The sequence below is a fragment of the Chelonoidis abingdonii genome, chromosome 2, assembly GCF_003597395.2.
Source record: "Chelonoidis abingdonii isolate Lonesome George chromosome 2, CheloAbing_2.0, whole genome shotgun sequence".
Lineage (NCBI taxonomy): Eukaryota > Metazoa > Chordata > Testudines > Testudinidae > Chelonoidis > Chelonoidis abingdonii.
The window spans coordinates 11747980-11849180 of record NC_133770.1 but is presented as its reverse complement, the minus strand read 5'-3'; the positions used below and the strand labels follow the sequence as shown (position 1 = coordinate 11849180).

Genomic DNA, 101201 nt, shown 5'->3' with positions numbered 1-101201 from the left:
TAGGTCTTCAAACCACAATTTGAAGACTTCAATAACTCGGACATAGGTTAGGAGTTTGTTATAGAAGTGGATGGGTAGGGTTCTGTGGCCTGCTTTGTGCAGGAGGTCAGACTAGATGATCATGTTGGTCTCTTCTGACCTACGAGTCTATGAGTCTTACAATAATACAAACAATAAAAAACATGTCATCATATTGAATGGAAACAGCCAATGAAATTAAACATGCTGCAGGACAGGGTGTCGGTGATTCAGTTTGTACCACTTTTCCTTCGGGATCAGCACCACAGCATGATGGCATGTGCTATAGGTGGCACTTTTTGGAATGAGCCATAAAACCAGTAATGTGGCTATTTGTAGTCTCACAGCACTTGTTTTAACTCCAAACCATAGACTTTTTGTAACAGCCAGTATAGAAAAAGTTGAAACACAAATTCTCAGCTCTCTCGGGATTTTGGGGCTTGCTCCTAATCAAAGAGGCCAATGGATACTCTTTGACTTCAATTAAATTTGGATCATGCCCTTTCTGAGATGCCCTGTTCCCCTTTTAAAAAAGATCAAGGATCATTATACACAGAGCAAACACACATCAGTAAGTGTAAGATACTTGTAAATAAAATCCCCTTTCTTGCTCACTGGCATGGCAAAGGAATGAGATAGCCAATGTTTCAATATTATGATCTAGTCTCACTTGTATTTCAGTATCACCTTTCTTCTTTCTGGTTCAATAAACTATTGTATTATTTCATAGACATACCTTATAATTCTCCCACACAAGCATGTGCAAATATAGTGCTCAACAGAATATTCCATGGCAATGTGCATTGCTATCGTCACAACAGACACACACAAAATGGATGTAGGCAGGCAAATTTCTCTAAAGTTTGTATTAGCGCCAATTTTAATTCAACCCAAGTTTCGTACAGAATGTATCAACTCTTCTGAAGCAAGTTAAGTTGTTTTACACATGCAAACTCCTCTTTTGCTCTGCAAAGCCCATGACTTCTATTCTCCCATATATATTAGGGAGCAGAAGGTGATGCACAGTAATTTGAATAAAGATGGTTGATTGAGGTACAAGTATGTGTGTATCTATAAAAGTTAAATGCAGCAGCGCTCTTGCTTATTTTAGATTAGTTATCCCACTGAATTTAGATTTTCTGTTTCATTTTGAATGATTCACAAACTAACTGCAAAGATATTTGTCAAAGTAGGTTATTTGAACAAATTTCAACCTATGGGATGTTTGCTGTCTGATCATATTGACTATTTGTTATTCACTGTTCATGGGGGATGAACTAACACTTAAATCACATAGTATTGTTGATCCTTCTTGACTGGTGGACTGACAGTTTTTAAACAAGAGAATAAGGAAAAGCAAGCAACAGACAGTGAATAGTTTATTATGAACAACAAATAAAGACTAGGAAACTCTCTTGTTTGCACAAGAACTTGGGTATTTGTATGAAGAACAGTCCTTCTCCACCCATTCATGTGTACAAAATCTCATAGATCATAAAAATGTAGGACTGGAAGAGACCTCAGTAGGTCATCTAGTCCAGTCTTCTGCACTCAAGGCAGGACTAGGCAATAACTAGACCATTCCTGACAGGTGTTGGAAACCTGTTCTTAAAAACCTCAAATGATGCAGATTCCGTAACCTTCCTAGGCAATTTGTTCCAGTGCTTAACCACCCTGACAGAATGTTTTCCCTAATGTCCAACTTAAATGTCCCTTGCTGCAACTTAAGCCCATTGCTCCTTGTCCTGTCCTCAGAGGATACAATTAAAATGATGGTACAGGAACATTTTGTGAATAGCTCAGATTCAGAGTTCATAGAAAGTCCACATAGTTGATTTCAAGAGCTTTCAGGTATAAGCAGCATTAAAAACGAATCCCTTGCCATTTCCCTCACCTCAGCCACGGGCAAACAGAAGATCAAACATTCATTCTCCTATAAAATGAAAGCAGACCATTCGCTGACAGTGAAAACCACAACTTCCATGCACATTGTTGGTGAAAATAAACCATAAACTTTCTGTGATGCTGATAAATAGAAGGATGAACTTAAATCCTGGAGTTACTCTACAAACATGAAGCCCAGAAGGATACAGTCTATGCCTTATAATGATCTGCCTTAGCTGCACAAAAGAGGCATCTTTTCTCAAGAACTACTAAGCATAGTTCAGTGGATTTTTTTTTTCTTTAGAGTTCTTTTAGGGCAGAAAGACTTTTATGGATACTATGTACCCAATCCTACCTTAAATATACTGGGGCCAATCCTCAACTGGTGTAAAGGGACGTAACTAAGAGCCACACCTATTAACAACAGCCAAGAATCTGGTCCTGTAACTAAGATGAAACGGTTACACAAGGCAGAACACAAGCCCACACAAACAGAGCAACTGGGTAATAGATCAGTGGTACTGAGGGCCTGATTCTCTTCTCACCTTCACTGGGCTTAACTCCATTGATTTTGAGGAAGCTGCTCCTGAGTCACATCAATGAAAATCAGGAAAGAATCAGGCCTCAGAGGGGTTGACTATTTTGACTCTTTGAATTAGAACTTGTATTCTGCGATTCAAGAACTATCATTCCTAGATTCTAAGGCCCAAAGGGACCACTGTGATCATCTAGTCTGACCTATTCTAGTCTATTAGTCAGGATGGGCAGGGATGGTATCCCCTGCCTCTGTTTGCCAGAAGCTGGGAATGGGTGACAGGGGATGGATCACTTGATGATTCCTGTTCTATTTATTCCCTCTGGAGCACCTGGCAAAGACCATTGTTGGAAGACAATATACTGAGCTAGATAGACCATCGGCCTGGTCGTTCTTATGTTCTTACGACCTCCTGTGTAACACGTGCCAGAGAACTTCCCCAAAATAATTCCAAGAGCAGATCTTTTAGAAAACCATCTCATCTTCATTTAAAACTTGCCAATGATGGAGAATCCGCCATGACCCTTGGAAAAATTATCCAATGGTTAGTTACCCTCACTACCAAAAATGTATGCCTTATTTCCAGTCTGAATTTGTCTAGCTTCAACTTTCAGCCATTGGATCTTGTTATAGCTTTGTCTGCTACCCAGAAGAGCCCATCATCAAATACTTGTTCCCCATGTAGGTATATATGGACTGTGATCCTGTCACTCCTTAAACTTCTTAGTTAAGCTACATAGATAGGCTCCAGGAGCTCAATTGCTATATCACTATGAACCAGAGAGATCTTTGGTTGCCAAATCATGCTGGAAATAAGGGGAAAAAAGAGGAAGAAACAACAACCAATAAACCAATTTTATAGTAAGATTTCCTCAACGTCCTGGTTGGTCAGATTCAAAAATATGCCATGAATTACTTTTACTGCACCATTGCCATTGTTCTGTTTCTATTCTTGTCTGAAAGCAGGAGTCACGAGGCACATGAAAACTGATCAGCACAGTGATCCCATCTATCCTCTTTGAGATCACATCTTTCTCAGGCCTCTCCTTCAGTTCCCTTCTTTTTCCATAGTCCCTCTTTTCTGGCTGCTGTCCCAAGATGTGTTGCTAACATTTAAAGAAGAGAGCCCCACAAAATTGTGCCCCCCTTGTCTGTGATAAACTCCCCGTACTAAGGTGTGTGTGAAGGGTGGGGGGATTGGAGAACTGACTCAATTTTTTTTTTCTTCATAAGAAAGGGAACGAGCAGCAGCACTTGGCAAAGAGGCTGAAGTTAAGTCCAATTGCTGGAAGTGTTAATGCTTTTTTTTCCTGACAGAGTCTCTGGAGCCCTAGCAAGCAGGAGTCTGACCACTGAGCGGATGTTGCTATAAACAGGCTGCAGCACACATGTGCTTGCCCTGGGGCAGCTCCGATCTTTTAATGTTGCGCCATTTCATTTTATGAGTTTAATCAGATAGCAGCCCGAGATCAATTCAGGCAGGCCACCAACTCTATCTTCCAGCCTTTATTACCCAAGCGGAACCTTTCAGCCTCCTGTTAACATTGTGTGTGAAATTTCAATCACTGGTGGGTATGGAATGAATTTCACCATCTCTGAGCACCGTGGAAGGCAGGGGACGTTTGTATCACAGGAACATAAAGCTGTTTGTACCTGATTCAAAGTTGGGGAAGTCTCACATCATCACTGCATGCAAGAAAGGTTGCTTGCAATATGCCAATCTTTTATCGCTTGAGGCCTGATTCATGCTTATACTAACCAGGGCTGGCTACAAGCACCAGCGCAGGAAGCAGGTGCTTGGGGTGGCCAATGGAAAAAGGCGGCACGTCCGGGTCTTCGGTGGCAATTTGGCGGCGGGTCCCTCAGTCCCTCTTGGAGGAAAGGACCATATGCTGAATTGCTGCTGAAGAATCAAGTGACTTTATCTTTTTTTTTCTTCTCTGCTTGGGGCGGCAAAAAAGCTGGAGCCTGCCCTGATACTAATGCCCCTTAACACTACTCTGGCAATCGAAAGGGGCCTTAAAGTGACAGTAAATTACATTCACACCTCCTTGAAAGCCTCTTTGCACTGCTGGAGTGGTGAAAAAGGACCCTTACTGTCAATGAAAATCAGAGCCCAGCTCTCTAATATCTGCTGTGATAGCACAATAGTGCTCTGTGTTGGGCGCTGTCTGTCTGTTGATCTCCAGGTGGAATCTGAAGCACTGATTTTGATCTATAAGACCCTAAATGGCCTGGGACATGCCTACTGGAGAGAGTGCCTCTGTCCTCATGGTATGCCACCCCCAACTGCCCTCAGTGGAGATGCTTGAGTAGGACTGTTCTCAGCATGTTCTGCCAGGGACCCTGTGACCCCAGCAGCATTCCAGTGCAAGGCTCATTGGCATCGGCTAGTGAGTTTCAGCTCGCCTGACCAGTTCAGTGTACCCCAATTCACGAATGTCATACACAGTATCTGACATGTGTCATGTAAGGCATCACTAGAAAACTAGTAATATACTGATAATCAGTGGTGCAAACTGAATTCATTTCTTTCTGGTACACTGTACCAGATAAAAGGAGGGGGGGAGTACGTGACTCCTTCTGTGTGGCTGTACCACCCCCAGACCCGCCCTCTGCCCTGTCCTCCTGTGGGGATGTTTTACAGAGCCCAGACAGGACTCAGGAGACGCAGCTGCGTGGAAAGGCTGGGAGCGGGGTTGGAGGCAGTACAGCCACGCTGGAGGAACTACTGGTGTGGGGTCACCCTGTGGGTCCATTTTCTTCTCATCCTGTGTCTTTCTGGCACAGTGTACCATCTGTAAATATCTTACTGGCATGGCATACTGGACCACACCTCCCTAGTTAGATCACTGCTGATAATTAATATTCGCCCACAGTGTCTGCACGAGAAATGCCCAAGGGACCATACACATACGAAGGAAACATGGAACTGAAATGTGTTTATGAGACATGTCTGGAGACTGGGTGAACACAGTTAGAACACACAAAGGACAAACCAATTCCACCAGCCATGTGGCATCAGAGTTGATTGGCAATCACATGACAGGTGGCCATTCATTTGGATGGAAGAGGGCAGGTGCGGGTCAATTTGCATTTCAGCAAACACCAGTGTGTGTGGAAATCAGCATGGAACTTCCTTCCCCTCCAGTCTCCTTGTCTCCTTCCTCACTGCTGGAATGAACTTTACTCTGGGGGCTTGCCTGCAGAAGAATCTCATGTCAAAAATTCACTAGATTATAAAAGAGAGGGGCAAAGTATCCCAAGTAAGCTTTCACCTAAAAAGACAAAGGAACCAAGCACTTTGTCTTTGGGGAGAGATCCTAACCAATGCAGGAGTCAGCCGTCTTGCTGGAAGGAAATGTGGTAAGAACCTTACGTTGAACCAAGACTGTTGTTTTGTTTAGTCTCAGTCTCTAGAAAGTTTTTTCACTTTTATTTTCTTGTAACCATTTCTAATGGTTTATACTTGAAAATCTGTTAAAATCCTATCTCCCTTTGTTAAGAAACTTGTTTTATTTTTAATCTAAACCAACCCAGGGGTGTTGTTTTATTAAATTATTGTTAACCTCAGTTAAAGGAATAAGCTGTGCTTTTTGTCTCTATAGAGGAGGCCACATGGTCCAGGAAAGGGTGGGACTTTGCAAAGCAGGCAGTTTTGGAAAAATTCAGGGCTGGGAGCATGTTGGGGTCACTTGGGGAGTAGTAACCAAAGTTGGTGGATACCACTGTGCTTCTGGGGTATAACAAGCAGGCTGCTGGATAACAAGCAGGCTGCAGCATGCTCAACCAGAGCTGCTCAGGACTCGGATACTCACTGGATGCTTGTCTGCTGGTTCTTGGAGTCCATGCTGTGAGCCACAACAGCATAGCATTTGAAGCATTCAGAGTTACAGGGCGGCAGCAACACAACTGCGCACTTGTCTGTGTTGCACCCCAGGATGTGACAGGCCCCTTGGATGTTGGAATCCTCTCCTCAAAGCAGCCAGTTCTGTATTCTTTGAAGGCATGCTGCAAAGTTTCTCTCTTCACCTAGGCTTTTGAAGGGGTACGCTGAGGGCTGGAATTTGTGTGTCAAGTGCTGGGATTTGGGGACTGGTGTGGTTTTTGTTATCTTTCATGGCTTTGGAGGGCAGATGGATTGACTTCTTTTTGTATATGCCTTTGTATTTTTAAAAGTGGCAAATGCTTTAGGAACCCTGGATAGATGCCGTCATATGTGTGATTTGTAAGAATGATGTCATGCTTCTAAAGGCAACCACTGCATCTGAGAACTTATCTAGTCTTGTGATTGTCTAGTCTTGTGATAAACTGTCATAATTTAAATGTGTCATAATGGAACAGTGTTATTAGCCAAAGGCGAGTCAAAGTGCCCTGCCCTTTAAAGTCTCAAAGACTCAGTTGTTGCTGGTTTAAAATAAATCAGCATAACACAGATCCCAATAGGAACTTGCATCAGTTAAGGATATTCTTAAAGATGAGGCACTGGACTGGTGTTCAGAACACCTGAATGCTACACTTAACTCTGCCACAGAATTCCAGTGTGGCACTGGGCAAGTCACTTGTACCCCATGTCTTAATTTCCCAGGCTGTGAGATCAGGAATAATGCTGCTTCACAAGGATGTTGTGACAATACATTAAATAATGATTGTGAGGTGCTGAAACGCTATAGGAATGAACACCACAGAAAAGCTTATACATATATGAGTAAAAACAAGTGGTTGTCATATCAGTCCAGGCCTTTTTGCTGCAGTCCCCCATCAGAGATAGAACATCCTAAGGAAGTCCTAACTAATATGTTCAGCTTGCAAATCCTTCAATGCCTTATTTGTTGAGTCCTGTGTATTTCTAATTGTGTGAATGTCTACTTTAGTTGTTCTGTAATAATATCCCCTTTAAGGGATCATATACAGGATATTATAGGAGTATTATTTTAAGTCATTAATTGAAACAAACCAAGGCTTTAAAGGTAAATTTTGAATATTACAAAACTGGGAGGACTTCTCAATAAGGAATAAAAGCCGCCAATGGATCAATTCCTAAATTCTATACTTGGCCTAATAGAAATGGAATTCAAAGATCTCAGTCAAAATCTTTATCTTAGTTAATTATTGTGGTGGGATTTTCTTTATATTAACAATAACCTTTTCTTTCCTAAAAGAATTGTTTGTCCTGTTAATCATTTATGTCTTATCTTTTTAAGGAGCCTTGACTTTGGTTTCATGATAATAATAGTTGTTTCCTGTCTCAGTTCAAACATTGAAATCATTGCTACATTTCAATGCTATAGACATTCAACAGCACACGTTTATTCCAATTATAAGCCACGTGAAATGATTTTGCCACAAAGGGCACAATCCCTGCAACAAGTAAAACTCCCATTGTCTTCAGCGGGAGTTTTGCAGGCACAATGAATGCAGGATCTGAACCTAACGCGTTGCAACTTCTGGAACATTTAACCGAACAAGCAATTTCTGTGAATAGCCAGTGGCTATGGCATGATAAAGAAGGTGCAAACATACCCTGTCATTTTCAAAGTGTTGTTCATAGAGGTCCAAATTGCATGGTTAGATACCTGTGCAACCTGCTCTGAACTCAATGGGGAGTGTGCAAGGGTGTGTGTGTGCTGATACACGTGCATGTGCACATCTAAGGACTTGATTTGGGTCACAGCTATATGCAATTAGCAATTGCAGCCTCAAGGCTAGATTGTGCCCTTGTCTTACTCAGTATAGAGGGGAGTAAACTCTCTCCAATCCCCCTGCTCAGTCAAGTAAGGCTTACACCGATCGTGGGTCCAGATATGGTGTGGAACACAGCTCCTACTCTCTGGATGCCTACAATATTTAATAGTGTTGGGATTCTTTTTATTATTTTCCTTCTTGTTTTGGAGTCTTTGGGGATAGGGGTTGGGAGTGTCACCTTTTCAAGCTTTATTCCACAACCATGAGGGCTAGAGTCTCCTAAAAAACATTAAAGGTTGAGAGTCACATAAAATCACATGACTCCAGGAGCTTGGACATTAAATAAAATCACAAAAATGATGAGACTAACAATGCAGTCATTAGAACTGATAATGCTGAACATTGTCCGCTTACACTTAGAGCTACACCTAACTGCTCAGTCAAACTTTGGTTATTAAATACACAGCCAAAGTGACAGTTTTTCCCTTGCAAAAACCAAACAGAAAAACTAAGAAAAACCAATCCATTTGCCAAAATAAAATAAAATTCAGGGCCACAATGAATGGCAAATGCCCCAAAATGCAAAATCAGGCAAGTATCAGAGGGGCAGCCGTGTTAGTTTGGATCTGTAAAAAGTGACAAAGAGTCCTGTGGCACCTTATAGACCAAGAGACGTACTGGAGCATGAGCTTTCGTGGGTGAATACCCACTTTGTCAGACACATGTGGAAGCAAGGAACAAGGAAGCCTGGCTTGGGAGAGAGAAATCTCTCCTACTCACACCACCAATAGCTGCCAAAATATTAATAGTAACTGGAGCTAGGAGGGAAATGATGCCCCTCTCCCCCCATGAAAAAATGTTGATAAAAAACCCTATTTTTTTATTGACAAAAATTTCCTTTTTGTCAAAAATCCATTTTTCATTGAAAAAAGTATCAGTGGAAAATTTGCAACCAGCTCTGATAAGAATATAGAAAACACCTAGCTTTTTAATATATATGTTTTCTTTTTGAGCCTGTCCTGACATAAAAGTTGCTTGAAGGTTTCCAGGTTCAGAACTGCATTGCAGTGGGTTCTGCATTTATCATCCCTATTTACACAGAAGCTCAGTCCTACCTCTTCGCTGGCTGCAATTTAGATTTTTAGACTAAAGTGAATGTTAAATGGGACCTTATTGCTTCTGCAGCTCTCACTGGATGAAAGCCGGTGAAAGAAAATACCAAGCAACCTGGGGTTTTAAAATAGAATTAGGCAGCTGGAGCTGCACAGGCAGCTGAGCTGCATTTAGAAAATGCTAGCTAAGGTTTTAAGGTCAGCCCTGCACTGTGGGAAATAAGGCAGCTGTGGCGTGTTGGAACCAAGGTTTGAAAAATGAGCGAGACTTCTCTGATTCCTTTATATGCTTTGGAAGAGTTATTCTGCTTTTTCCCCATTAGTTTCCTTCAGCTGAATAATCCAAAGGCAGAAGTGCCTCTGCTGGGAAGTGTCCTTGACCACAACTGCAACTCCTGTTCCTACCTTCCACTCTCATTTCCCTCTGCTCTCTGAACCTAGGTGTCACCACTGATTTTAAGTCACCTTCTCCCACATTTCCTTTGTCTCCAGACTTGATTATATCCACCTCCACTGCTTTGCCTGTATATGTCACTATCCTGATCCCACCTCAGCTAAAATCTTTGGGTGAAATCCTGGCTCTGCTGAAGTCAATGGCAAAACGCCTGTTGACTTGAATGGGGCCAGGGTTTCGCCTGCTTGTCCATGCCTTGGTTGCTTCTAATAGTCGTTATCACAGCTCCTTTTGCTATTGTTTCCTCAGAGTCAGTGCTGAGTGCCACTCCCCACTGTTCCATACGTGCAGAACAGGGTGGCCATTCACCCATCTTCAGACACCTCATCTGGCTCCCTAGTCTTTTCAGGTTGCAATTCAAAACCATCTTCTTTGTTTTTTTTGTTTTTTTTTTAATACTTCATGTATTTATTCCAGTGTATTCCACAAACCTTGTTTATCTCCATATCCTCCTCACTTCTCCCTCTGCTCCTCTCACACCTACCTCCTCTCCCATCCTAGTTCTGCCATGAGCTCGAGTCCAGGCCTAGTCGGGGAAGCGCTGGAGCATATGTTTTGCTTTTAAATGTCGGCCTAAGAAAGTTGCTGAGTGCAGACCTCAGCGTGGGATTAAGGAGCATGTAAAAGTCCAGTCATGAGTATGGATGTGGAGGAAAGCAGCAGCGGGGAATTAAGGGTGGAGCTCTGCAGAGGACAGCAGCAGCAGTTGGGAAAGGGGGACTCTGCAGTGGGATTCTGTTGGGGTGGTGAAAGAGAAGCAGCTGAGAGTAGGAGGCAGTGGGAATAACTTCTTTGATCCAGTCAGTGTCTTGTTATACTGATGCACTGTTTGATATAATTAATGGCATATGCCTTCCTTTAAATGCATTTGACAAGCAGTAGTAATTATCCTACAAGTGACAGAGGCCCAGCATTGATCTTCAAATCTTCTTTTCCGATTTCTCAAATCCTTGGTATTACCAAGTGGAATACTATGGAGCTCTCATCAAGGTGAAAATCACCCCATGTCTGTGCACCATTAGAGCCCTATTTTTAAGGTTAAGGTGATGCATAGGTCTTGAGCTGGGTCAGCTCACAGAAAAGAATTTCACTCCCAGAGAATTACTGCTGTTTTTTTCAGTCGTTTCCCTTGAAAATAGTAATACAGCATTGGAAAAATCTGTTCTTAATTTAACTATCAGTCCACTGATTATCTTTTTTGTGGCCATTTAATAAAATCTTTGCTGAGGAAAAGGGACTAGTAGCTTCTCAGTCATCAGCTTTGGTCTGCATCTCATTCTTTCTTCGAACAACTAACATCTTTTATGAATGCCTTCATTTGAGTTGCTAATCCTGGCAGTGTATTCTTTCTTCCTTTAGGAGGTAAAGGTAAATTATTTTTACAAATATCTTGCAGCGTCCACTACTATTTACTATATTGTGTGACAAAGTTCCTCCTCTACCTTGGTGGGTCCTGCGCTTATTGGCGGATTTGTTCACCTCAGTGATCTTCCCCTCTTGTGGAATCCACAGTCTGGGTCAGCTCCTCCTGTGTCTGATCAGGAATTGGGAGGTTTGGGGGGAACCCAGGCCCGTCTCTATCGGTTCTAGCCCAGGGCCCTAGTGGATCGCACTGTCTATAGTGGCTCTGTACAGCTGCATGACAGCTACAACCCCCGGGCTAACTTCCCCATGGCCTCCTCCAAACACTTCGTTATCCCACCACAGACCTCCCTGGTGTCTGATTAACTTTATGTCCTCCTCATTCCAGCAGCTACACTCTCGGCTACACTCCGCTCCTTGCCTGCTGTGCTCCCAGCTCCTCACACACATCGCTTCGGCTCCTCTTCTGACCCTGACGGAGTAGCTCCTTTTAACCCAGCTGCCCTGAATTTAGCCTCGCCTTCGATGTGTCTGCAGGTGTTCTAATTAAGTACTATCATCTTGCCCTCTAAGAAAGATCTTAATTGGCTCCAGGTGCCTTGATTAACCTGGAGCAACTGCCATTTGGTTACCAGGGTACTAGGGATTTGTTCAGCCTGGGGCTAACATACCTGTTTCTCAGTACTTTACTGTAGCCATCTGACCTTGCCCCATCACAATTGCATAAGACACCATACATGCCTGCTGTATGTGAGCCGTTTAAAGACATGTAATCCATCCCATTTATAATTGAGATATTCATTTATTTGTTATGGGTCCGGTTCTGCTCTCACTTACTCTGGTGTAAATGCCAAAAGGGTTACTCCGGGTTCACAGTAGAGCAATTGGAATTGAATGTAACTGAAATCAGAAGCTGGTTCCGTATTTTTCTTTTATTTTGGTATATTCATTGATTTTGGTTGGCTTGACATGAAAAAAGAGGTTTTGACTGCTTTATAGCCCATTCTTTCCTTTTTCGTTACTTATTTGATGCATTCCTCTGGCAACTTTTACCATGGCAACGGGGCTCCTTGCAGTAAATTAAAAAGTAAACACGTGTCCTGTTTTTCAGAGGTGATAGTCATCAGCAGCAACCACTGACCTCGCTGGGACTTATGGTTGCTCTGCACCTTTGACAATCAGATCAGTAAACACAGATGGGAGTGGGACATGTGCTCAGCTGTCCCATGGCAAAGCTCAACTAGCAAGTAGTGAATTCTGGATACTCAATGGAATAGTAGCAATGAACAGTTTGTGAATAACCCAGTTTGTGAATAGACATACTTGCTGTTCAAGTGCAAAGAGAGAACAAAGCCCTAATCCTGCAGGCAGAACTATATAGCCAGACCGAGGCCTAATTTGCATGAAATCATACTGCGGGTGGACAATTTGTGATGAGAGGAGAAGGATGACATTTGCTAAAAGCACTGTTTCTTGCTTGTAGCATCATTTCACCCGGATGCTATCTACTCCAACAACTCAGAGAAAAAAAAGATAGAGCAGAAATTCTAAAACAAACCTTTGTTCCAGCAGTGAAATCCATTTGCCTATCTCTCTTGGATATGATCATTTCCAGGCATTGCAAATCAGCCCAAGCTGAGCTTCATTAACGTCGAGTAAGTTAAACATGTGCTTAAGCACTTTGCTGAATTGGGGCTGGAGCAAACAGGAGCAATGGAAATGACAACCACTGAAATATGCCTCCAGTATGATAAGGGGGAAGGGTGTGAAAAATGAAAGCAGCAGGGAGGTATTGGGACTAACCAGCCTGCATAGTTTAATCATTTGTTTCTCAGAGTAGCTTTGCTCTGAGCAGAAGTTCACTGTAACTGCAATTGCCATTTGCAGTTCCAGTGCATTGGGGCAACAGCAGACTTCCCTTCTCCTTCACTACATCTGAGTCCCTGAGAACCTGCCTGCAGTGTGTCCTATTTACTGTGTGGGAGAGAGGAGATGAGCCAAGCGCACTGTGCACTGATACAGAAGAAATGCCCTTTTAAGACAGTCAAACACACAGTTCTGTTTGTCTCCGTTACTAAGGCTTGGAAAGTGAACGGTAAATCATGCCAAGCTGAAGGAAAATCGCCCAGCCCTGGGCCGAATTCTCTACTGGCATAACTCCATTGAAGTCAGTGGAGTTTCTCCTGCAGAGAAATTGGGCGCCTGACTTTTACTGGGGGCAAAGTGCAGTTTTAAATCTCCTAGTGTGACGCAGAGATTCTTAGAACAAAAGATTCCGCTTCAGTTCTCCCCCTCCTTCCTCTTTTAGATCCTGATTCTGGGAGGCACTGAGTACCCTCAACTCTTCCACAGGATGCCCTGAGCACCATCCAAATGGAGCCGTCTGTTTGGCCCTTCCCCCACCTGAGCCAGAGCAGCAGCCAACCTGGGTGTTTTCAAAAGTGTCCCTTGACTTTCCTTTGTAGCTCAGAACCTCTGCTCATTACTAATCAGTGAAGCGGGCCACATTTGCCTTTTAATAATGCCTCACAAACAAGTGAAGAAGACAGAATGAGGTGAGAGAGAGAGACCCAAGCAACTTTCCAGAATATTAAAATTAATGCAATGTCCAAACAATCGATCCTTTCCTCAACCCCGTTCCCCAATTCCAAACAGGGAAAGCAAAGATGCTTCCATTCAGTAAACAGCAGAGAATGAGGAGGAAGGGTGTTTCTCTAGCACGGGTAGCTGGTAAGAGGAAGAAGCTGGATTTTAGAAGTATATGTACATATTTTTTTAATTTAAAAAAATATATGGAATAGCAGATCAGTGTCCTACAATTGTTTCAGAGGGTGGTAGGGTTAGGGAATTTTGTGCATCTCAGATTAGTGTGCCCCTTTTGTTTACCCTGCAGCCACTTCTCCATCTCCTGGGTTTATACCTCATCTTAGTGTTTTAAGTTGTATATAAAGACATTTCCTGCCAGGGTAGAGAGCTGAGAGGCAAAGGGCCCATGTGATGTCAAGGCAAATGTTATCTTACTGTGGCAAGACATATGTCAAGCGCCGCATTCAGTTCATGATAAGAGTTTAACTTAAACACAACAAAAGCCGAGTCATCCCAAGCTAAAGCTGAAATATTGTGCTTAGCACAGGCTGTGGTAGCTGTGATATCACAGCCTGTTTCATACTTCAGGTAACCTAGCTTTCAAGGAGCCAGTGTGATCTAATGGCTAGAAAATGGGATTAGAATAAGGACTCTTGAGTTCCATTTCTGGCTCGGGCACTAATTTCTTGTTTGTATGACTCTGAATGGGTCACTTAGGCCAACATTGTCCATCGCAGCTATTTAAGGCTAGGCAATATAGGAGTAGCTAAATACAAATGACAATTTTTTCAAAAGTGCTGAGTATCCACTGCTCAGACAACTCCAGATCGTGAATATCTAAATACCATTAGGTAGCTGGGTTTGAAACTTTTGGCATTGGGGGGGATTTTCAAAAGCACTTACAGGAGGTAGGAGCACAAGGTATTAGGGTTTATGCTCCAAACTCACTTAGGCACTTTTAAAAATCTCACCCTTAATGTCTCAGCTTCCCCATGTGTGAAAAAGAGCTAATATCTACCTCACAGTGGTACAGCAATTAGAACTTTCAAAGCAACCTCTGCACAAATGCTGAAGTATTAAAATGGCAATGGTATTGCTCTCCTATAGCACAGGAGTGCTATGAGCATTAGTTAATTAGTTAATGTTGGTAAAGGACTTATGTGTGTTTTATTCTTATTATTTCAGTGACTCTGTTGGTGCACAGGAAGGGTTAAGGATGAAGTTTCAACCTTAATTCGCGATCTCATTGATTTTATGGATTTAAATTAGTTCCCTGATGTAGTCTAGTTTGATCTGTTTACTTAAAATTTATTTTTAATCTACAAATTTCCTTTCCTTGTTTTTTTAACGGGGTGTTTTTATCATTATGGGTTGATATTCAGGTCAACAGCTTGTGGAAGTTTAATCAAAAGACACTATGCTTATCCTATTAAAGGGACACTCTTGGGTCAAATTTGCCCCAGCTTCAGGTTTCTTTTTTATTTGTTTGGTTTTAAAAGGATTTACTGAAGTTAAGATTAATAAACTGTTTTTCAACCGCTTTTGTTTTTCCACAGTCCCAGTGGGAAACAATTTTAGCCCTTATCTGCCCCAGTAGACAAATCTGCCCATGTGTTTGTAACTCGAATACCACAGCACCACGCTAGTGGGGTGCACTGGTTAGTACATTCACCAGTGAGCTATAGTAGAGTAGGAGAGCAAGAAAGGAAAACTGGCTTAAAACTGGAGATAAAGAAAAGTGAAACTGACTAGGCTGTTTTCAGTGTCCAAACTGAGAGGAAGGCAAAGGGGAAATAAACTTACAAAACAGTGGGAAGTAAATGAGATTTTTCAAAGGCACAAGGATAATTTATGTGGGCGATTTCCACTGAAAATCAGTAGGGGTAGTTGGCCTCACTATCCTTGGTGCTTTTAGAAAAACCTCCCCCCTACATTCAGTTACTCTTAGTAAATCTCAGGATTTATTAGTAACGTCGAAGGGGACGTTGTTTCTTTTAAACAGGATTTTTAACCTGACGGACTCCATTTAAGGCTGACTTGGCACCAATGTGACCTGAATGGTAGTAAACCCCAGGGTATAAACAGTTATCCCCCTTTCTTCACAGCTCTTTCCTTTCACTCGCTAATTACTGCGGAGTCACTGCTCTTCTATGGCAATTCTTTCTATCCCCTCCTTCCTCTTGCTGTCCGGGCCCAAGCAGAATGGGCGCCTGGCTGGTAAAGAAATAGCAGTGGGCCAGGTGCTCAGTTCATCTTATGCCACATCTATCACAAGAACAAAGGGGGAGTGGCTTTGCCGCACCATTGCATTCCATATTCCTAGCCCTGCCAGGGCCTATGGAAAAATTAGACCAGCCTTAGAGTTGGTCTAAGTCAGGCTGCCCTTGGCCCCATGAAGGCTGAGAACAGCCAGAGAGCAGAGTACCCCAGCCACCACCCTCTCTTCCCTACCCGCCCCTGGCACACTCCCTACATCTGAAGGGTGAAGCCCTGGAGCCATTCCAACAGGTTTGTGCTAGATAGGTATGCCCTTACATCAAGGGAGGGGCATCTCCCAGGGGTGCCAGCATTCTGGCTCCTTTATGCTGCTAGAGTATACAGAAATCTGGCTCCACATTTCAGGAAGTTGTAGAGTATTATATAGCTCCAACTCAGCCAGGGCAGTAGCTGTGAGGTCATATGACTCACCACTGGTCCAGCAGCATGCAGCAATGCAAGACTGTATATCCTATGGTAGGTGGCCCACAGAAGAGTCAAAGATTATTAATTGTTTCCGTTGGGGCAATGTGCATAAAGAGCATGAGCAATGTCGTTATGTCCTTTTAGAAATGCTTGAGAGAAAACGTGTGAGTTCCCTGCAAAGTAAATAAATCCTAGTAAAAATGGAAAATGTCTTCCACGTCTAGCAAATCTTTCCCCAAGAAGGCTCTCAAAGCATTTACAATATGATTTGCAAGCTATACATGCATCACTCCCTCCATTACTCCTACTTGCAGACTGTTTCATTAGCAACAAGAGACAAGCAGGCAGAGTTGTAGGAAACAGATCTTTACTACATATGCTGAGAGGCCTGTATGACATGCTGAACCTCTAGATTTTTGTAAGCAGTCTTGCTCCAGCCTGCCTATCCAAGCCCCTTGTGTTTTAGGGCTGGCCAAACTTATGCTCGCTCAGGCTGTCCCCACACCCTCTCATGAGCTGTGTCACGCTGAACTAGGTCCCTTTGAAACTTGATTCTCTTTCTCCAGTTCCACTCATCGTATTATAGTCACCTCTGGGGGTGGAGAGCAACACTACACAGTAGTTTTGGTCACTGGAAGTGTAGAACAGTTTCATTATTCCAGGGGGAATTGAGACAATGTCATTGCCAGAAATGGTGAATCAACTTGGAAGGCAGAGCCTTTTGCTCTAGCAACACCTATGGAATCAAGCAAACGAGAAATCTGTTTCTCTGCATAGTTCAATACAAAACGATGCATCTCTGCTGCAACTTTCAGCCATCCCAAATGCTGTTTATTGCTACTATACAAGGCTGAATGTGAACAGCTGAAGTTTCTAAACATGCCATCTGAAAATGTGTTGTGCAGTATGTAGACGAGTGGTGGTGTTTTCCGGCCTATTGACTCATACACTAAGAATGTGCAAGGAGAGAACCTGGACTGGCCAAGAGACACACAAGTGCTGCCACATTGATGCCTTATAAAACCAACTTCCCAGCAACCGGCAGGATTTTTAACAGCTTTCCTGGCTCTGACAGGGCTTGACTGATAAGGTTAGAAGGCTGCTTTGTTTGTACTTTATTTCCCCCCCTACTAGTTTCTGTCTCCACCCTGGATTGGAATTGCTGTTTTGTAATACACTTGCATGCTAATGTGCTAAGTGGTGAGTGGGACAAGGGGCTTTGCCCCTTTCCACTGCCTTTCTCTGATAAGAGAATGAATTAGCAGTTTCACTGCTTCTCTGCTTCTCCTATCAGTTTGTCACCTGCTTCCTTTCCCTGTGCTGCATTTCTTAGTGAAGTCTTCATCAGCACAGCTCATGCCTCTCCTCTAGTCTTTGTAAGGAAGAGCACAGCAAGCCCTAAAGGGGGAAACCACAAAGCCAAGATAACGCCCACAACCTCATTCTCTGCTGAGTCTGGGTCAGTGAGAGAAACATTGTATTAGTCAGTCCCAGGAGTCACAAGTCTCACTTCCCCTCCTTCAAGACAGCCACCCCATTACTCTGGAAGTCCCAAAGTGCTCCATTCCTCCCTCCAGCCCCTGTATTGCTCCTCCCATATGCGGCCTACGTACCCAGGCTTTGCATGGAAGAGGGGCCTTTCACTTTGAGTCTGTCAAGCTGGCTTAAGTGACTCAAGAATACGAGTACCAACCCCAGGGCAGACTGCCAATGTCACAGAGGCAATGTTAGAATCTTTACCCCGGTCAGAGGATGACAAAGCATCAAAGGTAAGCAAGACCATTATCCCACATTCCCTTGCTCTTTCTGAAGCACACAGCTCAGCTGAGATGCATCTCATTTGTAGGTTTCGTTACACCTCAGCTACACCTAGGAAGTACAACCTCAAATGAGACGTATCTAGTGTATTTTTCCATGCTACTTAAAGCCGCTGTAGTTCAATACAACACACTCCTCGTACAGCTCATGCATCTCTTGGGAAGAGCTGCATTTAAGAGTTGCATTGTGAGGTATATGATCTCATTTACACTGCATCTAAATCTATTGGTATATTAATGGTGGAAGTACACAGTGCCTCCTGATACTGGCTTAGGTCTCTGGAAGAGAACAGCATTTAATTTTGGGCACCATATTTCAGGGAACCCTATAAAGCTGCCCTGAAAACTTCTTTGTAAAGCTAGGTGCTTTTTTTTTTGTCTTCTCAGATTCTTCAAGATCTTGTGAAGGGACTTGTCAGATTTTAACACACGCCTCCAAACTAATTCCTTTTAAAATAGCTTTATATTTTATTCTTCTTTGGGTACCTTACAGACTGTTATCTGTGGGGTGCTCTTTTAAAAAAACAACATTGCATTCTTCCTTCAAATAAGACAGACAGAATGGAGAGAGTTCAGTAGAGAGTGACTAGCATAAAAGCCTTGGAAAATGAGGTCTATGAGGTGAATCCTAAAAGAACTGCGTGTGTGCATCTGGAGAAAAACTGAGACGGCAGTTATCTGGGAATGGTTAAAGATGTTATAAAGAAGACACGAATCAATTATTCCCTCTCGTTGTTAGGGACAGAATAAGAAGCGGGTTTCCAAGACAGCAGGGAGAAATTACGTTAAATATTAAGGAAAAACTTTGTAAGAAAAAATAGGCAATGGAGCTAGCTGCCAAGGGAGGATGTGAATCAGCATCAGAGCAGATATTCAAGGCTAGACAGCCATTTGTTAAAGAATAATGAGATCAGGCCTGCCACAATGCCAAGAAATGGGTTAAATGACCTAGTTTATGTTTCTTAGTATTTTGGCTAGTGTGAGGCCTGAGGAAATGGTAGCCAGAATGATTGGTAACTTAACTTGATAATTACTGGGGTATGCCCTGTGTCTCTGGGGGACCATCTAATAAACCAGTAGCTGCTGGTGAGCTACCCAGGTTCAGCAGTTAGCACCATTAGAGGTTCCTTGTTCCTTCAACCTGCTTCTTCACCACTGGAAGCGTGTAGTAGGGATCTGCAGTGCTAGTTGACATTGGGTAGTGGATGGCAAACATAGCTCATTATGGGTTCATTACCTCTTCTTGATTGCATCCCACACAATTTGGTGATACTGCTAGTAACACTGAATAACAGGGTTAAATGATATGCAGTGGTCACCATTAGAGCATTTGCCAACAGTTACCACTGAATCACGACATGTGGCCATATATAGGAAAGATCTGTGAAATGGCAAAGCACCCAGGCCCAAAGGCTGATGTGTGAACTGTATGACTCCTTCAAAGAAAAGCTTTCACAAATACTACTTTAGATGTGCAACCATTTCTTGCCAAGGAGATTTTCCTACCTGCCATTTTTTGTCTGTATTACGCTGTGGTGACATGTATGGGTTGAGAGATAATACCTTTTTACCCTGGCGCTGGCACTGGCTATAATGGCCTTAGCATAGGAGTGTGCTCAGACAAGAGTGGGCAGGAGGGGATCAGGACTGTACCATAAGCCAACATCATCACCAATGACAGGCTACCATAACTCAGAGCAGCTCTGGAACATCTAGATTACAATGGGGCTTGTTTGGCGCTTGGAGCAACTCGGAGAGCTCACAGGTAGTTTAAAGCTAACATGTCCACCCCACTACCCAGGGCTGTATTTCCTAAAGGGAAGGCACAGAATCTGACCCCATGGTCTAGACATAGGGCCCAGTCCTGTACAGGTTTATGATCACTCCTCCCACTGCTTTCCCAGGGGTTCCACTTGCGAGTCACAGTAAGTACAGTTGTAACTCTGCAGAATGAGCCTTTTCGGCCCAGGCTGTCTCGACACTTAAACTGCTGCAATGGCACAGTTGCAACTGCGCTGCTGTAGTGCTTCAATGTAGACACTACCTATGCCAATGGGAAGGGTTCGCCCATCGCTGTAGTTAATCCACCACCCCGAGAGGCGGTAGCTAGGTCAATGAGAGAATTCTTCTGTCGACCTAAGCCTGGTCTTTAGGTCAAATTTAGCAGCATTATCTCGATTTAACCGTGGACCCATCCACACAACAAAGCCCTTTTTTTCGACGTAAAGGGCTCTTTAAATCGATTTCTTTACACCACCTTCAATGAGGGGATTAGCGCTGAAATTGGGTCGAATTTGGGGTAATGTGGACGCAATTAGACGGTATTGGCCTCCGGGAGCTATCCAAGAGTGCTCCATTGTGACCACTCTGGACAGCGCTCTCAACTCAGACAGAAAAACAGAAAAAGGCACGCGAACTTATGAATTTCATTTCCTGTTTGGCCAGTATGTTTGCAGAGTTCATGCAGAGCTCATCAGCATGATGTGCACATTGCCGAGGCACATTGCCTGGACCGTACTTTGTGAGAAGTCTATGACCATGTCCTTCTTGTCACCACGCTGCCGTCGCCTCCTCACCTGGTTTTGTGCGAAACAATTATCTGCCATTGCTCTGATGGAGGGAGGGGCGACTGATGACATGGCTTACAGGAATTAAAATCAACAAAAGGGGTGGCTTTGCGTCAAAAAGAAACACGAAAAACTGTTACACAGAATGACCCCCTCAAGGATTGAACTCAAAACCCTGGGTTTAGCAGGTCGTTGATTTCACAAAACAAATCGAGTCAATTTCTTGTTTTGATCCATCTATCTTTTACATGTTAGGCTGGCAGCAGAAGGTGCAGTACGACTGCTAGCCATCATCATCTCCTGGGTGCTCAGCAGAAGATACTGCATTATGATTGCTAGCCATCATCCTCTCCTGGCTGCTTGCCAGAAGACAGTTCAGTAGGACAGCTAGCCATCGTCATCTCCTGGGTGCTTGGCAGAAGATGAAAATGACCTGGTGAGTCACTCCCATGTCTACCCAGGCACCCTGACCGATCTCACTGAGATCGGCTAAAAGAGCACCCAGGAATATGACAACGATGGCTACCAATCGTAATGCACTGCCTGCTGACAAAAGGTAAAGAGCTGCTGCTCTGTAGCAATGCAGTCCAACGTCTGCCACCGCCCAGGAGACGTACAGTGACAGTGAGCTGAGCAGGCTCCATGCTTGCAGTGGTATGGCGTCTGCTCAGGTAACCCAGGAAAAAAGGCACAAAACAATTGTCTGCTGTTGCTTTCACAGAGGGAGGGAGGGAGAGGGGGGCCTGACAACATGTACCCAGAACCACCCGCGACATTGTTTTTGCCCCATCAGGCATTGGGATCTCAACCCAGAATCCCAATGGGCAGCGGAGACTGTGGGATAGCTACCCACAGCTACCCACCTTGCAATGCTCTGGAAGTCGACACTCGCCTCTGTACTGTGGCAGCAGTCCACTGACTTAATGCACTTAGAGCATTTTGTGTGGGGACACACACAATCAACTGTATAAAAATGATTTCTAAAAAAACAACTTGTATAAATTCAACCTAATTTCGTAGTGTAGATATACTCCTAGCACTGTCTACGCTAGGGGTTAGGTTGGTTTAACTATGTCAGTCATGGTTATGCATTACTCACACCCCTGAGCATCTTAGTCAGGTTGACCTAACTTGTTAGTGTAGACCTGGCCTATGTCTATACTTAAAGCTCCACACCAGCACAGTTGCAGTGCTTCTGTGTAGACATTGACTACAGTGATGGGAGGGGTCCTCCCATTGCTATAGTTAATCCACCTCCCCAGGAGGTGGTAACTAGGTCTATGGAAGAATTCTTCCATTGACCTAGTCCTGTGTACACTGGGGTTAGGTTGGCGTAGCTACATCTCAGAGGTGTGGATTTTTCACATCCCTGAGGGATATAGCTATACCAATGGAACTTTCAAGTGTAGACCAGCCCTTAATGTAGTCAGCAGAGAGAGTGAGAAAAAGACATTTTCCTATGAAAATTTTCAATGAGAACAATTTTTCCCCTATTTTGTCAATATTTTTGAAAGGAAAAAACACCCAAGAATCTGAACTGACATTGTTTCAGTCTTCAGCAATTTGAAAAGTGAACATTTCACTGTAAAACTTAATATTGTTGGTTTTGAACTAAAGATATTAATTAAAAACTCAATTTTCAGTTGTCAAAAATAGAGAAAAAGTGTTGTTGTTTTTTTACAAAATCCCAACTTTTTTGATATAAGCAGAAATTGTCTTCCAAAATTTCTGTTTAATAAAAAGGCCATTTTCTCGTTAATAAGGGTTTCCATGGAAATGTTTTGTTCAGCTCTTATGGTCAGCAGTCCATTCCATGACTGTTTACTCTAGACCATAACTTAGTGGTACCCTCTGCAATAACAGGAGGTGATCAGGCTTAGATTTACAAAAGTACCAGTGGAAGTTAGGAGCCTAAATACCTTTGTGGATCTGGGCCTCGCATATTATCATAACCCAAGGGCAATGATATAAGCAAGTGAACATTCTGAGGAGAGTTGAGTAGATAAATCATTCTTGAGTTCAATGACCAAACTGAAAAATAAAATTTAAAAAGTTAGTTTTGAGTTGACCCAGAATGGAATTTTTTTGTTTTTTTTCTCATTAAAATGAAAAATTGGAAAAAAAAATGTTTTGGCTTTTACAAAATGTTTTGTTCAACTTGAAATTAATATTTTTTTTAGTTTCTCTTTGGTTTTGGATTTTGCTTGTATACTTGTTTTTTATTTACATCTAGCTAAATTTCAGATGAAACATCATTTCCAAATGAAAGGTCAAAATATTTTATTTAGAAAATGAAACATTTAGGCTCCTCCTCCCAAAAGCTATTTGCTGAATTTGCCATGAATTCCTGAACACTTTCAGCCAGCTTGAAAACTGCATTTTTTCAGCAAATAAACTATTCATCTGAAACATGTTGCCTCGTTCTAATCCTGAGCGAGGTCTCTGGTCTTTCCAGAGAAAAATAGGCTGCTTAGCATTTAGAAAGAAATAACAAACATTTTATAAAAGAGAAGGTCATTCTTTTCAGACTAGGTTCAGTTGCTAAAATGTCTTCCTAGAAAATAGAAATAACAACCATTAGTGGTTATTAGGGGTTTGGTAATGAAATTCCCGTCCGCCTGCTTAATTAAAAGCAAATGTTCTTTCTGTAGTGCTTTCCACATACAGTGCAATGAGGACAGTAACAATTTATTAAAATATAGTAGGGAAAATAATATCTTACTAATGGCCTATGTGGTGAGGATATGAAGATGACTAACAACTGTTTTTTATTAGGAACATCCTGCTGAAATAAGTGATTATACATATTATATGTGATCGTATTATTTATTGGGCTATTTGTTATTCAGCTTTAGCCAAATGCCACTGACCAATTTTCTGTACTGAGCTGAATACTACAATTAAGCATTCGATAGACCCATAGTTACCATCTTTACTCCAGTGCTTTGGTACCAACATTAGACCAACCCCCTAAGCTGAGAGAATTAAAAAAAAATCTATCATGAGAAAGTTCTCCTCTTACCTGTTCATTTACTGTATTTATTCAGATATTAATAACACACATAAAGAAGAAACTTTGATCCATGTAAGATAATCAGAGGAAGAAATAAGGATGGGAATGAATAGCTTGATGTGAATAAGCAGACAGATGTATCATTATCTGGAAAACAATATTTACTATGTTGTAGTAGGTTGCTTTTCCTACTGTAGTGTCCCCCTGGCATCAAGTCATAGCGTTGTGGGGAACTTTGCCTGTTCCACCCGCTTCTGGTCACTGCCATGGCTCTGCGATGGGCTGTGTCTGTCCAAGTCTTCCATGTCCTCACCCTCTGACCAGATCACCTTATAAGTTCAGCCCCATTCCAGGGTAACAAAAGGTCTGACTGTAAGTCCAAACAAACTCAAACTACTAATTCTTCTGTCCCTCACAGGTTCCTCTGAAGTTCTCTGCTGCTTGTCCCCTTCTCAGAGCTCTTATGCTGCTTTCTCCCAGCAGTGTTTCTCCCATTGCTGCCCCTCCCTGGGTACTCAGGCAGCTTCCCTCAGGTATTTCCCTGCTCCTTGCAGACTCTATATCCGGGCTCCCCCACAGAACCTACTCTGCTCCCTGTGGTGTTCCCAGCCTGAGTTCCCCACTTTTGCACCTCTCTTCTGGGTCTCCTCCCCACTTGGTGTTCAGCACTGTTCAAATAATCATCTCTCTGATTCCCCACAGCTGGGGTCAGTCTCCATCATAGTCAGTAGGGGGGTAGCTGCTGGTCACAGGTAAGGCTGAGCCTATCTTGTCTTGATTATCAGCAGATAAGTCTGCCCAATGACCTGTGATGGGATGTTAGATGGGGTGGGATCTGAGTTACTGCAGAGAATTCTTTCCTGAGTGCTGGCTGGTGAGTCTTGCCTTGCCCACCATGCTCAGGGTTTAGCTGATCACCATATTTGGGGTCGGGAAGGAATTTTCCTCCAGGGCAGACTGGCAGAGCCCTGGAGTTTTTTGCCTTCCTCTGCAGCGTGGGGCATGGGTCACTTGCTGGTGATTCTCTGCAGCTTGAGGTCTTCAAACCACAATTTGAAGACTTCAATAACTCGGACATAGGTTAGGGTTTGTTATAGAAGTGGATGAGGTTAGTGTGGCCTGCTTTGTGCAGGAGGTCAGACTAGATGATCATATTGGTCCCTTCTGACCTATGAGTCTATGAGTCTATGAGTCTAAAGGGCCAGCCAGCCGGTGACATATGTCTAATAGACTTTTCATCTCCAAAATGATAGGAAAGCCTTTATTATTCCCATTGTGTATGAGGAGGTTGAGGCACAGAGGCAGTATATGAATTTTCTCAGTGCCACAGTTAGTGTCAATGTCACAGTTGTATTAAGACATTGGGAGATCCTGGCTTCTAATCCTGTGCCTGGACCACACTTCTTATAATAAGCAAGCACAGGAACATGAAAGGTGGCATTATCATGACCGAAAACTATGTCTCTCCTCCTTTCTTCAAATATTACAAGGCAGAGTCTCCAGGAGTAGAATTTTCCCTAGAGTAATACTCATTACAAAATTCTTGTGCAATGTGAATCCCATTGTGGACCATACAGAATGAACAGCAGAACAAGAGAGAAGGAACAAATAAGAACATGAAACTGGTATCTAAAGACTATTCTGGGATGAGCACACAAAGATCTGTTTCTTATTAATTCTGTAATTGTAATTCATGCTGATTAGTATCGTACTCTGTAAATAGCCCCATTAATTTCATAGGGTGGCCCTATGTTATGCTTGTATCTCATTGTTTATTATTATTTACTATTTATATTACCATAACCCCTAGGAGCTCTAGTCAAGGCCGGGACCTCATAGCGCTAGATGCTGTACAAACACAAAACAAAATGACAGTCCTTGCCCCAAAGAAGCTACAATCTAAGCCCTGGTCTACACCTGTGGGGGGGTAGGGAATTGATCTAAATTATGCAACTTCAGCTACGTGAATAATGTGAAAACACTGCAGTGAGTCGACTGCTGCCGCTCCCCCTTCCACTCTGCCTGTGCCTCTTGTACGGTGAGCAGACATCCAGATATTTAGGCGTTTGTCTCGATATTTTGCAGTATTCCCTTTTTTTTTTTGCTCCGCCGGTGACCACCCCCGCATGTGTCCTGATATTTTCTTCCTCTCATCTCGTCACCCTAGCCTCTCGCAACGGTGGAGTACAGGAGCTGACGGAAGAGCACTCGGGGGTTGATTTATCGTGTCTAGACTAGACACGATAAATCGACCCCCACTGGATCGGTCGCTGCCCGCTGATCCATCGGGTAGTATAGACATACTCTAAGTATAAGACAAGATGGATACACACAGACAGATGGGAGAGTACAAGGAAACATTGAGACAGTATTGGTCAGCATGGTAGGCAGCGGTCTTGGTACACCAGAGGTCTAACCATTGTTGATTTTTCACCAAACGAGTCACAATGTCTGTGTCTTCCACAGGGTTTGGACTCTAGGCCTCAGATTCTCACAAATGGCTTCTAGGCTCCTCATTCTCTTTCTTTGTTAGTCTTGCAGAGCACATCCTAATATCAGCCCCCCCAAACTGGGTAGCCCCTGGGAGTCTGGAGCTGCAGATTGACACTACCTGCTTGCTGGGTTACGCTGGAGGGCACACCCAGAATCTTGAATGAGCTGCCAGAGTGGCCCCAAGTGAGGCTCAGGAGAGGCTCTGTGTGATCAGACAGAGAGAGAAGAGAGAGACGTAGGGGAAGGAGTGCTTGTTCTCAGCCTCATGGAGAGGAAACCATTTTCTGACTCTCCAGGTCAGAGAGCCTGAAGCTGACCTGGAGCCCCTGCTCTGCTCCAGAAAGCCTGAGAGCCTCTTGAGAGGCCCCTGCTTCACTGAAAGCCTGAGATTGGCCATGGCTTGATTTGCCTGGGATACCAACCCATTGACTAGCCCGCAGCACAGACAGCGACACTGGCCTATCTATTGAACCCCAGCTGCACAACTGTGGGGACTTTGGGAAGGGCTGTGGGGCGGGGTGTTTTCCTGTTATATTGCTGTTGTGGGGTTTTAGTGTGGTGTTATAGTGCAGGATGGGGCACCATTTAGTCAGCATCCTTAAGTCTCCTCTCCTGTTCCCCTCTCCTTCCATCGTTATCCATATGTCCTGTTCCAGGAAGTAAATGGTTGATATCTCATGTGGTTTTGGTTTAATATATTAGTTAATTTATCCTAGAAGTCGTAGCTATCACTTCACCTGGCCAATGGATGGAGGCACCAGCCATTACAAATCCAAGGCCCATTGGCCCCAAGGGTGGCGGGGGCGGGGGTGAGTCAAAGACTTCTGAAGAAGGGACTTCACCATCTTTAGAGGGCTGGGACACCCCTTCCTGAACCCCAAGCAGGAATGGAGTTTCTCTTTCTCCTGCTCTGCCACAGGACCCAGACTGGGTACAGCCAGCACATATGTGGCATGATCACATACTTAGTTCTATCAAAGGGCTGTATCTGGCAGTTGCAAGGTGATTACAAGCAGTTGATTAAATCAGGATTGAAAAAGTAGACTTTCTGGGGCCTGCAATATTAAAACCCCTGTGATTTTCTGGTATATTGTGCAGCAGGGAAGTGTAATCTCAATTATTTTATTAGAAACTATTTTTCTTGTTGTTTGGCCAATTAAAAAAACAGGGACAGAAGATTTCCATGGTTAAAAACTCTCTCCATTGTTTTTTTACTGGTTCCAGGCCATGTGGTGTACTGAAAATGGTGTTAAAATTGTAAGCTATCACTTTCACTTGTCAGTGGGGTTTCCTGGTCCTACTTGCAGGCTCAGGGGCTCTGTAAGGCAACATGAATATCTGTGCCTTCAGTCTGCAGAGAACCAGCCTAGAGTACAGCGAATTGAGTTGTGGCTCTGTGTTTTAGGGGGCAGCCTGCTTTGTCTCTCTGTTTTGGGGTCCTTGTGTGTTATCATTCTGAATTCAAAAAAGCAAAGTAGTGTTAAGCTGCAACCTTCCAGCAAGAGTCTTTTATGTTTTTATCCAACTTCTCTGTGCATGTGCCATGAGCATCATCGATGACAACTAGCTTCTGGAACAGAGCAATCATTCTATTGACCTACTGAGTCGTCCATGAATAATCAAGGGAGATCAACTGATGATTGCAAAGACTAGTTGAAGGATTCCAGTAGAGCACAGTAGAATTTCCAGTAGGATCCATATGACACTTGGTATTTTTGAGAGCATTTTTATTTTTATTTTTTTCTAGTTCACTTGAAAATTGTTTAAATGAAATTCTTTTTGGCTGATGTTAGTTCTCATAGCAAATTGGGCCATTGTTCAATCCAATGATCATAACGAATGCTTCAGAGGATGACAGTCGCTTTCCCCTTTCTCCATCGCTATAATGAACCTATTAGAGCTGATCAAGGAATTATTTTTTTCTGCGTCATTTAATATTTCAACAAAAAGGAAAAAAATAAGTTTCATCAATTTTTTCATCAACGTTTTTCTAGCAGTTGTAAAATAAAAACCCTGAAAGCTGATTTTTTGTTTGGTATTGTTTTCAGCATCTGGAAACCAAAATTGTTTTCAGGAGCTGAAATCCAAAATGTTCAATTTGAAACAAAAACATTTTGGTTTTCTGTTCTGGAAACAGTTTTTTGCTTTTGATGAGAACCTGACATTTTTCAATGGAAAGATTTTTTTACCCCACAAAAATTGCCATTACCTCGAAACGCCATTTTCCATTAAAAAACATATTTGATGGAAATTTTTTGACCTATACCTATGTAAATGTGTGATGTTATACTTAGCGTGGGGAGTGTGCCTATGCTGATATGCTCATGAGAGACTCTGTCAGATATCCTTCAGTAGGAAAAGCTTCTCATTACCCCATTAATATGAAAATTAACAACCCTGTCATTGAATTCCAGCTTGGGCTATTTATAATATGTATGGAAGGGGAACATTTTTACATATATATATAAGCAAATCAAGTCAAATGTTATTGATTTAGCCTTTGGCCATGTTAAACATAAATGAAATAAATGCACACGCTACACCCAGTTAAACGTACACAAGCTGCCATTTAGAAAGCTAACTAGGTTATTAGAATTATTCATATATACAACACACACCAGTTCATGCAGTCCTGTTACTGCATGCACATCGTTCCTTTATGATTTCTTTGAAGGAAAGTACTGAGACACCAGTGTGCTTTCTGAAAACTTCACCTGGAAGTCCCATCAGCCTTTGCAAAATCAGGCCTTCTCTATATTAGAAAACCTCCCCCAAACAGAATTGTTCTTGGTACACTGGTACAAATTCCCAATATCGAATGCACTTACACAGATTTAGTTTAATAGGTTTAAACATGATTGAATGCTTTTCACTAAGTGTTTCCTTGAAGCAATCCTCATGGCTGCTCATTAAAATCCATCTGCCCATTTCATATACAATGTAATTAAAATCATTTCCAACAATTACACTGTCTGTATGTTGCTAGGCAAAAATATCTACCAAAATACAATTTGACTGTGCTGTGCTTTTCAGTCAGCAAGTGTTAGTCAAAACGGCCAAACTGTTAGTACAATTCTATAATTGCCATTCTGTTATCATAGCACCATAAATATCACAATGTTTAACTCTTCTGTATTGATGTAAATTCATATTTTAAACACTCCTGCTTGTCTTATAAACTGGACATTTGATTAGGTCTTGTAGTCTCAAAAAGTTAGGCGCGACCCTCAAACTTCCTCCCAGACCCTCACTCCAAAATTGTATCTTTTAAATCAGTGGCTTTCCAGACTACTGTACCCGTTGCAGGAGTCTGATTTGTCTTGAGTACCCCAAGTTTCATCTCACTTAAAAACTACTTGCTTGCAAAATCAAACATAAAAACATAGACGTGTCACAGCTCACTATTACTGAAAAAATTGCTGACTGTCTCACTTTTGCCATATAATTATAAAATAAATCAATTGGGATGTAAATATTGTACTTACATTTCAGTGTATAATATATAGAACAACATAAACAAGTCATTGTCTGTATGAAATTTTAGTTTGTACTGACTTGGCTAGTGCTTTTTATGTAGCCTGTTGTAAAATTAGGCAAATCTCTGGATGAGTTGATGTACACCCTGGAAGACCTCTGCGTAACCCCAGGAGTATGTATATCCCTGGTTGAGAACCAGTGTTTCAGATAACTGTTCTGCTGGTGGAAGGCTCCGAAATAGTAGCTCTGAGGCTGAAATCTTCAACTGATCCCCCAACATGAATATCCTTGGTAATACAGGCTTCTCTGTGCTGTCCTGCTCATGGTTCTCAACCCTGATCTAGATGGACCACACAAGAAGTCACTCCAGATTACATTCCCACTCAACTCTTGGTCTCTCTGTTCAGACTATCAAGTACCAAAAGACAGTGCTAGTACCTGGTCTGGGGTGGAACAGGTCCCCTTCTGAGCCCAATCCACAGAAGATATGAGTCTGTTATAGCACCAGGTAGACAGCTTTAGCTCAGGCTATCGCCGTTCATGCTTTTAGTGATGGGGGTCCCCAATTCAATCCTGAGGCATCAGCCAGGATGGGGGGTGAGGATCATGGTTGTTTTGATGGTGAAACGTCAAGGGTAGAAACACTTGTTTTAGGCCATAGGAAAATTAGGATTCTGCCAGCTTTCCAGTGTTATGAGACAATTAATTATTATTATTATTATTTCTATATAGATAATGGCCAAAGACTACAAACAGGATGCTCAATTTCATCAATTTTAAGGCTAGAAGGGACCATTAGAATATCTAGTCTGACCTCCTTTATGACACAGGCAGAGAACTCAAGAAGTGCCACCAGGGCCTGACACCCCTGCAAAGATGGGGAATTGATTAGCTGAGATATGCCCAGATGATCCTCACAGGTGATCCACAGTCCATGCTGCAGAGGAAGGCAAAACACAAAACAAAACAAACAAAAACAACCCTAAGTTCCCTGATGATCTAATTTTGGGGAAAATCCCTTCCCATCCCCAAATCTGCTGATCAGTTCCACCCTGACAATGTGAACAAGACATAGCAGACAAACGTCTAAGAAAGAGGCTTTTCCTCACCATCTCAGAACACCACTCTACCCTGATCGGTGTCTCATGTCTACCCATGGCCAAACTCAGATGCTCAGAGCAAAGGCGAAATCCCCCCACCCCCAGAATGCAACCAATTCTGCATTATGGGAAAAGTTCCTTCCTGACCCCTGCAAATGATGGCTGAAGCCCTGAAGCATAAGATTCCATTACAGTCATTGTTTTAATGCAGATTGGGGCCCCATTGTGCTAGTCAGTGTACAGTCTCATAGGAAGATGTGGCCTTTGCCCCAAGCAGCTTATACCCTAAGTGTCAGATGGTGTCCTGCCCTGCACATGGAGGCAGGGGGGCACAAGTGCCCAACGCCCCCTTGTGCCAATGCACCGTACCACTGCTTCAGCACACAGGCAGTAGCAGGATCCACAGAGCTATTATGTTCCACCTTGTGCATGTGGGCAGGAAGGGATGGAAGGATGTGGAGAGAACATTGAGCAAAGGTCTCCTCCACGCCCAGCAGCCTGGCCGTTTAGCCTTTTGAGGAGCGCATGCTGAATCAGGGACAGGCCCAGCACTCTTTACTCCTGTCTCTGGAGCAGCAGAGGAACCAGGAGGCAGATCATGATTCGCCAGGTCGGAGTCGGCTTCCTAGGCTGCTCTGGGCACAGTGCAACTATGCACTAGTCCTTAGGGCAGATCACAGTCTGGCTAGCCATAAGGTGCAGGGGGGTACAGTGAGAAATAGTGCAGGCATGGCGAGAGGAGAGGGAGCAGCGGTAGCACAGGGAGAGATGATGGAGAGGTGATAGTACAGTGGAAGGTGGTACAGGGAAAGAAGCTGGCAGTACTTCCCCAAGTGACTGACAACAGTCCTGCCTGAGTGCATTCCTGGATGTTGGAACTTTGCCGAGCAGTGGGAATGAACCATGAGCAGGGGCAGGGAGGAGGACATTTATCCACTGGACATTCACACTGCTGATGGCGAGACCGAGGCAAAGGACGACAGCCAGAGTTACTGGAGTGTTCGTATTGTTGATTTCTTGTTACTGTATTTTCCTAAATGAATGCTGTGTTTCCTTCCCTTCCCCAGCCCCAGTAAAGTTTCCAGTTTTATCCAGACTAGGGGCTTGCGAGCAGGGAAGTATCGCTCTTAGGGCAGGGAGGGAATTTAGGTTTTGCTCAGGTTTCGGGGCGGGAGGGGGCTTGAGCCAGTGGGTTTTGTAAACTTAGAAAGGAACCCTCGATATCAGAACCTGTCCTTTTTTGTTGGCAGAAGGGAGCACGCAGACATGGCTCTAGGAGAAGCAGGTGAGGCTGCTGGAGTGGAGGAATGATGGTAACAGACAAGAGCAGACAGGTAGGAGAGACAGAACTGTGAAGGGTACTGACAGTTGTTCATTTTCACCTCTGGCACATAATGAGATCTTTACCATCACAATCTTTACAGTCAGCTTGCTTTGTCCAATGTCAGGCCTGACCTCACTTTAGCAGCCAATATCTCACAAACTGATAGCGTGAGTGGCTAGGGCTTGCTGAAGCAGCTGTCGCAACAAGCCGCAACTGAATTCTTTACAGAACTGAAGTGACCGACTTCCACCTTCGGAGAAAGTCTGAGCAATATGCAGATTTGTTCCACTAGAAATCTGCTTTCTCCTTCTTCATCTCTGCCGTCTTCTAAGCAATCTGTCAGGTCTAGATATAACTTGGCAGACCGAATGCACGTGCAAAAGCAATAGTAAGCTGTTGATCACTGGTTGTGTAACAACGATTGGAAAGAAAATGTATTAGTTACTGATTTGGCACAGTGGGCAGCCTAATCAGGGGAGGGTCAGGAAAGGGAGCACCAGGATGGTGCAATTCAAAACCAAGTTGCAGTAGTAGAGCTGTGGTGAAATGGTAAACTGTTCATGCCTGGGGTATTTTCATTCTTCTACTGTTCATCTCAGATAAAGCTAGTAAGTAGTCAGAGGCACAGGATGTGGGGGCTTCTTCAAGAACTGCAAAATAATATTTTGGACAAAAATTAATCAGTATGGCTCTGATTTTATTTGAACCAATCCACCTGTACTGAATTACAAACAGCCGAAACGTCACATAAAACGTTGACAATAGACTAGACTTCATTTGAATAAAATGTCCGTGCTGCAGAGAATCACAAAAAAGGCCAGTCAAACTAAACAGGGGAAGATGGACCAGGACTTTCAAAAGTGGCTAATGACAATGGATGCTTCAGTTCTGGAGTTTCCAGCCTGAGATACCTTCAAAGGGGCTGATCTTCAGCAAGTGCTCAGCTCCCATCCGCTGGAAATCGGGACCCTTTAAGGTATGTCAAGACAGGCACTCAAATATGGGGGCAACCAAAATCACTAGCCACTTTTGAAAACCTTGACCAATTTTTGGTAAAGTATGGATTAAATCCACAGACAGATGAATACTCACACCACATAGGTGCATACATACTCACAGTGGGTATATGAATATATGCTTACCTGTTTCCAGGGTGATCAATGAAATGGTGCAGCAGGCCCTGGATTGAATCGACATGGCTATGACCCCTGGACCAAATGAGGTACATCCTAAGGCACTATGTGAATTAACCCTGAAAAGTACTGGCATATTGTAGACCTCTCAAATGGATGCTTGGCAAAATGCACTTAATTAATATTGTACCTTTCTGTAGAGGGAGGATGAAAGACCATATACGATGGTACACTGTGACATAAAGGATTTATTTGGCACGAGATTGGGATGACTGCACTAGTCATGAGTGGTATTTACAGGAATTACAAGGACTATAAGGAAGCTACGTAAAATATCAGAAAGCTGGTAAAGCTCCCCGTTCTAATTTATTATTGGAAATGCTCTGTTTAGTGCAAATACTGTGTTTATTTAGTTCCACATCTTTATTAATTATTTGGGGTAATCAGCAAATGTTAATGGCTGCTTACAGGTTAGCTGTGCATCTTATAGAAGCAGTATGGCCTAGTGGCTTGAGTGCTGGACTTAGACTCAGAAGACCCAATATCTATTCCTGGTTCTGCTATTGGCCTGCTAGGTGACTTTGGCCAAGTCACATTGCTGCCCTGTGCCTCAGTTTCCCCATCTGTAAAATGAAGATACTATTTACTTCCTTTATAAAGTACTGTGAGGTCTATGCCTGAAAAGTGCTATATATATAGGCAGCAATACCTGTACTTCAGGTTCCCTGACACTTTCCATTATAAGACCTTGTTTTTAGTTTCATTCAACTTTGCCAAACTTTAAACATTTGGCCTGAAATTTTCTATGCTCTCCATCCGCCTCAGACTGAGTAGTTTTGGAAAATTCCATCTAAAATGGTTCAGTAATTTCTGATAATAAAGTTAGAAAAAATACATTGTTTTGCCTATGTTTAAAAATGTACACATATTTTGTTGAGAAGCTCTAGTGCCTCCATGGTTTGGCGCAGGGACTTAACATTTGGCCGGAAGATTGATTGGCTTTCAGGGATGTGCCTTTGTTGTCTCCACGAAGATTTGCACGAATTATACCAAAAGAGTTGGAGTTTGGCAGCTAAATTCTCCAAAGATTCCATCTGGACTGAGCATGCTCCATCCCCTCAGAGCTCCTACATGCCAACTGAAATGTATATGTGCCACCCGCACAGAGCAACTAAGCATGCTCCAGCCCAGAGCTGCAGGGACTGAACAGGGCTTTCCCTGCAATTGCTCCTCTGGGCTTCTGGTGGCTGTTGTAGCATCAGGCACCAGATCTGAAGCTGGCCTTCAGATGCATGCACAATGTGCATTCAAACCCCAGGAGTTGTATATACGTGCAGAATTTGGCCATACATTTAAAAAATGTAATATAATGTGTTTATCTACCCCCCCCCACCACACACGCTGTTTGAAACAGGAATAAGATGCACATTTGTTAGAATGAATGAATATTAACCATCACTATGTTTAGAGAGTATGTCTCATACACTTCTTCACTTCTTCACTTCAGTCTTTACGGGCAGATTCAACTCCCAGACTACTACACTGGGGAACGCAGAGAGGAGAGGAGGAGAGCAGCCCACTGTGATAGAGGGTCAGGTTAGGGACTACTTAAAGATGTTAGACGTGCACAATCTAATGGGCGCGGACAAACTGCATCCGAGGGTGTGAGGGAGTTAGCTGATGTGATTGCATAGGCCGTTGACCATTATCTTTGAAATATCATGACGAACAGGAGAGGTCCAGTAAGGACTGGAAGAAAAGCAAATATAGTACCTTATTCTTTAAGAAAGGGAAAAAGGAAGATCCAGGGAACACAGACCAATAGTCTCACCTCAATCCTGAAAAATCATGGAGCAGGTGCTGAAGAAATCCATCCCTGAAACCTTAGAGGAAACAAGGGTGATCAGACGGTCAGCATGGCTCACAGGGTAATCATGCCTGACCAATCTGATTGCTTTCTATGATGAGATGACTGGGACTTGTGGATGGGGCCAAGCTGTTTGATGTTGTATACTTGACTTTAGTAAGGCTTTGAGCACGGTTCCCAAGCATTCTCATCAGCAAACTCAAAGGAAGTATGGCGTTTGGAGGAATGGACTTGAAGGGATAGAAAACTGGTTGAAATCACGGCCCCTCAGCGGGTAGGTATCAATGGCAACACCTCTATTGGCAACCAGGAACAAGTGGTGTGCCCCAGGGGTTTCTTTGAGGCCCGTCTATTAAATGTCTTCATCTAATGAATCTTTGATGATCGGGATAGCTTCAACATTACGCCCTAATCTTCGCAGCATCGACGACCAAGTTGGGGGAGTGGGGACACGCGGAGGGCAGGATAGGATCAGGGAGACGTAGAGACAAATTGGAGAAGTGGGCCACAAGACCTTTTCATAAGTTCACACAAGGAACAAGTGCAAAATCCTGCACTTAGGACAGAAAAACCCCATGCACTGCTACAGCTGGGGACTGTTTTGACTAAGTAGCAAGTGCTGAGAAAAGGAATCTTGGGTTACGGTAGATGAAAGTTGAACATGAGCCACAGTGGCTCTTGTAGCAAAAAAGGCTAATAGTAGACGTGGGCTGTATTAGTAGGCAGTGTTCCAGCAGATCGAGGGATTGATGTCCCCTCTATTCGGCACTGGTGAGGCCGCATCTGAATTGTGTCCAGTTTGGGCGCACACACACAAATAGGATGTGGAACAATTGGGGAGAGTCAGTGAGGCAACAAAATGAATTAGAGGATGGAGCACATGACTATGGAGAGAGGACTGAAGGAACTGGGCTTTTTAGGCCTGCAGAAGAGAAGACTAAGGCGGATTGAAGAGCAACCTCACTACTTGAAGGGATGCTCCAAGGAAGGAGGGGGAGCTAGGCTGTTCTCAGTGGTGACGGAGGACAGAACAAGGAGCAAATGGTTGAAGTTGGCAGTTTGCGAAGTTGAGGCTGGATATTAGAAAAAACTTTCTGACTAGGAGAGTGGTGAAGTATTGGAATGGGTTACCTAGGGAGGTGGTAGAATCTCCATCTTTAGAGCTATTTAAAGTCCGGCTAGACCGCACCCTGGCTGGGATTATTTAGGGAAAATGGTCCTGCCTTTAGCAGGAGGCTGGACTAGATGACCTCATGAAGTCCCTTCCAACCTTTTGATTCTATGATTCTATGATTCTATATTTTGTTGCGTTAAATGCAATATGGTCAATGGTAACAAATCTATTAATGCCTACTAAAATCCTAGTGTATTACAGAGGCAGAAAGAGGGATCTCTCTCTCCAGAAGGGAGTGCAAGTTACCATAATCTCAGGGATGCTCACATAGTCTATCCTTTGCAATCTCAGCACATACTGCAAGGTCAAGAAAGGTGGAAAGCATGTCATTCACAGCCTCATCAATCACAGCCGAGAGAGTTGTTAATATTTAGTTTCCTCCTCATTTTACTGTTACGTCACTCCTGGGCAAAAAGATAAATGCTTCAGATCAGCAACTGATAGGAGAGGGGGAAGAGGAAAGGAAGGTAAAACGTGCTCATGGAGGCTGAGGAGGTGGAGTATGACACCGCTTGCTTCGGAACATGAACCCCCGTGCTTTGTACCGTTGTGCTTTTTACTCCCTGAGTCTTGCAGCTTTTGTAAGTAACCATTTTAAACAGGTTTTCCTTTATTGTTTTCCCTAAGCAGTCAGTTTAACTTTGGAACAGATGGTCAGATACAGCTCGTTTCATTGCATGATCATCTTTTTCTTTTTTCGACTTAGCTTCATATTAAACTGTGGAAGAGGCTATGAAAGGTGCAAACTGTAGCAGAAGGAACACGCACCTAAGCTGTAGGAGCTGTGTGCCCTTGCACTGCACTGTGTTATTACTGCACATTCATTATTACTGCACTTCCATGAAAGAGAAACAGCATCTTTAATCGCGCATGTTACTTTATACAGAAGTGCTTAAAGGGAGGATGACAAATGCAAAGGGGAAGGGAATTGAGAAGATACTGTAAAAGCTATGAATTTAGATATTGTTGCTTAGCCTTTGGCACATACAACATTAGTAGAAGTTGGCATTTCACCTGCTTCTTTGGTGACATTTAGGATAACTTAGAATGTGAACCGTGTAGACAATAACAAATTAATTGAATCAACTGTGGCTGCATCTGCATATGCCAGGCTTCGATTTGGCTTCATAAGTTCATCTCTGTAAAAAGAAACTACCTATCATGCTGACATTTTGCTTCAGCCAATTGCTTATGAGCGAGGTTGCCTGATTGTACATGAGAAGGTCTGTGCGATTGTTTACTTAAATTATGTTGCAGATTAATTCATTTTACAGTTGAATCCTTTCATTTCTTTCGAGCATTGTTTCTCAGTTTTTAAGGTTGGTGACCCCTTATTTCAAGTCCAAAAATATTGCGACTTCCTCACATTTCTGATACAAGTAAGAATTAAAAATGTATCATTTATAACCATCAGCCTATAGTGTGTGTGTGTGTGTGTGTGTGTGTGTGTGTGTGTGTGTGTGTTATGAGAAGTTGAAAGGAAAACTTGATCTTGAGGGTCAAATGTGTTCAAGAAATGAGGAGTGAGATTTTCTTTGCTTTAGATTGTAGTAAAATTTTCAATGCCTTTCATGATCCTGGAGTGGGGGTTCCAACCCATGCTTTGAGAAACACAGTATTACAGTATTGTTTTGTGTGGGCGGCACAGGATCTTCTTTTTGTATGGAAAGAGAAACAACACCGTGATGTGGAATAATTGGGACCATATACTTTATCTGTCTGCACCTGTCATTCTCTCTGCTTGTACCATGTAACAAACTCTGCTCTGCAGTGGCATTCTATGTGGAGTGAAGCACCATTCCTCATGAACAGGATATCTGAATCTAGTCCTTAGTGGTTAACTATACTCAGTGTTAAAGGATATCAGAAAGATCTGGGTGTTACAGTGCTTTCTTCTGGGCTTTATTCTGCCCCTGTTACTCATATTGAGTGGCACCATACTTCACAAAGAGTCACAAAGGACTAACTCACCGAATAAGATGCTACTCAGTGTGTGTAAGGATGGCAGAATTAGGCTCTTATGGAACATTAGGATATCCTTTTTATTATAACTGACATTAGCTAAGAAAACGTTGTTTTATTTTAGCTAGAAAAACACCCATCCATTCTCAGCCATCAGTATACCTGTATGGTTTTGGGATCACTTTTCAGCGTGGTCTTAAATACTTACAATATTTAAAATGTCTCTACATTTTGTAAACTCAAGATGTTTTTATGCTTTGTATTTGTTGCTTGTATGCTATTGGTTGTAGTATGGTGTAAGAAAGAATGCAGAGACTGTGCAATGCTGAAATCCATGACAGAAAACAATGAGAGATCACAAGAAAACCAAAATTCAAATCAATGGAGCACAAGATACAATAAAACTGCATAAAATAATCCGAATAAGACACATTCTAATCCCAGAGTGTAAAGTGTTATTGCTTACCAGATCCTGTGTTCATTACTCACCGGAGCATTGATTTCACATGACCAGAGGTTGCAAGAGCAGCCTGATTTTCAGAGGGGCTGTGGAGCCCACACATCCAGTTGACTTGGTTACTCAACAGCCCAGGAAACAAGCTCTAAGTTTAGAATATATCTCCATTTACTTTTTTATTTCAGACAGTTTAATTTTACAACATAGACAAGATTAATGGTTCATTTACTTCTTCTTGCCAGAAATAATCAGAAATATTAATCATGATCTCTATACAACTATTTCCCATGTCTGATTGTTTTGTTTCGTTCTCACTGTTTAAGGCCCTAGGGGAAAAATATGATTGATCTCATAGAAAAGAATATTGGAAAATCTTTTCTCCTCTCCATTGTAAGTGGAGCTTCCTTAAATACACCAATAGCAAAAGAGAAGCAATTTTAGACCTGATCACTACGTACCTGCCACAGCTGTGTTTATTTTCTATCCCCACTCTTGCCATATTTGCTCTTTCTTTTTCCGACTAATCAATAAATCCTTCTTTTTCCTCTGGGATGGATTCTGATACCCTTCTTCAGGTTCAGTAGTGCTATTCCTCATGAACAGACCCGTTGATTTCAGCAGAACCAACCATGGGGTAATGTCCTGTCCGCTATGTGAAAATGGCATTGGAATTTGGTCCTTTGATGCTAAAAGCTCCCTGCTCTTGCATGCATTCCTCAAATGTACCAGCAATATTGGCTCCTATCCTCCAGCGCCCCAAAGCAGCTCTGCATAAACATCATGAGATTCCCTGCTCAGAAGCTCAAGTCTTTGTACAATCAGTACAATCATACAATCAGTATGTCCTTTCCAACATGGGAGAGAAGGCTCGGTCTGGGACAGGTTCTGGTTAAATCAATATTCATTTGTAACAAGGAGAAATAGTTCTTTTGCTTTTTAATTGGAAAATGATCTGGCACGACCAGGATATTTTTATTCTCTGTGGATTCCAAACTGTCTTTATTCTTTGACGGTGATTAACCAGTGGCCTTTGTTGTATTTTACATGAGTGAAAGACCATTAGAGCTCCAATGTCACAGTGAAGGCATCACGTAGATATATTTAATAGCCATTTTAATATGCTAAAGTCCTTGGCCAACATTTTCATAAGTACCTAGTGATTTTGGATGGCCAATTTGAAATACTTTAATGGGTCATTTTATAGGTAACAGCTGTGCAGCGGTTTCTGAAAATCTGGCCCCATTATGATGGCTCAAGTTGGCCCACAGAAACGGAGTCCCCGGAATCACTAAGTCACTTTAAAATTATTAGGCCAGGAAGCTGTAATCAGAACTGGTTTGGGTGCCATATTTTCTGACCCAACTCTAAAATCTGAGCAGCTGGGGCAACTTCAAGATTTCTAGCCCTGAGTGGGCAAAAACTGTGTGCAAGACAGAATGGGGACTAAGGATCTGCTGCATTGTGCTAATGCACCTTCTTAGCTCGTATTATATACCCTGGGCTAATGCAGCCGGGTGAGAAAAGACTGTGGGTTTGACCCTGCGAGGTGCTGAGAGCCTCCGGTGAGGTGTCAAGCGCTCCCTGCTTCCCAAAATAGTAAGTTCATGAAATGGTACCTGCAAAGCTTCTGATCCTGAGTCCCTTAGTGGTGCAGGCAATCTCACCTCATCAGTAATTCCACAGAGTTTAGTAGGACTATTTGTTCTGTGCCACATGAGCAATCGTTGCAGGATCATACTGCATGATCACAAAGTAGTACGCAAGGTGAGATGAGAGATCCTTGCTAGATATGGGCCCAAGACTTAAAGTCCAAACGCTCTCAAAGTTTAGGAGTGTTCTGACTGTGGATTTTGATTGGAGCATTGTAGTAATAGAAGGTGGCTATGAGTATGGCTCTATCTCTCAGTCCTGTGCCAAGTTGGTATAATGTCTACCTATTTGTCCAATCATCCACTGCCTTGGCAGAAGGCAACAAAAGCTGAATATTCAGTGCTTTCCATAACCCGAAATCAGCTTGTGTTAATGTAATGCTGGTAGACTCTGGTTGTCAGTGGGTAGGATTGAACCTGGGATCTCTAGAACTTAGTGCATGAGCTTCTACAATGTGAGCTAAAAGCCACCTGCCTGTTAAGTAAGGACATAGAGAAGACTCAGTCCCTCTCTTAAAGTGGTCTGGATGGGCCAGAACACCACACCCAGGAGGGGTGTGGGTTACGTTAGCACAGCCAGCAGTGTAAAAACAGCCGCAAATGAACCTACCATAATATCACTTGCTTTCTGCTAAAGCAAGGCCTATGACATACCATGAATATATTTTTTAAACCTATCTCATAGAATTAGGAGGGACTTTGAAAGATCATTGAGGTCAGCCCCCTACCTTCACAGCAGGCTCAAGTACTATCCCTGACAGATTTTTGTCCCAGATCCCTAAATAGATCAAACTCACAACTCTGGGTTTAGCAGGCTAATGCTCAAACCACTGAGCTCTACCTCCCCTAATAGGGATAAAGGAAAGGCTAACAAACACTTTGGAGAGGGAACAGGTAGCTTTTCCATGCAGGAATGAGCATGCATAAAAATCAGGAATTTGGAATATTTGCTTGAAAGGTGCAGCCATGTTGAATTCCAACATCACTTTCTGGCTGGCTACACAATATTGCATGTGTCTCTCGCTCAGCATTCTCTGGCTTGTTGAAACTGAGTGAACAGCCGAATCTTACACCTACACTTTGGACAGGTTCAAATGACTGCACAAGGCAGTGGAGAATCTGGTTCTCTAATCACTAGGTTCTAGTAATTCACAAATGTTAGGCAGAGAACCTACAACTCTTATTAAAGTCAGAGGACGTTGCAAGTGCTCATGATCAAGGAGGAGCCAGAATTTTTAAATCACCTGCAGTAAATGAAACATACACCTTTAACTCGGGGACACATAGTAAAAGTTCTCACAACTGTGAAGACTAAACAACTCCCCCTCAAAAAACTGTATTTTCCTGAGTCTATGAAAAAGTCAAACATTTGTTTGTTCTCACCTTGAATATTTTAGTGGACTTCCAAGGCCATTTTCACGTGCAGACACCAGTTATTTTTTCCAGGAGAAGTTCTTTTCACTGTGCAAGCAGGTAAATTTCCACCCTGCTGAGATCTTTCTGGACACAGTTCATTAAACCAATAGAGTTCTATAAACTATCCATTAATTGAAAGATATACCTGGTTGACATGCTGGAACCTATTTTCTTCTGAGGTTTCAATACACAAGGACCAAATCATGGCCTTTCAGCATAGCTGACTTTCATTACTGATTAAGGAACACAACAAAGGAAGGACAAATATAAGCCTGCATGAGAAATTAAAAAGAGACTGTGTGTAGTGTGAGACCGACTCTTTCCCAGACACCTTGAATTGACCCAAGGGAGCTGGTTTCTAGCACACAATAAGGAAGGCTCCATACATTTAAAGGTGCCTGACACAGAAAACAGTATCACAACATCTCCACTACATTTGTATATTCACATACACCCCAGTTTCACTGGCAAGTTTCCAAGTCCTGAAGTCAAAACAGTCATGGCTGTGTCTGGAATTCCATGGCATGCAATCCTGGATCTAATCTCTTTTTTCCCCTTACACATGGGACCTAATCCTGCTCCCATTAAAATCAATGGCAAAATATTCAGTGTCTTCATTAGGAGCAGGAACAGAGCCTCAGATGGTAAACTAATAAGCAATCGGCTCAAAAGGTCAGTATATCAGCTTGGTATAGGGAAGTTAATATGAATGGAGAACATTGGGTTATCAAAACCATTACATTCTGCCCTCTGAATGACCTGAAAGCAAGATATTTATTTCCAAAACTCGCTGAATATTTATCCTTCCTGTGTGAAAATGAGCCGAGTCGAATTTAGTCAGCCACCTGCTCAGTGGATAGATTTCATCCTGTTTTGATTCTTTTTCTAAAAACGAATGCTTTGATAGGTAACACTTCTTCCCTGACTAGTAAGGACAGGGTGGAGGCAGTGTGGAGCAGTCAGGGCCATGTGTGGATATGCAAGCGTCATCCGGCTGGTGCAGAGAAAGATGGTGCCAGGTGACCAAGGCATACCCTGCTGCCCCTTTGAAGAGGCGCCATATGCACTGCTGGCTATCACCCGCAGCACACAATAAAGCTGGGTGGGAAATGGGTTTCCCTTCCTGTGAAGAAAATGGAGATGTCAGAATAGTTTCTGTTCAGCAATGGGAGGAATCCGAGACCTTTTGACATTTATATTTTTGAGAAAAACCTGAGAGGGAGAAAAAGGGGTGTTATAGCCTAGAATAGCTCAGTGGTTACAGCACTTGTCTGGTATATGAGAGGTAGGTTCACATCTCCGCTCTACTTTATTTGGACCAGGGATTTTACTCCTCGTCCCCCAGATCAGTGTCCTAGGCTAATGGCTATTCTACAGAGGAGCTCTCTCTGGCTACAGATTCTGTCCAGGACATCAGAAACCTCTGCTGGCCACAGGGCTGCTGGAACAAATTCTATAGTGGGGATGCTGAGAGCCACTGAACCAAACTGTAAATCTTCTATATTTAAACCATTTCAAGCAAGAATGTGCTGCAGCTCCCCCCACACCTGTAATTCCAGCACCTGTGCCTGCCCAAAGCTTAGTTGAAACTGACTCTTTCCTACAAAAAGTTTCGGTTTTGACAATTTGGCATTTCCTCACCCCCCCTCCAAATAAATACATAAAATTGTTGAATAATCCCACTTGTTTCTAGCACAATGTACTTGCCAGCTGGCTGGGTGCCTTGGAAAATCCCGTAGCTTATGTCTGTTTGTAGCCATTGTGCTCTGGTCCTACCCAACTCAGTGGCGCTCTTTGCAGGTCTAGGTTGGAATCCTGCTTTGTTGTAGCAAGGGGGAGAAGTGGGGAAGAGGTCCTCTCTGTTCAATGTCTCTGTGCACAGCTCCCCCACATACCAGAGCACACAAGCAGTAAAGGGTAGGACCTGGCCATCAGAACGTATGGTTGTGAAAGCCTCAAAGCACAGAGGATTATATCCTGCCCATAACATCATTCAAGCTGGAGAAGGACAAACAGCATGAGAAGAAAACAGAGCAGCTCCCTTAGGAGTCAGTGGCAGGAGATGCTTGTTAGACACAAATCTTGCAGAGGGCAAATCTTATGGTTGATGCTTCAGCGATGAAAAACCTTCCGAGTCAATTTTTACCTGGGGACAGATTCTCAGCTATGAAGTTTATGGAGCTATGCCAGTTTACACCAGCGGGGTGCTCTTTGGTGTAATTCAGCATAACAGCACTGACTTCAACAGAGCTCTACTTATTTATGCCAGCGGAGGATCTGGGCCTGTATAGTTGGGATTACACGATGGAGTGGTGCCCTAACCCCCAAGTCGGGGCTAAGCACCCTCATGGTGCCTTTCTTGTTGCAGGTGGTTGGGCACATCCATCCAGAATGTGACTTTTTAGCTGAGCTGAAGAGAAATGAGAATGAATGTCTGAGAGGTGCTGAAGATCATGGAAATGAAACTGCAGGTACAGCCTTTGGCAGTTGAAAAGGGGTGGGGTTGGGCAGGGAAGTGAAAAATTGCCAGGGTTGTGAGAACCAGTTCAGAGAAATGAGTGAATCCTCCCCACTCGGTTCTAGACCAGAACTCAGATCTTTGGATTCTTTCCACTGGCTCCCCATCAGCCAGTACATCAAGTTCAAATGATTTGGTCTTTCATTCAGTGGCCCACCTCCCTTTCCCCTGGTCTATCCTCACTGTTCAGTTCTTCGACCACATTCTGCCACCCACTGGTCCTTTCATTTCGTTCTCCCACTCCTGATTCTGTGCCCTTTGCCATGCTGCTCTGTAGGCATGGAATTGTTTCGCAGCCTGAGTGCAGTGCACCACCTACCTTTTCTCATTCGGTTCCCTCCTATGCTTTCTGTGCTGCCTGCAAGAAGTGATGAATGAAGGAGACCAGCAAGTTGGACAGATACCATCAAGTGAGCTTGCTGCCGTAATGCTCCTCCTCATGCCGACATACTCTCATGTATTGCATCATATCTAAAATTTGACTTTTTATATGCAAATATAAAAATGCTTTAAAATGTGTTTTCCCTTTCCTGGCAGGTTGCAGGAAAACATGGGACAGGCTACTGTGCTGGCCGAATGCAGAAGCTGGTGAGACTCTCACATTGCCCTGCCCGCAGGTTCTCTTTCACTTCCTCAAGGAGCCAGGTGAGGGAGCTGCTTTACCTATTTATTTTAACTGTGCACTTGACCATTGTGCTCATGAAAGTGAGAGACCAAGAAAGCAGCTTACACGGGACTGAGCTATGCTGGGTTACGCAGAGTTGCCACTCTGTTGATTTCAACAGGAGCTGAGGGTGCTCTGCAGCTCATATGCGGCCTTGCAGAGGTCCCATGATGGGGCCTGGTCCTGAAGTCCCTACTTGGGGCTGAGCTGAAGAACGCAGATGTCTGTGGAAAGATCCCCATTGGCTTTAACAGGCTTTGGGATCAGCCCATTGGGTAAACACTTCTGTTGAGTTCATTTACAGTGCTGGCTGAGTCAGGACTTCAGCACAGGATCATAGGAGCTTCAAGCTGTGATGAAGCGTGGGATGAGATGAAAGGATGAGGAATCAGTGATGTGGTTGTTCCATAGGGCCAAGGGTTGAGATGAGAAGCAGAACTGTGCCATTAAAATGGCATATGCATTGGGCCAAACACAACACCGAAGACAATAGGCACAACCCAGTGGAAGTCAAAGGCACTTACTCCAGAGGTGACTTTGGCCCAATAACTCACTACAAACAAATATGTGGGAGATGAGAGGGAAATGATCTTCCAGGAAAGATCTAGATCTGGCATTTCAAAAAGGAAAAAAGTAATCTGCAAAGCTCAACCTCCTGCCTCCCTGGCAGTGCCTGACACGTTAGTTATAAACGAGGGATAAGGCAAATCCCTTTCATCTGCAGTTTCATTTCCTGCTCTGGGATTCTTAGGTTTAGCCTTGATCCATCTCATAATGCGTTCTGCTGAAAGCCCGTTAATAACCAGCAGGACAAGCCAATCGCACCAGAGAAACCAGCTACTAATATCCAAAAGATTTTAACACCAAGGAGGCAATGGGTGCAAAGGAGTACAAGGGGTGTGTGTGAGGGGGGAGGGGACTGAAAAAAATTAGGAGGTCAGAAACAGCAAATATATAACACAAAGGCTTCAGGAAGAAGGAGTATTCATACTCAGACACAACAAGAAGATTGATCATGTCTGACTGAGAGGAAAAACCCGAACACAGCTAAAATCCTTGTCTGTACAGCCTTCATGATATTTATAGAATTACCTCAAAAGTAACAAGAATTTTTTGTTTGCCAGTATTTGTGGACACACCCCGGACCCTAAAATTAAACCAGTGACTCAACATAAAACCTAAGAGAATAATGGGGGCAAAGCCATTGACTATACTGTGCAGCTACAATGATGCAAAACATCAAGCCCAAACAAAATGATTTTGTACTGATAAAAGAGCCCTGAGGTGTAATTGAAATGCATCAATCTCATCACTTTTGTAGCAATATTTTATAGAGCCACCTGCAAAACAATTATTTTTTCCCGTTTGATTATCACATTGAAATGGCCCTAAAGAATTAATTTTTCTAATTATTTTAAATCCCCCCCCCCCCCCCTCTCACACACACCTACCTCTTGCACCCACTCCCTCCTTGGAGTGAACATTTTTCTGGCTGTTAGTAGCTGGGTTTTTTTGTGTGACTGGTTTTTGAGGGGCTTTCAGCCAAAGGCTTTATGAGATGGATCCAGGATACAAATCTACAGTATATGAGGCCCTGAAAACCGTGACGTCTTGCACATGCTCCTGCCCCCACCCCACCACTCATAAACATTTTGCTTTTGTCTAAACCAGAGGAAGAGATTGAGTGGAATACAAATCATAGCACAGTGTTTAAAAGCTACACTAGCCCAACCTTTAAACAATAGTGATAGCTTCCTTTGAAACATCGCCTAAAGGGCTTGCCTCGCATACAGAAAACCCCCAACAAAACAAAAACTTCTCAAAAGCCAGTTTACAAAGATGGGACATAGGCCACTTCATAGGCTCAACACATGTAAATTGCAAAGAAAGTTTTTGATTCCAGTGTACAGTGAAAAAATAAAATTTTAAAAGGCAAAAGTCATAGCTTTGTAACTGCATGAAAGACAGAGGTAAAGACTATAGCCTCTAAGGTCCTTATCTGAAGAAACAGCCCCATCCCACACCTCCTCCTCCTTCTTTCCTGACATTTTTTTTATCTAAAACTGCCATATGCATCTGCTAAACATGCTGTTTCTAATCATATCAACTAAAGCTTTAAAAATAAATACTCATAAACTTTTAAAAGTTTAACATGAAAAACAGAGCATGGGGAGACAAGAGTGGGGCCTGCCTTTTAGAGGAGCATTGATACATGACTGAAATATTGTTTTAGTAAAACAATTTTGCAGCCACTCTTGGCTGGTTGTCATGCTTTACCATGAACAAACATTTGTCATACAAAAGATTGTCCCAACTTCATGAGGCATTATTTCTCCCATAATTGTGCCAATTTTTCCAATCCCTTTCCCCCAGACTATCAGAAATAGTAAATAAATCAGATTCTCAAAATCGTTGGCGGGTAACATGCTTGGAGATACTGCATAGCAACACCTGCAAAGCAACAATTACATTTTGGGGGTTTGTTGATCATAACATTGACAGGGTCCTAGAGAATTTTTTTTTTTCCTGTTCTTAGTTAACACTTTACATTTTACTTTTACACAAGGTGTAACCTCGATACTGAATAATACAAGACAGATGAACAACCTGAGACAGTGCTGAAAACAGAGGCCTTATGATGGACTCAAACCCTAATGTAACGGGATTAGGGAAGAAGTTAAAAGGGATAGTTGAGCAGGAAGAGGGTATTATTTAAAGAGGAGATTTGAAGAAAGCGGGGAGAGGGGAGACTTTTAAAAGTTTCTGATAGCTTATTTTTAAAGCTTTATTTGATGTGATTAAAACAGTATGTTTAGCAGAAGCATGAAGAGAGGATGGCAGTTTTAGATAAAAAAGAAGTCAGGAAAGGAGGCGGAAAGAGTTTGGGGCGGGGGATGTTTCTTCAGATACCAGTGCCACAGGCTACAGCCTTTGTCTCTGTCCCTCATGCAGTTACAAAGCTATGACTTTTGCCTTTTAAAATTTTTTTTTGTTACTGTACACTGGAATCAAAAACTTCCTTTGCTGTTTACAAGCATTAAGCCTATGAAAGGGCCTATGTCCCATCTTTGTAAACTGGCTTTAGAGAAGTTTTTGTTTGGTCAAGGTTTTTTTGTATGCGAAGCAGTTCAGGTAGGCAAATCTTTCAAAACAAACTGTCATGTACTTCCGGCTACAGAGCTCACTTATATACGCCAGCTGTGTCAATCGTAAGATCCTTTAATGCTCTGCCAGGCCTGGTTGAGGTTAGTTAAAATAAGATATTTTACACCACATAGTGGTTGAACAGATAATACAGTTAACATTCCATTTCATCTCCCCCATTAAGTTCTACATTCCTACCATTTACAATATTTACACTTTCGCACTGTCTTTGAAGTTCAGTACTTATCCGCCTGTTGCAAGTCTCTGAAACAGACTCTTTTTCTAATTACGTGAACCAAATGTGTGTCGACTTGGTATTCTGGCCATCCACTACTTGCAATGACTAGCCGTGGTTGGTTTGGAATCTCTAAGTCTTCTTTGTGAGCTGCTTCTGCCATCTGTAGAGTTTGCTCTGTTGATTGTTCTTTCCGAGGAACAAACTGTAGCTGTCAACAGTTTCTGTTGACTCTCCACTGTTGGTGTCGATTACATATGATCTTTCTTTTTCTTTATGGCAGCTGGAATTGTCTCTCCTTTTCCTCCATCCAGTTTGACACAAAAGTGGTCACCAGGTTCTAGACACAGCAGTTGTCCAACTGAGTGATATTATTTGTAAAAGCGTTCATAAGCTCTTTTAACCTTTTAATCCAATTTGGCTACTCTCTTCCTGTCTGGCCACTTTGGAGACAGATTCCTCTCCCAAGTTAGAACAGCCGGTCCGGGGTTCCATCCGCCGGCCCCTACCAGCCGGGATCCTGGCCGCCGGCCCCGCTCAGCCCACTGCCAATCTGGGGTTCTGTCCACTGGCCCCAGTAAATGTAAAATGTATTACTGACACACAAAACCTTAAGTTACAGTAAACAAATGAAGACTTGGCACACACTTCTCAAAGGTTGCTGACCCCTGTGCTAGCTAGACTATATCCAGTTGCTGCTACTGATGTTGATCTGTAAGTCAGAAGAGCGAGGAATGGACCTTCCAGCTTTGGAATTTTCTTGGCTGGCTGTACAGCTCTCTCAGCTGCTCCATTCATTTGTGGGTAATGTGGGCTGCTAGTAATATGGTTAAAACCATATTTAGTTCAAAATAATTTAAATTCTGCTGCAGTGAATTATGGTCCATTGCCTGTTCCTAGTTGTTCTGGAATACTGAAGTGAGCAAAAGTGCACTTCATTTTTCTCGATAACATTGCAACATGTCTTTCAAGAACATTATTTCTAATAACTGGAAAAATAGTTCACAATGACCAGGCAATGATATCCTCTGAATGCACGTAAATCTCCAGCTAGTCTCTTCCAAAGTCTCTCTGTTAGAGGTGTTGTTATTAAAGGTTCTTTCTGTTGTGTTGGTCTGCTAGTTCTGCAATGTTCACATGCAGTAACTTTATTGTTTATGTGCTTTCTGATACCCTGTCCTGTATGTGTCCACAGCATTCACATCAGCTGTTACACCACCCTTGAGCTCACGGGTAGCTGAGTACAATGCTGAGCTCTATGACAGAGTGCTTGCTACTACAAGATTTTCCGAGGAACATATCTAGCAATTGAGCTAAATCCCATAAACCTTAGCAATAGATGTTGGCATTTCAGTGGTGCTTGGTCCAGGTCTTTTCAGCTGATGAGGGTTATAAGCGGTTTATGGTTTGTTATTCAGGTAAATGAATCCAGTCCACACAGATATCTGTAAAAGTTCTCACATGCCCATACACTTGCCAGGCACTCCTTTTCAACCTATGCATATCGATTTTCCGCTTCTGTAAGCCTGTGAGAGCAAAATGCAGCTGGCTTCCACTCAGAGCCAGGTTGTAGCAACACCTACGCCATAACTGCTTGTATCTGCACTGACCATTGTGGGTTGGTTCACATCCTCATACTTGAGAACTGGAGTCGTTGAGATAATTTCTTTTACCTTATCAAAGGCAATTTCTTGGTTTGGTCCCCATAGGCAAGATGTGTTGGACACTAACAGTTCACAGTGGTTTGTTGCGTTGAAAAGCCTTGTAGGTATCGACCAAGGTAATTTACCATTCCCAGTATACACCTTGGTGCATGCCATTCTCAAATTGCTTTTACTTTCTCAGGTCTAGGACTGATTCCATCTTTCTTTATTGTCTGTCCCCAAAACTGGATTTGGAGTACACAGAAAAATGCACTTTTCCTTGTTTAGCTTCAGTTCAGACTGACTGATTAGGTTTAGGACTTTTCTGAGGGTTTTGTAGTATCCTTCCACCAAAGATCCATATATCAGAATATTGGCCATGAAAACTACAGCTCAATTGTGTTCATTCACAGTTCTGCCATCTGTCTTTGGAAAATTTCAGGTGCACTATTAATCCAAAAAGGTGATCTTCATAAGCAGAATCTCCCAAAAGGTGTGATAAATGTAGTTAGTTTACCATTTTCTTTGGCTAAAGGAATTTGGCAGAATCCACTCGAGGCATCCAGCTTAGAGAATACTGTATATCCTTTCACTTTGAGGAGAAAGTAATCCAATATTGGAAGGATATATTTTTCTCTCACAACTGCTCGATTAAATCTTTTAAGATCCACACAGATTCATATGTTTCCATTTTTCTTTATAAGTGGTACCATTGGGGTACACCATACTGCTGTCTCAAGAGATTTTCTTGATTATGCCAATACACTCTATTATCTTTAACTCAGTTTCCACATTTTGAAATAATGGGTTAAGATTTCTGTGAGGTGTATGTTTATGGCTTAGCATAGTCTCTTAATGTTATTTGTACCAGATCTCCTTTCAAAAGTCCAATATCAATAAATATTACATTGAGTTCCTCCATCTTTCTCACTAGGCCAATCAGGGCTGCCACGCTGCAGCTGAGAAGGCTTTTGTTCTGCAATTCTTTGATCACACACTCTGGATGCATAGCTTTTTTCTTTGAGAGTTGTTTTTGTGGTGAACTAGCTCATGCAATTCAAAATCCCTCTGGGTGGTCTGTCAGATGACATCAGCTTTGGGCAGTGTTGAAGGTGATTGTAAGTCCCTTCTGAGATAACTGTGAAGCTAGCTCCTAAGGCAATTTTAAAGCTAATAGTCTTGCCATGGATATACAATTTCATTCTCCAGGCAGGCTTTTTATCATCAAAAGTGATAGATTCCAGAAACAATGCCCTCTTGATTGTCTGTAATATGAGTGAACTCCCTGACTGATTTTGTTCAGCAAACAGCTCCAAAATGTCCATATTTAATGCCTTTAGTACCCTATGCACCTCTGGCTACATATGCATCATCTCTCAGGAAATGACTTTTTCCACAACTTGTATGTGTAGGCTTGGGAGTTCTGTCTCCTTGCCTCTGGGGGATTATGATATTACCTTTTAGCACTCAAGTATCTGTGTACAGTTTCTAACCTAGTTTCAGATTTTTAATGTTCATCAGGAAAGCCTATACTTTTAAATTTTTATTTTTTATTGTAAAACCTGTCTGTAAATGATGGAAATTTTATATTGTCCCTTGGAATCTAAAACTTTGTTCACCCTTTACAAATGTTTTATGTGAGAAATATATTTACAAATTTTTGTTTGGTTGGGGGTGTTTTTCCATGCTGGGCAATTCAATGAGGCAAAACTTTGCCAGACTTGAGGTGTAACAGAGGCCTTACTCTCAACTGCAGAATGATAGTTATTTAATTATGGAAAAGAAATAATTTAGCTATTTCCTATTCTTGGCCTCCCTAGGGTGTAATGTATAGATTCAATGTAAAAACATGCTTACATTATTGTTAAAAGATTGGCATAATATTGCTTTAAAACTCTTTATTTCAAATTTCATATTATTTAATTTTAATCCTATGATTAAAAAATTATTTCGCTGAAGATACTGCAAAAGACGTCTCTCTTAGAATAAAAGGAGGATAGGGTATGACAGTGACAGAATCCTTTATTTCTCTCTTTCATGTAGTTACAAAGCTAAAACTTTCTTTATGGTAAAACTCCTTTATAAAGGAGGAGAATATTATCTTAACCTTCCAAGTCTTCACACTTTAGAAATGATATCCCACAAACTCATGTTAAAAGGAGTTAAATTAAGTAGTGTTTTATTAATTTAGATGGAATCCAGTGTTAACATAACCCTGTCGCTGTCCAACATTAAACAGTTTTAAACAAAAGTTGGAGTTTGGTATAGAGGCCCCAGCATGCTTTGTACCATAGCAGACATACCAGTAAACATCCTTTAAGCTTTTTATTAAAGATACAGAAAATAAGGGAAAACAGTTAAAGCATTTGACATATAAAATAGTAAATAATATTTTCATTTTAACAACATCCCCTGTTCTCTTTCCCTTTAGCTGGAGAGAGCTTTTAGAAGGAAATAGCCCTTGTTTGACAGTCTTTTGTATGGCCTTAAAGATGGTAATAACTGTATTTTTGGGGGAAAAGAGAAAATGTTAGTTGATATCAGAGGCATCATGTGCATGAGGAGGGCAGGATTTTCTGCTTGGCTTCTACTGAGCATGCTCCCATGAACTGAGCATGCTTAGGCCACGTCTACACTACGGGATAAAATCGAATTTGCTAAAATCGGTTTTATAAAACTGATATTATAATTTCGATTTCATGCGGCCACACTAGGCACAGTAATTCGAGCGTTTGTGGCGTCATGTTCAAGGCTAACTGTCGATTTCTGAAGCGTTGCTTTGTGGTAGCATTCCGTAGCTATCCCATAGTTGCGTCTCCCCTACCTTTGGAATTCAGGGTTGAATCTTAATTGTCTCGGGGGTTCTGGTTTAATGTCGTCAGTCATTCCTTCCTCCGGGAAAACATCAGCTATCCTTTCGCGCCGTTTTCCCCTTGGATTGCCTGGCCAGACGCCATTGCACGGCAACCATGGAGCCCGTTCAGCGTTTTTTTTCTGCACCGTATGTGTACGGATGCCGTGGAGAGAGAGGCGATACTCCAGCGCTTGCATTCACTTGCTTTTGCAATGATAGCGGATGTTACCGGTCGTTCTGTACCGTCTACTGCCGGAGAAACTGGCAATGAGATGACGATTATCTCTCCTCTCCTGTACTGTCCGCTGCTATCATGAGTGCTGCTGGCTGAAAGCCGGGGTGCAATGCAAAAGCAAAATTGGGATTGACTCACTTGGGACTGAGTCAATCCCTCCCTTATGGGTTTCTAAAATAGAGTCAGTCCTGCCTAGAATAGGGGCAAGTGTATTAGAGGACTAGTGTATCAGAGCACAGCTGCTCCATGTCAGTATTCACAGGGGTGCCCTGCAACAACCCACCTGTTGCTTCCTCCTCCCCCAACCTTCCTGGGCTACCATGGCAGTTCCCCCCCATTTGTGTCATGAAGTTATAAAAGATGCAGAATAAGAAACAGAGATTTTGTAGTGAGATAAATGAGGGGGGCACCTCCCGGGGCTATGACAGTCCAGGCAGTACAGAATCTTTTCTTTACACAGGGAAGGGGGGGCTTACCCCCAGTTGCTATGATGAGATGCTTATTAGTCGTTCTGTCCTATCTACTGGAGGAGTAACCAGGAATCATTCCCTCATGGTATTGAGCATTATCAGGCATGGGGTTCATGAGGACGGTTACTGTCCTACTGCACCGTTCTACCCGGGGAGGGGGAAGAGGCGGTTGTGCTCTTCACTGCTTTAGCAGTCGCGTTACAGTACAACATTAGCGGTGACACTGAAAGAAGTCAAGAAATGCTTTCCTCTTTCTTTCTTTTCACATGGTGGGGGAGGGGGGGAACTGAGGAGTATCCTGATCCGCCAGCACTGTGGTTTGTACCTACAGACATTGGGCGCTCGCCAAGATGCAAATACTTTTTAGAGACTGCGTGACTGGCTGTGGATAGCTGGATCCTCAGTACCCCCTCCTCCTCTCATGAGCGTCCATTTGGTCTCTGGCTTCCCGTTACGTCGTGTCACGCGAGCGCTGTATATCCCTGGAGATTTTTTTCGAACGCTTTGGCATTTGGTGTTCTGTAACGGAGCTCTGATACAGCGATTTTTCTCCATTAGCATAGCGATCCAGTCAGTTTCCCGTACGTCCATTGCTGGAGCTCTTTGTGGATTTGCTGACTGCTCGAACGCTGATCAGGCTCTGCGCTGGGCATCGGCAAATGTAATTCAAATGTTCGTGGGGCTTTCTCTGCATTTACCTGCCCTCTGCATCGCAGTTCAGATGCTGTCCAGAGCGGTCGTGGTGCCATGTGGCTCGTATATACCGCTCCGGTGGCCATCTACTGTCGAGTGTTTTCGTCCACACTCAACCGTAATCATCCGATTGTATAATATGAATTTAGCGCTTTATCCTTGTCGCGGTGGGTAAGAAACGATGAGAGCTGTTATGACTAGATGGCGCGTTTAGTGTGGCACGGGTACAGCTTATAATCGACTTTAACGCTCTATTAATTGATTAAAGCGTTAGTGTGACCAGCCTCTGTTTGCATATGCTAACCAGTCCTCACTATTTCCTCTCCCTGATGGGCACTTGGATCGTTATGGTTTGAGATGGGCTGAAGGCTGTCTCTTGCTGATGTTTCCATGTCCGACCCGTCTGCTACAAAGACATAAACGGCTAAACACCTACACGAGGGCGGAGAGGAAACGACATGTGAAATGCGCTTCTGTGGTTCTGTGTTGCTTTTTCGCTTACCTCCGTTGGAATGGCAGAGCACGTCTGACAGGCTTCCAAGATGAAACTTGTACCAGCACAGACTGGTGAGGGCTTGACTTTACTCACCTCCTTTCGTTTTTGTTCCACCGACTTGCGGCGGTGTATGCAAAATGATACTATGTGACTGATACTGACGTCGTTAGATTCAGGACTCACGATTTGTCAGACATCTGTTTATTAGCGCGTTCCGCCAATATTCCATTCGCTATGTGGGCACCATATCAGACCAATAATATTGTTTTTACAGATAAAAGGGTCAGAGTGTTGACAAGGGACCAAGAAAGGAACAGACAGGAAAAAGCCACCTGCTTACACAGATGCTATGTCACCGTCCTTTATTTTTTGACTCTGTCTCGATCCCGGTACTACTTTTTCAATTGCTTAAACGGTGCATTGTTCTGTGCAACCTCGTCTTGTTCCTGCCCTGGTGACTTCCCTACGTTCTTATAGGTGCCGAAAATTTTTTAATCATCTTTAGGGTATGTTTAATGGCCCGATTATTTTCAAATTGCTTAACCAGTATTTATCATAGACAGATTATAAACTCGGTTCTAGCGTATCATCACGTTGGATCCACGAACTCGATTGTTTGCGTCTCTGGCTCAAGCTTCCACGTTTTCAAGGATGCGGTGTGCACTGTCGAGGCAGCGTATTCCTCAGTTTATGGTGTATCCATAGTTCCCACTTCCGGTGAGGCAGGTGCTGGATTGGGCCAGACGAACATTGCCGGCCGGGTCGTGTGTGGTACAGCCTCACCCTGTGCCCTTTTGTGGATGAGGCAGCAGACACACGTTTTGGCGTCCAGGCTTTTTCCGGAGTGCGAGTTGGTAACGGCCAGTGACGCCAATCATGGACCTGAGGTCACAAAGGAGAATTGGACTGACAGTATAATAACAAAAACTGTCAAACTCGGTACTGCTTGCCAGCTCTTCAGTACACAGAGGTTACATTTCAGCTCTCAGGAATATTATTTTACATTTTTTCAGTGCTGGGGGGGGAGAGATGACGGCTGTTCGTGACCAGCAAGACCGCTGTATAAGCTACGAATTGGCAACGCGCTCAGCAGAATGAATAGGTTTTCGAGATGCTGTGGAGTGCTGCTGTAGTCTCATTACCCCCTCCTCCCCGGATGGCATCCGTTTGAGTTTCGACTTCCGTTATGGTTGTCGCACGGCTGTGTAATCCGTTTGGCGTTGATTTTCAATACGCTTTGGGCTTTCCTGTTCTTTACGGAGTTTGATTAAAAAGATTTGTCTCCTCATACAGCGATTAGAGTCTTAGTATCTCGAGTTCAATGAGGACTGTATTTTGCATTTGCAACTGCATCGTCCTGTGGTGTCAGGTGACAGCGTGTTTGCAGGCATATGTCATTCTTAAGAAGGTTCGGGGTTTCTTTGTTTACCGGCACTCCGCATCCGGTGTCGGATTGCCGGAACCAGAGAGTGGGTCAAGTGGTGCACTGTGGGAATTCTAGGAGGCAATAATGGTCGATTTCATCCCACGATACCCCTTAATCGAGTTCAAAAAATTACTATGATTTAGCGCTACTCCTCTTGTCTGGGAGGAGTTCCGAAATCGATTTAAGGAGCCGTTTAACTCGATATTAATGACGACGTCATGTGAACGGGTACAGCGTTAAATCGGTATATCGGCCATTAAACCGATTTAAAGTCGCAGTGTAGACCTGGCCTTATTTTTACAATATAATTAATTCTACTTTCACACCAGCTAAGCCAGACTCTGATTAGCCAAAAGGAAAATGGAGAGGGATAGGAGAAATGGGGAAGGAAAAACATACATGGGGGAGAGGGACGGGAGGAGAGAGACAAAGTCTCCCATCCCAGGTGGTGTTTGGGATTCAGCCAGAGCTGATGGAGGTGGTGGTGTATTCGGGGTCCCTCTCTCTGGACCAGTCAGGTCAGGACATACTTTAGGATTAGGATGAAGAAGGTCCAGGGAACCTCACAAGTTGTATCTCTTCCTAGAACTGCTCTCATGTATTCTTCTGCAGCAGGAATGTAAGTCCTTCCTACCCACCAGGAATGTTGCCCCTGCCCATTCTGAAGCTCCTCATTAGCAAGCTACCTACTACTGCTCCTTTCTGTTTTGTCGTGGAATTAATGCATTCATATTATTATTTATCTGAATTACTGTAGTGCCTAGGAGCCCTAGTGACAGACCAGGACCCCTTTGCGCTAGGTGGTGTACAAACAGGGGCGGCTCCAGGCACTAGCGTAGCAAGCACGTGCCTGGGGCGACAAGCTGCAGGGGGTGGCCTGCCGGTCACTGTGAGGGCAGCAGTCAGGCAGCCTTTGGCAGCACGCCTGTGGGAGGTCCGCCGGTCCCACGGCTTTGGTGGCAATTTGGTGGCAGATCACTGGCAGATCACCCGCAGAACCACCGCCAAATCCATGTGACCAGCGGACCGCCCGCAGGCATGCCACCGAAGGCCACCTGACTGCCATGCTTGGGGCAACAAAACACAGAGCCACCCCTGTGTACAAAAACAGAACAAAATGATAATCTCTGCCCTTGTGGGCTTACGATCTAATGTATGGCCTTGATTAGCAATAAAAACAAGCATTTCTTGCAGGTTTGGTAAGAAGAAACTGTACAGTGAATGGCTGGTCTGATCCATATCCCTCCTATCACATTGCCTGTCCAGTGAACGATGAGATTCCAGTTGAGGAAGTAAGTATATCTGAACCAATACCATTCAGAAATATGCAGACGCTAGTCATAAACCTTTCTATTTCAGAAGTTGGGGATGGAAACTTGGTTGAAGCAGCGACATTCTCACTCAGTATAAAATATCATTGTATTTTTATTCTGTCCACTTGCTCTGTGAAGTTAATGCCATTTATTATACAGGTTAAGAGAGCAGTCATTTAGACACCTCATAGATCTAGAGAGCTGTGTCAGAAAAATATAGGGCCAGATCTCCTGGTGTTGTAAATTCGTCTAACTCTGTTGAACGACATGGACATACACCAGCTGAAGATCTAGTCCAAAACTGGGATTAATACTTCAGTTATACTCAATCAGTCGGAGCTGTCGGTAGCATTGCTGCAATAATAAGCAAACGTCCTTTTTTCACCAGAATTTCAGACTCAAGACAAATTGAATCAGTTTAACAGAAGATGCTGCAGTTTTGCTCCTCGTCTAGTTTAAAGAACACAAATCATTTAAAGAAAAAATAAGCAGCCATAACAAAGCAAAAGGAAATCTGGGCTTAAGAAAAATACCATGCCCAGATTCTGGTCTCTATTATATAGATGTAAATCCATTGACTTCAACAGAGTTATTCTGGATTTAATTTAGATTAGTATTTGGCACATTTTGTCAGTTTGATTCCCAAAACCGTTGTCACTTTAATCTTGTCTGCACAACAAATTTTTCCCATTTTAACTACACCTTGTGCTTACGTATAAATGTGATTCTGCTGGTAAAGCTATTTTTGTACAGGAAGAGGAATAAGTGATATTGGTATAAGGCACCTTAATAACAGCATCATTACATCCATCTTAGATTGGGTCTGGCAGAAGTCCCCTAGTGTAGATAGTTACACCAGGAAAGCTGCATTTTGACTAGTATAGCTTGTTTCACTCAGGAGAGGTGGTTTTTCAACTCCAGCGTAAGTCATATTTTTGCTGATATAAACTGCATCCACACTAGAAGCGCTTTGTTGATACAGCTTGCCAGTAATCCCAGACTGGTAAAGCTCTCCTGGAATAGACATACGCTAGGGTTGTACTGGTATCTCCATATCAGGAAAAAAATCAGAACCCTGCCTGATATAAGTGTACTGATTCAAACCCCTGGGTCCCCCTGGCTTTGTTGCTGATTCTTCTCTGTTACTCAGGTGTAAATTCAATCAGAAGTCTCTCCATTAGGGTAAAACTGATAGAAAACAGCAGAGAATCAGACCCTTGCTGTTTGAACAAATGAAAACAAGATTCTGTTTTACTTATCGAAGTTAATTTCGCCTGTCAGAGAGAGCTTAGTCAATAATCCATTCCATATATGTTGGATGGATTTTTGTTGTCATCTTCACTTTATTTCTTCCCTGTTTGTCAGCGTGCTGTTTAACTTGGAAGTTGCTTTCCAGCTGGCTGATCTGTAATGCGGAAATGCAACTCTTGAAATGTTCTTTTCCCTTCCTTGTATTTATTCCTTGCACTTCTAGTGCAAAAACAAACATAGCATGAGCCTGCTGTTTTCGTTGGCAATTGCCCTGTTTTTTCACCTAGGTTCACTCTTTGGCCTTCTTGTTTATCCACTTGGGAATTGGATTATTGCCTTATATGGACTTTCTTCCCTATCTGATTTGCAAGGAATGGCTGCCAGCTGGGATGACCCTACCTCAGCTTTGAAACACTTGCTCATGAGATGAGTTCTCATTGATTCACCAGGTGGATTTGCTGCTGAGGATCCCATGTTTGAGTTTTAGCTGGATAAACACACTCTTGAGTAAGAACTGCTGTCAGGGCTTTGCTAATGGGTTAAGTGCAATCTAGTGTTTCGCCACAAGGTGGTAGACACAATATGTACCCTACTATGAGCAAAGGAGCTGCAGCTCCCAATTGCTTCAATACTGCTCAGCATTTCTGAATATTGAACTATAATTATTGCTTAAATTTTATTGAGAGAGAGAGACACTAGAGATTCTAACCGGCTTTCCTTTCCAACATGGAGCTGTTCTCCAGCAAAGACTGGCCAGGGTGACAGCATCTATACAATAAAATTAAAATGGGACCAAGACAGATACTTCCAGACTTAGGAAAAGTTTGGATTCAGATCCAAACTCTGCATCTGGGGTCCACGTCTACTTTTATTTTCTGCTTCCTCTAGAGATGGATGAAGTTAGTTTATCCAAATTCCTACCCACTCAAATACGATGTCTGAAAAAAGCTGGATTTTAACTCAAGCATTATTAGGTTTTTCTTGTATATGGGAAAAGTTTAGTTTGGGAATAGAGGGAGAAAACATCCAGTAGACAAATAGAATGGAAATAGGAACAAAGCACAAACAGTGAAATACAGATAGGGCAAGGTTGAAAAACAGAAGGAAAAAGAGAGAGAGAATAATCATGAAAAAATTGAGGTTTGCAGTGTTGTAAACACGTCAGTCCCAGGATATCAGGGAGACAAGGTATTGGACCACCTTCTGTTGGTCAGAGAGACAAGCTTTTGAGCTATACAGAACTCTTCTTCAGGTACTTAGGTGGAAAAGGTACTCAGAGTGTCATAGCTAAATACAATGTGGAACGGATTGTTTAGCATAAGTAGTTTACACATATTCTAATCTAAGGGATCAGTCCAGATGAACTGGCCCATTTACAGCTGTCCAGTCATAGGACAAAATGATACACCGTGCTGTGTATATCATATATTAGGCAGCCATTAGTGCCAACCTAGCTTTTGAGGAATTACCTCTATCTCTAATACAAGGCTCTAGTCTGCCTGCAATTTAGGAAAATCTGATGTTAAATCCACACCCCATTGAAGTCAGTGGGACTTCTTCCAATTACTTCAGTGGGGCCAGGATGTCATCCGGGGGGGGGGGGTGTTAAAATTGAATCGTTCTTGTAAAACATATGTGGGTTTAAAGTGTAGCAGACAAAGCTTTGTGAACTCAAATTACTGCCATTTGGAATCCCCTAAAAATAGTTTGAGAGGCTCACAAAACCTTGCACATCATGAGATTCATCCTTCCCTCCTTGTTACCCATCTCCCTGGACCTTCTACCGTTGATTATCTTGAACTTCTGCCATAATTATCAGAACATTTTATCAAAGCAAGAAGATTTTGGTTTAGTAAATGAGTGAGTGGTGACTTATAGGAAGGTTTAATGTAGACCAGTCATGGTATAACAATATATTCACAAAGAGTGTCAGGTTGAAATTTTGTCAAGAAACCCAAACTGGGCCAAACTTGCCTGGTTTCAGAGATCATTATAAGCCTGAAAGGCAGCACAGTTTCATAGAAAGACTTGCAAAATTCCCAGAACCTTTTGAGTTAACTTAGATCCAATTTCAAGCCATCCTAGGCCCTCTGGTGGTTTTCCAGCAAAACTATGCAGAGTTTACTGTTCTTCAAGGTTTAGATATGAAGCCTAGTGAAAGGATAAAGGATTCCAGTGGAGTTTTCTGTTGAGATCACACGAACCCTCAAAAAGTGAAAGTCAGGGATGTGAACTGAGGCCACAGAAAAGGTTCTGATGCCCAACAAAGCAAACCCACCAGATTCTGTGTAGCTTCTTTTCCATCTTTTTTCATTAAAACATGTGTGACTTCTTCATTTTCTTCTTTATAGCAGTCCTATTTTTCTACTGTAAAGATCATCTACACTGTGGGGTACAGCATTTCCATCTCCTCCCTCGCCCTGGCTGTCACTGTTCTTATTGCATTCAGGTATGTTTCTGAACATTTACCCTGGGCCCGCAAAAGTAAACAGAATAAACAGCTATCGAGTTAATGCAACATGCTGGAAGCTATGGGCCAACAGATTTACAGATTGATAACTGGCAGAAATATCTGCTATTTCACAACGCATTTTGCATTTCCATTCAGTTGTAACACTCATCACACTAGAAGCGAACATTATGATTAGACATGAGTGATCTGGTGTGGATTAGACTTTAATGCAGCCTGATTTTCATGGTTGCTGAGCAGGGCTGCCCAGAGGGGCAGGCAAGTGGGGCAATTTGCCCCAGGTCCCGGGGCCCGCAGAGGCCCCCATGAGAATATAGTATTCTATAGTATTACAACTTTTTTTTTATGGAAGGGGCCCCCAAAATTGCTTTACTCCAGACCCCCGAATCCTCGGGGCAGCCCTGTTGCTGAGTATTCCCAACTCCTTCTGAAGATGCTGAGCTGCAGCTGCATATTACCTCTGCAAATCAGTCTCTAAATATAATCACTGTCCCATTTGCTGAGAAAGCTATCTAGATACTCATGGGTCTCTCTGCACCACTCCCTGTTGCTTGGGAGCTGTGCGAGCACAGTCAGTGTTACATCAGAGAAGGTTATTTCTCAAATTCAGAGTCCATTCAGCCATTGAGTTCAATGTGAGCAGAGGTAGGCCACATCGGAGCACTTTTGACATCCCCACTCTAAGGAAACCCATTCACGTGAAAGATGAGTTACCCAACTCCCACCACTTCATTTTGCTGGCCTTCCTTCTTTTCCTCCAGGAGACTCCGCTGCCCCAGAAATTATATCCACATCCAGCTCTTTCTCACCTTCATCTTGAAAACTATTGCCATTTTCATTAAGGATGCGGTCCTCTTCCAGAAGGACGATATTGACCATTGCAGCTTCTCTACAGTAAGCATTTGAAAAGGAGATTATGGTGGCATTTGATATCTTTGTATATCATTAATGTACTGGTTAATACTTTGCCACTGCTTGTGCTTGTATGTGACATTGTGGTACCCATAATATCTGTATAATGAAATTTTGCTTTCCCTGCTCTTTAGACTGAATGCAAGATAACAGTGGCTTTCTGTCACTATTTTATGATGACTAATTTCATGTGGCTGCTGGTAGAGGCGCTTTACCTGAACTGTCTGCTCTTATCATCCTTTCCTCATGGAAGACGCTATTTTTGGTGGCTTGTTCTGTTTGGATGGGGTAAGTGAGGGCTGAGATGGGACTAGAAAAGTTCAGATTATGTTTCAGGGCTTGATCCATCACCCACTGGGGTCAATGGAAACATCCTGATGCCAAAGTAAATGCCCATATACTATCAAATGGATGAACCTCAAAGGGTTCTATGGTTTGGATGGTTGTATGAAACCTGTAGAATTTGCAGACTGTATGAGGACACTGGGGATGCACCATCTCTTGGCCTGGATACAGCACTGGGAGCCAGGAATCCCTGATATTTAATTCTGGCTCTGCCAGTATCTACCTGTGTGGCCTTGAGCAAGTCACATTAATCTCAGAGTAGTAGCCGTGTTAGTCTGCATCAGCGAAAAGATAGTCTCTAAGGTGCCACAAGTACTCCTCGTTCTTTTCACATTAATCTGCATGCCTTGATTTCTCTATCAGTGAAATATGGATAGTAAAACGAATCTCTGTCTAATCTGTACCATGCCCATCAGCGTTACCTTACAGGAGCACTATGATAATTTACTGAGTGATGTTTATAAAGAGTTTAGAGGGATTATTGAAATGGCTAAATGCCACTCCTCAGCACTTTGCTATGCCAAAACCACCACTCTTTACCTAAAACTGGAGGTGGAAGTTGCAACCTGATCTTAGGAATTGTAGCTGAGACAACTAGTCACCTGATTAAGGATTTCTCATACGAGCAATAGTTTACAGGGACAGGTCCATCCTGGAGTTATTGTATTGTTTTCATATTCACTTATCCATCCTGTGCAAACATTAACTGGTCAATGACATAGTGCATTGGGAGATTTCCCATTATATTTATGCAGCTCACCATAACCTCATTAGGTTAAAATGCAATTCTTGTTAGACATAATGGTCATTGCACAGGGCATTTTCTATGGTCAGTAAATGTGTCTCATACTATCCTGGTTGGGTTACAATAGACAGGATGGAAACTGAATTTGGAATAATTAATGAAATCAGAAAAAAAAATCAATGTGTATTAAATTGTTTCTACAGGTTTCCCAACATTTTTCACCGTAGTGTGGATATTAGCAAAGCTATATTTTGAAGACACCGCGTAAGTTGAAGTTTCATACGTTGCTGCATTTTTGATGTTATGATTGGTCCCAGTCCTTCACTTTTCTCTGTGCCAGTGTGAAGCTCTATTGAAATCAATGTCTTGCATCTTTACATCCATTTTGCATAAGTGTGAATGGTTTCATAAGTGCATGGCAGTGAGGATCATGCCCTTAACCCTTCCTTTTTAAAAAATAATGATGAGCACAAAGAAAAAAATTAAATGGAAAATATATGTGGGTGAAATCCTTCCCCCATTGAAGTCCATGGGAGTTTTGCTGCTGAGTTCAGTGGAACCAGAATTTTGCTTTGTATTTTTTTTTCCCGGTCTGGTAAAAGGATTAAGAGATTTATTTCAAACGGTCCAAAACAAATGTACCTCTTGCACTGAGACTATGAAAACATTGAGGCTAAAGGAAGAATTTTTTAAGAAGTGATTGAAAATATGTTTGCAAGGGGGTGGAGTTACAGCTTTCACTATATCACTTGCTTTTGCAAACATTATAATCAGAAACTTGAAGTGTTATGCTTCAGAGAAATCAAGGGATTCAGATGAAATAATGATAACTATGGAGCAGAGCTACAGTGGTGTCGGATATCATCAGAAGCCTGAGATACTTACATAGCCTTATAAAATGAAGCTATTATTTATAGCGATCGGGGTCACTAATGTGATCAGAGATTGGCTGCGTATGAGTTCATTCAGTGTGCTGTCCCAGCTCTGCGCAGATAGCGGAGCTAGCAGACCTTAATTAAACTGCTCAATCAATCCACAGACTCGGTTTTTAGCAAAGGTGCCCAACCAGGTTTATTGTAGATGAAGCACAGTACTAGCACCCGGCAGACTTTACAGGGATACTAAGACATGTATGCCCCGACAATGGACACAGCTTAGTTAGCGGCGGGACTTTCCACTGCTCCGTAGGCTGGCCAAAAATACTCCCTTTAAAATACACCTTTTATACCCCAATACAAACAAGTTAGTTACTACCCCTTAACGTTGCAAGTTATTACCCATCCTTTTGTACATGTTGGTTCAATTAAAACACTTTTATTATGTACTATCATTTTGACCTTATTTTTTAGGAGGGGTTAGTGTGTTCCTGTTATTTTTGGGGAATGTTTTTGTACCATCCTTAATATCGGAATGTTGGGGTGGCGCTTAATATCGAAATGTGTTTGCATAAGCGCACATAACTAGCACTTCTTTAGAATGTGTATTTCTGGAATATCAACCCTGTTTTTGCCAAATTCTGTGAGTAGGGTTTGCCTCTTACTCACAAGCTGACTTTGCTTCATATCAGCAAAGGTTTAACCACTACTTTAGTTCAGGCCTCAGGCCTCATACCAGACCTCTAACACAAAGGCTTCTGTTTCAGACTTTCTTCCTGCTACAAAGACAATGTCCCATAGTTCAAAAAGAGATTTTCCAAACAGCAATAATGTTTTTGATTTGGCTTTCAGCAACAGCCCTTATAACCTGCTGTCATTCCTATTTTCAACCACGAAGCAATAGATTTCTGGCTATCACTTGCTACATAAGGGTTGCAATAGACAGTTTCCATCCTGTCTATTGCAACCCAACCAGGATAGTATGAGTAGGATAATATTTATGGAACCAAGACTCTACAAAGCCAAATTGCAGGGATTTGGATGGCTCCATTCCATCTTAAAATGAGGTAACAGGTACTCATAATTCTGTTGACCCTAATCTGTGGTTTCTCCATGTAATCATATTCCAATGACCATGTATATCTATGTTAATTTAAGTTCTACTTTTCCAGATGCTGGGATATTAACCAGGGCTCGCCTTACTGGTGGCTAATCAAAGGACCTATCATCATTTCTGTTGGGGTATGTGTGATGTTTCTCATTTTGGAAACGTGAATGGACAACTAAGTGATTATGGGGGTGGGAAATGGCTTAAAGCTTGAATACTAATACTTGACCTACTGCTTCTGAATAGAAGCAGAAACTGTAGCATTAATCCACTAAAGGGATTATCCCATTGGACTAAAAATGATTGCTGCTGAATCTCAGAGAAAACACTTCTCCCTAAATTTTCAAAGACTTGTCATTCCCACTGAAGTGACTGGGAGTAGCTGGGTGGCTAACACTCCCTGAAGCACTTTGAAAATGCAAGGTTTGAACTTGGAGTCCAGATCTAGCAAAGCATTTAAGCACTCATTTAAGGAGAAGCACAGGGATAGACCTACTAAGTTTTGTTTCCAGTCTAAGCTGACAATAGAAATAATGGCCCTGGATCTGTGCATTTACTGGGGATTCATAATTGGTTAGGGTTAATGGGTCAGGATGCACAATTACTCACAACTGGTCATTAATCCCTAGGAAATATATAAAATAAACAGGTAATGTGTGCAGTGCACCAGGCTGCAATTAAAGCCACTGCATTTGTGTGACTTAATCGGATGGCAGCACTAGCTGCGTCTAAATAAGGGTTGTTGCAGGACAGAGTGCTACAAATACGGAATCCAAAAATGACAGATTGTTATCTGCTTTATTCTGCCGCGAGGCAGTTTTAAAATGCTCTACACCTCCACGGTTTTCGTTTCATTGCATTTGACTGACATTCCTGACTAGGTGTGAGTGCCCTACAGGCAAGCAAGGAATGTCTTTGTGTGCAAATTGCCTAATTAACTCATTATAGGTGACTAAAATGAAATTGCAATGTCTGGGGAGAGATGGGCATCATTAGACCAAAACAGCCATTCGCCATCACCTGAAAGACTGATGGATGCACATAATACATGGCGTGCAAGGACAAATTCCCTGCTAGTATAAAGTGGTCCAGCAATGTTGGTTTGAATGATGCTGTGACAAATTACACCAGCAGACAATTTGACTGGTCAGCTCTAAAGGTATCAGACAGAGTTCGGTGCAACAACTATAATTGTCTCAAACCAGAAAAATTAAGAGTGCTGCAAACTATAAAGAAATGATCGACAGTTGGGGACTGGTCGTGCTTTGAGCAGGGGGTTGGACTAGATGACCTCCTGAGGTCCCTTCCAACCCCGATAGTCTATGATTCTATGATTCTACTCCAGGGATTAACAAATACGGTTGCTTAATAGAGATGGTCTTCCAAAGAAGACAGCAGAATTATATGCAATATCCTTACAGATACTTTGCTGCTGTCTCTTTAAGATGGGAAGTTTCCTGGTAAGGTTGGTTTCTTGTACAACTCCCACTGTATCTGCAGTAACGGCTAGCAATTATGTAAGTCACAATATACTTTTCACAGGAATGTTTAGCAGTAAAAGGTAACAATCTTCTTTCTTCCAAAAAAATGGAAACAGGTCAACTTTATCCTTTTTATAAACATCATCAGAATCTTGCTGAAAAAGCTGGACCCAAGACAAATCAACTTCAATAATTCATGCCAGTACAGGTAATCCAGTGTCACACACATTGTGAGCAATGCTCCTGGCCATGATATTTTCCAAATGAAGCAGCTGAGTCCGAAATTAAAGGGCATGCCCAAGGTCACAGATAGAGTCATTTGCAGAGCCAGGGTTGGAACTCAGGGGCCTGACCCCAGTTCTGTTGTCAAGATCACTAGACCACGTATCTCTCTGAACAGCACTTTTATTCATTCTTATTCAAGCACTAAGAATACTGAATCACAGCAAAAAAAGGTTGGTTATGTGATACCTCCACTCCAGCCAGAACGACTGGAAATCTGTGCCCACCTTTGTTCTTATAAAAACCTGGCCCAGGAGACTTGAAAATATATATCTGGGTCTCTTTTTAACCTGTTGAGAATCGCTCGTTACTAGAGAATATCTAGTTGTCCTGTCCTAATGCTCTTCAGAAGAATGAATATATTGACCTCTTCTTATTTCCTGCCCCAGACGTCTCTCAAAATCTACGCTGCTTCTCATTCCGTTATTTGGGACACATTACATTGTCTTCAACTTCCTCCCTGAATACACCAACCTGGGAGTCCGGCTTTATTTAGAGCTCTGCATTGGATCTTTCCAGGTAAACTCGTTGAAGTATTGCTGCAGCGCACATGCTGCTCCAGGCTGCTCTGGTTTACACTGAGGGCTGTTTTGACTCCCTGCATTAGTCCAGGATCTGGGCAGCACAAAGGTGGCTGAAAGCCCCTCTCTTTGCCCCATCCCTTCCCCTGACATATGTCGCAAACCCTGCCCCAAGATGTCTAGTGGCTATACTCATTTGAAATGCAGCATTCCATTGGTCACTAACGATCCCACAACCTCTTCAGCTGCTGGAAATCAACAGAGACCTGTGAGCTGTGCAGATTTACATCAGCTGAGGATTGGACCCATGATGTTCACAAATTCCAGTCCAAATACTCTCATTCTTCCTGTCTAAACTCAGCCTGGGATTTCAGTCCCTACTCTGAATTTCAGTCTTTGGAGCTTTCAGTCATCATTAAATGATCTTGCAATGTAGGAAAAGATATTAAAAGGGCCAGACTCTCAGCTGGTGTAAACTGGCATAAAACAACTGACTTCAGTGGCACTGTGCAGATTTACACCAATGGAGAATTTACCCCAAAATGTTTCCTAAAACACTCTAGGGCTTGATTCTGCTCTGAGCTGTTGGACACCAGGCATAACTCTAGTGGTTTCACTGGAGTTTTTGTTTGGTGTAAAACCACTGTGTGTAAGATCAGAATCAGGCCTGCTGTGTATACTATTAATGCCATGCAGTGTGCTATAGAGATAAAGCTAGTGATCTGATATTTAGAGAAATTACAAAAAATAAAGCTAAGCAGTGACTGGAAGCAATACGATCCAGAACAAACACAGTTTCCCAGTGGAGTCCGGGGTGGTTTGGCTGATTTATACTTGCTGGGATCTGGCCCACAACATATTTGGAAGAACCGTAATTTTGACCACCATATTGCAGCTATAAGGCCAAATTCATTCTTGGTGGAGCTTCACTGGACCAGATCATCAGCTGGTGTAAACTGGTGCAGCTTCACTGATTTCAATGGAGTGATACTAGTTTACACCAGCTGAGGATCTGGCTGATTAACTGTCTAACTTGACAATTCAGTTTAGAATATTTTACGCTCATTCCAATGCATAGGATCAATGAGTATCATCACAGACTGATGTAGCTGAAGCAGCTTTTTAAAACTGTGCTATCACTTAACTGTTTTGCTTCTTTAGGGGTTTATTGTAGCCGTTCTGTACTGTTTCCTTAATCAAGAGGTAAGAGAACTACATTCTCTTTTTCATTATTGATTTAAATGAAAGCCATATAGAGTTAGTACCTAATTTCACAGTGGCAGGTGATCAAATGTCCTAGTTTAGCCGGGTTGCCTAGTAACACGAGAGTTAATGCTGCTGAAAATCTTTTTAATCTATCTTCATGAGAATGAAGCCACCTAGTGGGCAGAAACCTTGTTGCTATTTTGTCCTGAATTTAATGGAAAATTATTACCATCTCTGTTTTTTATTATTTATACTGTTATAGGCTCAGTAATGAACCAACACATGGATGTGCTGGTGACCTACAAACATAGAATAAAAAGAAGGTCCATATCCCAAGGAGCCAACAGATTTTTATTAAGTTGGAAATAATGACAACTTTAGAGTGATTGTTTTACAAAAGGTAGATCATGCCGGACTAACTTGATGTCTTTCTTTGAGAAGACAACCAAAGACAAAGAAACACAGTAGATCTAATCTACCTGGTTTTCAGTAAAGCATTTGATACATTTCCACACTGGAAATTATACATTAAATTAGGCAAGATGGGAATTAATACAAGAATCAAAATATGGATAAAGAACTAGTTAAAGGGGAGACTACAGTGGATCATGCAGAAAGGTGAACTGTCAGGCTGGAGTGGAGAAGCATTCTTGGGACCAATCTTAATTAACATTTTCATTAATGATCTTGCCACAAAAAAGTGGGAGTGTGCTAATAAAATTTGCAGGTGTCACAAAGTTGGAAGTTATTGCTAGTATGGAGAAGGACCAGACTATCATACGAGAAGATCTGGATAACCTTGAAAACTGAAGTAATAGGAACTGGATGAAATTTAATAGTGCAAAGTGCAAGATCAGGGAATTAGGGACTAACAAGAATTTTTGCTGTAAGCTGGGGATGCGTCAATTGAAAGTGACAGAGGAGAAAGACCTGGGTGTATTGGTTAATCACAGGGTGACTCTGAGCCATCAGTGTGATGCAACCCAGGAAAAGGCTATTGCAATCCTAAAATGCATCAGGTGAAGTATTTACAGTAGAGCTGGGGAAGTGTCATTACCATTGCACAAGGCACTGGTGAGATCCCATCTGGAATATTGTGCGCAATTCTAGTCTCCCATGTTTAAGAAAGATGAATTCAAACTGGAACGTGCAGAGATGGGCTACTAGAATGATCAGAAGAATGGAGAATTTACCTTATGAAAGGACACTTAAGGAGCTTGACTTGTTTAGCCTAGCCAGACAAAGACTGAGGAGTGATATGATTGCTTTCTATAAATACCAGAGAAGGAGAGGAGTCATTTACGTTGAGGGCTAATGTTGGCACAAGAACAAATGGGATATAAACTGGCCATCAACAAGTTTAGGTTTGAAATTAGAGGAAAGTTTCTAACGATCAGAGGCATGAAGTTCTGGAACAGCCTTCCAAGGGGAGCAGTGGGGGTAAAACACCTAACTGGCTTCAAGACTCAGCTTGATACATTTATGGAGGAGGTGGGTCAGATGAGGTTGCCCACAATGACATACAGCCATCCCCAGCTGCTACTAGCCAATATTTCCAACCGCTGGAGATCGGAGATAGGACATAAGAGGGGAGGGCTCTGAGTTATTACAGAGAATTCTTTCCCAGGTGTCTGGCTGGTAGGTCTTGCCCCCCATGTCCAAGGTCTAACTGATTTCCAGATTTGGGGTCAGGAAGGAATTTCCCCCCAGATCAGATTGACAGAGACCCTGGGGGGAGGTTCGCATTCTTCTGCAGTGTGGGAGATGGGTCACTTGCAGGTTTAAACTAGTGTATATGGTGGAGTCTGTAACTTGAAATCTTTGAGGACTTCAGTAACGCAGCCAGAGGCTATTGGTCTATTGCAGGAGCAGGTGGGTACAGTTCTGTGGCCTGCCATGTGCAGGAGGTCAGACTAGGTGATCATGATGATCCCTTATGACCTTAAAGTCTATGAGTCTATGATTGTCAAATATACATAATGTCTGGTACAGGTAGCTTTCGCTGTGTTCTCTAACCTTGACAACATTTCTTTAGTGTGATATATGTATTTCCATTCTTCATATGAAGCACCACATTTTACTGTTGCTCAGACATGCATTGTAATAGAATCATAGAATACCAGGGTTGGAAGGAACTTCAAGAGGCCATCTAGTCCATCCCCTACTTAAAGTAGGACCAGTCCCCAGACAGATTTTTGCCCCAGATCCCTAAATGGCCCCCTCAAGGATAGACCTCTCATCCCTGTAGATTTAGTAAGTCAGCGCTCAAACCACTGAGCTATCCCATCCCCAATATAGGAGTGTAATATAGGTGCTAAAAGAATCTGATATTTATGTCCTGGCTTCAGTCACATGACATGAGTTAATGTTACAAAGATCATATCCTGTCACATAACAAGGGTCAAAATCAACTGAATCTACTAAGAACGGCCATACTGGGTTAGACCAATGGTCCATCTAGCCCAGTATCCTGTCTTCCGACAGTGACCAATGCCAGATGCTTCAGAGGGAATGAACAGAACAGGGCAATTATTGAGTGATGCAGCCTCTGTTGTCCAGTCTCAGCTTCTAGCACTTAGATGCTTAGGACATCCAGAGCATGTGCTTGCATCCCTGATCACCTTGGCTAATAGCCTTTAATGGACCCTATCCTCCATGAATATATCTAATTCTTTTTCAAACCCAGCTATAGTTTTGGCCTTCACAACATCTCATGGCAACTAGTTTCACAGGTTGACTATGCAGCGTGTGCAGTAAGACTTCATTTTGTTTGTTTAAACCTGTTGCCTGATAAGTTCATTGGGTGACCCCTGGTTCATGTGTTATTTGAAGGGGTAAATAACACTTTGTCATTCACCATCTCCACACCATTCATGATTTTATAAATCTCTATCATACCAGTTTTTCCAGATCATCACTGATTACTACTGTTAGTTATTAGTTGTATAGTGATTTAGTGCCAATAAAGATTAGAGCCCAATTGTGCTATAATTATAGAGTAAAAGACAGTCACTCTCCAAAGAGCTCATAATTGAAATAGACATGACAGACATAGGGCAGGAGCCTGGAATATAATGTACAAACAGAAAGATCAGGGTGAGTGGTCAGCAAATGGCACATTAATGCCAAAATTGTTTTCCAAACATTCTTTGCGTGGGGCTTTAGCTATTGGGGGATAAGGTAAATGTGGAAAAATAAAGGGAAGGATGGGGGAATAGATGGGAGGGGAGGGGTGGAGAGAAGGAAGGCGTAAAGAATGGTGGATGGGAGGAGTGAAGAGATTGTTAGGGAATGGGTGGGTGAGTGCAAACAGATAACCACTGTAGGGAAGAAAATGACAGATAACAGCCAGATGACATCATCCAGGTCTGCCAGTCCCTGCTGCAGCATCTGCTAAGGCTGCTTCTATGTCTGCTCCTGGCTGACTGACAAGAAGCCCAGAAAGCAGTAATGGAGCCAGTCCAGAACTCTGATCTGGAATCCCTTACAACACTGGGAAAGTTTGTATCAGAGCCAAACTTAGCGGCTTTGATACCGCTATGACATGGAGAACCCAACACATCTCTAGGTAAGTTGCTTCAAAGGTTAATTACCCTCATTGTTAAAAAAAAAGTTGCGCCTCAGTTCTAGGCTTAATTTGTCTAGCTTCAGCTTCCAGCTATTTCATCTCATTGTTTTTTCTGCTAGATTAAACTACACTGTTAAAGATCTCTTCCCCATGTAGGTACATGGAGACAGTGATCAAGCCACTTCTTAACCATATCTTGAATAAATGAAATAGATTGAGCTCCTTAAATCTCTCACTCTAAGCCAGTGGTGGGCAACCTGCGGCCTGTAGGTTGCATGCAGCCCATCAAGGTAATCTGATTGTGGGCTGTGAGACATTTTGCTGATGTTGACTGTCTGCAGGCATGGCTCCTTGCAGCTCCCAGTGGCTGTGGTTCGCTGTTCCCGGCCAATGGGAGCTGCAGGAAACAGCGTGGCCTGCAGGGATGTGCATGCCCCTGCTTCCCGCAGCTCCCATTGGCCAGGAATGGTGAACCGCGGCTGCGGGGGATGAGGAGTGTGCCTGTGAATGGTCAGTGTCAGCAAAATGTCTCAGAGCCCGCAGTCATATTACCCTGATGAGCCTCATTCGGCCCACAGGCCGCAGGTTGCCCACCACTGCTCTAAGCCATATTTTCCCGATCTCAGATCATTCTCGTAGCTCTTTTCTGAACCCTTTCCAATATTTCAACATCCTTTTTGAAATGTAGGCACCAGAACAGGACACAGGATTCCAGTGATGGAATCTTCCTAGCTCCTATGAGGCAGAGAAAGGTGCCTGCTCTGTGGGAGCTGAAGATGAGAAAGAGAAACAAGCAAGAGCAACTTACACACGCACACCAAGACGTGCCCCTCATCCCCAGCACAAGCTCTGAACATTGCACAGTAGGAACTTCTTAAGTGGCACACCCCTGTGGAAATAGTTGTGTGTTAAGCCACTATTCTGGTCATCAGAAGCTCAGAGGAACACACCATGTTGGGAGACATAGGCAGTTATTTCATGGATAGTTTTAAAATATTTTAATTAAAATGGTCTGGCAGTAAAAGCAACTAGTTCCGCAAACATGACAGAGGAGTCAGAAGTCAAAAAAGAATGGCACGCCAGTGACTATGTACCAGCGGATATCGGTTCTCACATAAGCCTTGTTGATATTAGATTTTTAATACTAGATTTCTACCACCGACTGAGCTCCAAAAGAGGTAGTAATGGTGGGAGCGTTTGGGTTAAACCACCTTAGACTGCTGGCATTTTTAACCAGGGTTTCCTCTAGCACTGTTCTTAGTATTATGAGAGAGGCAATGAGAGTCAATAGATAGCACCCTAGGCTGGGATAATGGAGAGCTGGGTTCTGTTCCCAGCTTGGCCTGCTAGGTGACCTTGGGCAAGTCACATCACTGCTTGGTGCCTCAGTTTCCCTATCTGTAGAATGGGGTTAATGATATTGACATTCCATAATAAGTTTCTTAAGATCTACTCATAAAAAGCACTATGTAAGTACTAGAGATTATTTTTATTGCATGACTCACTGGTTGAAATGCCAGCAGGCCATCTATATTAGCCTTCTACTGTTCCTGGCATCAGAACTGGAGCTAGGTCTGGAAAATTTAAGGAAAATATTAGTGTAGACTAGGGTGACCAGATAGCAAGTGTGAAAAATCAGGACAGGAGGTGGGAGGTAATAGGAGCCTACATATGAAAAAGACTCAAAAATCAGGACTTTCCCTATAAAATCAGGATATCTGGCCACCCTAGTGTAAACACAGCTATATGTGTTGTGTGCAATTCACATTATAGTATGATTCTCTGTCGCTCCCTAGTGGGTGACCTTTATAAGTCTGATACTGGCTTTGAGTTAACAGATCCGGGTCATGCAGTAGGTTTGAACTAGGTGTTCATTTTAAATGGAAGAGATGTGCCTTTTATTCATTGGTTAGATACTGTGCACAGAATCAAAAGCAATTGTCACACTCAAATGAGTATGCTATCAATTTATTAGAAACACGAGCTAGTGGTCTGAACATGGAACTAGGAGCCATGATGCCTGAGTTTTAATCCCATCTCTGTCCATCTAGGTGTTTATTATTATGTATTATTTCATAACCGTTCCTGCAAGCCCTAAAGCTGATTTCTAGGTCCTGTACAAACACTATAGATGTGATCCCTGTCACAAAGGCTTTGAAATGTGTGGCTGACATTTTTCACACTGATCTACTGTCTGACCTAGGGCAAGTCACTTTGGTCATCTTCTCAGAGGTATTTATGCACCTAACTACCATTAAAATCAATCAGAGTTAGTCACCTAAATATCTTTAAAATCTGGGCCTTTACCTCTTTGGAACAAAGAGATAATAATATTTAACTTATCTAACCCTCTCCCTCCTAGAAATGCTGTTAATTTTTTAACTTTGTATGATGCTTAGATGGTATTATGCATGCTACAAAAGGTCTGATGCTGCAAAAGGTATTATTATGAATTAGGTTATCACTTATTATATAACTACTGGTTGCAATGGCCTATTTTTATAGTTCCAACTGCAAGACCAAATTTTCGGTAATACTTTAATTGCATTATGAGAAGACATTTATTTTAGAAATGCAGTTATGAAAATTCAGAGCGGCTTCAAACTCATTTAAAAATTGCACTTAATTTTTTTCTTAAAATCTGAAAATGTTAAAAAAGTCACACATTTAAAAACAATTCTTCAGTTTTTTAAATTAAAAATGTTGACATTTCGACATTTAAAAAAATGTTTTCTAGCTCTGTAGTTGGTTGGAAAATATGCAGCAAAATCACACTGAGGTTTTTTCCATTTTGTATTTTGAAATGTCATTAAAATTGTCACATTTGAAAAATGTTGACTAGTTCTCATGACAAACATTCCCTAGTGGGTCTATAATGTATGTACTCAAGTTGAGTACCATGACGTACCTGTCCAAGCTTTCTCTGGCCGGGCTCATTTGGCATAGAGATGAAATCAACCTAACGGACCACTAACATCTTCTTTCCCTTTTCAGGTGCAAGCGGAAATTGGCCGAAGATGGCATGGGAAGAGCTATGGACTTATGCCAGTGTGGAGAAAGAGGACTAGGTGGACCATGCCATCTAGTTCTGGGATAAAAATGACTACCTCTGTGTGTTAGGGACAGCTGCTGGACTGGGAGCAATGGTGTTTAAGAACCCAGATATGATCAAGGAAACTGAATTTAAATCATCTGACTGTAACTTAAAATGCCTGAGTGAATTAGAGAAGACTAATCCAGTTCTGTCTAGTTCCATAGAAATTCCTCACACCAGACCTCTACAGAAGTTACAAGCATTACAGCATCAGATCAAACACCGAATGGCTTATATAATCCTTTTCATGTATATCATATGCAGCACAGCAACAGACACATAACAGCAACAACCTCCTCTTCTTTTGTCCAGCTTCTGGACTATTTTTCTTGGTAGCTTACAGGTGAAACTTTCTGAGAATTAAGGAGTAGGAAACTGAGTTGTTGGAGGAAGATGATTCCATGAGGGTGGCGTTTTATGAAAAATTGGGCTGAGTAACTAAAATGAGCAGAAACATCAAGAAGTCCTTGTGGCAACCTTAGAGACTAACACATTTATTTGGGCATGAGCTCTCATGGGCTAAAACTTATGCCCAAATAAATGTGTTAGTCTCCAATGTGCCACAAGGACTCGTTGTTTTTGCTGATACAGACTAACACAGCTACCCCTCTGAAACAAGCCGGGAAACCAATGAAGAATGAGAATAGGATCAGCAAAGTATTAATAAATTTTAGCTTGAGAAGGAAAGGCAATGAGAATAATAGAAAAACCAGTGAGTAAGAAAGTGGGAGATGTTTGAGACAGAGAAAAGGAGGAAATGAATGGGAAGAGACTAGAGATGGTCAGGAAATTATTGTTTTTCCCTGTGAAAATTTTTGACAAACATAAAAGAAATGTTCACTTGCCAAAAATTTTATTCTTGATTTTTCAGGCTGTCATCAAACAAAAATGTGAATCTCTTTTGCAAAGATTTCTGGTTTTTTGGGAAAACCATTCTCCATCAAAAGCAAAAACAAAAAAGATTTCAATGGAAAATGTTCACCCACTTCTAGAAGAGAGTAGAGTAACGCATGACACAAGAGTTGGCTCTCCCCAATTAGTACATGCAAATAATAGCAAGAATGCAGATTTCTCCACAATAGTGTCTGCTCTGAGAGGACCATATTACCTTAAAGACTGTGGGCCAGATCCTCATAGGTACTTAGGCTCCCAGTGGAAGCTAGGAACTTAAATACCTTTCAGGATCTGGGCTATGTGTCTGTTCTAATGTCCTTGAGCCCTTGAAATAGCAGGGACATAGGAATTGTGGCGCTCAGTATCAACTACAAAAGGGCCAGGTGACTCAAGTGCTCTCTTAAAGAGCTTTGGCTGGTTTTGCTCGCCTTTGTCGTCATACTCATTTAGGAGCTTGGGAATCAAAGTGCATTCCTTTGTCCTTTTCATTGAGCTTTCCCAAATGGGTGCTGGAGTCTGGGAAGAGAGAGATTGTTATCAGTGAACTTTTCTAATAGGAACAGCAAGTTCCAGAAAGTGGGGCGGATATACTTTAGTGAAAAATGAGGTCTGAGAGGTCAGTCAGCATCCAGTCAGTACCTTTGGGCATTCTGCTGGGCTTTAGTCTCAGCAGTTTAAACAACAAAAAATATGGAGTGGCCTCCCCCTTTGTTGTGTGGTAGCCCGATACAGGTAATTAAATGGGATGGGTTGATCATCCATGCACAGATCTTCCCCCTCCCTTGTGGAAGGAGGGGTCAGCCTCTTTGCCACTGGTCCCCACAACCCTTCCTGTAACCCACAGGCCGGCCTTCTGCACTAGGGATGGGGATGGAGACTGAGGATGCACAATTCCCAGCTGTGCAGTGACTCCCAGGAAAATATAACACGTTGGTGCTCTGCAATATCTCTTACACAGAGCTATTGGACCTTATCTGAAAAGGACATAGCAGATTTATAACACGGCACATTAATACATGGCCTTAATGAGTCCAAGTATTTGTGTTTGTGTACCAGCCTCCATTATGGGGCTGAATCCAAAGGCAAGTGACGTCAATGGCACTTCTCCAATTGACTTCAACGGCCTTTGGCTCAAGCCTTATGCCACTAAGGTTTGGCTGTGCTAAAGCAGCCTGATAAGAATCAACATAATGAAGGCTAACACAAGCAGGTGGTGAAGGAATCATTATTTTCAGAAAAGGAGTGTATCATTCTCCTCATCTCTGCCCCAATAATGGTTCTTTGGTTTGAGCAAGGCTCTTCCATATTCTAGACTGCCCTCACTTTTCAGTCCACTGTATTCTCTCTGTGATGCAGCGCATGACTGTGGTACCAGGATAAACGTCCAAATTCACTTTTTTTGAGTAAATGTGGAAAAGCTTCAGACCACAGGCCAACCTCTGTGGGTGGGTAGGAAGAAACTTTCCCTCAGGTCAGTTTATCTTATCACCGACTTCTGCAGGGCTTCTTGTATTTTCCTCTGAAGTATCTATCACTGACCATTGTTGAAGCTACAGTACTGGACTGGATTGATCACTAGGTTGATCTGGTATGGCAATTCCTGTGTTTGCGTTTTCTCTCCACATGGCTTTGTTTTCAGACAAAAACACTCACAGGTGAGAAATTGAATGTTCAACGCTTTGCATGCAACACCAGCCATTTCATGAGAACTAATGATATGTAATATATCTGCGCCACAAAAAACCTGCAAATAAAAGTGCCATTTTTTTCTCTCATTTCAAGAATTTCTCTGTGAGTCTCATTTTGGCACATAACTGTTAGCAGGCACAAAAGACAATGAACTTGCTCAAGAGAAGCAGATATTTTCTTGCTGCAGTTTCCTCCTTTAAATGTCAGTAATTGAACTATTTCTTTGGATTCTGTGGCATGAATTTTCTCCATCTCTTTGAGGTAATTTGTTAATAGACTAGCAGAGAATTCCCTGAGTCTGTACTTGCTTAACAAAAGAGCTGTGCTACTAACCCAATATGCTTTAATTGTAAATTTAGTATCTGTTATAACACAGACAACCATGACATATCACAAGGTTCGCCAATATAATCTTGATTAAAAGGTGTTACCTAGAATAAGAAATTAAACTATTTTTACGTTTGCATTTTTACATTTCTTACTGTCATGGTACAATTCCCCACTCTGAACCTTAGCGTCCAAAAGATGGGGTACCAGCATGAATTCCTCTCAGCTTAATCACCAGCTTAGAACCTGTAGAGCTGCCACCAACCAGGAATTCCAGTGCCTGGTACACTCTGGTCCCCCCAAAACCTTTCCTGGGGACCCCCAAGACCCAGACCCTCTGGATCTTAACCCAAGGAAAGTAAACCCTTTCCCCCACCATTGCTTCTCCCAGGCTTCCTCTCTTTGGGTTACTCTGGAAGATTACTGTGATTCAAACTCCTTGAATCACAAAACAGAGAGGAAAATTCATCTTCCTCCCTCCTTCTCTCTCCCTCTCCCAGACTCTCCCTGAGAGAGACAGTAATCCTAACACAGAGAGAAATTAGCCTCTCTCTCTCCACAAATTCCCTGATGAATCCAGACCCAGTCCCCTGGGTCTCACCAGAATAAAAAAACTATCAGGTTCTTAAACAAGAAAACCTTTTAATTAAAGAGAGAAAAACAGTAAAAATTATCTTTGTAAATTTAAAATGGAATAGGTACAGGGTTTTTCCAGCCTACGTGTTCAAGTACAAATTAAAATCCTTCAGGCAAAAATACAAATTTGAACCTCCTTTTCAGCAAATACACAATTAACTCTTCCACCAAATGCACATTTGCAAAAAAAGAAACAAACATAAGCCTAACTCCACTTATCTATTAAGTACTCATTCTTTTAACTAAACGCCTGTAGAGGGAGATTACCTTGTTGCAAGACTGGTCCCTCTGAGCCCCCAGAGTGAACAACAACCAAAAACTAACTGCACACACAGAAACTTCCCTCCCTCAAGTTTTGAAAGTATCCTGTCTCCTGATTGGTTCTCTGGTCAGGTGACAGCCAGGCTTACTGAACTTGTTAACCCTTTACAGTCAAAGAGATACAAAGTACTTGTGTGCTCTTAACTTTTCTTATCTGTTTATGACACTTACATTTTACAATTTTTACTTTTTTGGAAAGGGAGTGAGATTTACAGTGAATTCAGATAGTCCTGAGCTGGCCTTACATTAAGAGCTTTCCAACAAATGTATGCTTACTATACCACCCAGTTATGTTCTTTCAGGTTCTTGGCTTTGATATGCAGTCAAAAATTGTATGAAAAGTGAAAGGAGTTGGAACTCCTTCAGGCAATTATACCAACCACAACTGTTTACTCATTGTGGCTCAAAATGGAGCTACACCAATATAAAACTGGACTAGAGCAGTGGCAAATCAGACCCAGTAAGTCTAACCTTTTACACTCTTATTTGTGTTTCTCATGGGTGGGGGGTGGGGAGAACTCTTAAAAAACATATTCTGACTTTCTACAGCCAGAGCACCTAGAGCTGTGATCCAATGAAATCTCACAAGCTTTTTTCTGCTTTTCAAGGCTTCTGTAAGAAATGGTGTCATCATACTGTCGGTTACACGCATATCTCTCCGTCAGTACAAAATCAACAATCTAGCAACTTTCTGTGACACTCACTGGTTGTGGGAGATCTATTGAAACTGTAAGCTCTTGGGTCAAGGACTTTATTTTCTTATCTTCATAGATTTCTGTCATGTTCCTAGCTATATAGACAAATAACAATACTAATAATTAATAATAAATAGCAGCTTTGGGAGCACTGCGTAGCTGAAGACCCCATCGTCAAATTAATAGCTGAGACTAAATGTTCTATTGTAGCACGTTGAATCTGTGTTCAATGCATTGAATTATTCATCCAGGCAGCACTTTCTCTTGTTCTCTTGTCTATTATTCTGCCCTCAGACTTTTGTGTCCTCTTTGGTCATTTAGGCAGCACCATTGGTTTTGCTATCTATCTGTATTCGGGTTTCTATTGCTGCCCAGCACCACAGTATGTGAGCACCTTCCTTGTCAGAGCAATTGCAAAGTCTCTAGTGCTGAGCTTATTTATTTTATTATGAATGTGGCAGAACCAGCACAGAGGCAAAGGTAACAAAAACAAACCAACAAAAAAGTGAGGTTACAGTGTAACGCTGACAGACCCTGGCTGTCAGAACTGAACCAGGGCCTTTGGAGCTTATTGCATGAGTCTCTACCACATGAGCTAAAAGCCAACTGCCGGTTAGCTAAGGCTGTAGAGCAGACTCATTTATCTCTCTCTCTGTGATCGCCATGCTACTAGCGGGGACAGAACACCACACCCAGGAGGTGTGTGGGTTACATATTTCCCCTAGCTGAGGATGCACGTCCTGAGCTTCAGAGACTTCCCAGTTGAAATCCTGGACGAGCCCCCACTTGCAACACTGACAGATGATGGTCGTTGGCAGGCGAGGTCAAACTGGGGAACCTCTGGAGCTAAATGCATTAGCCACTACTGCGTTTGCTAAAAGCCACAAGCTCCTTAACTAAATCTGTAGCAGACTTATTAATCTCTCTCTCTAAGTGGTCTTGGTGCCACTAGACAGGACAGAGCACCACACCCAGAAGGTATGTGGGTTAAAACAGCATTACACTGCTTTGTAGACTTTAAGGCCAGAATTTCATTATATCATCTAATCTGATCTTCTGCATATCACAGGCCATTAAATTTTACTCCTTTACCTGCTACATAGAGCCAATAACTTGGGTTAGACTAAACTGTTGCTGTCTTCAGGAGACTAAAGTGCTGTGAGCCAGAGGCAGGGAACAGGAGAAACCAAGGTGCCTCCAATGGCCAAGGCCCCTGCAATGGCATGGAACTAATTAGTGAAATATGCCCAGATGATCCTATCAGGTGAACTGTACTCCATGGTGCAGAGCAATGTGAGCCTCCTCCTCCCCCTCCTCAATCCCTGCTGCTCTCAGCTGGGGGAAAATCCCTTCCTAACCCCAAATCTGACAGTCAGTTTGACCTTGAGCATGTGAGCGAGACACCAGCCAGGCATCTAAGAAAGGGGATTCTTTATAACACCTCAGTGCATTGGTCCACCCCATCCAGTGTCCCATCTCCAGCTGTGGCTAACCTCTGATGCATCAGAGGAAGGTGAAAAATATATGAGGGCTCAAAGTACAGCTGATCAATTGAGCATCGCGGGGGGTGGAGTGGGGAATCTTTCCTGACCCCTGCAGGTGACCGGTTAAAACTCTAAAGTGTGGAATTTGATTATAATCATGTGAGTAAAGGTGCAGCCTCCTGTTGTTTTATCCAACATATAGACAGGGTCAGCACTATCTCACCCAGTGAAGCCCCCATATGTTTGTAGGGGATGGGTGCCACAGAGTATAGCTTTTCAGTGGTTCTGCCTCTCCCTTAACAGCCACCTCTCTTCCATGACTACCGTGCAACAAATACATGGCGTTTCCTCTGACATACTTCTGTGGGGTCAGAAGTATATTGGTTTGGGCACTCTCCCTACAGTAGGCAAAAGAATAGGCATTCCACTCTTTACATCCCCTTCAAATAAAATAGAGATGGGCCCACACCACAAGTACTTAAGGAATTTTTGGTTAATTTTCTTATGAGTCCATTAGTAAAATTTGGATGTGACACTGGGTTCAGACTTTAGACTCCCCCAATGTTTGAGTGTCTGGGTCACTGAATGTTGATTGTAGCGATCTCTATTTTAAAAACAACAACAACAACAAAACCCAGAAACTCCTGCATTTCTAAATTAGGTAGATTACAAGAAAGGACCATCTCAGCCAAACACAGTAGCCAGACACATGCATCTGACAAAGTGGGTATTCACCCACAAAAGCTCATGCTCCAATACGTCTTTTAGTGTGTAAGGTGCCACAGGACTCTTTGCTGCTTTTACAGTAGCCATTGGTATCCTTAACTCTGAAGCAAGAGTCCTGTGTCACCTTAAAGACTAACAGATGTATTGGAGCATAAGCTTTCGTGGGTGAATACCCACTTTGTTGGATGCATGATGCGTCTGATGAAGCGGGTATTCACCCACGGAAGCTTATGCTCCAATACATCTGTTAGTCTTTAAGGCGCCACAGGACTCTCTGTTGCTTTTTACAGATCCAGACTAACATGGCTACCCCTCTGATACTTAACTCTGAAGACATTATTCCCTGGTTATCAGAGAGTTTTCTGAAAATGGAAACTGAAAGAGATCGGGCAAGCAGAATCTACATCTGCTTTGACTGAGTCAATTTTATCTTCATACGGCATACCCATCCCAAGCTGTGCTCACAGCGTGTCAGACTAAGAGGCTAATATGATGTCCTCAAGATCAATGACTGCATAATTACTCCACGTGCATAATGCTTTTAATCAAAACTATAAACCAATATAAATGATCTTTCCCCAGAGTCCCAGTCCTGTTTGTTTGATGAATATGATCTCATAAAAGCTTCTGAAAAATTATAGTATCAGAAGGGTAGCCATGTTAGGCTTGGTCTGTAAAAGCAGCAGAGAATCCTGTGGCACCTTATAGACTAACAGACGTTTTGGATGCAACCGACGAAGTGAATATTCACTCACAAAAGCTCATGCTCCAAAACGTCTGTTAGTCTATAAGGTGCCACAGGATTCTTTGCTTTTTGAAAAATTATAGTTATTATATAATGTGAAAAAAAGAAAGTAGAAAGAGAGATTTGGCAAGCATTAGGATTTGGCAAGCATTTTAAATGCTATAAGAACCATATGTATGTATATTAGTGTCTCCTAAATTGTCAACAATTATTAGAATATATGTATAGTCAATGTATGTGTATGTATACGTATAACATAATATCGAATGGATCTCTGTTCCTTTTACTTATCGCATTGCCTTTGTAAGTGACCCTGATTTACCTACTCTTCCTCTATGTTTGAAATGTTATTTGTTTGACGGAAATATTGGGCCTTGTTCTCATTTTTATTTAAAGTGTATGTAAATACACTTTATGGATAAATATAACTTACACCTGTTTGTTGGATCTTTTGTACTGTAAAGGGACCTTTCCATAATTATACATGCATATTTAATATACTTTGCATTACAGTAAAATATCTGGGTGCCAGCTATATACAGTAAACAGGAGCCATAGGATGATGAATATGCCTCAAGACAGGAGCCATAGGATGATGAATATGTTGGTTGTTTCAAGTTCTTTCTGTACTTTTGTTCTTTTTCTTCTTCTGCAAAATTCCACCCATTTTGGCTGCCGAACCCAAGACGCCTTGGGCCTGATTTTCAGAAGAGCTGACCACCCACAATGCCAACTGAAATCAAGGCACCCTGCATCAGTGGCCACTTCTGAAAACTCAGCTAGAAATGCCTGTTGGTTCTCCTCTGTTGTACAGTTCTGTGGCATGTGTTACGCAGGAGGCTATATGCTCATAAGAGTCCCTTCTGGCCTTAACATCTATGACACTAGATAGAAAGCAATGTTCTTCGTCAAATTGCCACTGTAGCTAGGCTGAATGTTCACATGTTTACAATGTTTTAGGAAAATTACTCTTTTGTTCTAGCAACTCACCTATTATACCATATACAACAAGTGCTCACTTAGTTTAGTCAAGTAGTTCACAGTCATTGCAAGCCAAAGCTATATTTCTGGCTGCATCTCTCCCTAACTGAACTTTTATAATGTACATTATTCTCAGTAACCACTGCACTGGCCGGCGACTGCTATAATGTAAACAGAATAATTTAACTGCATGCCTATTGCATTGACAGGCTGGAGTAATTTCTCAGGTTAGCTCTTGTGCTGCCTTCTCAATGCCGGTGAGAATGATCATCCTTCAGTGGGTGGAAAATAATAATGGATTGAACAAACAAAGGAGAACACAAAGCCCAATCTGTTTTGACAATGGAAGGTCACTTGATCTTCTGCCTGCATGAAAATGGAAAAGAGTGAACTCTAAAGAGAAAAGCAACATTACAGGAAAATAAGTGGGTTTGACACAATATTACACAAGCAAGAGAATTCCTATTTTAAAGATTCCCCCAATACTAATGAGGAGTCCTGTTGTGTGTATAGTTGGGAGAATTTTTCTCTCCAAACCTTTTTTTGGGGGTGAAAAATTCAAATGTGGCAACATCAAAACATTTTATTAATTCTTCTTGGTTTTGCCAAATTGTTTCAGTTGAAAAAACCTTAAAAAAAATCCCCAAATCATAACATTTTGTTTCAGTCTTGGTGATATAAAATGTTTTGATTTTTTTGATTCAAAATGACTTTTCATTTAAATCCCCATAAAACATTTTAAAATGATTGAACTCAAAATGAAACATTTCAATTTTATCCAACCGAAACTTTTCAATTGACCTGCAATACAATTTTTTTCTGATTATCCAAAAAATTTTAAAAATATATTTTCAGTTCGATCTGAAATGATTCTCGCCCCATTTTTTGAATTACCAGCAAACCAAAATATCATTTTTCCCCAGCTCTACTTGTCTGTAGATTTGGAGGATGGAGTTAGGTCTGGGGACCTGTAGTTGGGGCAATGAGACTGGGTAATGAAAGCATCATTGAACTTCATTATGCATGGAGTCCAAGTGCTTTTTGGAAACAGGTACTTTATTCAATTAATAGAATGGATCCAAGAACCTTCTGAGCTTCTAGCTCCCTATGAAGCATCTCATCCTGCAACATCTGGGGCTGGTGGTGCCTGGAGGACAAAGGATGGTGTCTTTGCCACTGTGGCCGTTGGACTACGGAAGGTCCCCCTTTGGGGTCTGAAAATGACTACAGTCCTCACCCTCTTTTTTTAGCTGGATGATGCTTTAATTGATAGTTCTGTGCTCAATTTAATTGTTGTTTTGATACTTTTGTTAGTTCTTTAATCTTTATATTTTACGTTATCAAGATCCAGGATACTTTTTATGTAGATCGGCATGGAATATATTCAATCCATTATTTTGACTATTACTATTATTTTATTTAATTAGGTCTGAAGAAAAACAAAACACTCAAAACCAATAAATACAACAAGGAGTCTGGTAGCACCTTAAAGACCAACAGGTGCCACTGGACTCGTTGTTTTTGTGGACACAGACTAACACCGCTACCCCCTGATACTCAAAACCAATAAGTATGTCTCCCACTAGATGGCAGCAGGAGACCTTAACAGACTGTCATTCAATCTGCAACCTGCTCCTATTTTTAACTCTTTCTCTTGACACATAACAATTAAGATGTTCCTTTCAAGGATGAATTCCTTGGCTAGCTTTCCAGAGAGTATTTCAAAATACAGAGGAATTCCAGCACCAGTGAAATCTACTGTCCATCCTCCAGCTGGCATGCTAATCCCTCTCCTATTCTGCCTCCCTCAAATCTCTGCAAACATTATGATGGCACCGAGAGATCTCCTCAGTGGAATTATAGCTTCACAGCACAAAGTTTGCTATTTCCTCTGGGCACCATTGTGTCCCTGGGCCTGTGTGCCAGCTCAGGGCACTTTGGGGGAAGGAATGGCACCCCTTCACTACACTGAAAGAGCTTTCTGTATTGTTGGTAGTAGCATGGGTGTTGGTGGGGGGAAACAGCTTTCATACAGCTACTCTCCCTTCAGGTGAATACGAAGTGGGTGGGTGGGGCAGCTGGTAGAGCCTTGGTTCCATCCTCCAATTGCACCAGTCAGCACAGCTGCACTGGAGTAAAAGGGGAAGTAATTTGTGTCAGGGATAGGGCTAGTGCATTCCCTTGGAGGAAATGGGGAACTAGGGACCAGAGAGACTCACAGTCTGGGTCATAGTCTACATCTTTGGCAGTGGAACTGGGAGCTGCCCCTTACTCAGGGCTTATGTCAAAGCCACTATTGGTCCCTCCATATTTTTTTTTCCAGCTCGGCTTTCAGAGATGGACAACAGGACACATAATTTAGATAGAGATCCAACATTTTGAAACGCCTGATGTCATACAGTGTTCATCATTTGGGCCATTTGTTGTAGCCATGACATTCTGATGTTGATCCAGACCTGGATTCTGAATCCTCTAAAGAGGATTTTATTGAAAACTGGACTTTAGTTTGTTCACATTGCTAATTACAGCTATTGGGCTTTTTCAAATGTAGCTTTTGCGTGTGTGATTGAATATGAATTTTATAGCATGATGCGTGTCAATAATATTTTATACTATACGCCACCATACATACTCTATAACTGCCACATATTTTACAGGAAAAATACCTCTTTTCCAAATGTGGAACATAATGGCTTGCACATCTTCCTGCCTACCTGAGAAATGCTGAGACAGTGAAGGAATTAGAACAAATACCATGATGCTCAGCGGCTGACTAGAACTGGCTGGAAAATTTAAAAACAATCAAAACTGCATTAAAAAACAGATATTTTTGAGTTAAATTTCCCACTAATGTTGCATCTTCTTTAATTAATGTTTGTAAACACATCCTTGCATGATTGGAATGTTGGTGTGGATGGGTATAGTTTGCTCAGTAAGGATAGACGGGGAAAAAGGGAGGAGGTGTTGCCTTATATATTAAAAATGTACACACTTGGACTGAGGTGGAGATGGACATAGGAGACGAGACGGAAGTGTTGAGAGTCTCTGGGTTAGGATAAAAGGGTAAAAAACAAGGGGTGATGTCCATGCTAAGAGTCTACTACAGGCCGACCTAACCAGGTGGAAGAGGTGGATGAGGCTTTTTTATAAACAACTAAAAAATCATCCAAGCCCAGATTTGGTGGTGATGGAGGACTTCAACTATCCAGATATATGTTGGGAAATAAACACCGCAGGGGCACAGACTGCCAATAAGTTCCTGGACTGCATTGCAGACAACTTTTTATTTCAGAAGGTTGAAAAAAGCTTACTGGGGGAGCTGTTCTAGACTTGATTTTAACAAATAGGGTGAGGAAACTCGTTGAGAATTTGAAAGTAGAAGGAAGCTTGGGTGAAAGTGATCATGAAATCATAGAGTTTGCAATTCTAAGGAAGGGTAGAAGGAGTACAGCAAATAGAGACAATGGATTTCAGGAAGGCAGATTTTGGTAAGCTCAGAGAGCTGATAGGTAAGGTCCCATGGGGAATCAAGACGTGAGGGGAAAAAACTGAGGAGAGTTGGCAGTTTTCAAAGGGGACACTATTAAGGGCCCAAAAGCAAGCTATTCCGATGGGTAGGAAAGATAGAAAATGTGGCAAAAGACCACCTTGGCTTAACCACGAGATCTTGCATGACCTACATAAAAATAAAAGGAGTCATATAAAAAATGGAAACTAGGTCAGATTACAAAGGATGAATATAGGCAACCAACACAGGAATGCAGGGGCAGATTAGAAAGGCAAAGGCACAAAATGAGCTCAAACTAGCTATGGGATAAAGGGAAACAAGAAGACTTTTTATCAATACATTAGAAGCAAGAGGAAGACCAGGGACAGGGTAGGCCCACTGCTCAGTGAGGAGGAGAAAGAACAGTAACAGGAAACTTGGAAATGGCAGAGATGCTTAATGACTTCTTTGTTTCGGTCTTCACTGAGAGTCTGAAGGAATGTCTACATAGTGAATGCTTATGGGAAGGGGGTAGGTTTAGAAGATAAAATAAAAAAGAGCAAGTTAAAAATCACTTAGAAAAGTTAGATGCTGCAAGTCACCAGGGCCTGATGAAATGCATCCTAGAATACTCAAGGAGTTAATAGAGGAGGTATCTGAGCCTCTAGCTATTATCTTTGGAAAGTCATGGGAGATGGAGAGATTCCAGAAGACTGGAAAGGGGCAAATATAGTGCCCATCTATAAAAAGGAAATAAAAAACACCAGGAAACTACAGACCAGTTAGTTTAACTTCTGTGCCAGGGAAGATAATGGAGCAAGTATTAAAGAAATCATCTGCAACACTTGGAAGGTGGTAAGGTGATAGGGAATAGCCAGCATGGATTTGTAAAGAACAAATCGTGTCAAACCAATCTGATAGCTTTCTTTGATAGGATAACGAGCCTTGTGGATAAGGAGAAGCGGTGGATGTGGTATACCTAGACTTTAGTAAGGCATTTGATACGGTCTCGCATGATATTCTTATCGATAAACTAGGCAAATACAATTTAGATGGGGCTACTATAAGGTGGGTGCATAACTGGCTGGATAACCGTACTCAGAGAGTGTTATTAATGGCTCCCAATCCTGCTGGAAAGTATAACAAGTGGGGTTCCGCAGGGTCTGTTTTGGGACCGGCTCTGTTCAATATCTTCATCAACGACTTAGATGTTGGCATAGAAAGTATGCTTATTAGTTTGCAGATGATACCAACTGGGAGGGATTGCAACTGCTTTGGAGGACAGGGTCAAAATTCAAAATGATCTGGACAAATTGGAGAAATGGTCTGAGGTAACCGGATGAAGTTCAATAAGACAAATGCAAAGTGCTCCACTTAGGAAGGAACAATCAGTTTCACACATACAGAATGGAAGAGACTGTCTAGGAAGGAGTATGGCAGAAAGAGATCTAGGGGTCATAGTGGACCACAAGCTAAATATGAGTCAACAGTGTGATACTGTTGCAAAAAAAGCAAACGTGATTCTGGGATGCATTAACAGGTGTGTTGTAAACAAGACACGAGAAGTCATTCTTCCGCTCTACTCTGCGTGGTTAGGCCTCAACTGGAGTATTGTGTCCAGTTCTGGGCACCGCATTTCAAGAAAGATGTGGAGAAATTGGAGAGGGTCCAGAGAAGAGCAACAAGAATGATTAAGGTCTTGAGACATGACCTATGAAGGAAGGCTGAAAGAACTGGGTTTATTTAGTTTGGAAAAGAGAAGACTGAGAGGGGGACATGATAGCAGTTTTCAGGTATCTAAAAGGGTGTCATCAGGAGGAGGGAGAAACTTGTTCACCTTAGCCTCTAATGATGAACAAGAAGCAATGGGCTTAAACTGCAGCAAGGGAGATTTAGGTTGGACATTAGGAAAAAAAGTTCCTAACTGTCAGGGTAGTTAAACACTGGAATAATTGCCTAGGGAGGTTGTTGTTAGAATCTCCATCTCTGGAGATATTTAAGAGTAGGTTAGATAAATGTCTATCAGGGATGGTCTAGACAGTCTTTGGTCCTGCCATGAGGGCAGGGGACTGGATTCGATGACCTCTCAAGGTCCCTTCCAGTCCTAAAGTCTATGAATCTATGAATCTATGAAAGAAAGGATGGCCCTGATCCAACAAGCCAAGAAAACCAATAGGTCTTGACCTACATGCTTAAAGGTACATGTGTTTACGTACCTTGCTCTCTTAAGACCTATGTTACTACTAAGTATAATCATTATAATGTATCTCTGTTGACAAAGAATTGGATCAAGTATCTTTCCACTGTAAATTTGAGGCTATCTGGTAACTAATTGAAACCAATGGGTATTAGGCATCTAATTGTGCCTGAGAGGACTAGCAATGGAGATAGAGATAGAGCCTTTAACCTGATTTGATAAATTCAAATCCTAGATGGTAGTAGCTGAACAGCGATCGCTATCCAGTAGTCTGGCTGAAATGAATCTGTGGTTTAGTTCACACTGTATAGGTGTTCATGTTATAGAAACCAGCCATTTGACTCTACTTTGCATCTTAGTCGCCACAGAGTGAAGTATTGAATTGCCATAGCGTGAAATTCTGGCCCCACTGAAGCCTATGGAAGAACTTCTATTGATTTCATTGGGGCGGGGTGAGGGGAGGGGCAGTATTTTACCTATGGAGCATGTTACCTTCCTGGGCCAAATTCCCTTCTGGTGTAAAATGCAACTCCATTTACTTCAATGAAGTGATGCCACTTTACATGATCAGGAAAATGAGCCCCTTATATGTAGCATGGTCCCTCAAGGTAATGGCTTGAAGTGAAAGGGTAGGGTGAGTTTGGGAAGCTTGCACTAGCACTGTGGCTATACACTGTACTTCAGTCTTCAGGGCTGGATGAAAATTATCCATCAAAACTACTTGGAATCAATGTCATTTTTCTTGCTTCCTTTCCAATAAAAAATGTTCAGTTGTTTGACAAAAAAAAACAACCGAAAAAAACAAAACAAAACATTTCCCACGGGAAAAAAACCAACCCACTCATTTTCTGACTATCTCTAATGTGGATCCATTATATTTTACCTGTACTAACATTCTTTGGAAATTAACACCAGTGAAAAAATATGGGGATCCTTTTCAACTCTACACCCCACATACAATAGTGGTGCATAAGCTACATACTGGTACAGATCCAGCTGATTATCACTTGCTGTTCTACATATGGACAAGGGTGGGGAGGATGTGAGACCGAGCCACTATGTGATTCCCTCAGGCCCTGTTTCCTAAACCCAACAAAGCACTCATTCAGATAGTCTGCTCACCTGCTTAAAGTTAAGCATGTGCTTAAGTGCTTTACTGGCTTGGGGCCTTCCAGAGGAATGTTGTCAGTACATGTTCTGGCGTGGGTGGTTGTGCATTAAAGTAGCTAGTTGCAAATGCCACTATCTAAGGCTCTCTCCCTGTCCCTCCACTTTCAATAGTTCCTGTTTCCTGAGTGCTGTTTCAGTCTCTCAGTAACAAAAGGAAAGTAGCATATAAGTGCTGTCTGGATTTTAATTTAGTTGTCTACGTTTTAAAAGCTTTGGGGAAAAAAATAGAGAGAGCAGCTTTTAATAAAGTAGAGACGATTGGAGCACCAGTAATTTTCTTTCCTCCCTGCCTCTTCAAAGAGACTGCAGAGAATATAATTTAATTTGATTAATTCACACTCAGCTTTAAAATCCCCTCACCTTCCTTTTGGAAGTTGCACGTAGAAACCATCTGAAAAGAATTCAGATACCTTTCGTGGGAAGCGGCTATGTAATGTGCTCTGCGTGTGAACCACAAGAACACTGGTACCCTGTCTTGTAATATGTGTGACAAACACATTCATTTGATGAGTTATGTAATGAATGAGACAAAAGGAAGGCAATCACATCTCTTTCTTCGGCTCCATCTCTTCACAGGTGGTCGTTCGTAAAGCTATATTTTAGTCACAGGTATTTTTAATAAAAGTCAAGGACGGATCCTGGGCAATAAATAAAATTCACGGCCCATGATGTATCCATGACTTGTACTATATATCCCCAGCTAAAACTTGGGTGCTCAGAAAGAGTGGCACAGGGGCGTGGTGGGTGCTCTGAGGGAGGCATCCCAGGACCCCTGCTGGTGCTGGGTGGTGGACTAGGGGGGCTGGCAGGCTCCCTACTTGGCTCTGTGCGGCTTCTGGAAGTGGTTGTCATGTCCCTGTGGTACCTAGGCGGAGGCACTGCCCGGGGGACTGTGGCCAATGGGAGCTGTGGGGGTGGCACCTGAGGGCAGAGGCAATACACGGAGCTGCCTGGCCGTGACTCCACCTAGGAGCTGGACATACTGGCTGCTTCTGGAACCCCTGAGGTCCTCACTCCTCCCACACTCCAACCCCCTGCCTTAGCCCTGAGGCCCCTCCCACACCCAAACTCCTGCTGCAGCTGGGGGGAAGGGGCACAGTGGCCCGAGACTGCCCCAGCAGTGGCCAGTGCGGCTGGCCTGCCACTGCAGAAGTCCCAGAGGTCCCAGAAAGTCACGGAATCTGCGACCTCCATGACAGATTCACAGCCTTAATCATTTGCTATCAGTTCAGTTAACGTTATTTTTCCAGTTGGTACATTATTATTACTGTTTCCTGCACCCTTTTTTACCCCAGAATATGTCTGAATGATCAAATGCTAAATATACAGAAAAACAATGAAAGGTATGTGTTACCAGAAGAGCTGGTCAAGATATTTAGACCAAACATTTCTTTAATTGAAAAATGCTTTTTCATCAAAACCAAAACATTTCACCAAGATATATCAAATTTGATGAAGTTTTTGACAGGAAAATTTCTAAGAGCCAGGGCAGAGTATCCAATCATGTCAAGAAAGAAAGACTTGAAGTGAAAATTTGACAAAATTCCATTTTGTGAAATCATTTGAAACGTTTTGGTTTTCTTCCTGTTATGTTCACTGCATACACACAGAGAAGCAAGATTTTTAAAAAACCTAGCAACATAAAATATGCTTTTTGGAAGATTGTAGCATAACACTAATTTATTTCTTACAATGCAGAATCTTAACCCAAGAACCCCAAAACAGAGAGAGACAAACCAGGCTGCTCCCTAAAACAGCGAGGCATGTCTCATCTACCTTGCTATAGGTTGGTGTCTCCAAACCAACACTGATTCTGTACTTCCCAACAGAGCCCCCATTTTCTACAATGGAGCACCACTCCCCTCCATGCACTTAAAGTGATAACTTGCAATTCCAACACAGTCCTCAATATAACACAGTTCTAATGTGGACTGAAAACAAATTTTGAAACCTGGAAAATTGCAAAATGGAATTGTCGTCCTGCAGCCTGCTCTAGTTCCCAGTATGGATATTAATAGCGGCAGCAAGGAAAGGCACAGTTAGCTAAAGAGTAAGGTAGGAGATATGGAACAGATAACATCTCAGATTATATAGTCACAGGACTGGTTTGAAGGGTGTTGGGTTTTAGTCAATCAATCACTGTATGTTGTAATACATGTGGGGAAAAAAGGCAAACTATAATGGCCTTCAGCTAAAACTCAGCTGTGACTTACCTAGAAAGATATCAGTCTCTCATTTATATACAGATTGACCATTTTTGTCTCTTTACACATACCGAGTAGAATCTTATTCCTGACTAGAGCCACTGAAATTAATGAGCTACACCTACTCTGGACCGAATCTGCACCTGGTGTAACTCAGTTGGGAGGAAGAAAGGTCAGGTGGTTAGGACATTAGGGATTTGGGAGAACAGGGATCAATTCTTGTCTCTGCCACAGAGTTCCTGTGTGACTCTGGGTGAGCCACTGAGCCACTGTGTGCCTCTGTTCCCCCTATGTACAATGGGGATCATAGCACTGCCTTGTTTACTAGGGGTATTGTGAGGACAAATACATGACAGATTTTGAGGTTCTCAGATGCTATGGCGATGGAGGCCATGTAAGTACCTAAGGTAGAGAGATAGAAATCAATGTCACTCCATTAGCTTCAGTGGAATGATTTATACCTGCCTAGGATCTGATCCACAGAGAGTAAGGATGCAGTGTTGCACTTGTGTTGGTCCCAGGATATTAGAGAGACAAGATGGGTGAGGTAATATCTTTCACTGGACAAACTTCTGTCTGTGAGAGAGATAAACTTTCGAGTTTACACAGAGCTCTTCTTCAGGTCTGGAAAACTAAGGCTACGTCTATGCTACACACCTTATTGTACCACTGCAGCTGCACCAGTTTAGCCGCTCTATGCGGATGGGAGAGAGCTCTTCCATTGGCATAATTAAACCACCCCCAACAAGCAGCAGTGGTAGCTATGTCGGCGGGAGAGCGTCTTCCACTGACATAGCGCTGTCCACACCAGCACTTTTTCGGTGGAACTTATGTCGGTCAGAGATGTGTTTTTTCACACCTCAACCGACAAAAGTGCTAGTGCATACAAAGACTTACTCAAAATGTCACAGCTAAATACAAGATTTGAACAGATTGTTTAGCACAAGTGGTTAACACATATTTCAAGGGACCATTGAAGGTGAAGTGGCTTGTTAATGCCCTTCCAGCCATGGGTAGGGGGTGGGGAAGGAAACAGCTTAGGGGATTGTTAATGGGTTACAAGTTTTTTGTAATAAGCCATAAATCCAGCATCTCCGGAAGGGAGGAAGAATCTTCCCCTGAATGAATCACATCTGCTTTGTTCCCCAAACACAACAATTGTGTACCAAAGACAAACCGAAAGGTCACTGAAGTTAGAAACCGAGGTGGTCATGCCCCTAATGCCTATGGGTTAATACAATGTCTAGTCAAAACATTTCAATGAAAACTATTTTTCAGTGGAAAACTGGGGGTTTGACCAAGTGAAAAATTTCCTAAGAAGTGGGCGCTCTCCTTGAAAATTTTCCACTATTTTATTGGAAAACCAAAAAGCAAAACTGTTCATCTGAAATCTGTATGCTGTGTTGTGGTAGCTGTGTCAGTCCCAGGAAAGACAAGGTGGGTGAGGTGATATCTTTTATTGGAGGTCCAATAAAAGATACTACCTCACCCGCCTTGTCCATCTGAAAACTGACATTTGCCTAAAAATGATTTGTATTTGTCAGATTTTGGCTGAAAAAAAATAATCATTTTTTTAGAATATTTTTCCATGGGCAGGGCAGGGGAGGAATTGAATTTCTGACCATCTGTAATAAACACCCACTAGTATGAACCCATCAGTGTCTACAAATATTGCAATGAACACCAATGTACATACTTGCATCTATAAATAGTGCACTTAATGCCAGTGTATGTCTATTCTTACCTGTATGTAGGAAGATGCTTTGCTTTACAATCCCTGAAAACCACCTGTTATTCTGCATGCATATGTACCTATTTAATTGCCATTAAACACCTCCAGAAAATATAACAGTTAAAAAATCCAAAAAAGCAAATTGTCACCAGAAGCAGACTTGTTTATGCCATTTTAAATAGGGAGCAGCATCAGAAGCAGGGAACTGCAAAGACAAGAGACGGCAGTGGAATGCATTCACAGAAGAGAGCAAGAAGACTTTTCTCCAGAAAGGCATTTGAGATTATGAGCAATGAAAACTTTGATGAGAAAATAGGCCTGTGTGAATAATTTTGACAGTATAACCAGGCAAATGCCTTGGAGCTGATTTCACATAAATAACAATATATTACAATCTAGCTCTTATATAGCACTTTTCATCAGTAGATCTCAATGCACTTTGTAACCAAGACAAGTATCACTATTCCAGTTTTACAGATTGGGAAACTGAAGAACTGAGAGGGAAGCGACTTGCTGATGTCACACAGCTGGTAACTCGCAGAACTAGTGTAACATGCACAGACGCCTGTTGGCGGGTGGGATTGAACCTGGGGCTGCTGGAGCTTATTGCATGAGCCTCTACTAGATGAGCTAAAAGCCTATTGGCTGTTAGCTAAGACCGCAGAGAAGACTTATTTTACTCTCTCTCCTTAAGTGGTCTTGATGCCACTAGATGGGACACAACACCACACCCAGAGGGTGTGTGGGTTACACTAGGATCAGCACCCAGATCTCTTGAGTCCCAGGCTAGTGCAGCAGAAAATAACCTCATCCTGGTTGCTGGACGATATTTTCACCACGACTGAAAAAACTAGTGAAACTGCACTGTGTTATGTGCAAACAAAATGAAAAGGCTCATTGTCAGAGACCCATACAATTAGACTACACAAGACATTGTAGACAATGAACTGTAGCCAATGGAGCTGGTCATATATATATATATATATATGTATAAAACTAAAATTCTTTTCCCTATTTTTCATTAAAATTATATATATATGTACACAATTTTAATGAAAAATAGGGAAAAGAATTTTAGTTTTCACATTTTTTTCTCCCTGTTTTTCAACCATGGATTCCAAGGCCAGAAGAGACCATTGTGACCATCTAATCTGACCTATATAATAGCAGAGAACTTCCCCAAAACAATTTCTGGATCATATTTTTAGAAGAACATCCAATTGTGATTTAAAAATTGCCAATGATGGCTAAACCACCATGACCCTTGGTAAATTTGTTCCAATGATTAATTTCCCCACTTGTTAAACTTTAACGTCTTATTTCCAGTATAAATTTGTCTAGCTTTAACATCCAGCCATTGGATCATGTTACATCTTTCTCTACTAGGTCCAAGAGCTCACTATGAAATATTTGTTCCTCACGTGTAAACCAATAGACTGTAATCAATTCACCTCTTGACCTTCTACTAAACAGACTAGATTGAGTCTATCACTCTAAGGCAGGTTTTCTAATCCTTTAACTATTCTTGTGGCTCTTCTCTGAACCCTCCCCAATTTATCAACATCTCTAGCAGGGAACAATCTTCCTTTGGCAAAGGCACAGGCTAGATACCCGAGGCTTTTCTATCTTTTACAACAAAGATTTTCTGAAATCCTGTGCAGAGGGTCAAAGAACCTTTTTGATGGACGAGTCAAACGTTGTCATTCATTAAGTGGTGAAAGGCCTCAGCTGAGGCCTGTATCAACACATGGTGAGAAACAATTGCTGCTCAAAACAGGGGCCTGGAACAGGAAGAGCCAGGGAGCCATGGCTCCTCCCACTTTTTACCAGCTGTAAGGGTGAGTGACGTGGGGAGGGGGCAGAGAAGGGTGTGCAGGGGGCCTTGGGGCAAGAGGCAATGCAGAGGCGGGGTCTTTGGGGAAGGGGCAGTGTGTGGGCGGAGCTTCCAGGGGTGTGTGGCAATGTGGGTGGGGCCATGGTTCAGGCACCCGTGCCCTCCACTCCCACTTTTAGAGAGTTTCTGCAGCTCTAAGGGTGGGAGAGGACAGAGACTTGCTCAAAGGTCATGCAGTATGTCAGTCTCAAAGCCAGGAATGGAACCTCTCTCTCTTAACTCTCAGTCCAGTGCTATATTCACTAGACTCCATTGCCTTTCATTTTTTAATTTTATATTTAATTATTATTCTCTTCATGCCACGAGCAGGTGTAAAATCATTGTACCTGCCTGGTAAATCTCCACGTTAGCTTTGCAAGGCTGATGTAATATAACCTGGAATTTCTTTCATTGGAATGAGGCTAACGCATGTAGATTGGGAATGATGTCAGGAGAATAGTTCCATAGCATGGAAGCATAGAGAGCTTTTTGAAAAAAAGGCAGTCCCCATGAGAACCCTCGATCATCTGCCATGTCGCTCACTTAGCATTCCCCTACTGGAAACCTGAGAGCACTGTGCAACAGGTAAGATGTATAATTTATTACTTTGCCTCCTGAGATTTCGAGTACTCTGCAGATGAGCCCCCTGCTGCCATGCATTCTGATTCTTCCTGGTACCAAACCAAAAGAATCAGACTCGTGCTGAAATTCAATCAGAATCAGCAGGAGTCTGTCTCGTATTTCACATTGATTTTTTTTTTGTTATTGTTTATAGTTTTGATTTTTTTAATTGCCAACCAAGCACATTATGATCTCCTGAATGGGGTAGGTTTGCAAATGTAACAGGAAATGTGAGTGCTCCCAAAAGGTACCAGATTAACAACCTCGAAGACTGAATTCTGCTTTTCACAAGAGCTGAGCTAATTTGGCCACACAGTCCTACCCATGTGCTTCAGTTATGGACTGGATGGACCACCTTTCAGGTTAGCTGGTAGCTCAGTTTCGAGGAGTCAATTGCTGAGATATCACTTTGCATTCTAGCCCCTCACTGCATTTTACAGACACTATGGCCATGATACACAAGGGGATGTAGGAACCCAGAAAAATCACAGGAACAACAGTTAGATCCATAAAGCCCGAGTTCATTGACTACAATCCCTGTACAATGGATGGGGACAGACAGGTGCTTTAAAATGTGATCCACAAAGGCCAGCATGCTAGGTAGTGAACCACCTAAGCTTGCAAATGGGAAATGCTGACCAGAGGGGTAGACGTTAAGCTTTATCCTTCTGATGGAGATAAGGCTGGGCTGCAGGTTGCCACCTATTTCTGCTAGTGAGCCACACCCGGAAACCCCCCTCCTGGATTCAGATGATTTAGGTGTCAAGTTGTTTCTTGACAGAATGAGTGAGGCAGCTGCTTAGCCCCACATAAAATGGGGGAGAGGGGAAGCAGAAGTGTTCACTGTATCATTTTTATCCCAGTGGCTAGAGCACTCACCTGAGACAGGGGATATCCAGGTTTAAGTCCTCCCCTGAGAGGAGAAAGGATTTGAACAGGGGTCTCCCACATCGCTTAAGAGCCTACTCTAACCATTGATCTGTGGAATCTCTTGATGTGAGGCTCCCTCCCTCCCTCTTGTTGAAACTGTTCCACTTTGGACAAATACTTAAAAGAGTCAAAGACACCATGTGAGATTGACTCTGTAGTCCAGCGGCTGGGCCCCCATTTGGGAAACCCAGGATCCAGTCCCCCTGCTCTAATTACTCTTTAATGATTCATCCACCATCAAGTTTAAACAAAATCACCATCAGTGGTACCTTCACCCTCTTCCAAGAGGTTGTTTTTCAGTTTTATATCGCATATTTTTTTTTATTTTTTTTAGCATTTGTAATAGTACCCACTGGAAACAGATTTTACTGCCCCCCAGTCGTGTGACAGAGTATATACTTCTGAAACCCTGAGGCATGTCATGTGAATGGATGGGTCACTGTCTATTGATTCCAGCAGTACCTTTGAAAGTACTTCATTTCATTGTCAGCATGATGGCACCATATTTTCTGTTGAGACTAAAAAGACGGGTTTTTTTCTTAACTTTATTCTGAAGGTATGAAGCAGCCCCAGGCCTGACTGTGTATTTCAATTCCTCATTGTAGTCTTTCTTCAAGCAGATAAGAATGAAAATCTGAAGACTTCAGGCATTTCAGATCCTCAGGAGGAAAACAAAAAAGAGAATAAGAAACAGCTTCTATGATGACACATTCCCTATAAAATTTAAGCAAAGAAAATCCTGTGTTGTGAAGGGAACAGAGATAATCCCAAACATCCATCCCAATGTTCAGGCTATTAAGGCAAATTCTTTAATTATGCCTGGATTTAGCAGAACACTTAATCTGCCCTCTGCCGATTCATGGTCCAATAGAGTGTCATTGTATTTTATAATCTCACATGAAAAGGCCTTAAATTGTAAAAATGGTTATTTACTCTGTTGCAGAGGGAAGGGAAGAGATATTTAAAAGCACCTAAAGGATCTAGGATCACAGTCCTCATTGACAGGCAATGGCATTTGAGCTCCTAACTCCTGTTCTCTTTTATTTTTCAATGGGACATGTCCTCCTAATTCATTTAGGTGCTTTTGAAAATCCCTGCTGTGATGGAGGACTTGCTCTACACTGGCCCTGAGAGGGCTAAAACCAGCCTAGGGAGGCTCCTATTGAATTCTGCTAAAGGAGCCTCCCCCAACATGTGGGGAGGATCCACAAGGTCTAGAAACTCAAATAATTATCGGGGACAACCAAAAATGTAACAGGGAGAGGTGTGAAGGTCAGAGGGTCAAACAAAGGGAACCTTAAAAGGACACTGAGCACCTGGGACAGCACCCACTGTTTCTTGAAGGTGTCAAGGGATCCAGTGGATGCCACCCAGAGGAACTCTGCCCGGATATGTGAGCGTAGGCAGGATCGGAAATAGGCCCCACAGTTGCAGGAAACCCCCTCAGACAACCTCCTCTTCCTAGTCTTATAGATGGCTATTTTGGTCAGTGCTAGAAGGAGGTTGACAAGGAGGTCCCACAACTTTGTGGGGCCATGGATAAGGTGTGTGTATAGGAAAAGGGTGAGGGTCAAAGTGCAGCCAAAAACGTAAAAGGATGCTCAGGAGAAGCCAGAACAGGGGCTGCAACCTGGCACACTCCAGGTATACATGTGTCAGGGTCTCCCTCACGCTGCAAAGGGACAGGCATGAGGAATGGGATGAACTGTGCCAGGTACACGCCTCTGCTCACAGCTCCGTGGAGGATCCACCAACTAATATCCTCGGAGGGCCTTGGGACTAGGATGGACTCCAGCCTGGCCCATCAGTGTTTCTCACCTCAAGAGGTGGCAATAGGTTCCACCACTTTGTATCGGGGCGGGACACAAGGGTGAGGAAATGAAGGATGTGGAGCACAAGTGTGTACAGGTGTTTCCTTGGTGCATTCCAGAAGTGAACTGGCTGCAAGTCATGCAGCCAGCTTGTGGTGTACAGGTGGGACAGCCGGGGGAGACTCACAGGGCAGGGGCATGATGAAAAGGTCCGGAGGGCACAGGGTGCAGGATAGGCAGGGAGTACCAGGACCCGGTCAAGGTAAACTAAGTAGTGGGCAGTAAGGCTGCTTTCACCTCCTGAAATATGCGGTGAGGGTAAGAAGGGTGGAAAGCCCCATGCGCTGAGCGAGCATCAGGGGATCCATCCTCTCTCTCTGATTGTAGTCCAGGTCTTCTCCGATTCTGGTCACTTCTGCGAGGACTAACGTCTGGTGCACCGCGGAGGACTCCGCCACCTGCATACGAAGTTGGGGGTTGTGTTGCAGGGGTTCCGCAAGGAGATCTGCCCCCTCAGTGGCCACCATGGACCTGGTTGCCGAAACCAGCTTCCAGGTCCAGAAGAGTTCCTGGTAGAAGACCCGCAGCCTGGACAGGTCTCATGGAACATGTCTTGGATGAAGGTAAAGGAGCTTCTGGGCACACCAGAGCCCTCGGAAGTGGCGCAGGAAGACGTGAACTAACATGCTCCAACAGCCTAGGGAGGCTGAGCAGCAGGCAGCCAAAGGAGTGTCTGCCAGAGAAAGCCAATTAGGGCGGCAGCTGGACCAGCCAATCAGGGCCCAGCCATCCCACATAAAAGGAAGCTGCAGACCAGAGGAAGTTAGTCTGCTGCAGGGAGCCCTAGGGAGAAGACTGGCTTCCTAGAGGGCTGCCAGGACATACAGGCTTGAGGCCCTGGGAAGAGGGCAAAGGAGCTGGAGGCAGAGGCAGGAGCAGAAGGAAGTGAGGCTGCAGGAAAGTGGCCCAGGGAATGGAGACAGTGAGCTGGAAGGAAGAGGCAGCAGGAAGCTGCTGTTTGCAGGGTCCCTGGGCCAGGGTCCGAAGTAGTGGTCAGGTCTGCCCCTCCACCCCCACTAGCCACTGAAGGAGCGGCCTGGCTGTGGACTCCCGAGTCACTGAGAGGAGTGGCTGGACTCTTGTTGGCGGAGTCCCTCAGAAGGGGGAGAAAACAGGGCAAATATACTGGTCACTGGATGAGTAGTTTTCTGTTCCCTGAGTGATCAGAGCAGGGGCTGCACGTGAGTAATCAGGAACCTGCTAGAACCAATTAAGGCAGACAGGCTGATTAGAACATCTGCAGCCAATCAAGGCAGGCTGATCAGGGCACCTGGGTTTAAAAAGGAGCTCACTCCAGTCAGG

General features: G+C 42.6%; 1 protein-coding gene and 1 long non-coding RNA gene across 8 annotated transcripts; one reads left to right on the top strand and one right to left on the bottom strand.

Annotated features, from left to right (window-relative positions):
* Positions 1-17852: 17852 nt before the first annotated feature.
* GHRHR (growth hormone releasing hormone receptor) lies at positions 17853-76194 on the top strand. Of its 7 annotated transcripts, none has more exons than XM_032764674.2 (14): positions 17853-18087; positions 33262-33331; positions 44136-44238; positions 44823-44930; positions 57340-57437; positions 61061-61158; positions 61941-62073; positions 62226-62379; positions 63385-63445; positions 65229-65298; positions 66762-66853; positions 67317-67446; positions 68610-68651; positions 75217-76194. In XM_032764674.2, the coding sequence occupies exons 2-14, from the start codon at positions 33305-33307 to the stop codon at positions 75340-75342; spliced, it is 1242 nt and encodes a 413-aa protein (XP_032620565.1). In that variant the 5' UTR covers positions 17853-18087; positions 33262-33304; the 3' UTR covers positions 75343-76194. The 7 variants fall into 7 exon arrangements, with proteins under 7 accessions (XP_032620565.1, XP_032620563.1, XP_032620566.1 ...); XM_032764675.2 differs by lacking the exon at positions 17853-18087 and adding an exon at positions 33016-33085; XM_032764672.2 differs by lacking the exon at positions 33262-33331.
* LOC142046295 (uncharacterized) lies at positions 38853-44656 on the bottom strand. The gene is made up of 2 exons (XR_012655170.1): positions 44605-44656; positions 38853-42890 (listed from the first exon to the last, which is right to left on the bottom strand). It is a non-coding gene; the product is annotated as an uncharacterized LOC142046295 (long non-coding RNA).
* Positions 76195-101201: the final 25007 nt, after the last annotated feature.

What these genes read in the sequence shown, in the direction of transcription:
- GHRHR (XM_032764671.2), top strand. Translation starts at nt 36,808, where the DNA reads ATGAACCCCCGTGCTTTGTACCGTTGTGCTTTTTACTCCCTGAGTCTT. An exon ending in ATGAGATTCCAGTTGAGGAA is followed by an intron (nt 57,438 to 61,060) that starts GTAAGTATATCT and finishes TCTTCTTTATAG; the next exon opens with CAGTCCTATTTTTCTACTGT. An exon ending in ACTGTTCTTATTGCATTCAG is followed by an intron (nt 61,159 to 61,940) that starts GTATGTTTCTGA and finishes CTTTTCCTCCAG; the next exon opens with GAGACTCCGCTGCCCCAGAA.